Here is a 142,183-nt window from a genome sequence, read left to right as displayed (position 1 = left end):
TAAAAACAATGCATTCAATATTGTGTTTTGGCACATGAGTCAATGTTGCAGGCACATTCACACCAAAGAGTCACATTGCTGAGATCCCGAACGACCCGCCGCGCCGCTCCGCGCAGCCGGTGCTCGGGACGGGGATGCGGCACTCGGTCACCAGGGGAGCCAGGGCTCTGTCACCAGCTGCCACGCGCCCGTGGGCAGGCGGGCTGGGACCAAACGTCACCCTGCGGGCCCGCTGCGGGGGACATGGCTGAACCCCCAGTTTGCTCGCAACGTGCTTTGCACCATGTGCGGCTTTGCCGTCCACCTGAGACCGTGCCATGGCCCTTTATGGACATTAGCCACTTAAAAATAAATAATGCTTTAAGTATGGCCATTAAATAATGAATCCTTTATTACAATTATGGCATTTTTTTTCTTTTTCTTTTTTTAATATTTATCTTTTTTATTGAAAACAACTCCATCAGGCATTGAACTGTATAGCCATTAGAATAAAGACACATTCATTTACAGAAAACCTGCTTTTTTCTCAACAATCAGTTTTTGCAACCTCCATTCACAGTTAGTTATATTTCACAAACGCTTGCTTTTTGGTATACTCCACAACTAAAACCGGTAGCCAAAATGACTTTGTTTTAATGTATCTCGCTACCATTCACTGGAAAGATGCAAGCAACGCAAATACAAACCCAAGATGTACCAAAGAAGAGAAGGTAACACAGGCATTTCCACTCCTATGTACACCCCTGCTCGCAGCGGCCCCAGCCGCAGCCCCCGGCGCCCGGCGCGGTCCCTCCACGGGTCCCCAGCCCCGTTTGGGGACGCGGTCCTGGGGGAGCGGGGTCTGCGCCCAGCCGGACCCTGCCCTGGAGCCAGCCAGGAGCACTTCTCTCGCTTTTGTAAACGCAAATGTTTTGTACTTACAAATATCGATCACCTCGCATTACGCGTACTCTCATTTAGCCATATTTGCTTGTCTAGACATTCAGTAATGACAGTATTTTCCCTGCGCCATCAGGAATTTGTTTAGGTCGACAGAGGCAGGATGATTTGGGGCCAAACGGGAGGGAAGGGAGAGCCTCGCCAAGGCGACGCAGAATGGGGCCACTCTCAGTCCCGAGCGGGGACCCCGTTTGCGCTCTGCGATGCACCGCGTCCGAACGGCAGGGCCTCCCAGAACCCGGCCAGAAACGCGGCTCTGGCTGTGCGGGGAGCGCGGGGCGGGCGGCGGGGGCTCCGGCGCTGCCGCGGCACAGCCCCGCTGCGGCCTGTCCCCGGCCCCTGCAACAGCACAACTCACAGAGCATTTCAGGAAACAGGCAAAAACACAAGATGCACATTTTAAGACGGTTTTCCACATTGCAAGAGCTCGGACAAAAAATATTGATACTAAGAAGCAATTTACTTTGGGCTGTATTGCGCCATTGATTTTTGGGGCAGAACTCCCCATTAAAATCAATGATTCTGAAATGTTCAATGTGGTTCTGAAAAATCGATGGGGAGTTTTGCTTAAAAATCAATGATATAATATGGCGCTCTGTCAATAATTTTTCTGTATTCCCACTTCCGAATATTTGCGGTAGTTTCTGTGCTTCCTTCTCCACCCTGAGAGCCTCTCTGTGCCTCTGGAAAGTTCCAGCTGTTCCAGCTGTGCTGCTGGGCTGTCCATAGAGCAGGGTCCTGTCCCTCTTGGGGTGGGAGGGGGCTGCAGAGCGCCAGTGTCCCCCCAGCCCCTCTGCCCGCTTGGACACACAGCAGCTGCCACCCCGCAGCCCTCGCCAAGAGGGTCCGCGGTGCTGGGGACGCGATGGGGACAGCCTGGCCTTGCACCCTGCGTGCTCTGCGCCAGCACAGCCAAACTGCGCGCGACCACGACACAGAGAATACACGGTAATATCGAGAACAACTCATATGGCACCATATGGCAACATACACCACCAGCACTGCACGACTATGCTTCCAGAAGCGGCTGCGAGAGGCCGCGCTCTGCTGCGGCGGCGATGGGCGCAGGGGACACGGCGCGGGAGACCCCGACCCCTCTGCAGCGCCCGGCCCCCGCAGCCTTTGAGAAAGAAAAAGCCAGGAAACGCGGGATAATGAAAACAGGGAAGAAGCCGCCTGCTGCACCTCCCCGGGGCGCGGGCAGAGGGGAACACGGCTGCGGCAGAGCCGTGGTGGCACCAGGAGATGCTCCGGGCTGCTCGAGTTGGGGGTTGTGCTCCAGATCTCCTTCCTCACCTCCTACGTCTGCCCGTAGGTGAAGAGGCCGGGAAAAATTAAAATGTGCCATTTAGAAGTATGATTTTAAATGGGATTTTGCATCTTCTTTCAGTGCGTGATCAGTTCCCAGAGCCATACAGAATAGTAGAAAAACGTTAAAATACTTGTAAGCGTACTTGCAATAAGAAACTCAGCTATTGTACAGGCTCCTTTCTCCTGAGACACAACGGCCAACGTCTCACACCTCAGCGACCCTGGGGTTTGTCCTCTCTACGGACAGCCTGATGTCCAGCGGTGCCGAGGAAGCTGCGTCTTCCCTTGGCCACCTTGGGTGGCTGTTGGTGGCCGGAAAGCAGGGCCACTAATTTAGTTGTGTGACTGCGGACTCAGAGATGCGAATGGGGAAATCTGGTGACAGTATTTCCTCTTCCTGGCACTCATTTCCCTTCAAAAAGCACTTAAACCCCCCCGGTGCGGGGTCCCTGCCCGCGCAGGACGGAGCGGGGTGTGCGGGCGGGCGGGCGGGAGCCCCGCGCTCCCACTCGGGGCATCGTCCCCCAGAGGAGCCCCCACTGCCGGGGCTGCGGGGAGCAGGGGCGCCCACGCCGGGGTTCAGTGCTCTCCTCACCCAACACCCCTGCAGAGAATCCTAATTCCGCTGAGCGCGGTGGTTTGACTCTCAGATCAAAAGACCGAAGAGCATCGGGTGCGTGGACACTTGTTCCAGCCTGTCTGATCTGGACTGGGATGTGGCCCAAATTGAACTGAAATGCTGAAGTATTCTGAGAGCAGCATAACCCCCTAGCTAAGGTACGAGCCATATTGTGACCTTCACATTATCCTTTAGAAAAACGTAAAATTCAGTAAATATGAAAATATGCAAGCAGTGGAAGTTAGGATCCACATCGAAGAACTCGCCAGTGATGGTGAACTGGAATTCAGAGTGGCCTTCTCCATCAGCCACAGCGATATATGTATGCTCAGCTATCGACAGCAACATATACAGAAGAAGCAAATCTTTTAAAGTTAGCATTTCTAGTTCTAATCAGGAAGGAACAATAAAATTAAGAGACTTAGGGCATTTAGTGGAATGCTAAAATATTAAAGTACCTTAAAACATACGTAGTGGCATATCTATAAATGCAAAATATTTCAACTTCGCTGCTGCATGAATAGCATCCACAGAATTTGAAAAATGCTTCTGCACTGCTAAACATCCTTAGATCCTTTGATGAGCAGTGACAAGCATGACTAAAAAGCATCTTTATATTATGGCAAATGTTTTAGGGTGTGGTGTGTGGGTTGTTTGTTTTTTTGTAATTCTATCTGAAGAATGTTTAATTGGGTTTTGGGCACTTTTTAGATAACCATTTGGCACTTGTAGGTTCTCAGGCACAATGCGACAAGGTGAGTTTGGCCAGTCCTTCACCGTGCATCCTGTAGAGCAGCTGGAACTCCGCAGGCAGCTGGTGGGACTCCTGCCACTTGGTCGTGAACTTGGTTCCCTTCTTGTCGTAGTAGTGGTACGGGAGGTCCTCCCGCGTGTTGGGGTCGAAGCCGAAGGGCCAGAACCCGTACAGGTGGATCTCCTCACAGATGGCAGAGGCAAGGGTGTACATGAGAATACCTGTGCTCAGCCGCTTGGGCGACAAGTGCTTGTTCTTCCAGTATCTGTGATAAAAACACAGGTGTGTTAGTCCGGGGCGCAAGGAACACCACAGGTTTGCTGTCAGAAAACCTTCACTGCCATGAGAGCGCTGGTGCTGATGGCCGGGAGCCTAGAGCAGGCACAGCCTGGTCTGCAGGTCAGGCTGGTGCCCGCGGTGCACAACGGCCTCAGCACCCTGACCACGGGCTCTGGGGTCCCTCCGGGGTGTTGACCAGGAGAGGCGGCGCCGTGCACAGAAGAGTGCGATCCGCCGGCTCCTGCTCACACGTGCCCTTGCTAAAGAGCTGGCCACGTGCTCCTCGTTGGATGCATCACGGTTTTCCTTGGCCCACCCCACAACCATCTGTCAGCATCCCTGGCTGCCAGCTGGGACGAGCAAGCTGGCCCATAAGCGGGGCTTTGCTTAGGCAGCACCTCCCGCAGCCGCCCCCGGGACAGACCCTGCCCCGCTGCCAGCAACCAACCCGTGCTGCTGCAAAGAGACAACTGCCGTGCTTACTGCAGCACTGACAAAGTGCACTGGCCCTGAAAACAAGCAGTATTGGTCCTGACTCGCCAGACAGTGCCTACCAGATCAGCCACAAACAGCAAAATGAAGAGAGTTGTATTTGTACAGAAACAGAGCCATATTTTGACAACTTAAACACAAGGTGAAAATACCCACCTGTTCACATACTGCATGATATTTCCTGGCCAAGCCAACTGGACCTTTAGTTGCCCTCTGTGCTCAACAAAGAAGTCAACCAGTGTTCTCGTGACCGTTGCCGATGTGTGGAAGAAAAAAGCTGGGATCCAAAGAATGGCCCCATCCAGCTTTTTCAGGCTTAAAAAGAAGTTGTTGCGATCCTGAATGGTCAAAAGATTGTTGTAGTACTTTTCCAGGATGCTGGGGTTGAAGGTTGTCAGATTGGTTTTCCTTCCAACATCTTTCTGGAAAGCCTCAGTTGGAGCAAAATTGCAGCGAAAAACAAAATCGGATTTATCTATTTCCTGCCCGCACTGACTCCCGGTCAGGATCCCACTATTTCCCACCACGGCACAGATGTTGTAATGCTTGTTCAGGATGGGCGACACATCAGGAAGCAGCGATCTGAAGTTATTGCTGATGGAGAAAACATACTTATGGCTGGAATAATCGTAATGCATCAGCTGTCCGATCCGAACACTGTTCTTGGTCAAAGAAAAGTTTTTTATCACGTCGACGTGCTGGAGGATTTCTTGCCTAAAGTAGAACAGAAAAGGAAAAGAAAACGTGGAGTTAAATTTCCCCTCTTTTATTAGGGATACTTAAAATATGACCAAAACCAACTATGCTCAGGAATTTCCCTAGCAGGGCATACAATTAGAAAACCAATACCACTTTATTTGCTTGTGTTTGTGGAAAACAACCAACCTTTCTTCCAGCTCGCATCCTCCAACATCTAAGCGCTAATGGAGTCCCACTGGGTGCCCTAATTATGGGTTACGGCTGACGGACAAGCAAAGGCAGATCCTGAGGCATGAGCTAAAACCGTGGGAGGGTGGCACAGGGACAGACATGTGAAGGGTGAGCTGGTGGTGCCAGGAGCAACATGGCACCGAGCGGCAGCCACTGTCACAGCAGCCTGGGAGCCCCGGGAAAGGACAGGGCAGGCAAAGGGCCAGTTCTGCTCCTTGGGCTGTTGCTCGTGATGTGAGTGACCAGAGCGGGGGGAGAAGCCCAAGCGGTCTCTAAAACAGCAGGCGTTTGCCAGGACAGCATTACAATCCAAGATGGTGGCAGCTGTCCTAAATGGCTAAATTATTTTCTTGTATAGAAATTTTTAATAAATATATATCAGTAAATATATAGACAAAGTGGATAAAGTATATATTTACTGGTATATAAATAGGTATGTATCTCAGTAAAGCAAAAAGCTGGGCAGGCACCACCAAGCTCACATCGCAGTGAGGAAACCGAAAGCACATTCACCTGCTGTGAAGCGGGAGCAGCCCTGCGGCGGCCGGAGGAGCCCAGCAGCCCGCGTGGGCACGCAGCGGGGCACCGGCGCAGGAGTCGGTGCCCAGGGAGGGCGTCTCCGCTGGTCTGGGCTCGGAGCCCGTCCGACCCCTTGGCCCCACAGCCGGGGGCAGGCGGAGCACACAGCTTGCCCAGCGCTGCCGCGGACTGGGAAGTCCAGCTGGGCATCTTTTGGCCTCCGTGAACATGGAATTTCATGGCTGTTACAGTCCGATTTGTTTCAAGTTTTAAAAGCCCAGCCATTTATCTTCAAGTAATGAGAATTTCAGTTGCACCCCGGGAAACTGGGTCACATTCTGTTTGGTAAAATAACACATGCTGGAGCTTGGTGTCCTGCTCTGAAATAATCAATTCTTCCAGGAGAGCTGTAACCATCTGGGGAAATGCTCTGATTCAGCCTTTGTCTCTCACTGCTGGCAACTCAGAGCTCAGAGTATTTAGCAGTGTCTGATTGTATTTTCTTAAATCCTGGGGGGAAGGGGAAAACGTTGGGGGGGTGAGGGGCCGCGCGGGTGCTCGCTCACCTCTGGTGTGCGAAGGCGCTGCGGTTGAAGGCCCACTTGGAGGGCTTGTCCTGCAGCTCGTGGCTCAGGGAGTTTGTGATGGGCACGAATGAGGGGTCTAGGAACTTCAGTGCGAACTGCGACCTGGAAAGGAGAGCCCAGACCCGCGCGGATACACAGCACAGACCCACGGGGACGCACACACAGACCCACGGGGACACACAGTGTGGACCTACGGGGACACATAGCGCGGACCCACACAGACACACAGAGACCCACACAGACACACAGAGACCCACACAGACCCACACAGACCCACAGGGACACACACAGACACACAGGGACACACACACAGGGACACACACACAGACCCACGCAGACCCGCAGCCCGCTCCCGGCCCTGCCCGACCCGCCCCCGTGGCCGCCGCCGTCAGCACCGCGGACAGCGCCGGCCGCTCCCGCCGAGCCGCGCTCTGCCCGGCCGGGCTTTGCTGGGCCGGGCTTTGTCGGGCCGCGCTCTGCCAGGCCGGGCCGTACCGCTCTGTGCTGGGACGTGCCGGGCCGGGCTGTAGTGGGCCATGCCGTGCCGGGCAGGGTGGTGTCCGGCTGCCCCCCACCTTTCAACATCCCCGGGCCATCGCGGTTCCCACGCCCGCCCGGGCCCCCCCGCCTCCGGCACCGCCATCCCCGGGGTGTCTCCCGCTCCCCGCAGGCCCCGGGGCACCCCCGTGCGGGGGCAGGGCGCGGGGGAGCCGCAGCCCCGCTGCGGGCCGGGGGCTGCGCCGAGCGCTCGGGCCGTGGCCGCGGGGCCTTCCCGGGGCCGCCCGCCGAGCCGGGGCTCTCCCCGGGAGCAGCAGCGGGGCCGGCGGGGCCCGGAGGGGCAGGGGCGGGATGGGGTGGGAAGGGATGAGAAGGGATGGGAAGGGATGGGACAGGCGGCCCCCGCCCCGAGCCTGCCCAGCCGGGCCGTTCCGCGCCGGGCCCTCACCTGAATCCCGCGTGGAACATGTACATGCGGGGCCCCCCCGGGCCGGCGGCGCGGGGCGCGCCGAAGATGTTGTCCTTCTTGAGCGAGACGTAGCTGATGAGGGAGAGGATGAGCAGCGCGATGCTGAGCATCACCAGCCCCAGCACGCTGGCCACCCGCACCATCTTGCAGCTTCTCATGCCGGGAGGCGGCCCCGCGGCTGGGCGTGGGCGGGGGGGCTGCCGCGGGGCTACATGGGGGGCGGCGGGCGCGGGACGGGGCCCGCACCGCCGGCAGCCGGAGAGAAAATGGAGGGACCGAGCGGCGGCGCGATGAAATGGCAGCCGGGAGCGGCCGCCCCGCCGTCCCGGCCCCGGCAACCCCGGCAGCGCCGCCGTGCCCCCCCCGCCGCCCGGCCTGCCCCCCGGCCACCGCGGCGCACGCACCGGCAGCCCCAGGGCCCCCGGCAGCCCCCCGATAGCCCCGGTGCACCCCGCACAACCCCGGTACCCCCCAACAGCCCCGGTGTGCCCCTCGACAGCCCCAGGGTTCCTCCACAACAGCCTCTGTGCCCCCCAGCAGCCCCAAAGTTCCTCCACAACAGCCTCTGTGCCCCCCAGCAGCCCCAGGATTCCTCCACAACAGCCTCTGTGCCCCCCAGCAGCCCTGGTACCCCCCAACAGCCCCGGTGTGCCCCTTGACAGCCCCAGGGTTCCTCTGCAACAGCCCTTGTGCCCCTCAGCAGCCCCAGTCACCCCAACAGCCCCGGTGTACCCCCTACCAGTACCGGGTTTCCTCTGTGTCGGCCCCCGTGTGTCCTCCCCAGCAGCACCTGGTACATGGCCTGGCACCCCAAGTGTGCCCACCCCAACATCCCCAGGATGTCCCTGACAACCCTGGGGTGCTCCCACCTTGGGGTGCCCTGCAGTGTCCTCCCAAAAGCCTGGGGGTGACCCAACGCGGCAGCCAGTGTGACCCCCAGCCCCGGGGTGCATTGGGGCTGAGCTGGGCTGCGGGCAGCGCCGCTGGCTGAGCCGCGGGGAGCCCAGGCTGCTGGGGGACCAGTGTCTGGGTGGAGGCACAATGTCCCCCGCTGCGACATTCCCTGAGACACTATAGATCACTATATGGCACAGACAGCGACGCGGCAGCCTGCTCCACAGCCTGCACCTGGGCAATGCCGAGCCTGCAGCTGGCTCAGGACACCCCTCACCTTTAAAAGCCTGGTGTTCAGGGCATGCGACCCCCTCAAAGTGCCCTACCAGTAATTAAACTGCCCCGTAAATCACACCGCAGATTTCATATGAACTCCAAGAAAGCCTGACTTCTGTAATCTGAGGAATGTCTCCTAAGAACCTGGCTTCTGCATGCTGCAGTGCTTTCAGTATTTCTTCAAGCTACGTTTTCTCCTTACAAAGCTCACCCCCACAGACAGCTCTGCCTCTGAGCCCTGAGTTCATAGAAGTGCCTTATAAATAATAAATACTGTCTTTGTAGCACCATCCTTGCTCTGGGCTATATCCCACAAGCTCTCCATGCATGAAGCTCCCTTTGAAGAGGAGGAACACGAGGAGCTTGCAGGGTTGGGTTTACGTCACAGTGTGGTTCTTCAGCCTTCGGTGGGAGTTGGCCCGAGTGCAGCCTGGAGGTCTCCGTCCCAGTCCTGTGGGACACTTGTGGCTTTTGCGGAGGGAGAAAAGGTGGGGAATGTGGGAAATAACACTGTTTTGATACAGGAGATGATAAGTTTTTTACATGACTCGTCACATGGTTTCTGTGTTGTCCACCCAGTGCATGCTGTCTCCAGCTTCAACAAGCCCAGCCAGGCATTCCAGGACACAGCACCCCCAACTTTTCACCTTCAAATAATTTGGAAATCAATTGTATAACACTTAACATTGTCTTGCATAGTTTCTGACCATGCACCCTGGGGTTGGGTATAAACCCCTTGTGCCATGCACCTGTCTGCTTTCCTGGCACTCCCCAGGCAGAAGAACTCCCAACCATTGGGTTTTGTACAAAACTCCCACTGCCTGCATGGAAGATAAGGAGCGAGAGTAGAGTAGAATCATAGAGTCATAGATCCTGCCTAATTTCAGTGCAAAAGAGATCCGAGAGGACGCTGGAAAGGCGCTTTGGCAAGCAATGCTTAAAACCCCACCGTGTGCGGCAGCCGCTCCTGACCCCGCCGTGAGCCCCAGCCCGGCAGCGCCGGCCCTGCTGCCCGCAATGCCAACAAGTTGCAGTGGAAACAAAGGCAGTTCTTGCTTCAGATTCTTCAGAGATAGCAATATGTCAGGAGCCCCTGGAGAGGCTGAAAGTAAATGAATCAGTGCTAGAAAGTGAAGGATATCATCCGCGCTGAATGGTGAGAAGGAGTCCTGAACAGTATCTTCATTGATTTTCCTGTAATTGACACAGCAGCTCGGCTGGCCGGGGGCTGCGGCGCGGGGAGCGGGGAGCGGGGTGCTGAGCTCCCTGCCTGGGGCCCGGGAACAGGTTCTTATTAGGTGGCTTGTTTTCTGTGCGGAGCTGTGTGCGAGGAGGTGGGTTGGTAAGCCAGCGCTCACTATGCACAGGGTGTTCTGCCACCTGCACTGAAGACCAGGGGCAGAGAAGGACATGTCCTGTGCCTTCGCGTCACCAGCTGCTCCCACAGCCCCTGCAACAGCGGTGAAAGCCCCGGGTGCAGGTTACAGCGAGTCCTTGCCCGCTGATAAATACCTGTCCTTAAGTGAGCGTGTTTGCTAGAGAATACAACAGCAGCACACAGTAGGAAATTTGTAGGAATTACCGTTCAGGTTTGATTTGAGGCTCCCCGAGGAGGAATGTGCCCTCGGTATGAAACCTCTGCACCTGCAGCGTCCAACACAGTGACAGAGTCTGCTCCCTGGGATGGACACCCAGGATGGACACCCAGGATGGACACCTGGAATGGATACCTGGGATGGACACCAGGCACCTGTTTGGGGGATTTCTGAAAGGAGGTGTCACCAGCAGCCCAGCATCAGTTGCAGTGCAGAATGGGAGCTCTTTCCAGCAGCCCTGGTGCATTCTATGTGCCTGGGTGTCCCTGCAGCACTGCACCTGATGGCATTTGTACCGAAGTAGAGAAGAACCGTGTTTGGAGCAGGGACGAGGGTGCAGCCAGCAGAGCAGAGCAGAGCAGAGCAGAGCAGGGCAGAGCAGGGCAGAGCAGAGCAGGGCAGAGCAGAGCAGAGCAGAGCAGGGCAGAGCAAGGCAGAGCAGGGCAGAGCAGGGCAGAGCAGAGCAGGGCAGGGCAGGGCAGAGCAGGGCAGGGCAGGGCAGAGCAGGGCACAGCAGGGCAGGGCAGAGCAAGGCAGAGCAGAGCAGAGCGCGTTCCGGCGGCAGAGAAGCACAGCTACATCACATAAAAGAAACCAGGAGCATAGATTCGCTTTCGAGCCCGACTTGAGGAAACACCCGTCGGGCTGGCTGTGTGCTTAGGAGAGGTTCCCACTTCTTGACTTATTCGTGGAAATGGGACATGGTCTTTTTAACTCGACAGGAAAGTTGTGCTTTGAAGATTTGCCCCCACTGAAATCTACATTTTCCAAGCTATCTTTGTGGTTTCCCTCCCCTCTTTGAAGCTGCTGTTTAGGGTCTCCAAGCATAAGGGGGGTCTTGGTCTGACAGACTGCACCCAAAATAGTTGTAAAGTCTCCTCAAAGCCAGGCGCGTGGCAGCCTGCTGGTGTGTGAACACCTGTGAATGTATTAGCAGAAGCTCTCCCCTCCTCGGCCGCGTTTAGCAGCCACGGCTGCTGCTTTGCAGCATCCCGGCTCACACTGCAGCCGCGTTCCCTGGAGGGGTGAGCAGGAGCTGCTCCCCATCCCGCCGCCCTGCGCAGGCACAGCCGTGCGGCACAGCCCCGGCACCGGGCACAGCGGCGGCACCGCGGCGGGGCTGGGGACGCGGGTCCCTGGCGCGACCCCGGCCACCGCAGCACCGAGCCCCCCGTTTCCCTGAGTCACTCCCCCGCACAAAGGCCCCGGGCTTTGTGCTGATGCAGCGCTGGGGCAGCTAAATGCTTTGTTGAACGCCTGCCCGAGTGTGCCTAAGTGCTTTCAGCCCCGGTGGCTGCTGAGCTGGGTTTCCTGGGACAATTATTTTGAACATGAGTACACAAAGTCTGCTTGAGTCCCTTTCTAAGTGCTTAAGTTATTTTCTTTTAAAAATCTGGCACTGCATCCTTATACCTGCGGTCAGAGCAGCCTGAGATATGTATTTGTTTTAATTATATTTGCAAAGATGCTTGCTAAACATAAAGGGCACGTGTCCCTTTCTGACTTCACTACGGACAGTGTTTCTCCCGGGCTCGGAGCCCTCGCTTTCCTGGCAGCCTCAGAGCCCAGTGCCCGTCCCTTCAGCGCAAGGAGGTTCCTGGGGACCCAGGGAAACCCGGGGACAACTGCCCAGGCTCTGGGGAAAACCTCAGCTCCCAGGCGATGGATTGCACTTGGCCTAGTTAAACCGCCAGGAATTTGCTAAAGGCCTCAGGATTTAAGCTGGTCATCTCTTTTCATATTGCACTGTTTTCACAAGATCCCACCAGCTGGTTTGTGGTGCTGCAGTGGAGGTTTCCCATGCTAATTACTACATCTCCCCCTGGGAGCAGGGAGGCACAGCACTGCAGGGATGCACTGCAGGGATGCACTGCAGGGATGCACATCACTGCAGGGATGCACTGCAGCGATGCACTGCAGGGATGCACGGCACTGCAGCGATGCATGGCATTGCAGGGATGCACTGCACTGCAGCGATGCACTGCAGGGATGCATTGCACTGATGCACTGCAGGGACGCACTGCAGGGATGCACAGCACTGCAGGGATGCACTGCAGGGATGCACTGCAGGGATTCACTGCAGGGATGCACTGCAGGGATGCACAGCACTGCGGGGATGCACAGCAGCAATACACTGCAGGGATGCACAGCACTGCAGGGATGCACTGTGGGGATGCTCTGTGGGGATGCTCTGTGGGGATGCACAGGGCTGCCGCTCTCCTCAGCTGCTGCCGTGGCTGTTGTCCTCTGTCCCATGCAAGCCCCCGTGGGCTGGCACATGGCCGTGGCCCTCGGGACGTGTCTGACCGTCTGCGTGTCCTGAGCTCCCCAAGGACAAACAGCCCCGCTGTGGAAAATCCCGATGGACGAGCTAAAGCGGGCGGAATACAGGAGCGATTAGTGGTGCGCACACAGCTGAGCTTCCTGCAGATTACTTGTCTTTACACCTAATCCTCTGCATTGAAAAAAATCCCCAATCTCTTCATTTTTTTATGGAGTGATTATCACAGACTCCGGAATGATTGTGTAAAAATTAATCCCGGGGGATGAGGTGGGTTTGGAGCTGCAGCGTGGGGCCGGCCAGGCACGGCAGCAGCCCCTAAACAACGCCTCCCGGCACGAGGGGGTCGGCTCTGGGGGGTCCCTCGGTTTATCTGGTGGCCTCAGCAGCAGTGTCACAGGGCTGGGGCCACCGGAGCGTCCCTCTCCTGGTCCTTCCCCTTGGCGCTCCTGGCGCTGGAGGGGAACGCGCAGGAGTGGAACCGCACGTGGAAAAGCTCCAAGGGGGGGTTTGCACTGATTTACTCCGTGATGGTCTAAAGATGGAGATTGGGCCTTAGTTTAATTTTATGCATTAATCACCAAGAGAGGGAACGTTTTATTTGTACGTAGATGGCCACCGTCCCTCTCCCCTTTACACCGTGCGGCTCCATTGATTTCATTAGGATCTGCCAGGCAGAAATGAGAGCGGAACTTGGCCCCCTTAATTAAGTCGACTGTTGCTAAAGGCAGAATGATGGAAAATAATTAACCCTGTAAAAAACACATGATGCTGAGAAGGAGAAATACATAATTTAGGAATCAGGAGGCCACTATGCAATATGAATTGCAGACAGCATGTCTGAAGAGCGCGGCACAGCGCGGGCCGTGGCGCTGGTCGCAGCGCCGCTGCGGAAGGCCGGCTTTGCGCCCGGCCCCGAACAAAGCGCCCGAAGCTGCACGTCCAGAGCGGGGGCTGCGGGCCGGGGCTCCGCACGAACAAAGCGCCCGAAGCTGCACGTCCAGAGCGGGGGCTGCGGGCCGGGGCTCCGCACGAACAAAGCGCCCGAAGCTGCACGTCCAGAGCGGGGGCTGCGGGCCGGGGCTCCGCACGAACAAAGCGCCCGAAGCTGCACGTCCAGAGCGGGGGCTGCGGGCCGGGGCTCCGCACGCCCTGCGCGGCCGGACAGCCCCCACCCGCCTCTCTGCCGGCCACGGACAAATAAGCTCAGCCAATTTCATTAATTAAAGTTCTAATTGTGCTAGGGGAGCTTTGACCTCCTAGGAGGACCCTTGCCCTTCTTTGCAAAGAAAATTGGATTATTCCTACTCGTGCTGATTGTCAGTGCCTTCTTTGCTGCTAAAATATTCTCTCGACTTCCTAATCAAATGACTTAAAAAGGCCAAACATGGAACTTTCAACAGCAATAACAAATATGCCTATTTATTTAAGCAGGCATAAGAAATAGTAATTCAATAGGCAATTTCTAGAGCAGGCTACAAATGAATGCAAACAGAAAGTCCGCTTGTCTCAGATGATGCTTTAAGGGTTGGATACTGGATTTAAAAGCTCCTTCGGTGCTTTCTTTTTAGCACAAAAGCATTACTTAGGAGCCAGAGAAGTGCCTTAGCGGCTGGGATTGTTGCTCGCACCAGGGATGGGGATAACAGCAGTGAGCAGAACAGCGATTTCAGGAGGAGGAACTTTTTAGCACGTTGGCTCCAGTATTTTACACTCGAAGGCAGCTCTGTAATTGTGGGAGGGAAAGATATCAGTGAAAAATCAATTAATGCTCATTTCTGGTATCACTGTCATTAACGGCAAAACCGATAAGAACCACCTTCGTGTTTAATTTGCAGGAGGTAGAACGGTTACACAGGAATCTCGTCTCCCGCTTACCTCTTGCTCAGGGAGGAAAGGTTGAGGGTGTGACTGGCACAGGGTGCAGATGTGGATAAACCAACAGGAAAATCCTCAGGCTGACTGCAAATCTCACTGCTGACGAGCCGGCGGCTTCAGGGCCGAGTCTGGACTGCGGGGCAATTTGCTGGGTGAAACTCTGTGCTCCTGCTGCCATACGCACTGCAGCCTGGGGAAAAACGTGTTGCCTGTTAGTAAACCTCAGCCTCTGAGGCTGACCCCAACCTGGAGCTCCCCAGGTGTGTTTGCTGGCGTGCCAGAAGAAGGCATCTCATTTCAGGGTACCCCTCCAAGGCCATCGTTCTTTGTCCCCAGGGCAGTGCCGGCACAAGGGTGCTTGGACCCGGCAGCAGGTCTGTGGGCAGGACCCACAGCTGTGATAAAAACACGCCAGCCGTCACTCATGAGAATGAAATACCGTGATTATGGAACTGTTTGAAGGCAAGCATGACTTGCCTGGGGGGTTCCTCTGCGCAGAGCTGCTGCTGTGGGTGCTGGGGACATCGGGGTGTCCCGCAGGGGGTTGTCAGGCTGGGGATTTGGGGTCGGTGGCACCGCGGGCGCTGCCCTGGTCTCCGATGGGGCAACAGGTGATTCCGTGGGTCCCGGGTGGCTGCTCCATCGATCCCCACTTTGTGTGGCCGGTCATGGGTAACAGGCCAGCCTGCGACCAGATGGAGAGGCGCCGCTGTGAGAAAAACATTAGCTTTGGTTAGGCACCACTTCTAACAGACTCTTTATAGCGTGGGTAAGTGCAAAGGGGGAATGAAGCACAGGCCGAGGGCTTTGGCACTGGCGGTCCCTGCAGGGCGCACAGAACGGAGGACTTTGGAGCTGCACTGTGTCTGGTGTGAGTTTTATATGTGAACTGTCATGCACAAACCACAGCAGGTTCTGTGCACCCAAAGCGTGCCCAAACCGCGGCAGGTTCTGTGTGCCCAGAGGGTGCCCAAACCACGGCAGGTTCTGTGTGCCCAGAGGGTACCCAAACAGGGGCAGGTTCTGTGAGCCCAGAGGGTACCCAAACTGCGGCAGGTTCTGTGTGCCCAGAGGGTACCGTCCCTCTCCCGATGCAGCCGCCGCCAGCACAGCCACTGCTCCCCGGGATGCTGCCTCCGTCCTGCAGCCTCCCTTCTTAAACACTACATCAAGGAATTATTTCTTAAATGACTGTAATTTTATTTTCTAGTCCTGGCTAATGAGCTCTTTGCGTAATGAATCATAAATTACTTAGAGCAAGATCTTTCTTTTACTTAGAACGGGTAAAAAATCGGTGGCGTCTCCAGCCTGCGCCCGCCGTGCCCACACGGCAGTGGATTTTTCCAGCTGAAGCTCAGATATGCGCAAGCCCTAATGTTGCAGATAAACAGCTTCTATTTCATTAAATGAGCTCTGCACAGAATGTTTGTCTTAGTTATTTCCAGAAAATTAATTCATAGAGTTTAATCTGTTTAGCATCTGATTAATGGGATTTTTAATCACCCATAATAATGATACTAAAAGGCTTAAAGTAATAACCAAGGAAAAGGTGTGTATTTGTCTTTGCTATTCTCATTGTCCTGACAGTCATCAGCGCTGCACAATAACTCATAATGTTTGGCATTGTTTCTTTCGGATCTATTGACCAGGTGGAAAAAACAGACCTTGTTTGAATCTGATTCATTTAACCATTTTTGTAAAACTACCTGTTATCAGGAGAGTTACTTTTGGAGCAAGAATTGCAGTCTCCTGGAGTCAGGATACGTCTGTACCATTCGCTCCTGTGACACAAACACCATTAAGCCCATGTCTCCAATAATTAAATGCCTGCTGCACGACACCTAAAATCATACTTGTTGTCAGATCTGGCACAGGGTACAATAGTGATACGTTACAGCATAAATTCAGCGTAAGAGCAGCCACGCTGCGGCGCAGATGTTTGCCTCTGGGACGTGACGCTGCGTGGCCCTGGGACAGCGAGCCCTGTCCCGTCCCCCGCGCGGGACGGGTAGGTTTCGGTCCGGAAGGGCTGGAGCTGTGTGCTGTGCTCTGGCGGAGCTGGAGGCCGGGGATCGATGCTCCTGCTCTGGCGGGGGACACGGGGAGGCACGTGCTGAGAGCGGCAAAGGCATCGCGTGCCTCTCGCTGGCTCCTTCCCTCTCCTGCTCTGAAATTGGACAGAAACCGATCGATTTTTCACTCTTTTCGGGGTGAGGGGAAATTGCAGGAGGAAGATGACTTGAAAGGCTGAGATGGATGGGAGCAGCCGGAGCTCGTCCTCCGCGGGGGAGACGGCAGCGGCGCTGGAGCGAGCTCTGTGGCGCTGGAGCGAGCTCTGCGTCCTGCAGCGGGCTGTGCGGCTCCGGCTCTGGGGGCGCTGGGGGCTCCGCTCCCGCGGGAGCTGCGCAGGTCACAACCCTGGGCCAGCAGAGAGTCACGAACGGTAACCCATTTAAAGTGCCCGTGGGGCTGTCTGGGGAAGGGGGTGACTGTGCCCGGTCCCTGGCTGTCCCCTGACGTGGCAGTGTCTGTGACGAGGCTGTGACCCCAGCAGCGAGGGGACAGCGCCAGGGTTTGGTAACGACTTGTTGTGGGGGGCAGCGCCACCCCCATCGAGCAGACGGGGGCCATTGTGACCCTGTGCCAGCTCCCTCTGTCCTCTCCTGCTGGACACGACATAGTAGTAAATTATAATGTGAAGAAATACTGAGCTTAATGTCCTGCTCAGGTGATGATGGGGAGGAGCAGACTGATGGTCATTAGTCACCAAGTTCCCTGAAGCCGGGGTAGTTGCTGAAGGCATTAAAAATAGAGGAGCCGGGGAGGACGGAGGAGGCCATAGGGGACAGGGGTTAGGTTTAACACGCGGGCTGTGTCAGGAAGGCTCTCTGTCCTGTCCTGTCCTGTCCCGTCGTGCCGCGGGCTGCAGGGCAATGACAGCCTCTGCGGCTCCTGACGAAGGAGGGACGAGCTCTCCCTGGAGTTATAGCTGGATTTACTCGCTGGACCTAGAGCTTCGAGGGAGGCTGCTGGGGCCAGGGAGCCCCGCGTGGAGCGGTCCCCGGGGTGTCCCCAGGCCCCTGCCCAGCGCCACCGCTGCGGCTGCTGCGGAGGGGAGGGATGAGCTCTCCCTTGCCGAGCAGTTATAAATTCCCAGCTTAGCAGGTTTCAAGCTGATTGCCTTTCCTCGCAGTGTCTCTCTGTAAATGAGGCTTTTCACAGATGACAGATAGAGCTGCTCCTCTGGAGCATAAATCCTCCCCAGCCCCGAGAGCCGCCGCAGCCCGTTTAACAGCCCGGCTCCGCAGCCAGCCGAGTCCCGCTCCTCGGGATGACACAGCGCTCCGATGGCAGCTCCTCATCAGTCAGCGCTGTCTGCACCGCCGGGCCGCCCCCGCAGCCTCTGCTCCGCGCTGAGCCGGGTACCAGCCCCACATGCCCAGCAAACTCGTGCCAGGGTCTGTCCCTCTCTGCTCCGGCCAGCCCGGTGCCAACCACCACCAAGGGACGAGGGACGGGGTCCCTTCCACCCGCAGCCTGAAATGGGGGTTTCCCTTGTCTGTCAGGTTTTGCAGTAATTAGTGCTGAGGGCCATCTCCCCCATCAGCGACCTCCTGCGCAGCACCAAACCCTCCATCGCTGCTTAGGTTCTCCAGCTTGTCTCCATCGTGCTCCCTCGCCGCGGGGCTGCGGGGACGGGGACACCAGGCGGCTGCCCCCGCAGACCCCGACCCTCTGCCTTCCTGACACAGCCCGCGTGTTAAACCTAACCCCTGTCCCCTATGGCCTCCTCCGTCCTCCCCGGCTCCTCTATTTTTAATGCCTTCAGCAACTACCTCGGCTTCAGGGGACCTGGTGACTAATGACCATCAGTCTGCTCCTCCCCTTCGTCACCTGAGCAGGACATTAAGCTCAGTATTTCTTCTCATTATAATTTACTACTATAATTTATACAAGTTTCATCTTTTATTTATTGTTTAAGCATCTTTCACCCAGAGGATCTCAGGGTAGTTTAAGTCTCATGGCCCATTTTTGCAGGCTTTTGGGGAGCCCATATGCACCCATCACCTATAGGTCTATAGGCAGCCCTGTGTGTGGGGCCGTGCTCGGGGGAGGCTGAAGCACACTGCCTCCTTTACCCCCAAATTCCTGTGATGTTTTTCCTGCTCTATGAGACACATCAAGCCTGATAAGACCTGTGTATAAAGGCTCTGTAGCTGTTTTACAGCAGAAAAGCGAAGCGATTCCCCTTTGCGGGTGCAGATCCCTGGGGCCGGCAGCGCAGAGCCGAACCCGCGGGGCGCAGGGCGGCACCACCGCGATGTGCATTGCTGCCGTTTGCCCGGGACTGATCCGGCAGCGCTGATGTGCACCCAGCAGAGAGCTGCCACGCGGCAGATCAGAAGGCACTCGTTACACCCCTCTACCCCGCAACACAAAGCCCAGCCTCAAGCCTCTGCTCACGCCCACACGGATCGGGGGTGATGCTACCGGGGTGCAGTTTGGAGCAATCGGTCTTCTGCAGGACTGTGCCACATGTAAAGTTTGCAAAGGGAGCCAAACATTCGCGAAATCACCCCCATGTTCCAAGCGGAGCGGGTTAGGAACCTGTTTGCGAGTGAGCCGCATTCCTGCCGAGGCCGGAGACACAGCCCAGCGCTCATTACTCTGCTCCCAGATGAACAGTAAGTCTCTGGAACAGTACTTACAGCCTGTAATAATATTACTGCTCGGTCTGCTACATGGTCCCTCAGTCATTTTTTCAATTAAAAAAGGACCAATGCTCTATTAACCTTTTGCCTGCTACTCCATTCTTCATACAGCCGCTGGCCCGAGATTGCGAGCCATGTATTAAAAAAGGCATATATTACTGTAAACCATCTCCAAGTTTTCTGTCGTTAGAAAGATGAAGTATCATATTTTCATTTAAAAATACGAGACAGTTTATCAAATTCACAACCTCTGAACTGGCAGGGAAATCTCTTTGTCAGCGGGTGCGCAGCGCCTTGCACCCCGGGGCTCGGGACGCTCAGCCCCGCTGCTGACAGCCCTTCTGCCGCCCATAGACGGAGCCTGCCTGCACAGCCCTTTGGCAGGAGATGTCAGCAGCTTTAGCAAACGCTATAAATAAATATAGCTCTGTCAATCACGCTGGTGTGTGGGTCCCAGGAAGGCTGGCTGCTAGGACCTGCGGTTCCCGGCTGTCCCACGACAGCTCTTCCTCGCATCGCCAAGGCTGGACAACCTCGTTTGGCTCGGGATTTCACCAGGGGTTTAGGAGGCAGAGTCTGGCACGCAGCCCTGGGGGATGGCGCTGCTGTCCCCACGGCTGCGGGACCGATGTCCCCCCGCCATGGCCAGCGCTGCCGAGCACCCAGCCTGGCCGGGCTGCCGAGCGCTGCTCTGAATTTTGGTTCCAGGTTGATTTGTTCCTTTTATTCCTTCTCTCAAGGCACCAGCTACCGGCTGTGACTACAGACACCCGTCAGACAACTGCTCGTATATAAGCATCCCAAACACAGCCTGGCTGATAGATCACCCCTGGGCAGCAGCGGGTGCAGCCGCAGGGCGATCTCCCGGCATAGTGCACGCAGGGGAAGGGCACATGTACAGACATACAGCACACATACGTAGCATGTGTAGGAGACCAGCCGCACCATACACGATGGTTCTCACTGCCCTGGCCCTGCTCACTGTCCCCCTGGACATCCTGGCTTGGGGACATGCTGCCTGTCCCACTCATTCCAAGGTTGTCTTTGGTTGTTTCATACTTTTCATGGCATCCACAGTAAAGTACAAAAATTACCTGTGAAACTTTGGAGACCTTTCCCGCTGTTGACACAGGGAATGTGTAACAGTGCGAATTCCTGATCTGGGCTTTTTCTTTTTGCTGACACTGCTACATCTGCCTTTCCACACTGTGTTTTAGGGCCTCTCCTCTCTGTTGCCATAAATCTGTGCTGGCCTCCTCCATGCTGACTTGCGGCGTGAAGCCATAAACACATTTCAAACGGTGTCATTGGGCTGGCGCGGGGCTGTGCTGACGGGCACGGGGCTGTGCCCCAGCCCTGCCGCGGGGCTGCGGTTTGCCAGGAGCAAACTCCATTTCCCAGGAAATTCTCAGGTTTGTTCCGTGCACCGACCCACAGCCAGGGCCCTCTTTAGTCCAGCATTTGAGATGAAGTGACCCCTTGCTGCTTTATATCCCCATTCTCTCCAGTCCTCTCCCAGGGCTCCCCTTGCCGCTGGGCTGGTGCTGGTGCTGGGTGAGCGATGCACACTGCGGCGGTGGCGACGGTTCGGCTTTTGGGCAGAAACATCATGGCAAGTCCCAGTTTCAACTGAATGGACCACAAGAGCTTTAGGTGGCCCAGCCACACTTTCCCCTCTTGAGTTCCCAGGGACAACGCACGGAGCCAGGGACAGCAGAGAAAGGATGTGGTTTATCTCACAATAATCAATGAAGCCTTCATGAGCTAATACACTGGGTCACGGCAAACACGCAGGCACGGTGCTGGCACACGTGTGTCCCTCCCGGGGACGCCGGGATGGTGGTCAGGCTCCGCCCTGGAACACCAACACCAGGATGACGGGTCAGGTTCTGCCCGGGAACAGAAATACCAGGACGACGGGTCTGACCGCGCTGCGGACGCTGTGGCACCACCATCGAACATGCCAGTTCGGTCCCCGCTCCCACCGCTGCCTGTCGAGCTGTGCAGCCCCTGCAAAGCCCCCGAGCCCGGGGAACCGCTCAGAGCGGGACGTGGTGCTGGCTGGAGCCAGCGCTCGGCAGCGTCAGTCCTTGCTGTTCCCAGCTCTCACGTGGAATGAGAACAGGGGTTTATGTTCAAGCCCAGGCAAGTTCTGGGGCTGCTCCTGCGCACCCCCTGCCCCGTCTGCCTCTTATGGCAAAGACAGCAAAAGCGTTTGTGCATCAAGCTGACGTGCTGGGCAGTGACCAGCTCCTCTTACCAGGGTCTGCTCTTAAATAAGTCTGTACTAGTGAGACCCAGACGCTGCAGTTTGATTTCCAGGATTCACAAATAATGGTGTACAATATATTGTTGGCTAGAAATTACCTGAAGCTCAGCCCTTCTGAGATCGCTCTGCTGTACAGAAAATAGACCCTGCTGCAATCAATAGGCTTTCCATGCTCGCTGACTGTCCGCTGCCCATTAGTTTACTGGGTTTATTTTGCTTACAGTCCCAGCTGCATCAATATAAGCATTGCAACTGTTTCTGGGTTTAATTGTGGTAGCAGTGAGCAGGGTGGCGTGGGTTGTTGTTTTAAGCTCTAACCCTTTCCCTGCAAGGTTTCAGGCCCTCCATGTAGAGACAGGGGCAGCAGGAGGGAGATGGAGAAACGCGCTCCCCGAGCAGCATCACCTCTGTTTTGGGCAGTTCCTACACACGTCTGCTTCCCAAGGATGCAGGAAACTATTCAGATTAAATGGAAGTCAAACCAGTCAATCCTATGCACCATATATCGGGAGATAACTCAATATGAATGTTGCTATTGAGCTTTTATCCTGCAATGCCGCATTGAAGTTCATAGATTGTTTGTTTATGAAAAGTCTTTGAATTTCATTCATTAATCCTACATCATGCCCAATGGCTTGTGCTGCGTGGAAGGTCCGTGGGGAAGGGCACGCAGCCTGCCAGGAGGTACCAAAGCTCCTGCTCCCTCGGGTGGTTTGTCTCCATGCCTTTACTCCATTTGGGGCCCTTTTGCTTCAAGCAGCTTACCTCAGGCTGAAGGTGTGCTGCTATTCCGTCGCTATTTCCAGCAGAAGTTCTCATGTTCTGTAATCAGGGCATCTTTCAGCGTCTCCTTGACAAGCTCAACACACTAGGCTCTTTTAGTTGGCTTCTGTGTGGTGTATTTTTGGCTTGCAAGTAATTTTTATGGCTATTTTCTGTTCCGTCCCCACTTTCTCAACATCCTTTGGAGCCCTGAGTACCGCAACAGGCTGCAGCCCTGCAATATCTGTCTACAAGTGCCCCATGCTGAGATAGAGCCGCTCGCCTCCTCCTCACCCACCGTGTTCGCATTTACCTGGGGCTTCCATTAGTCCATTTTCCCACAGCAGCTTTTGGGGCATCATGTGCCATTATTTATTTGAGGATAAACACCTAAAAGCTGGATGTTTTTCAGAGCCGTCGCTCGGCAGAGCCGTCTCCCCTCCAGGTCCTCTGCTCCAGGCGACGCTGAAGCGCGCTGGTCCCAGCGACCCTGCCGTGGTGGTTCCACACCCGGGGCAGTGGCTGCTGGGGCACATCATAAAGGTTTAACGGCACATAACCCGGGTGGGCAGCCTGTTGTCGCTGCCCCAGTGTCACTGTCCCCCCGCGGGCTGGTCACCTCTCTTCATTTCTTCCCTCCTCTCTAACCATCAGATGGCTGGCGGTGAAGATCAATGTGCCTGAAGGAAATTTTATTTACTTTTTCTCCTGCGCAGGGAGACACTGTAGCCAATATCCCTGGCAATAAATTGAATTCAGGTGCTTGCGAGAGCTAACAGTGCTCAGGAGAGGAGCGGCTCACACAGCGAGCGTTCAAAGGGCTCCTTTTCACCTTCTCCATTTGGCAGGGATGCTCGGCTCTCCCCAGCCCAGCAGCTGCGGTACCAGGGATGCTCAGCTCTCCCGTCCTGCATCTCAGGCACCACTTGCCCCAGTCAGGCTCCATTTCCCAGTTTCAGTCCTATTCCCCATCTCCCTCGTAATCTCCTCTCTCTCCAAGGGTTTGCATGGATTAGCAGGACCCTTCGTATTAGCTGTAAACCTCCTCGATCCCCAAATGACTCTGCTAAGGGGACCGAACCCACCTTTGCAAGCTGGCCGTGTACCTTTTGTGTCTCAGGCTGACGTCCCTGCGCCCACGGGCTGCCAGCGCGGGGACCTGGCTGTGCCCAGGCCGTGCGGACCCTGGGCTGCCCCTCCCACGCCGATATCCCTCCTTTCACCTCCTCGCCCCTAGATTTATTATTTTACAGCGATTGTGTTGAATTGCATTTGAAATCAATTAGCACAGGTACTCAAAGATGAATGTTCGTGCTCTGAAAAAAGGTGATGAAAACATACCATTTAAATAGAAATCAATTTCCCTTTCATGTATTTCTTCCTAGCTGCTGCCCGAAATTAATAGTTTTTAGATATTTGTGTGCAAAGAGGAGACCCTCCCCTCGTAAAGCACGTCCCTGTGCCCCCGCAGCCGTCCCCATCGCACGCGGCGCAGGAGGCTCCTGTTTTGCTGGGCAGGAGCCGCTGTCATCGCCTCCTCCCTCCTCACATTTTAGTGACATCACTAGCCATTTCTCCGTGGGAAACTATTTAATTCGAGCAATAATAAACACAGGAACTGCAGCAAATGAACCCCAGGCAGCTCCAGCACTTGCCGTTACCCGGTGGGCTTGATCTTTATCATAAACATCCATGTACCAATTAGACTAACAATGAGCAGAGCGCCCAAAAGGAGAACAAGAGAGGGATTAAGTGGTCGTCCCTCTGGATCTTGGGGACAGCGCCAATCTTCCCAGGCACGCAGGCATCACCGCGCCTCGCCAGAGCCCCGCTGTGGCCCGGCACCCCAAAAACAAGCGGCAAAGCTGCACCTCGGTTCAAAGCCGCGATGAAGCCAGCGTTTGGCACTGTTTGCCGTCCCTGCCGGCAGCCCAGCGCCAGCGTCACCGCCTGCCGGGACGCTGCATCTCCAGCCCCGTTCCTGCGTTCGCGATGGAGGGCACGGTGGTCAGCAGTGCCCTGAAACTCAACCCTGCCCTTCCCGAGGACCTGTCCCCTCACCCCTGGCTCTTAGTGACAAGGCTCTTTCTAAACTGCTCGTTCACTGGAGGACTAACATTTTAATACCGTAATCATTTCATTTATTATCGTCTTTAGTCTACAAAATCTAATCCCCAAATTTAAGCGAGCATCTGTCCTCTTCATTCACCGCAGAGGCATCAAATTATTGTTCAGCCCCTCTGTTATGTGCTGATCCCTTCGATCTGGTTTTCTATCAGTGTTATTATTAATCTCCTCCAATCATTTCCTCACCATCTGTTTTACAGCGGGAGTCCCGTGCTCTGGCGAAGGACCGTGAACCCGGGGCTCCCGCTCTAATCCCGACGGTGAAAATGAGGCACTCGGTGACGCTGCCCGAGCCTGTCCCTTGACCTCCTTGTCACCCAGATGGAGCGGCGTGGAACTAGAACAGCAGGAAAGCCGAGGTGCTGCATCGCTGCTGATGACTTGCCCGGAAGATTTAGGTTAATTTTCTGGGACATGCAAGCCAGAAACACCGTGTCTAGGCACTGCTGCTTTAACCCGAGCTGTGTGTATCATGTAATGAAAATAAACAGGTTGTCACACTTGCAGCCATGCGATGTGGTGGGCTCAGCGCTGCGCTTGCCCACACGCCGCAGTGGGGGCACAGCTCGTGGGCAGGGCTGGGGGACACGATGGTCACGGGTGCCCGCGGGACCCCAAACCTCAGAGGCTGTGTCACCTTCCCTGCCAGGGCAGCAGCAGCACGGGCTGGTCACTGGGTCGGGACAGAGACACGTTCCCTGAGCGGGTCTGTGTCCTCACGGCTGGGCCAGCCCGCGGATGTCCCAGGGCCACCTCCCCTTGGGTCGGGAGCCCAGGGGACCAGCAGCCGGGGCTCAGGGGTGCTGGGTGCACTGTGGAGACATGGCGGTTCGTGCCCTCATTTAAATCTGGGCTGTTTTCTGACCGTGCCTGCACTTTCTCTGCGAGGAAACAGCTCTTCGGTTCAGACCCCTGGTTGCATCAGTCAAGAATGAAAACTGTTCGCAGTTCTCTTGCTGGTCTTCAGGTATCGATCATCTTCTCCATTTTCCTCACTCTCAGCTCTGTTCCTGACGCTGCCTATTTTTGGTTGATGCTTCTTGCCAGCAGCTCCTTCTGAAGCTTTTCCCAGGCTCTGCTTTGCCTCCCACAGCTCTGCAGCCCTGCACAGCCCTTCCCGGGGCTCGCTGGCCCTGTACAGCCCCAGCTCCGGGGCTGCCCCTGTCCCTCGGGGCTGCCCCACTTTCTTGGGGCTGTCCCCCTTCCTCGGGGCTGTCTCTGTTCCTCAGGTCTGTCCCCCTTCCTCGGGGCTGTCTCTGTCCCTCGGGTCCGTCCCTGTCCCTCAGGTCTGTCTCTGTCCCTCGGGTCCGTCCCTGTCCCTCAGGTCTGTCTCTGTCCCTCGGGTCCGTCCCTGTCCCTCAGGTCTGTCCCTGGCTGTGCTGGGAGCGGCAGGTGGGTTGTGCTGCTGCTGGCATTTGTCACTGCAGCAGAGCACACCTGCAAACAGCCTTTCCTATTGCCATCCAGGTAGCTAACTCATCCCCTAACTCCTCTGTCTTGCTGCTACTTGGATCTGCATTCCCTTCTTATTTTCAGACACAGATATTTGTAAAAAGCATAGATTTTACCTTGGACTTCCATGTGGACCGGTATTCACTGGTGGGCGTGGGTAGGGCTGCAGAACGGAGTTATTAAACCTTTCTGTGCCCATGGTCCCATGTCCAAGGATAATTCTGGGTAATCACCTGGGTTATGTTTGTCTGTAGGGGTGTAAGTGGCAAACTGGTACCAAACCTCTGCTCATCTTCCATCCCTTGTGCTGCGAGTGTGCTTGATGCGTTTGTTTTCCCCTGACTGTAATCTCCTTTTTGATCTCCTAATTTTTCCTTCTCTTCCCTGTGTTATTTGTTTCCATCTTTGGCTGAGCACAGACTGGTAGACTCAGAAATCAATTCAGTGCTGGAGTTTCAGTCTCGGAAGAGCTATATGGGGAAGGCCTGCCACCTTCCCGGGATGGCCGCTGACAGAAGATAAATCATCGCACAGTTTTTGCCAACATGCCATATTTCAAACTCATAATCAGTCCGCTATCACCCTTAGGTTCCCTTTAGCAGTGCGCGATCTCCTTCCAACTCTGCGTGATTTATGTTCCCAGGTACCAATACCAATTGTACATTTCTAATCCTCTCCTGTACAATTTCTCTTTGCTGCATTTCCTTAATTACCCTCTTTCTGACCTTCCTTTGCCTTCCCTACTCCTCCTTCCAGCTCGCTCCTGGCCTTCCTTGCCCTCCCTTGACTCCTTCCCTGCATTTAGAATCACAGATGGTTTGGGTTGGAGGGATCTTACAGCTCCCTCAGGTCCCCCTGCCATGACAGGGACATCGTCACCAGCTCAGGGTGCTCAGAGCCCGTCCAGCCTGGCCTGGGATGTCTCAGGGATGGTTCATCCAGCACCTCTCTGGGAAGCTGGGCCAGGCTCTCACCACCCTCAGGGCAACAATTCCTTCCTCCACAGCCACCCCAGCTGGGCTGGGAGTGGGAAAAGCACAACACAACTTTAAGGAATCACTGGAACATCTTCTTCATAATTAATAAATGACAAATGTTACTGCAGCTAATCAATAAAGTTGTTAGAGGGAATTGATCGGAGGGGGAACTCTTTTTGTGGGTACAATTTTTCACCTATTCAGAACAAAAAGCTCCCTGGGGTGCCATCAAACAGATCGGCGCTTGGGAGTCCGACCCAAACAGGGGAAAAATAGAAAGGCGATTCATTAAAACCTGTGAGAGTGGCGTCCTCGAGAGGCGCAGGGGGCACGGAGCCAGGCGGGCACCGTTCGCGTGTCACAAGCCAGAGGAGGCAGCGGGTGCCGGGCGGGGGCCGGGGGCAGTCCCGGGAAGGACCGCGCACCCTTGGGTGCCACTGGAGCCGTCACCCGGCACGGCCACGTCCCCAGCACATGTCACAGGGTCTGTCCTGCTCTGCTGGGCAGGAAACAACCCGGGAGTTTATAGGGTGCTGATGAGCATCAAAAACCCCTTGGGATTGACACTTGACATGCAAGTATTTGCCTTGGGAAATGTAATGTAAAGATCTAGTGAGGCTGGAGGGTTTATTTTACTGAAGTGTTTTGATTATTTCTCCTCTTGGAAAACCTGTGTTTGGGTCACTCCAAAACACCAATCTATTTGCGGGTCAACACTTTAGGCCTTGTTTTTGCTCTTGCCGAGGGCAGATGCTCCCTGACTGCACACAACGGCAGCTCCTGCTCACACTCGCGCATCCCCCTCCTGCTCCCCGAGCGGCGTGTGAACACGGGTCTGCTCACACCTGCCACAGCCTCCGCAGCTCCACCCTTCCTGGCGGATCTGCTCAGTTAGCACCCGGTTTTCCTGGGTTTAGGTTTTCTTTGTTTTATACACACAGCAACGCAGAACTAGAAAAAAGGTGAAGAATTAAAAGAAATGTTTGGTTTAAGCTTACCGTGATACCAGGACTGTGCGATGAACGCTGTGATCGAGTTGTGAGAGTCCCTGGGCAGGGATGTGGTGCCGGTCCCTGTTCCATAGGGATGCGGTGCTGGTCCTTGGTCTGCAGGAGTGTGGTGCTGGTCCCTGTTCCATAGGGATGTGGTGCCGGTCCTTGGTCTGCAGGGATGCGGTGCCGGTCCCTGTTCCATAGGGATGCGGTGCTGGTCCCTGGTCTGCAGGGATGTGGTGCTGGCCCCTTGGTCTGCAGGGATGCGGTGCCGGTCCCTGTTCCATAGGGATGCGGTGCCGGTCCTTGTTCCTCAGGGATGCGGTGCTGGTCCCTGGGAGGGGACACTCCTGCCAATGTCCCTGCTCCGGTCCTCACCTCGAGCGGCAGGGGCTGAGCAGCACCTTGGCAGACCTCGCATCAACCTGGGGGGATCAATGAACAATTAATTACTGTCATCAGGCAGGACTCTGCTCGGGGAAGACGGCACGCTTTTATTTATCAGTTACTAATTAGTAGCTCCTGCCTGGCTGGCAGTTGTCTGTCAGCCAGGAGGAGAGCGGTGGCGGGACTGGCGCGGGGTCGCTTTCTTAGTGGTAATTAAGGATGGATAAACTTGTTTGGAAAAGGCTGGAAGCCTGAACTACAGCTGGGAGGTAGGAAAAAAATCCGAACAATTAAGAGTCGGATCTTTAAAAGAGCTTTTAGCTGTCAAAGCCGCCAGCGTTTCGCCTGGGTTAAGTTCCTAGCGCCTGCAGAAGCGTGGAGATCCCAGCCGCAGATGAATTGTTCAGATGTGCGTTGGCTCAGGAACAAGGTGGCTCCTTCGCTCCCACTCGCCGCCTCCTTCCCCAGCACCCTGCTGGGATGGCATCCTGTCCCGGCCCCAGCGCCTGGGGACTCATGTTTCTTGTAGAGGAGAATAACCTCACCGAGGTGTTTTTCCCTTTCATAGCACCAGGAATGATCACTGTTTAACCACCTCCTTCTGCTGTTGGAAAACCAAGTCCTGACCTCGCCCGTCCCAAGGAAGAGGCGCTTTAACTCAGACTTTGCTAAATCCTCTGGCCCCACATCAGGTCGGTTGTTGATGGTGACAAGTAGCTTATCTGCCGCGGGGAACTGATCCCAAACCAGGGGTGAACCAGACACGAACCAGCATCTCGTCTCCTCGGTGGTGTTGCCGTCCCTGGTCGTGGCAGCAGGACCGGCTGCCGGGCTTCCCAGGACACTAAGTTATTGTTTGTAATTAACTTGATCAAGCAAAACTCCTATAAATCAATCATGGCTTGGCTAATAAATAAATCTTAGATCAATTACTACCTGCGAAACGTGTAGACAAGGGTCAGTATCTCTGATTTACCACTTCTCTCGTGCTGAATTGGAAGATCAAAGATTAATGCCAGGAGGGACATGGGCGATCTGAATGCAATGCATTATTTAAAACTTCAGAGATAATAAAATTTTTGAGGAGACTGGCCTATTAGTTCAGCGTTCATATTGACATTTCTCCCACTGTATTAGGGGCTTTGTTAATGATTTTATATTCCCCCCGCCTCTCCACTCATTTTTCTTTGTCCTTTTGTCATTTTTAGCGTGTTCCCGCAGCGACACCCGCGTGGCCGAGCTCCCACGCGGCCCCGGCTCTGCTCCGGATGCCCTGCTGCCCTGTCCCAGCACCACACGCGCCTTTGCAAGCGCCTGGCCCGTGTTTCTTAATCCGAGGACTAGTTCCAGGAAGCTGGCGGTGCTGTAATGCGCCGCCGCCCCCCGGGACCCACCGGTGCTGCCGGCTCTGGCGCTGCGGCAGAGCAGCGGGGCTGGCTCCGGGGCAGGGAGGATGCTGCTGGGCGTCAGACGGAGAGGAAGCCGGCCAGAGGTGCCTCGTTAGCTCATTAATTGGCTAATTGTAGGGTGTTCGGTAAAGCCCAGAAGATTTCCTGGCAATGGAGGAGGTGGAGGGAGCAGCCCGGCTGTGATGAGCAAGGCCCCATGTGCCCGTGGGAGGTGGCGCCTGTGCTGGGAAGATCTGACGAGGCGGTACCCCCAGGAAAGGGAAAGGCCCCGTCCCAAACGCACCTTGTTGCAGGGACGGGTGCGCGGGTGGTCCCCGATGCCAGCAGCTCCGCGGTGCCCACAAACGCAAGGCTGCTCTCTGCTTCCCGCAGGCGGCACGTCCAGGTGTCCCGGCAGCCTCGGGAAGGACCTGTGCAAACACGGAGCACGGTAAGAAACGCCGTGGAGAGGCGGGGGCGCTCCAGCGAGCCGGGCGCCCGAGGAGCGCGCTTTGGGCAGGCCCTTCACGCCCGGTTTTCTGCTGAACCCCTCTGAGGGTCTGAACTCCCTCCCTCCAGCATCACCCCGGGACTGCAGCGAAGCGATGCTGCCGAAGCCCGAGCGGCTTTGGGAAGGATGCTCTGGGGACACGTCCAGGGCACGGGTGATGCTCCCCTGGGGACACGTCCCTGCCCCTGGCCAGCCGGGGATGCCGCGGGCAGCCGGGTCGGTGGCACACAGGCACGGCACCGGGATGGCATCGGCACACAGCAGAGCGCAGGAGCAGCCGGCCGCGGTTATCCCCCCTCCAAACAATGCAGCCCTGGCTCATATATTTTTCATCCCAGTTGAGGGTACAGTGTCAGCCGATGACCTTTGTCACACCCCAGCGCTTTCTGGGATGTAAATTAGGGGCTTTTTTCCCCATCTGGGCAGATAAGACGGACTCTTACTTGTACGTCTTGGAAGCAGATATTTATTGTAAGCCCACTGCTATTCTCAGCAGGTGGACAAAGATAATACTGTCATTATGTGCTCAGAAAATGCTTTGTAAAATTTGGTAAAGTATGCAGCGGGCTCTGGAGCAGATAACATCTGCCTTAAAGGACTGTGCTGCTGTAAACAGGGTTTAGAAAAATAGCACCCACTGCTTCTCCACAGGAGTATTGATTTTTGGTGTTGGAAAGGGTCAAATTCAAATTGCTGGCACAAAGAGCGGCTGCATCTCCTCAACTGTGTGTCTTTTAACAAAGAACAAAGTCACGCGGCGGAGGGAGGGCGGCCGAGGAGGCTGCACGCCAGCCGCCTTTCCCACGGGAGCCGCCAGCTGCTGCCCGGGGGTGTCACCGCGCGGGGACACGAGCGGGGACAGCGCTGCCCGGGGGTGCCGAGCGCCCCCGCCCTGGGCCAGCCCAGCGTCCCGCCGGGACAGCCGGCCATGCCACGGGCTTTCCCAGCCCCGGCAGAGCCAGAGCTGCGCCAGCCTCAGGTTCGCCAGCTGCTGGGCAGAGGTGGCTCCAGGGTGGGCTGGAAAGCCGCTCCTGAGGTGGGCTGGGTGGCACCGGGCGCGTCCGTCGCTGCAGCCAAGGAGGAGGGAGATATCCCCAGCCGCATCGCGCCCGGCAGACAGCTGGGAACGGTGACACTTCACAGCTTAACTGCGAGGAGTCAAGGGTAAAGGGTTTTCCCTTTCTCTACAGGTCGAGGAGAGCTGGAAGTGTCTGTGTGAGCACTGGAGAGCCTGGGCGAGCTGCTCACCGGCTGGGAGAGGGCGAAAACCTGCCGAGAAGGAGCCTGCACACCGCTCTGGGCAGCCTGGGCCAGGCGCCGGCACTCCCGGCAAAGGAGCTTCTGCTCATGTCCAGATGGACCCTCCTGTGTTTCAGTCTGTGCCTGTTGCCCCTCACCCTGGCGTTGGGCACCCCTGAACAGAGTCTGGTCCATCCTGACACCCACCCTGGAGACCTTTATCAGCATCAGTAAGGCGCAGCTCAGCTCCTCCTCCCAGCTCGCCGCCAAGCGCCGTGCCGGTGCCACAGCCGCAGCGCTGCGAGCAGACGGGCTGGGGCTGCAGGTCCTGCAGTGCTCACAGCACCATGTCAGCCCTGCGAACCCACCGCTGGAGCTGCCGTCCCACAGGAACGCCTTGGGAAGGGCTCCTAGACGCAGCCTAACGGGAAGCAATATCCTCCGCAGCAGAAATAAAACGCAGAGTGGCACATGCAAAGGCTAATGTTTAAAGTAAAGAACTTTACCCGAAGAGCATGTGGCAGATCCAAATCCCCTTCATCCAAACGTCATTATTTATTAATATTCACATTGTACATACTTGTGATTTGTAAGAGAGACACAATCGATTGCTCCCTCTCATAAAGCACAAAAAAAGGAGACCTGCTATGCAGGGTTAGGCTGCAAAGTGGAGGAGAAATGGCAAAGGGAGCTTGCAACCCGAGTACCCAAAACTGAAAGTGACACGCAGATTTTCTGCAAAAGACAAAATGTCAACGATGACTGGTGCTTGTAAACATTAAACAAACGAAAACCCCACAACAAAGCACACCAAAACCAGCAACACAACTGGCACTGCTGCTCTAAGCCTGTGCTCAATCCAGCGCACAAACACTCCCTGCGATGTCCCCGTCTCCTCAGTGCAGCACAGTCAGCTCCCGGGGCCACATCCTGCCCAGGGCTGCGGGGCAGCTCCTCCGCAGCCTGTGCCGCCGCACCGCCAGACACGGCGCCACAGGATAGACAGACGCGGGTGCCACTGCACCACCAGACACAGCGCCACAGGACAGACAGAGGCAGGATCGCTGCACCAGGGTACCACAGCATCACAGGCATCAGGTACCACAGCACTGCCATACTTGGGTACCACAGCATCACAGGTCTCAGGTACCACAGCACTGCCATACCCGAGTACTGCAGCATCACCAGACTCAGGTACCACAGCACTGCCATACCTGGGTACTGCAGCATCACGCCACCATACCCGGGTACCACCACATCACGCACTCGGGTACCCGGCATCGCAGCGGTGTATGTGCCACAGCAGCGGTTTGATGGCAGCCCTGCGCAGCCTCCTGGGACCCCTCGCAGACAGAAACATGTCACCTCTCTGGGGTGCCCCGCTGGGCTCAGGAGGGCACGAGCAGCAATATCAGTGGTGGAGAATCACTGAGCACGAATGAGGCGGCTGCATCTAACGAAGGTGCAGGAAATGAATGACTGAGGGGCCCATCGTCACCCCGTGGCTGGAAGCCCGTGCAGCACACAGGGTGCCACAGCACACAGGGTGCTGCACGCGCGGGCAGGACACCGTGTCCTTGTGCCCGTGTCACCGTCCCCGGCGGCACAGGCTGTGCCAGGCACAGCTCCCGCCCTGCCCGGAGAGCCGGGCCGCGCGGCTCTGTGGTTACTGCAGGAAGGAGCTGCTGTCTTCTAAGGGGAACAAATGAATGTCTTTCCCACTCAATTAAACGTAACTCAGGGCATTGGAAAAGAAAATGGACTTCCATTTATGGCTTTGGGATGGCAGGAGGGCAAGCGTTTGGTAACAAAATCGTGACGGGAGCCCATTTGAGCAGCGAGTTGTTTGTTTAGCGCATCGATCGGCTTTTATCGTGCAAGTAATTAACATGCATTACTCAAACTCCACACTTTTCTACAGCGGGCTGCTTCATATGATATTTTCGAGCGATGCATGTTAGCGGCTGGCAGCACAAGCCAAGAGCCGGAGGAAAACAGCAGTGGTGAGAAGAGCCCAGCGCACGGCTGCCTGCACCCCCTGCTCCTGCCTGCACCCCCTGCTCCTGCCTGCACCCCTGCCTGCACCTCTCCCTGCACCCTGCCTGCACCCCCTGCTCCTGCCTGCATCCTGCCTGCACCCCTGCCTGCACCCCCTGCTCCTGCTTGTACCCCTGCCTGCACCCCCTGCTCCTGCTTGTACCCCTGCCTGCTTCTGCCTGCACCCCTGCCCCTGCCTGCACCCCCTGCCTGCTCCTGCCTGTTCCTGCCCAGAGAAGGGCAATCGTTCACCTCCCGAAAGCGAACCCCAGGGAGGTCGCCCCAAATCCCGCCACCGCTGCCGTGACAAGCGGGTTTAAGCCATTTAAAAACTCCATCTCCCCGCTCATTATTATGCAGACCAATATTTCATTCATTGGGAATCCACGGCAGAATTTTAATGCGAGAAGCTCCCTGCTCTGTTTCTCTTCCCCTGAAGAAAAATAGCTTAATTTCTCCAGTTTGATAGATTTTCCTGATCCTTCAAAAGGTAGAAAAAGACTCTTGAAAATCGGTCGTTGAACTATCCACAGGCATTTTATAATGGCCGTAAATAGGCCTATACTGAATAGCTCTCCAGGCATCAAGTTGAATGGTGTCCTTGACACTGTTATTATTATCCCCACTGAAAAAAAAGAGACTAGAAAAGGAAAAGCCAGCCCGTGAGCCCCTCCAGTCGTGGGCTGCACGGCTCCGGCTGCGAGACGCTGGGAGAGCCCAACTCCGCCCGCCCAACATCGGGCCCAGGGATGGGCAACCTCTGCCATTCTCCACTTCCCCGGATTGTCATCAATTTCATGGAATTTCATGCATTAAAAAAAAAATAAAAATCAACGCATGTGAGAAATTTTGCAAAGTCCAGAGCAAATGAAACATAAGGGGGAGAGGTTGGGGGTAATTCATGTTCTGTCTTTGGCCATTTGTCCATCCAAATCTCCGGCTAGCTTCCGTGGGAGAACACGTTTGCATCACGTCTCGTGCCATCGCGCCACGTAGCTCTCTGCTGATGAACAGCGCCCGGGCTCCGCTTTGGGGGCTATTCGCTGGGGGCACCATCTCAGAGCATTGCAGCGCATCTCCACACTGGGCAGCTGCAAGAGGTTTTCAGCTGTAAAACCCATTTTGGCCTCCGCCACACCGTCTTTTCCCCGGAACCTGTCCTTTTAACCTCAGCTCTCCTGGGATTAAGTCTTATGTCATGAGAGACCCTGTGGAAAAGCCTGAGGTTAATCACTAAGAGCTATTTTCTCAGAATAAACAAGGTGCTTTCATTTCTTGAAAGCCACTCTGATTTTTCCAGCCCACTCATAAGGCAAAAATAGCGTGCCCTAAAAATGTCACCGCGCACGTACAGATGGCTCTGGATTGGAAACGAGCGCAGCGACCGGCACCCCCTCCCTGGAGCCCCCAGGCTCGTCCTCCAGAGCGAGGGGGCCCTGCGGATGGACACGGGGATCCCAGCCCCACGACACACCCCAGCTCAGCCGGGCTCAGCTCAGCCGGGCTCAGCTCAGCTGGGCACCCAAAGCCGCTCCCCGATGCAGCCTGGCGCTGCGGGTTGTCCCGCTCGGGTCCAGGCTGAGCACTTCAGGGCTTTGTCTCCGAAGGGTGGGAAACACAAGGTGCCCGTGACGCGTCCCCGGGCCCCAGCCTGCTCCCCCATTCCCGGCTGCCCTGCAGCGCGGCTGCTCTGCTGCCACAGCCCACGAAGCCACGCCGGGAGGCACGGTTATCCACCCGAGACCCAAGGCAGCGCAGGTTTCTCTGGGTCTGCTTTGTGCATCATCTCCACCTCCCGTCCATCGCGTTTTAGCGCTGGCCGAACGCCAGACCCCACGGCGAGCACGAGGCGCGTGCTCCGAGCCCCACGGTGCTGCTAGCGCTGCCGCAGCCGCGGCACCTCGGGCCACCTCGTGCTTCTCCATGCAAACCGCTTCGAAGCAAAACAAGAGAGCAAACACAAATCAACTCAATCGTCCTAGAATATGACAGGTTGACTCGTGACCCGGCCCATCTGGTACGTGATAGCGCCGTTTGCATCCCATTAAAGCGGATGACTTGTGCACTGCTCGCGGCGAGCAGAGGTTCCTCCTGGTGACAGCTTGGAGTCGCGGCGCTTCCCTCATGGCACAATCCACCGCCACATCCCTCTGCCCATCGACCTGCGAGCGGTGTCACCGCAGAGCGGTTGGTCCTCAGCCCCCCAGCGCCAGCGGATTCTTCCGTGGCCTTTGCTGTCCCCAGCGCGGACGCCACGCCACGCCGCGCCGCTGCCGCCTCCACCGCGCCCCGCAGCTGCAGCCACGTCCCTGCACGCTCCGTTCTGCTGATTTACCACTCGAGATCCACGTTAGAATTCACTTTGCTTTTAGATCCCAGGTGCGTTAGAAACTTGTGGACGTTCCTTGGATAGACGAGGTCAGCTCTGAACAGGCTGCCCCACCGCAAATCACAGATTTTCCATGGGCTAGTTGGAAACCATTAACTAGCAGAACCCGACAAATCAAAGTCGCTTGGTGCCGTGCCAGCTTGGCACAGCAGCCGCCCTTCCCGTCAGCGACAGCTGCTAATTGCTCCCGGTTCGTTAGGGACTGCCGGGCTCCGACGCTGCCATTCCTGGAAGTTTCCCCTCCCCTGAGCCCGTGTTTGCCCATCCACCCACCCATCCATCCATCCATCCACCCACCCACCCACCCACGAGCCCCCTTGCTCATCCTTGTCCCCCGGCGGGCACTGGGACACAAGGCTGCATCGCCCCCACGGTCCCCTCGGAAGCGGCCGTGGGGCAGGACCCCAGGGCATGGTGCCACCCGCCCTGCCGGAGCAGACGGCATTTGGTCCGGGGGTTTAAACCCACGAGGATTTAGATTAACCCAGAAAGAGGAGAATCGAGAGCCCTCAACTGGGGCGTTAAGCTCCGAATGACAAACTTCAGGCGCCGAAGGGCCCGGGAGAGGCGCTGTGCCCCAGGCGGGTGTCCCTGCGCGCCCCCCCGCACCCAGCACACACAGCCGGAAAGAAGCAGAGCAGCTTGCTGACCCCGGCTTTACTGCACCGTGCCATTCCACCCCCCCACACCAAATCTGGGCCCAGATTCCGCAGCTACCTACTTGACATATGACTGGGAACTGGATTTTCAGCTGTGTCAATCCTCTGCCTTGCTGGGAAACCTAATACCCCAAAATAAAAATCTATATTTAATACCCTAAGCACATCCAATAGTTACATAATTCACATCTATTAGCTAAGTACAGTAATGAGCGCTCTACATCTTTAAAACACCAGTTAATTGTCTCCCTCAGAAGAACAGCCAGAAAAGGCACAAAATGAATCCCACAAAACCACATCTGACAAGTTTAAAAATCTATTTTCCTACAAGGAAACACAGGAAGGGCAGGTGATTAATGGGAGACCGTGAAGAAAAGGTTTTATCCAGCAGATTAATTTCTGTGTGTGTTTAAATCCTTCACGGAGTTGGAGAAGATGCTCAGAGGTGAAGCCACAGGGGCTCCCAGGGGCCAAACAGGCAGATGTCCTGTACGCTTCACATCCTGCCCGCTCCATCATCATCATCCTGCCCGCTCCATCATCATCATCCTGCCCGCTCCATCACCACCATCCTGCCCGCTCCATCACCACCACCCTGCCCGCTCCATCACCACCACCCTGCCTGCTCCATCATCATCATCCTGCCCGCTCCATCACCACCATCCTGCCCGCTCCATCATCATCATCCTGCCCGCTCCATCACCACCACCCTGCCCGCTCCATCACCACCACCCTGCCCGCTCCATCATCATCATCCTGCCCGCTCCATCACCACCATCCTGCCCGCTCCATCATCATCATCCTGCCCGCTCCATCATCATCATCCTGCCCGCTCCATCACCACCACCCTGCCCGCTCCATCACCACCATCCTGCTCGCTCCCTTGCCCTGCACTTCTCCACGTATTTTCCCCTGCAGAGACAAAAAATGAGAGCAGGAGAATAAATGTGGCCTATATGGAGGGCAATCATTTAAAGCTTTCATGTTTAGGGAGCAATTAATTATCCAAACTCCCAGTTTTGGAGAAGAAGATATTTAATCTCTTTTAATCCCCCGTGGCTCGGACCTCTGACCTGAAAACGGTGGCCTTGGGCATCCCGCGCTGGCTCCCCTGGGACAGACCGAAGGAGGATGGCTGGTTTGTAGACAAGAATCTAGAAAAACACACTCAGATTTTAGGCTCATCTCTTTTAACAGGCGGCACAACCTGTGCTGACGCCGGCCTTACCTGCGGGCTGATGCGTGAACGTGAATCGCCGTACGTAGCCAAAGCATCTTCTGCAGGAAACACGACACGGGGACACAGGCGAGGAAAAGGGAGCACCGCGCCCCGCTCTCCTTTAGCTCCCCGGATGGCGCGGCCTGCTCCCGGCACCATGGGGTGGGACACCGGCCGCCGTGGCGCTCAGCAGCCGACCCGCGCGATCAGTGCTGTTCAGTGTCACCCTCGCTCTTGTAGAGGACGTGGACGCATTCATTGCGTTTGCTTTAAAACAAACCCATGCTGGGGAAACAACACCTCCATCCCACCTCCCTCCCTGCCGAGATTTATTTCTGGAAGCAATTTAATGGTTTGCTGATAACTTTGATTGGTTTCGTGCCGCGTTGGCTTTTAATCTCTGCTCTGCTCCGTTCTTTAAAACGGCTGCGTGGTGGAGGGATGCTGGCGCAGCGATGCTGGCGCAGCGATGCTGGCGCAGCTCGCGGCTGTGACGGTGCAGATGGCTTGTGCTGGCTGCCCCGTGACCGCGGCACTGACACGGACACCGCTCTGTGGGTATCCCAGCAAGGTGAACCCTTGGACACACACGTGGCTGAACATCAGCACGTGCTGGGAGGAGTTTGGAAGGATGGATTTGGGGTGCAGGATGCCCCTGTGCCCCTGGGACAATCCACAGCACCCATGGGGCCACCGAGCAGCCCCTGGGCAAGGGCACTGTGCTGCTATGGCTCCACCGGGACCCCCGGCACAGCGCACCCTGCACACCCCAAAGCGAGCTTCCTTCTGGTGCAGCAAACGGCCCCATCCTTGACAAACGCAGCAGGAGGGGAAAGAAAACCCAGGGCACACCAATGGTTCCCTTCCCCGCAGGGCAGATGCGGATTTCAATCGGTGAGACTGAGGCGAACACTCATGGCTGTGGGGATGGAGGGGCCGCCAGCCCTGCTCCCCGCCAGCCCTGCTCCCCGCCAGCCCTGCTCCCCGCCAGCCCTGCTCCCCGCCAGCCCTGCTCCCCGCCAGCCCTGCTCCCCGCCAGCCCTGCTCCCCGCCAGCCCTGCTCCCCGCCAGCGCTCGCCTCCGCATCCGCATCCACGGCAAACGCTCTTTGCCAGCGTCCCCTCGGCTGCGCAAACAGCCCAGCTGCGTTTTCCACAATGACAATGATCTGCTGAAATGACCCTGCCTGGCCCAAGCGTTTTGGCAGAGCTTGCGGAGACCCCGCTGCCCGCTCTCAGCAGGAACCATCGCTGGCGTTGGGAAGCCTGGCTGGCTGAGCGCAGGGAAACGGCTCGGCACAGCACGGCTCGGCACAGCACGGCTCGGCACGGCCCAGGGGTGTCTGGTGAGAAGAAACACTCCTGCTAACACCACTCAGACCCGGCCACGCTCGCTTCTCCCACAGAGGAAGATCCATCTGAGGGGACAAGCGCAGCAGCTTCTCCCCGCGGCCAGTGCCACCGGTGTCCCCAGGACAGCGGTCGCGGGAGGGTGGCAGCGAGCGGTGACGCCGCCGGTGCCGCAGGGACACGCCTGCAAGATGTGCAAATTCCACCACCGTGTTTGTGATAAAACCAGCAGTTTTCTTTCTCTGTACTCTCAATTTGGAGTAGCTCTACAGGAGCAAATACGTGTCTCTTCCAAGCCCATTCCTTCAGTAAATACATACCTAACCTTCCCCCCGTTTTAAGCTACTCCAGTCCTTGCAAAGAGGTTTCCAATCTACAAAAATCAATCAAAATCATATATTCTAAATGTAACAACCAACAATGATCTTCCCGTAGATGTCATTCCGCCTTCATTTTAAAAACAAAACTCAACATTCAAGAGCTATGCTGCTGCAGCACAAAGTTTCACCTTTTAATTTTTCATACGGGATTAATTTTTAATTTGCAGACATCAGAGCCAGAGGGAAGTTCCCCAGGAGCCCTCCTGTTCAAAGAGCACTGCAGGCAGCTATTGCCATCGAGAGGCAGCGGAGCAGCTGAAGGCTCTGATGCACCTTTGCTTACCGATATTTTTGGTTCAGACAAAAGCGCTATCGCTGGGGCAGGTTCGGTGTTTGCTAGAAGGGGCGCAGAGCCGGGCAGAGCTGTAGGGGAACAGCAGGACCCCGTCCCCCAGAGCCCCATGGACCGCGCAAAGGGGCAGAGCTGCTGCTGCAGCCGCATGGGTCCCGCTCAGCGGATGGATCCCGCTCAGCGGATGGGTCCCGCTCTGGGTTCTTCTGCACCCTGGTTGCTTGTGAAGTTCCCACAGCATCCAGAGCACAACGTACCTTTTAGTCCTTTCTGGTTTCTGCTGCTCGTGCACCCGCTGTGCCACCAACATCCCGCTTGTCCTTCGTCCTCCAGCCGCGGGGAGTCGCGTCCCCCCGTCCGCCAGGGTTACGCTGCTCGGCTTTATGTGACACTTTTGGTACTGGGATCAGCATTAAACAAACCAGTGCAGCGTCCCAGCCGCACGTGCTGATCTACGTTGTGCTCCTCAAGCAAAACTGCCCCCTGTGTGGCTTTACACCTCCTGGCCAAAGTCTAGTTTGATGTCCAGCGCCAACCAGTGTGGTGTGAAGCCAAGGAGACAAGCTGCTCCAGCACACTGGAGCTCCAGCACACCCCGAGCTCCCCCACTGCACCCCGAGCTTCTCCATCACACCCCGAGCTCCCCCACTGCACCCCGAGCTCCCCAATTGCACTCCGAGCTTCTCCATCACACCCTGAGCTCCCTCATTGCACCCCGAGCTCCACTGCATCCTAAACTCCCCCACTGCACTCCGAACTTCTCCATCACACCCAAGCTCCATTGCACCCCAAGCACCCCCACTGCACCCCAAACTTCTCCATCGCAGCCCTCGCTCCCCCCTCGCCCCATTGCCCTAAGTGGCAAGGCGCAGGTGTGCGCTGGGGCCGCAGCGCTGGCCGTTCCACGCAGAACTCGAGTGCACAGCCAGAGATTCAATTACCAAAAAATGATGCTGCAGAAATGAAAAAAATATTGATCTTTTTGCATCAAAATGTAATCATGCCAAATCAAAAACAATTAATGTCCTTGAATGCAGATACATGGCAGGAAATAGGAACATACTTTTTATAGGTAAATTGCTTAACATATAATCCAGGCTTTAGTATATTTTCATTTCTATTAAATGAAGAGCCGGTGGTGAACACCGAGCTCGCTGCATTTCACCATCTCTCTGCACAAATCAAAGCAGTTTATATTTTGCGAAGTAAACACCAAACCAGCACATCTAATTTTTGAAATTCTTCTGGCTTTTCTTTCTGACCTTTGGTATTTGTCCGTATCGATGCTCTCGCTGAGCCATTGCACAAAAACACCTTGAAGTGTCAAGCTTTAAAAATGAGTCTTCTTTCCTCTTTCTCCCGTGCAGCCTGGATTATCTCGGCCTTGTCAAAATACATTCTCTAGTTAGAGGTTGGAAATATTTCCCTGCTGGCTCCCCGGTATTGATCGCACGGGCTGGGCTGCGCTGCCGGAGGGAGGGGAGGACGGTGCCGGCGCTGCCGCCGCGCCCTGCCCGCCCAGCACCCTACCCGCCCAGCGCCCTGCCCGCCCAGCACCCTACCCGCCCTGCCCACCCCGCGCCCTGCCCGCCCCGCGCCCCCAGGACACCAACCTGCTCCAGCGGGCTCCTCCTGCTCTCACTCACACCCGTTGCCAAAGGGAAAGGAAGAAGCTTCTTAAATGGTGGAAACAGTTCAGCTCGTGGGCCAGTAAATCAGCAGCGGGAAATCAGCGACGTGCTGTCGGGCTGAGGCCACTGCACCAACGCTCTTCAACACGCTCCGTTTTATTGCACGAGCATATTTACACCGGGAGGTTTAATTCACAGAGAGGATGGGGAGCGGATTTGTCAAGAAGCTGCTGGAGAGGCCGACACACGAACCATTCACGTATGTGGGGACTTCAGTCATCACAACGCTGTCGCATGGGTGCCTCATCATGTCACCTTTTGCTTGTAAACTGCCAATGAAGCCACATACGTCTCCACGTCTACAAGGACAAGCCCAAACGCAGCACCAGCGGATCGATAAAATGCTAAAGATGACACTGGGTGACAACACTGTGCTGGGCCGGGCTCAGCAGAGCCAGCCCGGCTGGGCTGGGCTCAACCGGGTGCGAGCAGTGTGGCGGGACAGGGACACGGTGGGACAGGGACACCAGCGTCCCCCACCAGGACTGCAGGGAACGGACCTGGTTCCACTCCGCGCCCCAAGCAGCACATGTGAGATCCCGGCTGCATTTCATTTGGAAAACAAACACACACACATATAAGATGTACCATACACATATAAGATGTACCGTGAGCTGGCGGGAGGATGCCGGGCCACGGCAGCCGCGGTACAGGTACCTCAGCACTGCTCCAGCCCCGCACTGACCCCCACAGCGTCTCGGTCCGCGGATTAAAGGTCTCTCTTAACCTTCTTTTTAATTTGTTTTTAATCTGCAGGGTTACATATACATCTGTATAAACACAATGGACATGCACGTTGCGTTAGTTCACTTAGAAACGACCCTGATACTCTACTACAGAGTTCCCACCAGACGCTACATTCCCGCCGGAGAAGAGATTAAACTTGATGGCAGTTGGTGTTCAACATTCCTAACGGTCTTAATTTCTTGCTTTTTATATAGATAGATTTATTATTTTTAAACAGCAAGCAGATATGTATCTTCCGGACTGTCAATCTCACCTTCATGTACAGTGTACTACACAGACACCTAAAAAAATCCATGTTTTGTATATTTAGAAGTCATTTTTAAAATTCATTTATTCCTTTTTGGGGAAGGGAGGATTCTACAAGTACCATTTTCACTCTATTATGTAAAGACAGCCGCCCTCAGTGAGCTTTTCAGACACAAACAGCAAAGAAAAAGCTATACAAACATATACATCAATATGTTTAAATAAAATAGTATTTTATAGATTTTTTTTCTTTCCTGTGAGCATAAAGCAGCACACTTGCACACTATTAAATATTTCACAGAACTAGATATGTAAGAATAGGGAACCACAGTCACAGCTACCGTTGCACAGGAAGAACATGTACCAACACATCCACTCCAATAACTCACCTCTGGCCGTTTTTCCAGCCAGAACGGCTCCCACCGATGCCGTTTGTGCCGCCTGCCCGGGCCCCGCGAGGCCAGCGCGGCGCTGCCACCGGGGCTGCGGGTCTCGCTGCCCCGCACGCCCCGGCACAAACAGCGGCGGCTTTAGGAAGAAAACGCTTTTTATCTTTTTTTTCTTTTTTTAAATAAATACCTGCATTGTAAAGAAAAACACCCTTATATATAAATACTCCTTTTTTCAAGTTTGCTATTCCACCTTAAAGAGATTTTTTGTTATGTACACGCAGACTGTTTCTTGCAGACGACAGCAAACAGTGACCGGGCACAGCAGCGCTTCCCGCCCTCGGAAACGGAGGCTTTGGGGGTGAACCCCCCGCACGGAGCCCCCGCGCATCCCCGGGCTCCGCGGCCCCACCTCTTCAGCGCTCACTGCAGACAGTACATGTAAACACCAGCTTTTTGGTAAACACTGAGATTCTGCGAGTGTCCAGGGAAACGTGTGGTTAGGAGGGCAGCGGCGGAACCCGCAGCCAGCGAGGGGCTGGGTTCAGCCACTGGCGCAGCCAGGGTGATCCTGAGGATGCCGCCACGGTGACACCGGTCCCGCTGCTCCGTGCCGCGCAGCAGCCGTCCCAGTGCCATCCCCATCCTCCCGCTGCAAGGGAACCGCCAGTGTCAGCGCGGGCATGGCAAGGAGCGCCGCGGCAGCAAGGGTTCCCCTAGACTATGAAACGGTGCTCCTTGCCGTCGTGCGCCATGAGGATGATGAGGGGTTCCCCTAGACCATGAAGTGGTGCTCCTTGCTGTCACGCGCCATGAGGATGATGAGGGGTTCCCCTAGACCATGAAGCGGTGCTCCTTGCCGTCGTGCGCCATGAGGATGACGTTGCGGTTGGAGGTCCAGATGAGGCGCGCCAGGCGCAGCGCGTTGTGGGAGCCCGGCGAGGCCGGCTGCACCGGTGGCACCTGGTAGGTCTTGATGCAGCGGAGCTGGGGCGCGGAGTTGAGCATGCCGATACTACCCAGGAGAGACGTGTTCATCTGCAGGGACAGCACCGTCAGCCCCGGCCCAGAGCCCTCCCGGACCCCAGCGTCCCCTCGCCACCCCAAACCGCGACCATCAATGTTTGCTCGAGCTGGGCCAGCCGTGCTGTTTAATGCCCTGTTGGTGGGTAACGGCCACGGTGCACAACCGGGCACACGGGAAGCCATGACCAACTCCGTGCGCTCACCTTACTGCGCTGCTTGGGGGAGTTTTTAAAGGCATGCTGAGCATAAGCGTATGCGTTCAGAATTCCAGGAAAAACTGTGAAATATTAATGAGGTTGTATTTACGCTAGACTGACATTTATCAGAATCACAAAAACACTAGATGCGCAGAACAAAGAGCAGTCGTGGTGGGTACGAACAGGAAAGCCCAACAGCGGGAGCTTTTCCTTGGCCGGTGGCTGAAGGGCCGATGAGAAGGATCTTCGTTGTGAAGCAGCCCAGGCACCACTGCTGCACCCGCGCAGCTCCGCGATTCAACACACGCGATCCTCTGATGTGACCCAGCAGGGGACACAAACCCTGCCCTTCCCGCAGCGCTCCCGCAGCCCCAGGCGCCCCGGGAGCCTCGGCGGCGCGGGGACGCTCCCGGCGCGGCCGCTGCCACGGCCTGAATTCTCATCAGGACAAAGTACAAGCCATTACTTTTTCGCGGCTCTTCTCGGCAGCAGCGCTGTCAGAGGGTGTAAATCACGGCATCTCTAGCAGGGAGCATGCGAGCACCACTGACATTTTCACAATTTAAATCATCTTGAGTAATAACCCTTTTAAGATGACTAATGCTACTGATTTTCCTGCATTAATAATAGTGCCAAATAGAACACAGAAGGGAAAAATCACTAGTGCACGAGGTCACATTTTAAAGCTAAATGTGTAAGAATATTTAACTCTCTATGTAAAAGCCGCTTTAGCGTGCACATTTACACACCTGGAGGAGCGCGGCACATCACGATTTACAAGTCACGCCCGACTTTTTTCCTGCCAATTCCGAAAGATCTGGCCTGACTGCTTCCCAGATTCTCCCTGAGCACTTAAATGGAACAAACACAGCTGATGGATGAAGATTCCTGCTGTTCTCATTCACCGTCTCAGAAAGCGCACAGTACACTGATGGGTAATCATTTACTAATTTTTTATGGCACCTGTAGAATTACTGAATGACACAGAAACTGGGGAAGCATGTTAAAGAGCGTATCTGGTACCTATGGGTACAACTGAGCTGTGTTCTATAGTCTGATTACTGTAAGACTCAAAGATTTTGATAGCGCACATTGCTTGATCACATCGGTTGCTTCCAAATAACAAATTAAGTCTAAAGCCATTTGAAGGAAGAAAAAAATCCTGCTTAGATACAGACAGCAGCCCACAGCTGACAAAAAGCATTTGTACCGATGTGAGGTTGCCAAGAAGAAGATCGCTCACGTTTTAAAGAAAACAAGCCACTAGATACCTTACAAAATGGTGGCCTGACTGGCTCAGACTCAACGCCTGCACCCGGGTTCCCTGCTGTCGGCGTTTCCGCGCCCAGCCGGTGCCCCGCGGTTAGCGGGGCTGGCCAGGGCCGCGGCCTTACCTGCCAGAAGCAGAGGTGGCTGTCGGAGTTGGAGTAGGTGGCGAGGTAGCGGCCGTCGGGGGCGAACGCCACGGCCGTGATGGGGCCCTTGTGCCCGTGGATGGTCTGGGGAGGGAACAGAGAGCGGTCACCACGCGGCCCCGCCACGGTGCCCAGCACGGAAACCACAAACACACGAGCGTGGGGACTTCTAGAAACCCTCTGCGGAAGGCTGAGGGAGAGCAGCGTCATCAGGAAGAATTCAACCCTACGTGGAGATGCCTCACAAGCTGTGTCTGCGGCCCTGTCACACACGGGACTCGCGCCCAGCACAAACAGCCCTCCTCCTGACACCCCAAACGGGAGAGCACCGTGGGAACGTGGGGTCAGGCGGGGCTGAGGCACGTGCTGCTCAATGCCGTGACAATTCAGCCTAAGAGTTCTAGTAGCTGCTTAGTCAATAAAACGGAACTAAATTGTCACAGGAACACAATCCCTGCCAAACTCAGCTTTTACACCAAAGCAGATTGTCAGGTACATGCTCATACTCTCAGCAACACCCGGCTGTGGCAGCAGGAGCAGCCCCGCTGCACCCACCACCGGCATGCCCAAACATGGAGACCCACTCGGAACCCCTTAATATACTCATTTCTTCTTTATCATGTAAAAGGCATGTGAGCTCCAACCTGCCCCCGTAATGTAATCACCACAACATGGGAAGAAAGTTTGAAAAGGCAATTAATTAGGTGATCCCATGCTTGGACCCATCAAACTCTTTAGCACTTAACAAGTAAGTAATACTTGTCAATAAAATATGTTTTGGTAATACAAAGGTAGAAAAATCAATAGTACTAGCACACTTGTTGCTCTTTTTACTACTGAAAATGTGTTCTAATAAGTACAATCCTTAAGGGAATTAATCTGCTTTGTTATTTAAAGGAAGTGCTTCTCTAATTGATGCTAATCCTTTCAAGCCAAGATTTATTTTTCAGTGCACTATGTAAACAGGCGCTTCACAACGCTCGTCTCCTGCTTCCAAGGCCAGCGGGTAAGCCTAACAAAACCAAATTATTGCTGCTCATTCCAAATCCTCCGCTTGCACCCAGACGTTTGGTGCTGGGACTCCTGGACGCTGCGTTAACGAACCACAGCACTAACGAGCCGGCAGAGAACACGCGGCAAAATGTGCTTTCTTGTATGTAGGATGGCGTGCGACTTGCTGCCCCCAGTTCTCCTGCTGCGAAGCGGCTCCATGAGCACGCGACGGGAAGGACGCACCGATCTCAGTGTCGGGGCGGAGCGCGGGAGCGGCCGCAGCTGCGGCAGCGCCAGCACAGCCCCCGCGTTCTGTTCTCCTGGGGGGACGCGCCGGCGCAGCCCCCGCGCTCTCCCGGGGGGACGCTCCGGCGCAGCCCGCGCCGCCACCGCGCCGTCCCCACGCAGGGCAGGCCGGCCCGCGACAGCCGCGTCCTGAGCCCGGCGCTCCCTGAACTCCACACCCAACTGTTAAAGGTGACCCAAGAAATAAACGCTGCATCACTGCGGCAAGTCCATTGTCAGAAACATACTGAAACGCATACTTTAAAATGATAAATAACCTGTGCACTCCTATCGAGACATACTAATGCTTTACTGACTTCATTATTTGATGTTTATCTCCCCGATAACCCCGCTCGCCGCCACTGCTTAGGGCTTCACTACAGGTTACAAAGGTTAGAACAAGACTACAAGAACGTGGGCAAAGAGAACTTGCAATGAGTGAGAGACACCTGAGTCAATCCCAACGCAGGGCCACACTACCAGCACACAGCCTGCTGCAAATTAACGAGCTAAAACCTCAGGACAAGGAAGAACATCTACAGCCACACTATGCCTTATTTCCCCTTGACAAGTTTCAACTTTTTCAAGCAGCGTTTGGCCTAATTCAAATGCCATGCATACATTTCAAAAGAGAGAAGGATTTTAGGATGCCAGCTCACCTGAAATAAATGACCAAGAGCATCCCAAGCAGAAGACATGAGGTGTCCGGGGTGCACCAGCACACTGAGCTACGCACCTGTTCCAGAAACTTCCCCGTGGCTGCAGAATTACCAGCGGTGCTTCTGGGCGCGGGTGCGTTATTTCTGGCTCAGACAGCGCACGGCTTCTGCGGGGTTTTGTCAACCAAGGCCACATTTGCAGATGGAGCGGCCACAGCTCCGCCGCACGCACAACTGCTTTCCAATTCACCGCGAAACATCAATTATCTTTATCAAATAACAGTATCTCATCTCAGTCCATTATCAAGATGGAGTCTTATTTTAGCTGGACTGCAGCCCTATCTGTATATCAAGGCTGGCCGCAGTGCCAGAGTGAGTGAAAGGCTGTGAAATAATCAATAATCATCATCAAATTGTGGTCGACAGGTTGCGAGGATGGAAGTTTTTGATGCAACCTCCCCCTTTGTGCGCGGTGACAGAGCTCGCCCTCCGCGGCACCGGGGAGGACGGCGCTCCGGCCGCCGCACATACCCCTTTCCTGCACCAAATTCTGTTATGTCGTGTTGCCCATGTCGAGGTCTCAGTCTCGACCTCGGAGATGCACACGGAGACACTGGAGGATTAAAATGATAATTCGTGTCTATTTCCTGGCAAAACTAGAACCGATGTGCAAGATTAAAGACTGATTTCTACCGACTACCAGCTATTTTCAGAATCCGGCTTAAAACTGCTGCGTTTCCTCTTCAGACAAAAGAATAAATTGCAATGAAACCATTTGCTTTTCCAAACCAAAAATTCCTCCACAAAGAAAGGTACATTTCATATGAAATTGATGCTAGTGAAATGTTTACATAAATATAATATGAACACTGTCAGTGCAAACCCAAACTGCTCCGGAGCATTCCTCCCCACAATCTCCTCCAACACATGGATAATTAATAGGAAACTATAACGTGAAGAATTTGAAACCACCTGGTAACCTATTAGCCAAAAACAAAGCAGCCCAGAAAATATTGAATACATGATTTGACAGAAAAGGGAAAAAGAGAGAACACCTAACCTCTCCCTAAAAATGAGGTTAAAAAAACCCCACAATGTATTTTGAATTCTCAAAATACAATAAAAAAAGGCTGTAATTTTAAGTCAGATTTAAAGTTTTAACAATTAACTAAAATCCCAAAGCCCTGACATAAGATATTTCCTTGAAAGTGAGACTTAATGTAGAACGGTCTAGCAATTGTAAATATTCATATAGCAGTTAATGACCTCTGTTTTAAAACCATGAGGAAGAAGCGCATGTTCACAGGCACATCCGTACCAAGCGACAACGCCAGCCAACAGCACGACACAAACGCAGGTAACTTTGGCGCTCAGGTACCATCTTACCGGCTGTATTAATAACTGACATCTTGTTAAATAAGTGACACTAATACTGTAAATTTTACTGGAAAAAGCCTGTCATTTGTAAATGTTGATTTATGGTTTGTTAAGAAAGGTGATCCTTGGCATCCATCATTCTATTAATCATTCGGTGTCATTTTCCAGTCCGTACATACAACCACCTTTCTTGAAAGCAAAACAGAAATGTGCCGGAAGGAAAAAACCCCACACAGAAAATGGTTTGGTTCCTTACCAATGCAGTTCAAACGCCTCCCCGTTTTTTGTTCAAGCGGATCACTAGCACCCTGTGTCACCTGCAGTGTGAAAACCAAGTAACCACGCTCAGAGCATGGCTGAGAGACCAAAACCCAACATTTGAGCCTCAGCGCAGCAGCGTAGCGACGCTGGAACGCACCAGGGTAAGGTCCCACGTTGGACTGTCATGAATTATTCAACACCACCATCCCCAAACAAAAGCAACCTCTTCCTTCAGCATTTCTGCTGCTTTCCTCAGCCACCTCCAGCACGGTGAGACTCCAACAGCCAGAACTATAGTGGTGTGGGGGCAGATCCGTGTCCCAACTCACGCTTGATCCAAACGTACCAGGGCAACTCACGTACTTTGATAACCATTGTGAAAGGCCTTAACTTCTGAACAAAAGCACATTAAAAATGGTCAGCTTTCTCCCCATTTCAAAACTTCGTTCTACACAATCCTGAGTTATTTCACATCTTCTGAGCAGCCTGAAATCTGCCGCTGTGAGAAATAGAACTTACAAGATCAGATTTGGAACACGAAACCTGTATCCAATAGATGGCGTTGCCCCCTAATAGTCGTGTACCCAGCACGCTCCTAATTTTTAGATCTTATGAATAATAAGACATGCAAAGGAGCCTGCCCTAATTATTGCAGGAGCCCCAGAGTGTATATCCATATTCAGCAGTTTTTATAGTTCATTAACAAATCATGATCCAAGTGACTAAAGCTCAAACAAGACAGAGCAGCCCATACTTCCTACTTGCCTGCATTATATAGTTATTTATAAAAGAAATCTGGCCATTTTAGCTTCCAGAGGACATCTGTCTAAGCAAAATCCCCCAGAACATACCATTCAATGGGGTCAGGTACCAGATTAGGGAAGGAAAGCCCAGAATTTGGGCACAGCCGTGCTCACCCCAGCGGGTGGTTCTGCGGATGCGCAGCACGAAACGCCACCTGCTCTACAAGGCACAGATCTGTTGAGGGCTAACGGTAGCGTCTTTTAGACACAACAAAAACGTACAGCTGTGCTCACAAAACAATAAGGCAGATCCAAAACACAGATATTGTATCCAAGCTTCACATAAAGACCATTGAAATTCACGGAGCTGATCATGTAGTACAAGGAGTAAAGAATGTCAGCAGAGAACTTTTCTGAAGAGATAAGGCAAATACTTTGTCGTGTAAACGTTTTTAACTCCAGGTGCTCGTTTCAACATTACCTGTAAGTATATGTTCTCCTAGGGCACTGGTGACCCGTAAGAAAACTTGTATCTTATTTCAAAAGAGTAAGTACCTCAAACATAAGCATCGTGGCATCTTGTAGGGAGGAGTTTTAGGAAAAAGCCCGAACCGTCTGTGGATTTTCTGTTAGGTAAGCGCACTGCTACAACCACTAACTTCTACAAGTCGTGTGTTTCAGAGCAGGGGTTCACCCAACTGCAGGTGTTGGTCACCAGCGCACCCTGGGAACGAGGACAGGAGGGCTCTGTACCGAACCGCAGATCCCCGCGGTGCTGCCCTGGCGCCCCGGCTGCCTTACCTGGCACTTGCCGGTGCGGATGTCGTAGAGCGCCACGGAGCCGTGCCGCGCTCCCACCGCGATCCGGTGGCTGCGCTCGTAGTAGCTCACCATGTAGAACCTGCGTGGGACAGGAGAGCGAGTGACAGGTGAGACCTGGGTGTTCACATCCATCTGCAACGCCATCGCGTAATTAGTGCTGGAACGGAGTTTGATTGAAAAATCCATCCGCTGCCAGTTTCCCTACACGGCATCCAGCAAAGCCAATGGATGTTTGATACATTCTGCAGAATCACATCACATGTATTTATTTCTATTAGACAGTGCTGAACTCTTCCGATGAGTCTGGGAATGACGCAATGACCGCCAGGTCCCCACATGTCCCCGTGCCTGTCCTGTGTGCGGGGAACACAACAGTGCTGGACGGCAAATGTTAAACCAGGCAATCCTGACACCCTGAATGACTGCAAAGCACTTTTCCTTGAAAATCAAATGAGAAAGAAAGAGAGAAAGCATAGGGAAAAATATGCAACCTCATACATGCTTGTTTGGCATGGGGGGGGGGCGTAAAATGAAATTTACCCAGCACTCCCTTATCTAATAACATCCTGCAGGTGAAAAGGAACCAGGAAATGTGTGATAGCCCTTAACATTCAGGCACCAGTTTGAACTCCAATAGCAAAATCCAAGGGATTTCTACACCTTGGAACACAGGAGAGTCCAAGTAAAGGAGAGCAGCAGGTCCTGCAGCAGGGCAGCAAACAGCACCCCTCACTCCTCACTGCCTCCAAACGCGTTTGGACACGGCGCTGGCTCCGGATCGCCCTTGGAAAGAAGGATCCACCAGACCACACAACAACAGAGGGCTCGGGGAAAAAAGCTTAAAGGAAACAGCTGGTTTTGGGTTCCATTTCCTAAAAAAATTAATTACTCCTTAAACTGACATCCAGTTGTCAGCTCTTTAGCCTCATTCTTTATGTTAAACGTTCATTACAAAGAGCCTGTTGATTAACATCGTGGCTTAATTAAATCTTAATTTCAAATTTCAGTATCTTGCAATAGCCAGAGGGGTTCTGGATCACACTTTGACACGCTTCAGGATTACTTCACATCTCATTATTTTGCCTTTCCACACAGTGAGGCGTCACCACAAGAGCTGGCGGACCCTGATCCCTCCAGCTTCACCCTCCAAAACCCTGGGAACAGCCACCCTCAGCCCGGCAGAGCGCGCTGGGGTATTCAAAGAACTACCATCGGCATTATGGCAAAGTGCTTCCCCTTGGAATCTCTCCAGAGACGCGACCGTTTGCTGAAATCCAATGACAATTTCCATTGGGCTGAAGGAGCACATTGAGGGGTGCTGTATCATTTTTACAATGGCTATAACTATGTAGAATAGGAAATATTACTAGTAATCTAACAAAATTTTAAGAGAAGGTTTCACTATAAAAATACAACAGGAATAAGGAGATTTTTGCATTAATTCCCACTTAGCCTTGCATTTCTCTTTTAAGGTAAGCCTTTTAAAGTACCGGGAAGAAGGAAGATTACCTCTATCAGTGGACTACCTGTCAACAAGATCATTCTTCTTTTTTTAAAACTATTAAATATTTTAATAGCTTATTAAATTAAAAGGTAATGGTCGACAGATGATTATTGTAATTTATTGGTTGTACAACTTTAATAGTATAACTGGGATATTTATCATGGTCTAAAGATACTGTAAGTGTTCCCATTTTATAAATCACACTTTACTACTTGAAGTCCCATTTTCAGAGGGTGGCAGAACGAGCCCAAGACAAAGACAAGGGCTGATGCTGAAATCCCCCTGCGGGTCAGCAAGGGACAGTGGCTCCGGGGCCACTCGTGCCTTTGGGTGCCCGGTGAGCCACCGGGTCAGCGGCAGCACCAGCACGAGGCGGCACCGCGCTCCCCGGCCCCGAGATTCTGGGCAAATTCCTGTTTGCTACTTTCCCGAGCTGCCTCTCACCACAAATGGAGGATTTGAATGCTGCCTAAGCCATTTCCACGTGTTGGGATGTGCGGGGCAGCTCTACACAATCAGCAGCGCTCGCTGCGCTTTGCAGGGGAAAGCATCGCGTAAGAGACTGTTCCGCTCTGGACAATGAAATACATCCTGCTGGTGGCCCAGCGGCCTTCCCCACAGTTTTCTCACCTGCAGATGGCTGGAAAGCATTCCTGAAGACCCTTCTTCTTAACCAAAGACCCTTCCAGGCAATACATGATGATGTCCATCACCTTGGAAACAAAAAGTTGAAGTCATTTGATATATGAGATTTTATGTTTCATAATACAAGTTCTAACTGGTAAAAATAGAGCATTTCCATGCCTGACTGCATCTTTGATATCCAACTTTCAAATAGAATTGAGATAAAACAAATGAGAACTGTCTTGCACATAAGAGTTTACACCAGCAATGTTACCGGTAACTGGAACCATTCAGAGCACCCATGAACAGTCATAAACCAACAAACCAGCAGTAAACATCAGTGACAGAGCTCTATAAGCAGCCTCTGGGCATCAGTATCAACGTTACAAATCTGTTACATCATTTGTACCACTCCTCAACAGCATCCATCAGCACCAATGAACGTGCCAGATCAACCATGCGCAGGATCCCCAGTACCACAAGCACCCCTGACCTCCAGCAAGTCCTCTTGCTTGGGGTTCTGCCCCAACAATGCAAATTTAATGCCATTTAAAAGCAATGTTAGCATTTAGAGTTCAAAAATGAGCTGGGCAGTATAAAGCAAATCCTCCTTGTGCACAGAAAGGTTTGCGGTCCACACAAAAGGGAACTCCACCAGGCAGCGAGCCCCAGCAGGGCCGGCAGCACAGCCTCACCTCCACCAGCAGGTCCACCACGTCGGTCGGCATCTTCTCGATGAGGATCTCGATGACTCTGAGGATCTCCCCCTTGGCGCGGGCCAGGGTGGTGGTGTGGATGTTCTGCTGGGACTGCGTGTTGGCGGCCAGGGCCGTGTGTCTGTGCACCTGTGGGCAGCGCTCACGGTCAGAAGGTCTGCACCGTGCAGGATGCCCTGCTTCACTTGGACATCTGGGGATTGCCCCTCATCATCCACGGAGCCACTAATGGTTACCCTTGGTGGAGTTTGCAAACTAGGCCTTACCTGCTTTACGTCATTCTGAGTCTCACAAAACTAAAGGCCAAGGTAAGGGAATGTCTGGGTCTTGACTACATCTTTTTGCATGCTTGTACATCTTCCCTTAGGCATTAGATGGCTGCTTCATAACAGGCTTTTCTTGGCTGGGCACTGAACATTGCCCACCTGATTGCTTTGGCTCAGCCCAAGGCTGGACCTGGGCTCAGGCTCAGCCAGACTGTGCCCAGCCCACACCAACCCCTGGGGCTCTGCCCCACTCAGTTTTAACTCATATTTAATGTGGTCCTGTCTGCATCACCCAGAAAAAGCAGGATCTTACACATCCTATTGGGAGTTCCTATAATCAGCGTACAATGATTAAGCCAGACACAAGTCATGGCACTGCTAAATACATCTCAAATTCTGGGTGATTCGGCCACCTGCAGGAACACAAACGTCCCGCTTTCCGGGAGGGGGGCGCGGGTCCCGGGGGTCACCCACCTCCTTGGCGATGGTGGTGATGAAGGCGGGCGGGCGGGCCGTGGCGATGAGCGACAGCGCGTGCCGCGCCGAGCGCGCCGAGTCGGCCGCCGGGCTCAGGGGCAGCCCCATTGTGATGCTAAACGGGCGCCGCACAAAGCGGCAGAGAGAAAAGGAGCATTAGAAATATGGAGTGAAAAGATTAGAAACAGCTTATAATGTCAGTTCAAGGTCAACGGGAGCACTCAAACAGTTAGAATATAATGGACTTCCAACAATGAGCGGTGATTAGGAGTCAGGGTGTTCTATCATCAAATACAAAATCGAATAATCAACCATGAAGATTGAAAACAGTATGCGCATCTGTCTAAAGTGTTAGAAAGGCCTTGTTAACAAATTATCTGTATGTGCTGAATACATATAACCCAACTGAGGACGAGGCGAACGCGGAACGTCTTCCCGAGAATTTACAGTTTCTCTTTCACAACGTTTTAAGCACAGGCTGCAAAAAGTCCCCTGCTGGTGGTAACTGTCCTGAACTGAGCTCAGCACTGGTTACCGGGGAGAAGAGCCGCTGGCAGAACTGCCACCACCGGGCCCACGTGGTCTGATTCGCTTTCCTGCGTGACCCGGCGGCAGCGGCACCAGGTGACAGAGCCGTGCTCTGTGCCGCCCAAACACCGACATCAGCCACGTGCTCTTTGGAATCTCTAGCACCGAGTTTTAACCACAATTCTTTGGATAACGGCAAGGGACTAACTGGCATCTAAATTCTCCACACGCAACATTTTCACTTGCTATGATACGATAAATGCAAGAAACGATAAGGTAGTGATGACCAGAGCAGCGAGGAAAGAGGCTGCAAACCAGTTTGCCGGCTTTGAAACATCTCCAGGTGTTCTCCAGGTGCGGTGGGTCCTGCTGCTGTGCCCACTCCTGCTCCGAGCTGGAAAGGAGCTGCTCACAGCACCAGCGCGTGTGAACGCAAAGTGTTCATAACAGCGAAGCTTTTCGCTAACAAGCCTCAGAGGCTCCTCAAGACTCTGTTAAAGCAGGAGGCTGCAAGCAAGCTCTGTGGCAGACAAGGCTCGCAGAAGAAAAGCACCGTCGTGGAGAAGAGCAGAATCATTCCGCGCCTCTATCTCTGGCATCTCTATGTGCTTCTATTATAAATTGGTAACCCTGGTTTATCAGATTCATTTGCTCTGAGAACAGAGTCAGACACAACCTGCTCTGAAAAGAAATGAGGGAAAGGAGACATTGCCCCATCTTTGGGGTTATTTCAATCACAACACACATCACCTGCTCCAAGCCAACGAGACGCCGTCACTGTTTCCATCTGGTCTCGGCACAGAGCCCAGCTGAGCGCCAGACCCGCAGGACCCCGGGCGGCCAGGAAAAGACCAGTTCATTGGTCCCAGCTCCAAAAACACTGGAGTTAATCTGCTCATTCAGCTTGTAACATTAACATCCGAGAGCTGCTCTTCTGGGCACCCTCCCTTCCGAGACGCACCCCGCCTTCCCCCAGGCCTGAACCCCAACAGCTGGAGGCTTTTGGGAACCCATACACTGTTCAAATCATATCTTCAAATAGAGATTCTCTTAATAGATAACTTGGTTATATGCGTAGCACAATTTATCACAACCAGACGTCCCTATATAAAAGTAAAGTTTTCCACTAAACACAAAACTAAAGAGATTTAGCCTATTTCAGTACACACATATATAAACATATGGATCAATCAGAATGCAATTTGCTAATTTGGGTATATTATATCATAATCTATATCAAACTATAGCTTGTAATTCAATGAGCAAAACAACAGCCAGCAATGATCCCTATTGTCATCATGCCAAGAAATGCAAGTCCAATAAAAGCTAGAAAACCCCTCTGAACCGAGCAGCTCCACTGTGCTGGGGGGACCAGGGTGAACCAGGGGAGTGGAGCACTTATAAATACCAGAGCTTTGGGAAACACCTCATATTTAGTTAATTCAGAAGGGAAAAAGAAAACCACAGCTGTTTTTTGGTCAATAAATGTGATTTTTTGTTTGAAAAAGCAGCAGCTTGACGTAAAGCTCTTTCGTACCGCACCCCCAGCAGCAGGGGCGCGGGGGGCAGGTGTTCCTGTGCGGGGCCCGCGGGCGGAGCGGGGAGCAGACACGCTGAACCCCACGCGTCGCAGCGCTGCCCAACGGGCCGCTTTCAATCTACATCTCCTTATGGATTAATAAGCAAACGCTTTCTCGCTCATTGCGCCATTTATCAGGATGGAAACTGCGCTGGGCTCCTTGAGGCCACGCGCTGACGCGGACGAGCCGCACTAACTGGTGACAGCCGGGACGGCACCGCGGGACGCGGGGACCCGGCCCCGCGAGCCCACGGCGGCACACCGGGAGGAAAACACCGCGGCTGCTCCTGCGCACGGCAAAACTCACTCAAGTCCACACAAACAACAACCTTCATCTGGTTCCTAAAAACGTGTGACATTCGGGCCTCAAATCAAAACCCAGGGATGCTCAATAAAAATGCTGCTCGTGTCCTGCGAGGTTGCACACATTAAAAAAACCCCAAACAATAATAGTCAAGAATCCCATTATCGTAACGCCAAATGCAGCAAGAGACAGGATTTTACCTCTATTGCAAAGTCACCTTAATGACCTCACTGAAGCATTTAGCCATAATTATTGGATTTAATCATAATAATCTGCTGGCGTGACTGATAGCACATCGCGTTATCAAGTGTAAAAATTTGCCTGCGTGTTTGTGTACATATAACTAAAAGTTGTACAATAATAGTAATTTCTATGAAACTAAACAAATACACACTTAGAGTTCCACGCACCAAAAAAAGTATTCCATTTTTTCTGTGTATTTTACATCAAAGTGTCAGATTTCCTTATGAAATCTGCTCCTTCCTCCAACCCCAATTACAAATCCCTAATTGAAAGAAGATTTTATTTCAAAGAGGTTAGAACGGAGGTACAAGGCAGCATACCACATAAATCTTGATGTAGGACACCTTACTAAGCTGTTCTCTGACCCCAGAGACAGGCTGTGCTCTATTGAGTTTATCATTCCTGAGCAATCCTGAAGTCTACAGGTTACCTTGGTGCTACGAACAGCGACGCTGTTGATAAAACAACCACCTCTTCAAAGGGCACTTTCCAAAACAATTCACATCCTAAGAGCTTGAGCTTGTAAAACCAGGGGGGTAAAGAATCCATGTATTCAGACACACTGGTGGAAATACCTTCTGAAAAGACTATTTTGTACCCTTTCTCTGTTGTCAAACAGTACAGAATCATAGGGTGGTTTGGAAGGGGCCTTTGAAGGTCACCCCATCCAACCCCTGCCGTGAGCAGGGACACCTTCACCCGGCGCAGCCTGCGCGACAGACTGATGTATTTGAAATATAAAAAAGTTTAGCTCGCTTCTCAGAATAACTGGCAATACGACGGGAAGCCGAGCGCCACGTACCCCCCGCGCAGAGGGGGTGACACAGCGTCAGGAGGTGCCAGCGGCGCGGTGTCACCGTCGTGGCCAGACCCTCTCCTTTCCTCGCTGGAAACGGTGAGTTGAAACGCCCCACTGGAAACCAGAGTCACTCCACATCCCACCCCGGGGCAGGATCCCACCCGCAGCCGCAGGGCCGGTTTGGGGTGAGCACCCGACACCTACTTGGCCAGCTGCTTCTCGGCGTCGGCGCAGAGCTCCAGCAGCCCCATGAGCACGGCCGACACGTCCATGTAGGGCTCCCAGACGGTGAAGCCACGGCCGATGAGGTCGATGGCGGTCCTGCGCACCGTGCTGTGCGCCGGCAGCTTGGCGCTGGGCGGCTGCAGCAGCAGGAACGTCAGCGCCTTGCCTGCGGAGGGAGAGAAGCCGCTCAGCGCCACACCGGCATCCTCTGCTCACACAGCCCCCGCAACGGCAACCGCCGCGCTGCGCGCCACGGGCGCCCAACAACGCACCGCGACGATACTGGCTGCCCCGAGGCTGGAACGCAGTGTTGGCAATACTAAATAAATAGTATCAAATGCAGTTTTGGGAAAAATACGCAAAGTTTACATACCTAAATGTTTTTGCCTGCAAATGGTGCAAAAGACAGAATAAATCAATACAGAAACAAAGTCCTCCCTTCGACAGACACTTACTGAGAAAATCCTGAAAATCTGTAATGTTAGCAGAAACGTTCAGAAAAAAAACCAAATAATTTTGAAAGAATTTCTAAGGAAATGAAGCTTAAAAGATTGAACTTGAGAAAATACTAGTTAAAATAAACCACGGTGAGATTACAGGCTTTTTAGTGGGTATCTCAGCTCCTGCTGATCTGCTCAGCTGAGACCTGGTGCAAGCCAGGCACCGAACTCACCAAAACGCCACCAAAACAACGGCTCACCTCCAAATGTGCTGCACGCACTGAAGAAATATGATTAATAATTTCATTTAGGAGACTATTTCTTTTAGTAATTACATATCTATAAACACAAAGGAGGGCTAAACCAACCAACGCTCCCAGATAATTTATCATAACCTCTACATAATTATTTGTTACCTCTTCGTAACGCTCGTTCAGCTCGCTATGGTGGCAAAGACAGCCTGTTAACAGGTTCTTCTCCAGCTTTCAGAACCAGGCTCTGAGCTGCTCGCTTTGTGTATTAAATAAACCACCTGCAGCGTGACACGCTCAGCAAAGCCAACAACAGACACTTCTCCAGTCCAGCCCAGTCTCACCAGCCCCACACGTCTAACAAAAGAACTGAAAGATCCTTCTTGAAGCGGACACCAGGCCACAAAGCTCTAATTTGTGTGAATTTCACGTCTCAAACATCAGTATTTTTTTGGGAAATCATGCCAACTGGAACGTGAGGGCAGAGAAACCCGGCCCTCGTGCCGGGGGTCGCCAGGCATCGCTGCCACTGCAAACGCGGCTCAGGACAGGATGGACGAGCCCACGTCGCTCTGCCGCCCGCTCCTCAGCCTCGACATCTTTGTTTAAGCTTTGACTTGGCTTAAATGAACGAATTAATATTGACAAAAACATCAACTAAGCTAATGAGTTGTTAGTTAAGGCAATAAACATGTCACATTAGAGTCAGCGCAGTAAAGAGGTAATTAGCCCGGAGCGGCTCTGCCGGAGGGCACCGGGGTGACCGGGACAGCGTCCCCCACACGGTGCCACCGGGGCGGCGCGGCCGTGTCTGCTCAGCGCAGCACCTGCTGGAAATCCACACAACACCCTTGGAACCAAAAGATCCGCCCCAGTGAAAACGGAGTTGTGCTGATTCACATGCACCTTCTGCTAACGACAGCCATTAGGAAAGTCAATGACAGAATATTATACAGAACAGAATAAAGCACCCTTCTTTAAAAATTAGGCTGCAACTTACAAGATGGAGTCACTTTAAGCAGTAACTAGGCAGAAATGCAGCTCAGGAGATGAAATTCCTATATAACAAAGCTCTACATGCAGCAAGCCTGGTGCTGTTAAACATCTGCCTGCTTTTCCAGGGGTTTGCTGAACACAGCGAGGTTTGAGTCTTTGCTCCTTATGGCACCTTCATTAACGAAGACGTGACATGAATCCTAAAGCCCATCAGTTATTTCCGATGCATGCAGCCCCTGGGTTTCCACGATGCCTTTTCCTTGCTGAGTCTCAGGAGCTGTGACCACATCCCATCAGTCAGCATTGTTAGCCCCGACTCGCCCAGAGATTGAAAAAATTACATAATCTGCTGAGGCAAATCAATAGCACAGGCAGGAAGGGGACACTGATAACTCCGACTCGGGCCCCACGATGTGCCACAGGATCCAGTTCCAGCTAAATACAAATGATGGACTCGGGAATATGAGTTAACTTCCTATGCACCTCGTTCTGTTTTGCGTAGGAGCTGCAGGAGGGCTGCTCTCATTTCCAGCCCGCCCTCTCGATTAAACCGAATTGTCACCCCTTCGGAGGGTTATTTTCCTGGTTTGACAATATCTGTGTGACGTGCCAAGAGAAATACAGAAATATAAATGTGGAGAGTGGGTTAAAATCCATATCTCTTCGGCCCTCCCTGCTGTGAGTGAATTTTTGTTGCGTACCTTCTCTCATCTTTCAGATGGGTATCAAAGCAGGGATATCCTTAGGCCTACATTAAAAATAAATAGTTGCATTATTGCAGAATTTGTTCTAAAGACTTCATGATGACAAGATTTCTTTTCAGTCACGCTCAATGCCCCATTTCCTACATGTGTTTACAGAATTCATTTGCATGTTAGCCTTTAAAAATCTAAGTGTCAGAATGGTGTTAACTGAACTTCCTTTCGCTCTGGTCTATTTGAGCCATTTAAACATCATCCTGGCGACAGACCCAACGCCTGCAACTCCTCAGCCCGTTCCAGCATCGACACGAAGAACATGTGCGCTCACTTTCCAAAGTACGGCCTCAGAGTGTATTAAGAAGCAAAGCAGCCATCAGGCACGACAGTAGTGACATCGTATCATATTCAAAGTAAGAAACCTCAGAAATATCATTTAATCTTCAGGGGAGCACTCCCTCCATGTTAATGATGCACGGCATTTCTGGAGATGTAACGAGAGGTTTAACGGGTCAGAACACTCAGTTGTGGGTGCAGTGAATTCCCAGCGCTCCTGTTAAACACCACAGTACACACTGCTTTTCCAGTGGAGAATATCCGTGGGGGCCAGGAGAGCGCTGCCTCTGCATGGGGTACGGGTCTGCAACACCTGGCATCCTTCAGTAGGAAGGAGACAAAGGAAAAAGCAGAAAGTCTTTCTAAGAGCTGGTTTCCCAGCCTTTTTGGTCTAACCCCAGCCTAGTTAAACCCACCTACCAGTGCCATTTCTCTTCCTCTCAAACCTGCACTGGGGGAATCAAATGTGAAAGCAAGATCAATTCTGTTCCAAGACACTAAATGAGGTTTAGATCAGACTTGTTTCAATTTATGGAGAGAGCCCAACTATGCTGCCTTCAATGCCGTCTTCCTCCAACTCTGAAATTACATTACAGAGCTATAGAAAGAGCACACTACCATTATTTTAATCCAAAATTTGTTTATAATCTAGCATGAAGGAGAAAGCCAATATGACTCAGGTCATAACTGTGCATTAAACTTTGTATTTTCATTCCTGTTAATTGCCTAATTCCATTAAACCACGCTATTTATTTTAATCTAAATTATGTAATGTTTTCTAAGGAAAGCTATTTCCATAGAAATGATAATTTCATAGGAAGTAGCTGTTTTTTCCATCCCAGTACTGCCCACACTCTATGTTAATCTTAGAAGCTTTCTCCTGTTGCCCATCATTGTAACGAATCTCCTTAAGCAGTTGGGCCAGCTTGTGACCTACATGCCAGCGGAAGATGCACAATATCCGTGAAATAAGTCCCCACAATAACTTGAAGGAGTCGGGGGTCACAACTTCACCTGCTCTATCATTTTACCATTGTTCTCCATAGCAATTTATTCCAAGCAGCTGTGACCCGTCATCTCAGATTTGATACTCATCACACATTTGGGGTTGATTACGTGCTCTTACATTATGATGTTTCACAAAGATGAATGCAAATGCTTATAAAACAAAGAAATGTGAAGTTAACAAGGGATGTATGTATCTAAACTAGTGTCCTGAATTTCCCAGCATGCTGACAAACACTGATGCAATCGGGAGGATCCCTGCGGACGCGAGCAGCTTTCTGCAGCAGCGACGTGAAGCCAGCCCGGCGAGCGGCACGCTCCGCTCGCAGCCTCCCGCAGCCACACACCAGCTACGCGCTCTCACCGCGCTGTCGTGGCTTTGGTTTTGTCCAAATTAGTTAGTGAGCCGGCGGCTGCTCAGCTGGCTTATCGCTCCTGCGAGCGCTGCTCCGTGCTGATTGCTGCCCATGGGCACGCACGACCAGCAGCAGCCACCTTCCTCCTCCTCCTCCTCGCAGCGCTTGTCGCAGCACACGACTAACGCACCTAAAGACACTTAGAAGGGGTTTCAAGGCAGCTGATGGAATCAAATCCCACGTTCGTCAAGAATTTCAGGTCTAACCCATGTTAAATTCTATTTTCAGATTAAATATATTTGGGATACTGTAATGCTGGAAACCCCAGTTTAACAGAAGGCATGAAACACCTGACTTTACACCCCACGTCATTCTGTGCCTGCGTACGTTTTGTGTGCCTGTGTATGTGTAAAAATGGACTGCAAAGCCACAGTGCAACCTCTCTAACATACAAACACAGCTCCAGCAGCAACAGGATCACAGGATCCCAGGTCTAAGGGACCGCGAGGATCCTCTGGTCCAGCCTTGGCTCAAGAAAGGTGTCACATCTTACAGACACGGCTCAGCGATGGGGAAAGTACCTGGACAGCAGCAACCTCACAATTACACAGACAGGTATATTTATTTCTGTGCGGGAATTTCAGCTGCTCGCCCTCCCGCCCAGCAGGCAGGAAGGTCAGCCGCCAGGAATTTGGGACATCATAATCAAAGAGTGACAAATGGCACCACGAGCCCGCGCTCGGAACCCAGCCCCGTCTCTTCATTAACTCGCGGAACTGGAGCCGCTGCCACGGACTGTGCGACACGAAACCCCAACACGCGCTTTGCGAGGAGGTTGTGCACGTGTAGCCCGAAAAACAGTATCAGGAACTCAGTGCCACGAACATGCTGTCGTATTTGACACTGACTGAGTTAAAGGGCAAAACACTTACCATTAATAACTATACTGATGGCAGATGCTTTGAAAAATATACTGCATTAACAACAGAATCAAGTATTTTCATATTCAGGACAGAACAGTCGTTCAGATTTATCAGCCCATTAACTTTATAAACACAGCATTAGCTGCAGTTTAAGTGTGATGCGGTGCATCTGTAATGAGAAATTCTTCGGGTGGCGTTTTATAATTAAATATCTCATGAACTATTTGTAAGGTCAACAGAGATTAACGCAGGACGGCAGGCGAGGTCACCACGGGGATATCCAGAGAATTCCACCCTCTCAAAAAGGGTCACAATTATTATTTTCTTAATTACAGTAAGAAACCACAGGCACAATTTTTACAGCACAACCTCTGCGTGTGTTAACGGTGTAAATGAAGGAATTCATTTTGACAACCGGTAACTTATTCGAGTGCTGCTGACTCCCACCATGGCTTCCATGCTATGGCCAGGCTGCACCTACCAACTGTTAAGCTGCCACTGGCACACAGAACAACCGCACCCATTTTACTGCGGTGTCTCAAAGTTTTAACATACCAATGTCAGTCTGAGCGTGCACTAACAACGTTGCTTTTTCTTGCTTGAAGAACTGAATTTAGAATAGAATCATTTTGGTTGGAAGAGACCTAAACGCACCTGGGTCTGATCTTCCATCAGACACACTGCACGCCTCCCCACCGGTACAGTTTTCTACAGCTCCACATCCCGACAGGTCCGTGTGCGAATACGTGAGCCGGGCAGCGCTCAGCCCTGCGGGAACGACTCCACCGAGAGCAGGAGCCGCCACGTTCTGAGCACGCAGGGGAGTCCAGGGAAGACACCTCCTACCCTGCCCGGGCGCCGGGGCTACTCACACGTGTGCCTCGCCAGGGAGTAATTGGACCCGCCGCTGGTCAGACCGAAGCCCTCGGGAATCTGGCTGGAGCTCCGCGGCCGCGTGAGCAGCTTCGGCGGCTCGATCTCGGCCCCGAACTCGGCGCCGATCACGCCCAGCAGGACGATGGCCGTCGCCTGCTTCCGCCGCTCCTCGTACGATGTCGACATCTTCTTCATTTGGGGGAGGCTGGACAGACAACCTGCCGTGAAAAGGAAGAAACGTGAGGAAAAAGCAAAAGCAGGGGTTCTCATTAATATTGCAAACGACGTTGTGTTTCCCAGTAAAACAAGAGAGGTTTCCATTTAACTTAAATCACATCTTCAGGACCATTACTGCCCTTACCTGGATTTTTGGCTGGTGAAGATGATTCCATTTTACTTTTCAAAACGTACAGCGCATGACAAAAGTCTAAACACCAGCTATTTCCAGGCCTGTCTCCAATGAAACCCACCCCCCAAAAACAATCAGGATACCACAGGAAAAGAGAGCCACCAGAGAACTGCCTAATTTATATTTCAGATCCACAAAATCCTGGCGCCGCACGTCTCCCTCCGCTCCCGAAGCTCAGGCGGCTGGGCAGGAACGGCGCAGAACCCACCGGGAAGGGAACCAGGTTCAGAACCTGCCTCTGAGAACCCTCGCGGTGCAGGGAACGCGCTGCGCAGGGACAGCGACGTGCGGCCGGGGAGGGGAACCACGGCCGGCTCAACAATGGCAGGGGAGGAAAGAAAGGAGAGGAGAAAATCAATAGGAACTGCCTGAAGAGAAAGAAAGATGAAAATGGGCTGGAACAGACAAAGCCAAACATGTAACAGTTTTAATCAGTTAGTGACGGCTCAGTCCAGTCCCGCCATCTGCAGACACCGGCTCCTCGTTACCGCTCGCACATGGGCCCCGCGCCGTCCCCACGGGGCACCGGGGGTCCCGCACACCCCGTCTGGGGTGTCCCCACCCAGGGCCACCGTCAGCCCAGGTGCTCAGCCCCAGCCCGCCTGACCGCTCGGATCAAGATGAATTGGTGCTGACTCCTGATCCAAGATTGTTTTATAGTGTTTAATTTCGTCTCTTCCCCTGCTTGGATGAGCACAGCCCCGGCTGTGGATTTCTATTCTAATGCAGCGCAGCAGGCGCTGGCCAGGCCACCAGCAGCTGCCGGGCAGGGCTGGGGACGCCATGGATGGCGAGTGGTGACCTGCTGTGGGCTGAGGAACCCACCCGCGGGCTGACCGCAAAGCCGCCCCGCGGGCTGACCGCAAAGCCGCCCCGCGGGCTGACCGCAAAGCCGCCCCGCGGGCTGACCGCAAAGCCGCCCCGCGGGCTGACCGCAAAGCCGCCCCGCGGGCTGCTTCCAGGTGGAAACTGGTGCTGCACCGGCCCACCTTTCGCTTGATTCCAGCAAGGTGAAGTTGGCCCTTCGCTGGATCCCGAAAGACGGATTTCGGAGCATCCTTCAAATGACAGGCCTGGCTCAGCAGAACTTTCCTGTTCCAACGTGAACGGCAGACGCTGACCCAGCAGGTGGCCCCGAGCCCCGCGCTGACCCACGGCGGGACAGGAGCTCCCTCGGTGCACAGCACACGATGCTGCGTTCAGTGTGACAGCCCGGTAAGGCTGTAATGAACACAGGATCCGGATTGCCCAGCTCCAGCGCCCGACGCGGAGCAGACAGCTCTTGAGGAGCCAAACAATCAGTTCCAACCTGAACGCGGTAGGAAATGTCCTCAGAGGGTTCCATGAGCGATGTGGTGTGTGACAGTGTCTATCCTGCTCACTGCTGTAACGGGGCATTTTCTGCCTCAAAAACCACCCAAATAAAACCAAGAAACTATAAAAACACCAAACCAAACCAACAACCAACCCCAAACCCCAACCCTCTCCCCACTGACATCCCTTCCCAAAACCTCCACCTGATAGAGAAAAAACCCTCTAAATATTTTTGCCCCCCATCCCTTTTATTTTTTAATTACTAGCAGAAACATACAGTTAATTGCAATGATTTCCTACAAATAAACTGACAGCCAGTTGGGAGATGTTCAAATGAAATAACGTCTATAGAAGCAGTCCTTCCCACACCTTCATTTGTCTCAGGAAAATGCGGTATTTTCTCAGCGCGACGTGTCTCCGTTTAATCATGCTAAAGGGTGACACACAGATCCATTTTCTTGACAGGACGGTTGATCACCCTATCACAGTGAGAAAATTAATAACCTCAAATAGCTCTATGTGGAAAACAGAAGCTGCCCTGCTGGAAGGACAAAAACCCTCCTGCATTTCAGCTGTAAAAATAACACAGCTCCCGCCGCACGCACCCCAGAGAAACCCGCGGCGCCCACCTTCCATAGCCCAAAATATCTCCATCTGTGAGAATTACACGTGCACAACTGCTGAGAGGAGCCACCCTCACAGATACAGCAGGAAGCGCATTTAGGAAGCATTTAAAACACAGGTAAAATCTTTCTGAAGTTTAAATTGTTTAAAAGGCTGTGAGGTATCAATCAGTTCATTTAAAAAACAGAGTGCAGCCACGAGGTCAGGCTGAACCTAACAGTTTGAAGCACTTTACTAAATAACTAAAGATCGCGTTAATTGGCTTTGCACAGTTCTTGGGTAAAATTAATTTTATCCTAGCTTACAATAAAAGGATTAAAAGACAAATGAAGTTGTGCAGGTTTAAGCGGAGCGGGGATCAATGGATTTGAGCGAGGGCTGAGCGCGGCCGGGCTGGGTGTGCTCGGCGCTGGCGCTGCCCACGCAGCAGCGTCCTGGGACACGGGCTCCGGCTCTTCAGCCCCCTTCCTCTCCCTTTCAGGTCTGACAAAACACACACTTCAATCCAGAGAGTCCTCGGTCCTTCCACGTGACGCCAGGGAGGACACAAACACCCAAAATGGGCTGAGACAACCTATCGGCAACAACCACTCACATCGGGAGCTGTCAGCGTTCCTCTGCGCTGGAGGGACACGGTGAAAGAACGCACAGGAGCTATGGGAGACAGCTTTGCTTCATCCTGGCTGTCAACAACTGACAATACTTCATGTCAAGTGTACTATTTTCCTACACTAAATACATTCACATAAAGCTGCTTTGCTGGTGACCTAGAGAGGAAACAGCAGAAACCTTTCAGAAAACTGTACGCTAAACATGCCTAGGAGAAATACCTTTCCCTTTAATAGCTCAGGGTTCTTAAACCAAAGCCATGCTGCGTGTTTGCCTACAATTCTAGTTTTTAAGCTACCTACAGAAGAATAATTACAGTCATTTCAGCGCCTCCTGAAAGCTCACAAGAAATCTGAACCGAAAAATACGATGAGGAAATAACAACAGAAAGCGCTCAGGAGAAAAAGGCAGCAGGGCTGCTGGGTGCTGGGCAGCGCGGCCACTGCTGCAGAGGCAGCTCCCTCCTCCGGCGCCGCCGAGAAGGGCTGGGGACGCGCTGGGGACACGCGGCCATGCCGACAGCTCACCAACGAGCTCCTCGCAATATAGCGCTACACAAATATTCAGTGGCCCCACACAGTTTAGCTTAGTTCACAAAGTTTTTTCTTTGGAGCATCTTATTGCTATTTTCAGTCTTTTCTTCATGGATAGTGAAATAATATCCGTGAACACGGACACCTGACACGTTCCCGAAGCTGTGACCCTCACCCTTACAAACCAGAACCACTCCATAGGCTTCAATAGACCTGAGATCCACACAATCCAGTTCGTAATAAATCTTGTTACTGTTCCCATAATTGAGACAAGAACCAAAACCAAACTGCGCTGCAGCTTTACCCAGATATAGTTGGAATGCACACCGTTGGAATGACACCTATGCAATAACAGAAGTAGAGGCATTTTAGTGTCATAGTAATTAGTATTTTTCAATGAAATCTGTGTTTGCCAAAGGTATCTGCTAAAGCACTGTCAGCCAGGGAAGGGGCCACACGAGAACCAACACGTTCTATGAGGACTTCCCGCACGTGTCTATTGTTCTCACTGATAAGGTACACATATTTTAAAATAGAGATATGTATGTGTTTAGATAGCCAAAAAGCGCTTGGTAAAACTGCTTGAAACCGGATTTAGGTAAGGACGAGTGGAAGAACTGCTCTGGAATAAAACCAAAGGCTGTTTATTGGGGGTTGGTTTTGTTTTCCTCCCTATTGGCACACTGAGCTGATTTCTTTGGTAACACCTGTCCTGCTGTTTTCTTTTTGTGTCTGCACAAAGTATTTGAAAATACCCCACCTCATTTTGTACCGTTTCACAGGACACGTCCAGCACACAGGTCTGTTCACCGCCGGCTGGGTGCTGCTAAGGGCAGGACACGGCTGCTCTGCTTTGGCACGGTATTCCCCAGCGATGCCCGCAATGCGGCTGCAGACGGGAGACCCAGAAACCCCTCACGGTGAACAACAGCACTGATCAGGTAAGCACTGAATACTGGTTTTAGAGATGGCTGGAGCCACAAAAACATTTACAGAAAATGAAAGAAGGTTCACCTTTGTTAAGCGTTTCCTGTAAGGCCTTGTCTCAAACCAAAGGTCTGAGCACAGGGAGGTCGGAGCCCCCAGATCATCCTCACCATACGCCGTGAAACACGCTGCTGAAAAACCCAACGTGCTTCTTCATTAGAAATGGTCATTTTCAGGCTAACAAACCCTGTCGGGAACCCGTTTGCCTCCAAGCAAAGCGCTACAGAGCGGCTCCCGGCAGCCCAAGGGTTAAGCCGCTGATTTTCTGCTGTGGAGGTGGTGCTATTTTAAGCCAATGGTGTGTTTAAATCCAGCCCGACATCGATCCAGCTGCTCTGCTCAAGGTGAGACCAAATCAACCTGTCGGGAGCTCTGAGCAGCGGGCCTGGTGGTGCTCGAATGCTCAGCGTCCCCAGCCCCGCACCCGCGCTAAATCAGCAGCAGATCGCACCGGAATCAGCCCAAAGCCTGGCTCAGCACAAAGCCCCGCTTAAACCTACCCATGGATTATACATATTGGCTCCTTTCGTGCAGTTACTGACTGGCCTCGCCGCAACTTTCCTGCAGGAGGAAACACTGATGTGAGCGCCAATTAGTACCTTCTAACGAGGCGATATGAAACCAGCAGCAAACTGATGCCGTGTCCACAACCGCGGTCCTGACGCTGCTGCTGTCAGTCACCGTCTGCATTGACTGAAAACCCCCACACCTTTAACAGCTACACCTGAAGCAAGTAAAGCAACAACACATTTGATTTTGGAGCACACCGAGAGAGCTTTCCCTGCCTTGTCTCACCAATAAACAGCCCTTTTTCAGGGGTGCTCAAAGTGTCAAAAAGCAAGTGTACTGGAAGTATCTAATCAACTAAAGCCTGATGAATGCAAATACACGGTATTATTTTCAACAGCTGTTAACAAGAGATAAATGTATTGTTGAGTTTTGGATCTCTCTAGACATAGGTAAGACTTCAGTAACACCAGAACAGATCTGCACTTCACATTCTAACGTATGATTACTATTTTATTGAAAGGAACGTTAAGAGTAGAACTATTTTACATGATAACCATTTTGAAACCTAACGGCAACTTTTCTGACGCTTTATGAAAAGATGTTGCTCCTATTGGAAATCAATAGGAAGGCTGAAGAAATTAGATAGCTGTGATTTGCCAGGAAATCAATAAGAAATAGAGCGATATTAGAATCCACGTTCTTTCACTTCTACATATTAAAATTCGACCCGCAGGTGAACAAAACTTCACGAATTTATGGGTGACGTGAGGTGCCATTGTATTTTTCTGAGGTACCTATCGTACCCTGTCTGACAATGTAAGGTATTTTGCTTTTAACACCTTCCTGATTTTGACAGATTAAAATACACTCCTGCTGCTTAAAGGCATTATTTGAAATGATCGAATGCTTGTTCACCAACATGCTGTGGCACAGCAAATCCCCGCTGACTGCTTATTTGCGGGTGTCTCCTATTGTCGGTTTGCACCAGCCATCCCGGGGGGTGTTTCAGGCGCAAAGGCACCGAACCTGCCCGCGGGGACACCCCGAAACATCAATGGCCAAAGGGAAGCTTCCAGCACCCCTCAGCACGGGAGTCCACGCACACGGTCAGACACAGCCCAGGGTTCATTTATTGCTTGTTTAGCAACACAGAGAGCCTTTAGACCAGTGTTCTTCCATAGGCACACACATCTTGTTCGAGCCGTAGCAGACCTTACCTCGCAGGGGATCATTGGAGCCGGGGGTTCCCGACGCGGGGCCGCGGCGGCGCGGGCCGCGCTGAACACACACCACGCTCCGTTTGCCTTTCAGTCAATTAAGCTTTAAGCTGTCAGCAAACAAGACTTTTAAGTTAATTTTGAATGGCCACAAATCAAGCTGAAGGTTGTGAAAGGGCACGCTCGCATGCCGGCATGAAAAAGGCACTTTAATTGCCTCTGAATAGCTATTATATGCTGCAATTTGCCTATTGAATCTTAGATGATCTATTTATTTAGCAAAGTGCAAAGACTGGTGAAAGAATTTAGTGCGTCAACTTTAATCACCTTCTCTCTTGCCTAAGTAGGTAACATTAAAGTTTTTGCATATAAGAAGCACAATTGGAAGGATAATGTTTTAGCACAGTTCAATACGGTTGCATTATATTTTATTTTTGAATGGTTACAGCTGTCCAAACTACAGCTGGAGTGTGGAACAAGTCATTTCCAGTGCTATAAAGTATCGCTGTTTTTTTAATCACAAATAATTGGCTGATTAACAATCCCTGCAGTTCCTAAAGCACCCGCAGCTCCACTGCGTGGTGAGAGATGCTCCATACCCACACAGCAAAGTCTGCCCACGTTTGGGTCTTTTCATAAGCTATATGTAATTTTAATTGAAACGGGGCTTGACGTTTTAAACCTTATTTAACATCTATGGCACTTTTCACCAGCAAGTCTAAAACTGTAAATTAAACAAGCACAGAGGTTTCAGGTCTTTGCTTTCCATCACCACTTCACGGCTGGGGAACCAGTGTCACCTCAGCAATAACACCGCCAGCGCACGACTGTTATTACTCCTGTCAATGCAGGAAATTCCTATTCTGCAGTGAAGTTACCGGATTACAGGTGGAAAAGAGCTTACTTGTTGCATAAAGCAGACAGCGACCTCGAACCACAAATGCCCAGTAAACTTACACAACAAAAGCCTTCCCAGATTTCAGAAGTTGCTTCCAACACTAAGGGAAATCTTAAAGAACTTGTAGGTTATATTTACTAATATACTGGTCATCAATTACGTGTTTCGTGTAATAGTAAATAGCACAAGATATTCGCAATGTCCACACGGAGCGCCCAGGAAACCCCACGCTGCAGCCTCTCTGCCTGACGAAGACGAGCAGGCAGAAGGGCACAATTAAGGTGTGAATAGTTTTCTAAGACAAAGAGAACTCACTTTTCCCATTCAACGGGATTTCTGAGAGCAGCTGTGGCACAAAGGGAGAGGGGGCAGCGCTGGCAGCAGACATCTGCCACCACCCACAGCACACACACAGCGGGGTCCGCACTCCACAACAGCACGCAAAGCGCACACCGACCTCCACGTGCACATGGATAATAATACACCACCTAAGAACTAGTTTAAAACTAGCCGGTGCTCACCTGCGGTGGTGCCGTCCCAGCCCACGCAAAGCCGGTGTTCCCGTGCCGGTGCTCACCTGCGGCGGTGCCGTCCCAGCCCACCCAAAGCCGGTGTTCCCGTGCCAGTGCTCACCTGCGGCGGTGCCGTCCCAGCCCACGCAAAGCCGGCGTTCCCGTGCCGGTGCTCACCTGCGGCGGTGCCGTCCCAGCCCACGCAAAGCTGGCGTTCCCGTGCCGGTGCTCACCTGCGGCGGTGCCGTCCCAGCCCACCCAAAGCCGGCGTTCCCGTGCCAGCGCTCACCTGTGGCAGTGCCGTCCCAGCCCACCCAAAGCCGGTGTTCCCGTGCCGGCGCTCACCTGCGGCGATGTCGTCGTCGGCCAGGTCGTGCTCCTCCTCCTGCGCCTTGGCCTCGGCGCCCAGCGTGTCCGGGCTGGCGCTGCCGGGCTGCACGGCCTCCGTGGGCACCCCCGCTGAAACAAGCAGACACCCGCTACAGTCAGTGAACAACACTCCCAGAGCAGGAAAATCAAATCGTCTTGTGCTACTGCGAACCATGCAGTGCAACTCCACAAAACAGACAAAGCAAAGAGCAACCGCCTTCCCGTTTCCCTTCATACTGTATACACAAACATCCCTTAAAAGTCCTTTCCACACTGTAAATATCTCTCGGGTTTTATTCTTTTTCTGTCATCTTCCAGCAGCATTAAAAATATTAGATACACTTATTACACACTAACAACCATATACACTGGTATTAGAAACTTACACCTTTATTACAATTTAATCTTTACTGCAGCACTCTAAGCTTATTATTCATTTGATACACTGAAACGCTGCAGCACAAAATTATTTGCCTTATCCCTTTCAGCTCTTTTAAGTCAAACCTTGCACAAGCAAGATGATCAACCACCAACATAAACAGCAAAGTCTTTGGGGTCCAATCAAACTGCCTTTAATTCAATGAGATCTTCCATTTTAATTGGTGGAAGTTTTACTCAATTAACCTAGCTCTAAGTAAAACTTTCAAACAGAAATATAAGCCTACCAGAAATACATTCATAAAACTGAAACCAGCACATTTATGACAGGCTTTTCATGTGTATTTTGCTTTCCAGTGATAACACGAATGACTACTTGAAGCAGTCCGAAGAGCCACGGTTTAAGGCTGTTTATCTAAACGCCTGTAACGCCTCGGCAGCGCGGGCCGCAGCGGCGCGGTGCTCCTGGCACACCGAGGTGCAGGGGCAGAGCCGCAGGGACCGGCATTAATTCCCCCCGCGTCGCGGCCATCGATCCGACCCGCCGGCTGCAGCGCAGCCCGCGCACAAAGGCCGGGCCCAGAGAACTCTGCCTTTCCGTTAAAGCCACAGTGGCCATTTTTCTATCTGCAGCAGCATCACAGATTTGAGAATGTGCCTGTTCCTCATTGCAGAGCCGGCATGCATGCCGTGTCCCACCACACAGCCCAACCCAACCAACGCTCATGCTAACCGAGGTAAAACATCTTAAACAGAAGCATGATATTCAGCAAAGAAATCCCTGGGAAAAGAGAATTTAATTTGCAGAATGCATTTGATGCTGAAGATGGTCCCTGCTCTTTAAACTCGGCAGGTAGGGAAGGGCAGCAGCATTTTTCCCTTTCTGGACGTCACCTGAAAACACGTCCCCGCGGCAAACACCCCAGGATGACCAGCATCTCAGGAACAATTGTGTGCTGTGAAAATGAGGGGCAGACAAGGCCAGGGCAAATATTTACAGTCGATTGACATAATCTTGGTAGCTGCAAGATGAAGCTTTGGAAGCTTAACTGTTCTCCTCCCTGCGGGAACCTGAAAAGCACCCGCATCTGCAGCATCTCCGTGAGGTTTAACTCACGGCACCGCTCACCCAGCCGCTGACGCGGGCTCGACAGGCTGACACGCCACTTTGGGACTGCAGGGCACAACCTAACCCCAGACTTCTTGCTCCCCGCACACGGCGATGTGAAGCTCAGGGCAACGTGTCCAAGCAGGAGCCGCCTGTATGCTGGAGACCAAAGGGTAAAGAGCCTCTGCCCCCTATTAGTGATCACCGCTTGTTTTAATCAAAACAAACCTGTTAATGGGTAAGGGAAACACTCCACATCATGCACGTGAGAACTACTGCAGAGTAACGACGTGTGCTGGACACAAATATGCTGCTATTAACTTCTGCCCCTGCATCCAGAGGCAAAACAGAGACAAGTGGAGGATGAAGGAATCAAAGCAATATTTATCCTTCATATTTCTTCTCCTTTTGTGGTATAAAACTACTCTGCTCAGAAGTTCATAAGTAATTCTTATCCCCTTCAATTCCTCCCCAGACCTTTTTAAAATACATCTTGCAATGTAACTAATATGCACACTTTACTGACAGCAGCACCTTTGCAGCTCCTTATTTTGTTTCTCATATCATCATTATTATTCTTCAGGGTGTCGGCATCTTTACATCCATTCATACGGACAATAAGACTATCAAATGCCTCCTCAGCCCTGTCATTCAGGAGAATCAAACTCTGTAACCTTAATTCACATCGTTTATTTATATTAACTGTGTTGAAAACTAACTCCAATTTGCTAGTCGTCAGCTGTTCGACAGGTAAAGGGCAACTCCAGTTGTATTCTACAAACTGAGTCTGGCTGACCTCAGAATCAATTACAAATGACCCGAACACCCAAAAGGTGAATGGCGGCTGTGCCCGTGCACACACCGCACTCACTGCGCGGCGCACAACCCCGTGCAGCACCGTCCCCGACCAGGCACACGCTGTAATCAGCAACAGCTCCATCTCACCAACAAATCCTCAACATGGCTTTAAATAACTGCTTCCGTGTCATTTACACATTCCATTTAGATTTAATAACATTATTACGCATCTCTCAAAAATCAATTGGTGTTTAATAGAGATCTTTCTCTGAACAGAAACCACACTCGTCAGTGGAAAGAGAATCTCATCTTCAAGAAAGATGAACACCTACAACTTAGAAGCAAATGTTCTCATCCATGAAAGCATGAATTTCTACCGGTTTGTTATGTCAGGCAGATGCTTTTGGACATTATTGTACAAAGGCAAGTTTGTAGCTGGATAACTGACTGGAGTATCTCATGATGCTGACAGATCTTCCAAGAACAAACTCTTAGAGTCTGTACAACCTCTGCTTTAATATCAATTAATAAAACAAAAACACTTTGGAGAAAAATACAGCAGCTTAGTGGTCAGCAGTTATTTAATGTATTAATATCTGGCAAGCAGTGGCTGCAAACACCAGCCCAGGCAGCAGCTGTATCCAGTGCTGCGCAGATGCTGATGGACACACACGGCACCAGCTCCTTCCAGAGGCCTTTTACACTCCTGGGGTGCCCAAGGATCCTTTATAACAATTCCTGTTATCTAATTAGACATTATTTGAAAAGCAATGTCAGTGTTTGCCCACCAGTACCTTGTGATGTTATCGGCCATTTTCACAGCAGGTTTCTTCCCTGAAAACTCCAAAGTACAGCCCAGCCCCGCAATGGCAGGGATGGTTTGCAGGAGTCTCCGGTCCCGACAACACGTACCCGAGTGGTCGATTTACCTAATCAACATCAGTGGCTTCACGATTGTGAAATTACTTGGAAAACGTCAAGAAACTTTTCTATATAACCTTAGATTTTTTCCCCCTAGATTGCAGCACTGTTCATGAGTGTACAATGTTTCCTAAGTTTTTAAAAATTCTAGTAACCAAGGTATTTAGCAGCTTAACAGGGCATTACTCACGCGATATCACGCTGTCGATGTACTGCGGTAAGTACGGAGCCCAGGCGTCGATGGTCTCCTTGCGCCCCGCCTGCTCGATGCGCCGGAGCTCGGCCAGCAGCAAGGCCTGCGCCGCCTCCCTCACCTGCAACGCAACCCAGCGCCACAGCTCAGACACACACGCTCAGAAACACGTCACCTTTAGTCTAAAAGATCCAACATGCAAGGATAAAAACACTTGTGGCCAAAGGGAATATAAATACACTCCGCTGATGCATAAGGATATGTGGTAACCAGACTCGTGTTGCTCACACGTTGTAATGAGCTTGCAGCAGTTCCCCCGGGGAAGCCATCTGAGCACACATCCCTCCCGCACAGGACCCCCCGTGTCCCCGTCACCCAAACACCCGCTGACAAACCTCCTACTGGCTGCCGCAGAGACGCTCCAAAATGGAAAGCAACTCAGCAGCCTCTTGAAAAATACGAGGTAAGGTTTTTTTAATTCTAATAAGATTCTTAATGGAATCACCGTAGTTTTTAATTTCTGAAAATACGTATAGTGTCCAGAAAGTGGAAAAAAGTATTTAAATGTGATCACTTCTTCAACATTTTGACAGGTTAACTGGAAAATTAACTTACTGAATCTGATATAAAACCTGCAGGAGTGTGTGCTGGAAAATGATGTTTGTTGTTTTATATTAAGGGTGTCCTGGTTTTGTTAAAAACAAGTTTCTCCTTTAGCAAATTTGCCTGTCGGCTAAAGCTTTCTTATTCAATGCGCTCTGCTGAAGGCCAGATACATGTTTTGGCAGACATAGCAATGGAATGCGAGGTCATTGATAAGGATGGATGGACATCTCGCAAGAGGGACAATGAGAAACAGGGGACCAGAAACTGACCAAGTAAAACATCCCATTCAGGTGAATACTTCATATCAAAGCAGGAAATCATGAGGATGTCATCCCTTTTCCTTACGGCCGACATCAGGAGTCATCCCTGCAAACTGAGGCCAGTGACAGATCGAATCCAGCTCCGGGTGGCTGCAGAGTCCAGTCCAAGACTTGGGCTGCCGGCTCTGCAGTTGCTGGGACTTTCCAGATTGGTTTTGTATATTTGGTATTATTTTCGCTATTTTATCAGAAGCATTAGTAAAACATCTTTAATTTTTCCAGCTCTCTTCTCTGTGTCCTCCCTTCCCTCCTGATCCCCTGTCCTGAGTGGGAAGGGGGGAGCTGGAGGGGGAGAGGGGGTTAGCAGTAGAGCTGCCACGGTTTGTTGCCCCCCCGCACAAAGGGAAGAGGCGCGGCGCTCACCTCGAGGCAGCGGTCCTGCCAGCGGCGCGCCAGCATCTCCAGCAGCGGCGGGCGGAACTTGTCGAGGCCCAGCAGGTCGGGCAGCATCACGCAGTGCATGGCGGCCAGCTGGCTCCAGCCTGCGACAAGGGACACGGTCAGCGGGCCCCGCCGGCACAGCGGGCGCGGGGGCAGGAGCGGGAGGGGAAGCCGCGCCGGCGCCGCGGCAGAGCGCCCCAATGGTGTCCTCTGCCGCGGGGCCGCCCGTCCTTGTGGTGCAGGAGCCGGTTACACGCTCGGGTGGTTAACTTGCACACTTATGAACACACTCAACACACACACTAAATACAACAAAGAGCCCCTACAAGTATTATGGCTGTTTTTTCTCAAAAGCCTAAGCCGTGGTTCTGAGTTCAGGATTTAGATGCCCAGTTCAAACCACAATTATTGTTACTTACTGTGACATTTAACGTCCTACATGCAAGTGTGATATAACTATTACAGAAAACTTTGCATATGGATTACCACACAGGGCTTTCTGTCCCATTTTGAAGGTACACAAATCTATACAACCATGTTTCTCTTCCCATCTAAACTGCCCTTCACCAGGCGTGTTTGTGCTACAAACCTGCAACGTTTCACAGCCAAACCAGGGGCGAGAAGCACACTGAACTCACACAACACAGCTTGCAAAGGTGCTTGGAAAGTACTCTATGCAAAAGCATTCTTGTAGTATTATGCTGCTTTACGCTGACTTGAAAAACTGGAGAAATACTTCAGGTGAGCATATAGATCTATATTATTAGATTGTCAGCAATACTGAGCATAAAAATCTAAATATTTTAACTAATAAAGCTCTTCATGGTGCTGCAAATAAATCATTATGTCAATTTTCTTTAAAGAAAAATGGATTCTAAAGAAGAATTTCCAAGTCAAGAGAGCAGTGTTTCTACTGCCTGAGATGCATGAAAGCAGGAATTTACAGCTTAGTGGGAAGGACATAAAAATTGTGATTTTAAGCAGCTTGCCTCCAGGGATACAAGGGGGGTGGGTGATTCGTTTGGCTTTTTTTTGGTGCCAATCTTTTGGGCAGAAAGACTTTCTTCAAAATATACCTAAATATTTATTAGAAAAAAATCTCACCCCCAACAGCAGACCCAAGTGAATAAATACGAGGTTTCATCAGCACCAAACCCGCAATTTAGATGGCATGGAAAGCAGTTAGCTTGAGGGTCCATGGGCACATCCCACATGCCCCCACAGTGGCTCCACATGCACGGCGGGACCTCCCGGTCCAGAGAGCAGCAAACCCAACCTGAACCCCAAGCCCCTGGACAGCCCATTCCGGACCAGCCCATTCCGGACCAGCCCAGGGCACAGACCCGCTCACCCCGCCAACGCTACCAAAAGGGCTCCACAACCAGCTCCTCCACAACAAAACCCTACCTACATCAAATTAAAGCCATAACAATGATAAGGGACATTAGTTGAAAGTAAAAGACAAAATAGATAGAAAAGTGAGGAAAGAATACCTTCATTGACTAAGAAACAGGTATGTAAAGGAGGAGCAGTGTCAGAGCCAGAGGGCCCAGCTTCAGTGCTGGAGGGAACAGCAGGAGCGACTTGCAGAGGAAAGAAGAAGAAATAAAGAGAAAAACAAAAAGGAAAGTGAGGAGAGCAGCTTCTGAACAACAGATTAGTATCACTGAAGAATGAAGAACAAAGCTGGAGGAAACTGTGATAATATTAACTTAAAAAAAACTCTAGGATTTGCAAGAAGTGCGATGCCAGTGAGAAGACGACATGCAGCTGCAGAGAAACACAAACGCCGACAAACTCGCCGCTCTGGAGACAAAGCCATCACAGACGTGCCTTCAGATCGCTAGATTGGGCTTGACAGCACGGTTCACCATGAATTTAAAACAGGAGCTTTCCTGCTGCTTCTTGTGCTTCTCTAGACAGATGTGGAATTTGCACTAGTGGTTACACTCCCCAAAATAACCCCTTTGCAACCTGGGCCACCCCGCCTGTCACTCGAAAGCGTTACAGCAGGTATTACCGATGGCTAGCTGTAACACAGGTCCATTCATGTCCCCATCCAAATGATGTGAACCCCAAGCACAGCAAGGACTAAGAGCTGCAGGCAGAAGCACGCAGGGCACAGCATGTGGGAGCACAGGGGAGCAAACAGGGGAGCCCAGCTCGGGCCTGGTGCTCACAACGCCAACCCCGGCGGGTATTGTACAGACCGCAGCGTTTCTTGGTGCAAACGTCATTTAAAAGCAGTTCTAAACATTATACTTCCACTAACATTATCACATGAAAAGATGTGCAGACCTTATGGCGCACACATGCTACAACCCGGGGTCAACGCCGAGATTTAGGGGTCACTATCCAACACTTCCTTCCTATAGAGAAATTACCATATGTCATGCACAAGCATCTTCAAATTAATGCCGCTCTTTTATTCCGTTGCAGAACAACAACGGGCCGGAGCTCCCGACCCGATGCAGCATTGTCTCGGGAATGGCCTGTTTGCTTTCCCCGCAGTGAACTCCTTTTGTCCCGGGGACATCTGCATCACAACTGCTGTTCCCAGCGTGTCCCAGGGCACGTGTGCCCAGGGACAGCGCCATACCCCTGGGGACGGCACAGCCTCCCTTCAGGACAGCATTCACTAAGCTGCTCGCTTTACGGAAATAACCTATTTGGAAAAGCATAACCCACTCCATGCCAAAAGCGAAGCCTTGCTCTGAAGCTTCTCCCCTGGTTTTGCTGCAGTTCTCAGCTCTCCTGCAAGGTCAGGGCTCATCCGGGACACACACGGGCCACACAGACCCCCAGCAAGGGTGGCACCACATGCATTAATTGTCTCACTAATTGACTTTTAAGAAGACTAGCACTAGAAATGTCTGAGTAGCAAGATGCTGCCATGGTGCACGGGGGATGTCAAGGTGGGACATGAGCAAACACCTTCCCCAGAGCGGGCACCACGGGCCACCAGACATACTGAACGTGACAATTCAGGAACAGGAGCGTTTGCATATATTTTTGATAGCACACTGACTTTCATTTTTATCAACTGCCTCTCATGAAGTTATATATATAATTCTACCAGGTCACTGAAGTATGTCTGTCCCCCAAATTAGCAAAGCTATGCGAAAGAAATCACTGCGTGCCATTTGGGAAAGGAAAAACCAGAATGGAACAACATCTTTAAAAACAAAGCACAGACCCTCTCTGTGACAAATGTGTCTTTTCTCACATTGAATTTGCCATAGAGACACTATCTCCGAGAAACCCTGACCTTTCGAATAATTATCTTTCCAGGAGGAAAAGTAAACAGCTATAAAACAAAGAAACAAACAAAAACCCCCACAAAACCAAAAGAGCCACAGATGTTGAGGCAAGAGTCCCGATTTCCTTTTTAATTTACGCATTAGTCGCTGCCTGCTGGTTCTCTGTTCACGTAGCGCCCTCGAGCCTCACATATCAGCTCTGCCCTTTTTGGCACGCAAGTGAAGCAAAGCACAGGGCTGATGTACAAGTCACCTGCTGTGCTTACTCGCTCTGGAATACAACAGCGGTGGCACAAGGCACACAGAGAACCCTGCAGTGGCCCCCGCCGCCACCCCGCATTACTGTGCGGGATGACAGCACCAGCTGGGGTAAAATAGTTTCTTCCCCTTTCATAAAAAGTGTATACATACCATGTAGATGTGTTTTCCTTGATGCTGTAGCTTATAACACACATGGACACTTTGTGTTAGTGTGTACAGCCCTTAGTTACAGACTTTAAAACTCTACCTATCATCTCAACACCACACTTAAAATGTGTACTTAAAATATGTAAAAATTCTTTGTCAGGGAATGACTTCATGACAGTATCAGCATCTTAGATTCATTCTTAAAAAGACCTTAATCATTAACATTTTTACCTAGAATGTTACAATTCTTTTTCTTCCCATGTAGAAGTTAGCAATATTTTAATCATTTGATAGTAAGGTGATAACTAGAGTGTTAAGAGCTGAAGTGACATCCAATTGTTCCAAAGCAAGTGATTTCTTACCTTGCTTAATTTGTCCTTGGGCCGCAGGACTGGAAACGGAAGGCGGTGGCTTCGCTTTGGACATCTCGGGGGTGCCTGGCCTGGGAGGCCTGAGCACAAACGGCACGTGAAGGAAGGAGGACAGGGAAACAGAGAAAAACAACATCATTTGCTGGAGATACTATGACTAAGACTTCAAAAAGCAACCCTATAAAAACTGTCAGTTTGACTGGGAAAAAATAGTATCATTTACAGTTCCTCAGTAAGCTTATTTTTGGTCATTAAAAGTTCATCTGCTTGTTCTGATTTATTTAGAATCTGGCCTCATTATGAAAACCCTTTGAAAACAATAAGCACTAAAAAGGAGGATAAAAACAGCCTCTCAGCGGTGTGTATGTTAATACAACTCTACGTTCTACTAACATTTTAACTTAAGTGACTCCATTCAAAGCAATACAGTTACCTTGGCATAAGAAAATACTACATTAAGGAAAGAAATACGCCCATGTCCATCTAGGTCGTCACAGCCATTCAAAACACCAAACCCACAGTAAAATTAAACGAAATACAAGGCTGCATTTCAACAGAGCTCAGGGGAAGCTGTCCCGCTGGAGCGTCCGCGGTACCTGCTGGGCCCTTTCTTCATGTGGTCCCCGATGAAGGTGGCGTTGGTCATGCTCATCAGCGTGTTGGCCAGCGAGATGACGGAGAGCAGGTGCTGGGTGGTGACGGCGCGGGACACGCCGTACGTGCCCTTGCCCAGCCCCTCGGTGAGGGACGCCTTGCGGGCCCCCTCCGCCCCGCGCGAGGGCTGCCCCACGGGCTGGTTGTAGCCCGGGAGCATCAGGGACATGTGGCCTCCCCGGGACAGCAGCCCGAAGGACACCGAGCAGTGCGGCTTCAGCATCCCGAGGCGATCGAGGCAAAGCTCATCCAGAACAGAATTGAGGCCCCAGGCATGAAGACAGGACATAAAAAGCTTTGCCGTATCCATGGTCAGGTTATACTCTAATAAAGTTAACTGTTTAGATTTGCTGGAGCGATATTCTGGGTCACCGTCTTCTCTCCTCTGTCTTATCGACTCTTCATCCTCGTCTTCATCATCAAGAAGATGCTCTTTTATGTTCTCTTTGATGGTTTCCTTGACCTGCTGGAAGAGCACGGCCGCTCGCTTGCCGGTCAGGAAGGAGCCTCCTTTGTCGGATGCTCCGGCCGCCTTCTGCAGGCTCTCCGGAGCCGTGAGCGCCGTGTTGGGTCTGGAGGCCTCCTCGGTCAGCAGCTGGATGATCAGGGCTTCCACGTCAAAGAACAGCACGTGGATATCTGGGTCCGTTAGGTTGGTCTTTATAGCCTGGACCATCAGGGAGTTATGGGAGTATTTTGGTAAATTCCCCTGAAAAGTGGAAGAAAAAATTCAAATTTCAATTGCGTTACTTTAACACTCTTCACTAAGTTAATTAACAAATTAAGCTGTGGATAATCAAAGTTTAGAAAACTCAAATGATAAAACATGTTATGACAAACGTGATAAAACAGCAGTGAAGAACCTTGTAGTGCTTTTCACAACGTCACAAACAGAACAGCGGGAGCCGTGCCGCTGGTGCGCGGTGCGGGAGCCACGGCCGGCACGGCGCGGCTGCACGCGTCACCCCGCGCTGCAGTCCCTCGCACCTGCACGCTGTATTGGACTAGCCTGGCCTGGGATATGGGCCATATTGTACTCTATTTGTTCTCAGAACAATAAAATATTTCTCAAACCGTAATTAATTTTCAGCACTGAAGTTACTTTGGTTCCATTTGTATCTATTTACACATATATTTCACTAATACTTTTTCTGAACTGTCACACAGCAACAATTACCAAAATAAAAGCAAACCAAGCTCTAGCTCCACCTTCAGCGAGATGTGCAGGAACAGATAACACATGTCCAACGCTCATGCCGCTCCTCAGAGTCAGAACAACGTGAAAGAGGGAGATTTGCTTGTGATGAATACGGATCACATGCAGATGGACAGGGTTCCCTGTCTGCTCGTCCATGTTACAGACCAGCAGAACATGTACAATGGAGCAAAGACCTCAGGATCTAAGAAACACTGCTAAACCCAGATTTGAAATAAACTGAACCTGAAAACCCACAGCAGAACACACACTGAAGTGGAAGGTGGCATCATGAGCTGTACCAAACTGGGGAACAACATTCAGAGATACATGGAAGTGATTGTGTTGGCTGACATTAAGATATATTATTACCCATCTAGCAAGAGGTCAGTTTATCTGATGCACAAATTCTGTCCTTACTGACCCTAGAGAAATATGGTGAAGGCAGTAGAGCTGTGAAGAGGAACTTCAAAGTCAGACTCCAGTAAGAAAACCACAACCACTGACAGCACGGAACAGAAAGCACTAAATGAAACGTGGTTCTGCAGCGTAGCTCTGGATAACACCACCTGTGTTAGGAACTGCACCATGAGGCTGAAGAAGGCTGAGAGTTCTTCTTTAAGGCCAGTGAACTCCTTGGACTGAGCCAGGCCAGGTGAAGCTTGCTCAGATAAGAACCCTTCAGTTACAACGATGAAAACTTCTCGTATTTAATGCAATTATTTATAGAAATAAACGTTTTGGGTGCTACATCAACACCAGACAAGCCAAAAGCCAACTTGCCTTGTCGGAGGCCTCGGAGGCGAGCAGGTTGGTGGCCAGCGTCTGCAGCTTCTGGTGCGCCACGTTCTTGAGCGCGGCCAGGCTGCGGCGGGTCATGGCCTGCTTCAGGTTGACGGCGGGGTGGCTCAGCGCGTCCACGGCCGCCGGCACCGCCTCGTCGCAGGCGTTCAGGATCTCCACCGCCGTGATCCCCATCACGCACCTGTCCAGCGCTCCTAGCGGGGCGGGAAGAGGGACGGTCAGCACAGCCCGCTCCGGACGGCCAAAGTATCACAGCTACAACAACGGGTGAAAATGATTTACGCCCTGCGTCCTGTGATGTAAAGTTTCTGTTGTGTTAACAGTGATTTTTAGAACTAATGTTCCTAAAGGGATGCAGTTTTCCTACGTTTCTGTTAAGCTACAGTGCGCTTAAGGAAAAACCAAATTAACAAAAATGAAGACAAGTTTAAAAAATGCACAGCGTGACTCCGTGCTGCCCGGAGCGAAGGCTGCGGCCACCTGTTCTACTGGAACGCTGTTCTCAGTCACTCTGAATCCCCTAACCCACCGCCTACCTGTGCAGTGGGTTTCTCAGGTTCCTCTTTGCTTCCTAGAGCTTCAATTAAAAAAAATCCTCATCTAGTTTTCACAGGAAGCCGAAAATAACATTCAGACATTACTGCGGGTTTGTGGGTTTGGTTTTCTCTCTTATGTGAGTTAGGAGTTATAAGGAAATTGCATACACGTATATTTTGATGCATTTTTTCCTCGCTTTCTTCCTTTCAAATATCACAAAATTTTCTACAAAGCTGTTTCTATTCAATGCCTTGTTCCCTGTTCCATTAAGGCTTGTTTTCAGTTTCCTCCAAAATTCAGTCCCTTGAAAACATAAAAGCACCAAAACAAACAGCCAAACCCAGCAGACAAACACCTTCTCCCCTCTGCAGATCAGAGACTCCCGCAGAGCGGAGCTGCTGCACTCCCCGGCAGGCGCTCGGGCCAGTGGCCACGGAAGGCCGGGCACCTACGAACCGCGGCCACCACGCGCAGCCCACGCTCCTCCTGCTCCCGATCACCAGAACCCGCAGGGGAGTCGCCACAGCACGCTGCGCGTGTCCACAACCAAACAGCTATTCCAAACACTAAAATCTGCATTTAACCAAAGCTTACACAGTCACGCTAAGTTTCCAAATATAAATGTATAAAAAAATTTAACTCTTCTCTCAGATGCAACTTAGAGAAAACTGTAACCTAATACATATGTATATGGAGTTGTTTAATGGATGCCTTTGAAGCGAGCCTTACCAGTATCCATCTGCCAGACGTACACGGACCCATCGGAACAGCCCACCACCAGGTAGTCGTCAGAAGGTCTCCACTTGATCACCTGGATGGGGAAAAGGTGGCGGGACGCCAGCATGATGCATTTCTTCTCCCGCAGGCTGAGAAGACCCACCGAGTGGTCGCTGGCGACAGAGCAGATGCAGTGCTGGACTCTCGCCTAAAAAGAGAAAAACAAAGAGAAACCTTAATCATCGTGCTGACAGGTTGTGTAGAACAATTCCTTCTTCACTGGGCCAAGCGTGGTGATCAACAACCTATGTATAGATAAAATACAGGCACACAAGTCTATGGCTAAACTTGCTAGAAACAGAATTGCACTTGTGGAAATGCTCTTAAATCCAATCTCTTGCACATCATGAGGAGCAAACAGGTATTAGAACCATTTTGTTGGGCAAAAAAGAAGTAATAACTGTTTCCAAGCAAATCAGTGTTATTTTGTTAACTAAATTCTACCTACTCATGCAAGTTAGAGCAGACTAAAGTGCCTTTAACCCCCTTGCCTTGCCTAGCTATGGTTCAATATCCAGGTTTTCCACTATTTTTAACCCTTTATGTATCTAAAACATGATGCAAACAAAACCATGATTAACAGAACAACTGAATTCTTTTTAAGTGTCTGCAATGGTATACATGGGGTCAGTGCTAGATTGTCAGTATTTCACATGATATTCACATTCTCAAGAGGGATTTGAGGAGCTGCACCAGTTACGGAAAGCGTGAGACAGGTTATCAGACGTATGATGGAAAACTTACACTACAGTTTTCTGGTGGAACTAGAAGCTGTGTAATTTCTCCACCATGCACACAGAAGATATGTTTCATCTCGCCAGAAAATATATCCCATATGATGACTGAGAAATCCACACCACCTGAGATCAAATACCTTTGATCATAACGAGAGGAAACCTGATGAGGATACAGTAAACATGTAATTTTGTTTCGATGGCCGCGGAGGGTCCGGTGAGGTGGCCAACCTGAGAAATTGGGTGGGGGGCAAGAGGGGAGAGAGGAGGGGAGGAAAGAGAGAGAGGAAAATGTAATTCAACAGGACAGTTAACAGGTTGGGTTTTTCTGGACATGGACTGTTAGGCATGTGGGGGTTGTGTATAATAGTCTAATGACATCGAATTTAAACTGGACAATAGTTTTTGTGAACACAGAGCAATAATGGCAAGTATGTTCACTGAGCTCAAATAAATGAGTTAAATCACTCTCATCTACCTCTTACAGAAGGTGCTTAGATAGCAAATTTGGGCACAGTAAATTAATTCCCAGAACTGAGCACTCTATACTGCAGGATGCAGTCGAACGTCTTTCCTCTGCGTGAATACACCTTCTAGTGAGCACAGCAGACCTTACAGAGAGCACAGAGCCACTTCTGTATTTCTACAAAAGCACAGATCACCAGTGATTATTTGCAGAAAAATGCATCAACTTTGAGGCAACCTCACATTCAGGATAAAAAAACCCAACACTCATTCTTGTATAGTTAATGGAATCATCAAATACCAGGTTGGAAGGGATCACAATACTCATCTGGTCTTTGCCCTCCTTGGCAAAAAGTTATATAGTAAATCAGTTATAGAAAGGAAACACTACAACCGACAGCTCTATATGTAACTGACAAGCTCAGATGTGTTTACAGACAAATATTTCCATGTCTTTTCTGTTTATCAACATTTGTAAAATCAAACCCCAAATATGTGTTCTGAAAGTACAATCACAGAAGTATGAAAACAGCATTATCTGGGACCAACGCACACCAGCAGGGCACTGCATGCCACCCAGCACGCTCCCCAGCGCACAGCGGGAATCCTGCTGGACCTTCCCACCGCGGGCGCAGCCGCCGCCGTGCCCAGAACAGCTCCGGGAGGGACACAGGATGTGAGCTCTTCCTAACTGCGGTGTACATGGAATGTGAGCTGCTCCTAACTGCGGTGTACATGGGATGTGAGCTGCTCCTAACTGCGGTGTACATGGGATGTGAGCTGCTCCTAACTGCGGTGTACATGGGATGTGAGCTGCTCCTAACTGCGGTGTACATGGGATGTGAGCTGCTCCTAACTGCGGTGTACATGGGATGTGAGCTGCTCCTAACTGCGGTGTACATGGGATGTGAGCTGCTCCTAACTGCGGTGTACATGGTGCATGGCATGGGCTGTGGTCTTACATCTGGGCAGGAACAACCCCAGGTTCCAGTATAAGTTGGGAAACGACCTGTTGGAGAGCAGTGTAGGGGAAAGGGACCTGGGGGTCCTGGGGACAGCAGGGTGACCATGAGCCAGCACTTGGCCCTTGTGGCCAGGAAGCCAATGGTACCTGGGCTGGGTTAGAAGGGGGTGGTCAGTAGGTCAGAGAGGTTCTCCTGCCCCTCTGCTCTGCCCTAGGGAGACCACACCTGGAATCTTGTGTCTAGTTGTGGCCCCTCAGTTCCAGCAGGACAGGGAACTGCTGCAGAGAGTCCAGCGCAGCCACCAAGATGCTGCAGGGAGTGGAGCATCTCCCGTGTGAGGAAAGGCTGAGGGAGCTGGGGCTCTGGAGCTGGACAAGAGGACACTGAGGGGGGACTCATTCCTGGGGATCAATATGGAAAGGGGCAGTGTCAGGAGGATGGAGCCAGGCTCTTCTGGTGACAACCAGGGACAGGACAAGGGGCAATAGGTGCAAACTGGAACGCAGGAGGTTCCACTTAAATATGAGAAGAAACTTGTTGGAGGTGAGGGTGGCAGAGCCTGGCCCAGGCTGCCCAGGGAGGGTATGGAGTCTCCTTCTGTGCAGACATTCCAACCCGCCTGGACACCTTCCTGTGTAACCTCATCTGGGTGTTCCTGCTCCATGGGGGGATTCCACTGGATGAGCTTTCCAGGTCCCTTCCAACCCCTGACATCGTGTGCTTTCCAAAGGGACCCACGCACCTCTCCTGAGCATGTGCTCCCCTTGCAGCAGCTGCACGATGGCCGTCTGCGTGGCGGGCACGATGACGATGCTGCCGTCCTCGCGGCCGCACACCAGGCGCCCGTGCGCGGGGATGTACACGCTGGCCGTCACCCGCAGCGGCTCGCTCGCGCTCGGCACCACGCTCAGCTGGTCGATTATCCCCGCAGGCCGAGGACTGAGCTTATCAAAGGCTTCCTGGAGGGACACCGAGGTCGTTGTTGGCAGTCCTGTTCAGAAAGGAAACAAAAATTAAAGAAGGGGTGAGGTGGGATGATTTAAAACAGGAATAATAAAAGATATGAAGAACAGAAACGAGGAATGCTTTTCTGAGAAGATCTAAAGGTCAAATATACCATGTCACAACACTCTGAACAAAGTAAAAGGTACATACTGGAGATTAATCTACTGTGTAACATGGAAAAAACATGTCAGAGCTGGAAAAGTAGAGGATTGAAGCTATAAAAGGAAGTTCTGCAGACAGCAATGACCACAGCTAGTATTCGGAATAAAGCAGTTAAAGCTTAGTACCTGAAAAACAGAGTAAATTAAGATTTTGATCATGTAGGAAAACATGAAGTTACCGTAACTCTTACAGGTAGCTAGCAATTAAAGAAACCTCAGCTTCGTGGATCGGTAGGAAAAGCAGCAGAGCTTCCCCCAGCCACAAAGCGCAGACAGAATAGAGCTGCCCACGGCGAGGCGTGGGGAGGAGGCTGTTCCAGCCGTACCTTTCGCGCTGCCCGGCTGGTCCGGGGCCTCCGGCACGCTCCAAATGCACAGCCTGCCCGAGGAGTCGCCCTGCACCAACAGCTTGTGGGAAAACTGCCCGTGGCCACAGAAGAACCGAGTCACCGGAGGACAAATTAGCAGCTGGGAAAAGAAAAGTAAATTAACAACTTCAGAACACATGCAAACTGTGTACTATCCTCAAAATGTACTTTCCCCACATAATCCACTGCACCTTTTCAAAGCAGGACAAAAACTACCTACTTTATGCTTTACTTTTCTTGAAGCAGAAATAAGAAATACAGCAATACAAATCAGAAGAAACTGTGGTTAGTCACAAAACAAGCCACAGGTTTAGGGGAGAGAAACAAAGATTTCTACATATATTTGGGTTTACTGTAAATACGGTAATATTTCTAATACTTTATGTGTGTGTATATTCTAAAACTGTTAACATTCTGACTGCAAGGTGAGCTGAAGTTACACCGCTCAGTGAGGAATGCGGTCTGCAACAGAAGCAAAAAAGGTTTAACACACTTATATGTATGGGAACTGAAGATTCATTTGACCAGAGCCCGAGCTCTGCGTTCATGTGAAAACCGACAAGAAGCAAAGCAAACGGCAGGGAAATTGCCTCTTTCTGCTTTCTCTAAGGAAAGAAGAAATCCTCAAGGTCTACTCTGAAAAAGAACAACTGGTCACAATGTAAGCGCGTTTCAGTTCTTCGCAAGAGAAATGCAGTCCGTAAAAGCAACGCCAAAGAAATGCGTTTTACCTGTTTATCTGCTCTGTCCAGCACACTGTACAGTAATGGCGGGATTGCGCTGTCTACTGCTTTCCCCACGTCTCTGCGAAATGAATCGCTGGCTGGCAGGCAGCTGGGGCGAAGAACAAAAGCCCTCCGGTTACGGGAGTGTGGTTAGCACACCACTAACTAAACCAGACTAGGCAAAACCAACCCCCAAGCCCTTAACCATGACTTTTTTTTCAATCTATAATACAGTGTCTAGGTTTTTTATTTTACTTTTGTCATTCTGCATTTATTTAACCTCTTCAATACCTAACTTCAAATTAATTTCACCTTTTCACATTTAGGTGCACAAACTCAGCTGGTCATAACTTCCCTTAATGGGCTGAAAGAGTACTCTGGTACAGTAATACAATCAGCACTTAGCCCATATGGTAAAATCTTATTTCTTCCTTATTTGGACCTGGTTGAGGAAATATTTAAGTGCATCTGTTCCCATCACACAGCTCCAGTAGGACGCATGAAAGACTTAGAAAATAGATGAGAAAGCAGCGAAGGAATCCTGCTTGAGGAGATACACGTTACCGAGCATCGCTGCAGCAGCACAGGGGACATGCGCTTGAAAATACACTCATGGGACACTAGTGTCTGCAACATTCATGGCATTTTGTAACCAAATAAAAGCCAGATACTCAATATTTCTTCAAAGCTGCTCATGCCTTTGTCCCAGAAAATAAGTTACCTGGCTGGTAATTTATATATGAAGCTTTGTCCATCTTCAGTCCATACAATCACTTTATCAGCTGACACGAAGTCGCCACCAGTCCAGGTCTGATCGTTTTCACTCGGGACAGAACACAAGAGGGAATAATCTCCCGCATCAAAAACCTGAAAAGAAACAGAAAAGGCTGCTGTGATTAACCAACTGCCCACTAAATGGCCAGAGACGGGCTAATTCCAGTGTCAATATAGCCACGTCAAAGGACCTGGAGCCTCTTGATCTAAATGTCCTACTGGGCATGTATGGAAACGGGGCTGTGCAGCAGAGCTCGGCCTCACCCGCCAGTACTTGGAGCACACCACGAGCAGCGAGCGCTGCGTGAACGCGCACAGGGAAACGCTCTGGCAGTTCTGGCAATAGATCGGTTTGGACTCCTCTTCGAACACTGGTGTTGTATCCTGAAAGAGCCAGCAAACCAAATCAACATTGAATTATAAGCCTGCAATTAAACAGAGATACATTAGCTTCTGCAATCTCATCTTCAAAAAAAGCATTTCTTGATGGTTTTCAATTTGCTCAAGTCATGAGCTTGTCAATGTTCCTGCAAATTCTACCTGGATAGCCATGTTTTATTTTGGTAGTTCTGTGGGTATAGCATGTCCTGAAGAGCAGCGTTCCTGGGATGCAGGCTCTGCACAAGGTGTAGTGCCACTAGAACACCTTGTTTCTGCAGGCAGGCGGGAAGAGCTGGCTCGCCAGGCAACTGCGGCACCAGCAGGGACTCTGGTGTCTCAGATCACAACTCCTCGCCCTGTTACAGATCTCTGCAGCACGACAGTATTATTTCCTCATCTTCAGGACGGGGAACAAGCGTTGTGTCCTGCACAGAACCATTCCAGCACTCAGACAGCAACCAGCACCCCAGACCCAGCCCAACACGCAGATGGAGACCAGAGCACAAGGAAACACCAGCTAATCACTTTTCTTGCTCAAACTGAACTTAGAGCCATGACAGAGAGCACACGATGAAAACGGGACTATGCCGTTTCATAAGCCACCAGATGGCCAACTGCTGAGGAAAAACCAAACCCTCATAGCAGTTCTTATTCTATGATTCCTCATAAGAAGATCTGCAAGAGCACACAGCATCCTCCTTTGCCACCTGAGTCTAACAAATCCCCCACCTTATGCTTAATTTTGAACTAAGTTCTCAGTGTTGAACATGAAAAAAGATTAGGAGTTCTGCTGGTAACCTGAAGAATCAAAGCAAATTTAAGGAAGCTCATTTTCAAATAGCAAAGAGGAAAAAATATAACATCATTAGGTGCTGGAAGAACAAGAAAGAGCATCACTGAAAGTTCTGCTTCTATCAGAACAGGCAGCATCATTAATTCAGAAGCTTTTACCTGCATGCGACTAACTTCGGAGGTGATGATCCACACTTTGAGGATGCCAGTCACCGAAACCGCTACAACCGTGTCCTCTGGGGAGAAACACACGTTGGGCTGGTGAGGACAAGGACACGAGAACGGACCCTCCGGTTCCTCCCCGAGTCCTTGGGAGAGCTGACAATAATGTCCCTCTTACAAAGGCAAAGCCAAAACAAAAGCAACAAAAATAATTACCTTGTGTCCTATCAGATCGAATGATAGTCATGGAGCTGATCCAGTCGGGAGATATCTTTGATAACAAAGAGTAGAGAACTTCAAGGCTGGTGGCATCCACAACCAGAATTTCCGGATAATGCCCGTGGCACAACAGTCTCCCCTCGCGCTGAGTGCCAACGGTAAACTCATAGAACTGCGAGGATATTAACAAAATACAGAAGTTATACTCCATGAGATAGCGATTCCTTTGTTTTTAATCAAAGCCACAATGCCGTAGGTACGTTCTGGTGCCCGTGTATTTGCCGCTGACGCCGCGCTGCCAGGGGGGCTTTGCCAGGCCCCTGTCCCGCACACCCGCTCCCAGCAGCGCCTCCACCTCCCCACCTCATCCGCACGTTCCCACCTCCGCAAACATGCCCCTTTCCTCCTCTCTTGCCAGCTTCTGTCATTTGTTATGATGCATTTTTCCAAATGCTGAAGCACAGCACGTATTTCAAGCTCTGATGGTATGGTGTAAGCTATTTATGAGACACTTCAGTATGCACAGTGTCACTATGAAGGTTAAAAAGACCCAGCAGGCTCGCTTTGGTAGCTGCTGCGCAGCTGTCCCTGCGCCGCCGCACGGAACAGGAGCTCTGCAGCTCACACCAGTGCTCACCTGGATGCCCGTGTGGGTGCAGGCCAGCTTGGTGAACTCTACGCACCTCCCGTCATTCACGTCCCACAGACACATCTCCCTGAAACACAGAAGGCAGATTAAAACGACATGGAAAATATTTCAGTCTTCCAAGGATTTGCAGATCATTTACCCTGCGAGAAACTTCGCCATTTGAACCATTTGTCAGTGACTACATGAATTGTATTTAGGAAAAGGAAACTCAAAATCAACTTGAATTTCCAGGCCTTCTATCCCAACCTACACAGTCTCTTCTTCCCCACAAAGAGAAAGGGCAACAAGTGAATTGCCAAGGTTCATCACCAATGATTAATATTAAGTAGACACAAGTACATAACTGAGCATTTCTCGCTTCTCTCACAAGCGTTTCAAGTCATTCTGTAGTTCTGCTGCCTGAGTTGGGAGGTGCTGAGCGGGCCCAGGAGCAGAGCACATCACCTCTGCCGTTCACCCCATTTACAGCATTGCCCTTCAAACTTCCTTAACAGCTAATTAGAACAGACTCTGCCAGCTGCTTCTCACCTTTTTGCCCCTTTTACATCAGATACATAACTTCACACTGAAACACATTTCGGTTCTAAATCCAAAGGAAAAGATTACTTAGTACTGAAATCAGTACGAGGTGGAAATGCTGAGTTTTGACACATTCGACTCTCAACTTCCATTTTAAAAGGCTGTTCAGGCATATTGTTCCCCACCTTTTCCAGATAAGAACAACTTCATTTTAACTGGATACATAACAGACATATACCTGGCTGGGTACATTTATACAGGCAGAGGTTAAGAAATTTCTTCCTCAATCAGAATTGATTAAATTTGCCTTATCCTGGAGGTCCAACCTTCAGTAAACAGCCTTTTAAAAACACAAACTCCAAGTCCTTTTTCCTTTGATAGGCTTGTTTTGCATAGCAGAGAAGTCTGTCGTTGAAGCAGCTGGCTCCATACACGCCTGGGAAAGCAAGGCTGGAGAGCAGGTGGGTGCTCTGGGAAGGAACCCCCCTGCAGGCACAACAAGCCGCCCCCTCCTACAGCCCACGCCAGCACGGAACAGCCGCGCAGGGCCACGCGCAGGACCTCACCCGCTCTCCGAGGCGCTGACCATGTACTGCTTGTCGCTGGAAGCAGAGGCCTTGGACAGACACGTGATGGAGGCGGTGTGCCCGAACAACAGAGCCCTGGGGTTGATCTGCAACGGGGAAACCAAATGGGAGGTGAAGACGGGCACGGGAACTTAACCAGAACACACACAGTACAGATCTTCATGTGATGTACGAGATAAATACAAGTGTTGATATACACACACACACACAATTAGCACAGCAGCAGATACATAACCTTGAAGGAGTTTGCACAGCATGCTGCTGTAGTACATGAAAAAAGAGTTTCTACCTATTCCTGTAAAGTAAATCTGTAGAAAAAAAAAGCACTTTGCAAACTCATGTATGGGTCATTTCAATCATGGGCTGAATTTGGCCCAGCTTGAAAGAAAAAATTGTGTTCTACTGCAACAGTAGTTTCCCCCCATCAAGTACAGTTCACAACCCTACATATTCATAAATAAGTTTATATAAAGCCTACGCAGAGATTAAAGATTAAAAACTGCCCTTTTTATTTGTCCTTTCTAGAAAGAACCAGTTGCGCTCTCATTCTTTCTTTTTAAATATTCCAGACAAACATAATTTATGGGGGTAACTCACAGACATCACGATTTTTTGGTATTCAGCATAAACTTTTCCCGAAGCAGGCTTTTCAGCTATTGCTTTAACAAGAAAGGACTGGTTTGCTATTTGTACCAAGGCAAACTACACGATCACAAAATAGGCACTTGCAGATTTCAACTCTAGGGCAGCTGTTGGCACAAAACAATGACCATCAAGCATTGTCTCTGCCACTGGCCCTTCTCTTCCAGGCCTCATGGCTGAATAAAACAGCAATGTGAGAAAGTTCTCCAAGCACAGCCTGCTCATCAGGGGAATCTGTTTGCACAAAACAGTATCAAGCAGCTTAAGTTTAAAGCTACAACTAGTTTAGAGCAGCTCCAGGAAAGAGGAAATAATTACTTAAACTTCACTGCTGCAGTAATTTAAAGAGCAAAAGCATCTCTTCCTGCAAGGAAAGCTGCAGGGCAGGCAGCAGTGTCGCTGTGGGTATCACGGGAGGGAGCGCAAGGGAGCGGGACGCAGACAGAGCTGCACAGCGGAGCGGATCCTGCGCTATCGCAGAATAACATCACGGCAGTTTAAAGCCAAGGCAGGTGAGGAGGACAGGGATGCCAGCCTTACCTCCAGGTGCATCCAGAGGCCCCAGAACAGAGTGCCATATCACAGAATAACATCACAGCAGTTTAAACAAAGGCAGGTGAGGAAGACAGGGATGCCAGCCTTACCTCCAGGTGCAGCGAGAGGTCCCAGAGGCAGATCTGGCCGTCGTGGCAGCCGGTGACGATGACGGGCGGCTGGTCCATGAGCAGCAGGGAGGAGATGCAGTGGGTGGGCGCGCGGCGGCCCCACAGCACGATGGGCAGCACCAGGCTGTTCCCCGCCATGGTGCCACCGCGCCTGCGGGAGGGACGAGCACCCGTTACACCACAGAGCCCGCGCTTAACACATCCCGATCCTCACTAAACTTACGTTGACTCTGAATGACTCTGTACACATCACACACAGTCACCACCCGTGTCCTTCCTCGCACAATGCAGCGCGCAGCCGCCTCTCCTCAGGAGCGCCTGCATCTTCAGACACGGATTAAACAGCATCCTCCAAACAGCCACTCAGAAAACACAGTGAACTGTGGGAGGACTACAGCATCACCATTTGGATTTCTTGCATGTTTTGCAAAAGATGCTTTTCCAAGTGGCATTTCCCTACACATACAGGCAGCACATTGCACCTCCCTATGTGCACAGGTGCTTCTGCCAAAAATCACTCTTTGTAATTGTAAGTAATAAATGGCTGGAGTCCCAGGCTGCGGCAGCTATGACATGCCTGACAGAGTTCATCCCCATCACAAACGCAACAACCCTGAATCAAGAAGCAGCTGTGGAGCTTTCTGGAGACGCCTGTGCACTGGTCAGAGCGCCGCTGGCACCCCAGCGTCATGCTGACACGGCTCCTTCAAACTCACATCTACGCTGGACTATCTGGTACCCCACATTACATGAGAACAGAGGTCAACAGCACCCCTGGATTCATCCTCTGGCAGCTCGTTCCCCCTCACACGCACCGCTGCAGAGGCTGACTACGCAAATAAGAGCTCATTAGAAACACGAGTAGCCTAAATTAAAGATGTACGTTAGTTGGGAGCCTTTCTGTTTCTGGTTTCTAGGCCCTGGTGGCAAACATTTTCAAAGCGTCACCTCCCTAAAATCAGCACTGAGGGAAAGATTCTTTCAAAGAGTCAAGGTGTATTGACACAAAGCAACTGTGGACCAGCCAGCCCCTCCAACACAAGTGTTCCGAGGAACTCGGTACTGCTACATGTGGTTATTTAATATCTGAAGGCAGCTTTGATCAGCACCGTTTGCCATACAGCCTGGATTCTGGCCACTCTCCAACCAGAAATACACGCAACACTACCGTCACGCCAACATTTAATATATCAAAACATATTGACATAAACAACACGTAGAATTTTTTATCTGTCACAAAGCCAACATGTTCTTGGTGACTGTGAAACACACAAAGGTGTTGGACTCGCAGACACTCAAGCAGCAGCAATAAAACCAGCAGGGCAGGTGAGCAGGAGCTTTAAGCAGCGAGTAAAGCGCTGGTTTTGGTAAGAACCCCGCGTTGCCAACCGCTTACACGCGGTGAGAACCTGCAATCCCCGAGTCCGCGTTGGCTTGGGCTGAGTCGCTCTGCGGCTGGGCAGCACATCAGGTGTATTCCGCATTTAATAAAGAAAAACGCTGACTTTTAAGTTCTATTTCTACTGTACTAGCGGTAAGTTTATACAAGACATGCCTAGGATCCATTCCAGTTCCCACTGCTCTCAGAAACAACTGAAAGCTGGCCTGCGTGGCTGTCCGGCACAGAAAACACATCCCTGACACGTGCTCGTGTGTCTCCTGTCTGCGCTCCAAGGGCTGCGGAGTCGCTCTGCTCTGCCGCCCTAAAACCGGGAGCTACGCAAACCTACTGCTTGGAGCACTTGTGATACATGATGGGGAAACCCTTGCGCTGCAGAAATAAACGCTCCCAATGTACAATACTGCGGAGGTTTACATTCTGAAATTCCCAGGCTCAAAACAGAACAGAATTCCTCGTTTAGAGAAGGAGTAGAAACACAAACACCAGCAGAATTCAAAGAAATATTTTTAAATGCATATTGTTCTGTCCTTCTACAGACAGACACCTATTCTTCTGCTTGCCCGACGCAGCAATACTTGCATTTGTTCAGATGTATGTAAGCCTATCTTATAGCGCTACAGAAGAGGGGAATTCTGCATTATGAGCAAAGGAAAATGAAGGTGATCCTGAGCCAGAGCCAGCCCGCTGTGTCCCCTGGCGATGCAAACAGGAGAAACTCTGCAGGTGGTGCTTGCACCAGCCATGGACCTGACCTTTCCTCATCCTGTGTCACCCCGGTGGGGATGCCCACGCTTCAACAAGTGCTTCAGCATCACAAACACCTTCTATTGCAAAACACTATGCAAAGTTCAACGTAAATTCACCTCACCTTTCATCTATATAAAGGTTACCGTGCAATTTCTACAAGAAAGGAGTTGTTTATTGACTTGGCCAAGCGCTGCCTGTAGCCCCAGTGCAAAGCACCTGTGCAGCCAGGGAATCCAACACCACAATGCACACGGACAAACGGGACAGGACGGCAGCAGGAGCAGAATAATGAATAACTAAGTATGGCAAGTGATGAAACAGCTCCTGGGGCCTCTAAGCAGCAAAGGACACACTGTGGTTCTTCACAGATCCCTTACACAAAACCTGCTCTTTCACTTACTGCAAAGTGCCATTTTAGGCCAACTCTTTTCTTGCATCCAATTAGACTATCTTGATTAACAACTACTTATTTGGAGTTGTTATTTAATGGAAAAGTATAAATAAAGGCCATCAAGCACTTAGGCCACTGCGGCACAGCCTGGAACGAGCAGGGTAAAACCCGCCGGGACACGCAGCGTTCATGGTTATGCAACGGCAGATCAATTGTCCTGTCTGGATGATCACGGTACAGAACTGCACAATAATTACAAAATGGTAATGAATACACTGACCTGACTAAGAGCTACAATTCTAAAAATACTTGATTTAGAGTGAAATAACCATACAATAGAGTGAAAACCAGAAATAAAGTGTTAAGATGTAACAGAAAGAAATGCAGTCATAAACAATAACAAAAAATGACCAAAACAAACAAAAGCACTCATTTAACTCTTTTACCACCCGGTTTTTGTGATCAAATAAAACAACACACTGAGGAGTGACATAAACACCTCTTCCCATTCCTCTCGCTCCATGCTGCCCCAGGCCAGGGACCAACGGCAGGACGTACAGGAGCGAGATGCCAAGGGCTGCACTGGGCAATGAGCGCAAGACTGCCTTGCCGGGGCACCGGGCTGCGCCCGCACAGCCGGCCCCGTGCGCCGCCGAACCGCAACGCCGCGAACCCTCGCTTAGCTGAGCTTCAAAACGAACGTACAGGATATCAACACATACTGAGGTATTAGCACATACACGTAGCTATATTTTCCATGCAGCAAAATGCAAGAGAAAGCACTGAAAACACGAACAGCAAAATACTTACTAAAGGCTCACATATATTCACAATTCAACACTTTTATCTAAGAGAAGCAGAATTCTTAGAACATTTACTACCAACCCTTGGGGGAGAGAGAGTAAAAAGGAAAAACTACCTCTTTCCGTCTAGTTTTTTATTATGGTACCGCAACAACTTCATTAAAACCTTCATTTTCAGAAAATACCACAAGCTCATTTTAACAGCTGCAGAATTCAGTCCACAAAGAGCAACCCTTTGCTGTCACCAGCAAACTCCAAATACCACCCCCCCCCACAAAACCCAAACCTCGCTGTCCGTAAACAATCAATATTGCATTTCTACATCAATGATGACAAACTACAGTAGCGAACAGACACTGTCCCATTGACAAACAGGCAAAAGGCAGCGAATCGGTACCAATGAAACGCCACCTTTGAGTTATTTATACCACCCGAGAAAACACTGGGTTTGCAGAAGAGGGAACTGAAGGTGGAACAGGGAACTGGAGACATCACGCGATACCTCAGACTAATAGATGATCAAAAAAAACTACAACTAATGTGCTTATCTGGTAGAATAGCCAAGTGACTCCCCCTGCACTGCTAAGGCTACATTTGGGCAAAGTTCATAATCTGGGATAAATTCCTATTTGAGTAAAGCTATTAATATCTTGTACTTGAGAAATCAGTTTAAGTACTGAATCAGAGCCTCACATAAACACCTTGATCAAGCCATAGCCCTCTAAACACTACCGAGCCCCTCCAGGACTAGTAAGCTATGGTAAATCGCAGCTCACTCACTGAACCAAACCACAACCAGAAGGCAGTGATTTCAACCCCCAGTCCGCCGGTGCAGTTCCACACAGAGGCACAAACAACGCTGAGTCAGCACTGGTCACTGTCCAGCCCGCTCAGGTGGGACGGGCAGGGTATAGAGACAAAGGCAGGTTCACAGCTCTATGACTATTGCTTCTGCAGCAGCCACGGCACCCGGCTGGTCCGCTGCCTCATCTGGCACACAAAGGAAACGCAGCAGACCTCAAATCAGAGCGACAGCTCAGTGCAAAGATCCTGCACACACCCACGGGAGGATTCAGAGCTTTAGCAGATGGGTTGTCACCTTCTGCCACAACTCACACCTGCAAACTAACTCCAGTGTTTTAAAAAGCACTTGGCACTCCTGCTTGTCCAGTTTTTGCACATACTTTTATCTTTCAAAGCGACAGCAAGACCAGAAAAAACCCACCCACAAGCCTTGCTCCACCTGTACACAAACTGTGGAACAGGAACATTTTACTGGCCATTTCCTCAGCTTGTCCCCCAACTTCCAGCCATGATGGGAAGCCTCAAGTTCTATACCCTGAACCAGCACCCAGAATAAGGACTTTTACAGCCAGAAAAAGGCCCCGAACAGAATTACCATAGGGTGGGAAGCCAGCAGCGACTTCCCCATGCACAGGGATGCTCTGCAGCACCACGGGGACACTGGGATGAACCTCCTTTGGGGAAAATACAAAGGGAGGTACAGCTGCCTTGGTTTGAACAGAGGACAGCAAAAGCCAGGAAGGGCTCTTTCCAAACACATTTGCTTCAATTAAAGCACACGCATATAAAGAATTCATCTCAGGATATGTGTGGACATTAGAAGAATCGCCCGAAAAAATAAATCCATGAATTGACTGTTTCTTTATCATATATGCTCTCAGTATGTAACAGCTCCAAAACGAACCATTACACGCTGCCAAATGAACATCTGCTTTTAAACAAATGTAACTGTGCTCGTGCTCAAATAAAGCAATTCAGAAAGGTTAAGAATAAATCATTCCTTTCCCTATCAATGTTTACCACATGTTAATACCATTTTTCTGTATTTTCAGCAGAATTTAAATGACATTATTATTCAGCTTTGCCCTCAGTAAGTACAGAGATGGCTGCCATCCATGACACCGGGACAAGCCTCCTAAGTGGATTGTGTATTTTCAAATGAACAGCAATTTTTATGCCTAATATTTTTCACGCATATGGAATCTCTCATTCAAAAAGACATTAGTTAAGCATTGTAACACGCCTCCTAAAACCATTTACATAAAGACAATTGTGCATTTACGGTGAAGGCTCATTTCTGTTACATCATGGCTTGCATTTGAATAATCCAATGCATTTTATAAAAATGTGATGATTTTAAATTTAATTACAAGTTACCTTTTCCTGTTTTACGCTTGGGGATGGAGAAAAGGGATTAACGGGGTAGGGAGAAGAAAATGAACCCCCAAGAGCTGTCCGGGGAGCTGACGATCCCTCCATACCCGAGAGGCACAAGGACTGTCCGGGGCCCCAGTTCCACAAACGCAGCACCCCTGATGTTACCGCTGGGAACATTCACACTGACCAACTCCACACCAACCCCACTCATTAAAGCTCAACCCCACATCCTCACAGGAGAGAACTAACCCTCTGCTTTGCACTCGGTCTGGACTGTCCCACTACACTGAGGTTCACGTGAAGTGGGCAGGTGATTTCAGTCCAGGTGACAACAACTAACAAGCCAGCCTATCATTCTAGTTAGGCTGATTGGGGATTAACAAGCCAGTGGCATCTGGCCACCTTTTATCTCCATGTTCTTTTGTTGATTCAAAATGTATCACCTGAAGCCTTCTTTGCTTCTCTAAATCAGGAGCTTCTCCACACATGCAGCCAGCAACTCTACATCTCTTTAAGTGGATTTATGCATAACAGCCATGTCCAACCTGCAGTGCTACAGCACAGATCCTCTGTGTTTCAGCACAGAACTTGTTGCAGGGCTCCCTGCCCTGAGCAGACCATTATGTATACAGTAATCTAAATAAAAAGACTATAAACATTGCTGTGGAGCCTTCCCAAACCACTCAAGATCAAAACCAAAGTCAACAAACACAAACTTGTGTTCCAAACCAGAAACAGACAAGTAACCAGTTAAGACACAAGTTCTTCCTTAACCTTCAGCTGGCAGTAACAACAGGGACAACCCAATGACACATTGCTGCTTGTCCCTTGCTACAGCTGAGCAACTAACTACAAACATCTCATTTTCAACTATTTAACAATATGAAGGTAACGTTGGTTATCCGCCCAAAAACACAACTACTTCTATATGAAGAAGGTTATAAAACCAGAAAGAATAAGAAATAATAATTTAGGGCTGTAAATCCTTCATTACAGTTGATACCTTTGAAAGCCATTTGCAGGTTTTGCTGGCACTTAACTTGATGACACATTAAACCCACATGTTTTTCCCGTTCAAGACTGTCAGGATCACATGGACAGTTATCATAAGCAGTTGCCAAGCAAATCACATCATATCCCCAGCCGCTGCCACGGAAAAAGGGAACAGATTGGAGAAGCCACGACGCAATGAGAATTTGGCAATGGAAGAAATGCAGGTCGCTCCGCAGGCCTGTTTCCGTAGGAAGGGTCAGCACTCCGCTAACGGGGAAGGGCTGCCGTCAGTGAGCGGGCGCTGATGCCGCCCCCGGCGCACCCGGGCACTGCGGGGCCACGGCCGCTCCGCGCTCGGCCCCGCGGGAAGCGCAGGCCGCGGCACGGCGCCGCTCCCGGCCACCGGCGCGGGCTGCTGGGGCTGCGGGCCCGCACTGCGCCGCTGCTCGGCCGGCTGCACCGGCCCGGTCACCCGCCCCCGGGCTCCCGCCGTCCCCTCCGCACAACACGCCGCCCCGCCGCCGTCCCACCGCATGGGGGGGCCGAGCGCCGCCGCTGGGGCCGCGCCGGACAGCCCCACCGGGCGCCACCGCCCACGCCGGAGGGTCCCCTCCGCCCAAGAGCTGCCGCCAGCCGGCGGGCAGTCACCTGTCCCGCCGGGCGGCGCGGACGGTCCCGGTGCGCACGGCCCCCGCCCGGCGCGGTGACCAGCTGACACCGCCGGCTGCCGCGACTCCCGCCGCCGCTGTCGCAAAGCCCCCGGCCGGCGTGACTGACGGCAGGCAGAGGCGTCACCATGGCAACCGCGCGGCGCGGCGGTGACGGGGCCGGGCGGGCGGAGCGGCGGGCGGAGCGGCGGGCGGAGGGGCCGGCGGAGGGGCCGGCGGAGGGGCCGGCGGAGGGGCCGGCGGAGGGGCCGGCGGAGGGGCCGGCGGAGGGGCCGGCAGGGCGCGGACACGGCCCGGGGCGGCAGGACCAGGCTGCTCCGCCCCTGCTGCGGCGCCGTGTGCGCGAAGCCGCCGGTGCGGCGCGGGCAGTGGCAGCGCGGAGCAGGGGCAATCGCTGTTTCTGCTCCACTCACCCCGGAGCGTTGCTAATGCACACATTTCACTAACTCCCTGCTGTTTCCTTAACTGCTGCTGGGCAATGACGGCTCCTAATTAGTCCAGTTATCACACTCACTTTGCTTTATAAACACCTATAGCATTAGGAAACTAAGATATAGATATTATATCTGCAGAAGAGAAGTGTCATCCCCATAACGTCACAAAACCTAGCCAATCGCAACATTAGAACAACTCTAAAGTTGGCGTATTCTACAGGAACTCCCACCCTACGTGTTTTCCACCTTCCAGGTGAAATAAAGCAGAGCAACCTACCTGAGCCAGGTTTGCTCCCGGGGCGGGCTCAGCGGACCATGCCGAGGAGATGAGATGGGTTGCTGACTTTATTACTTCAGCAAAAATACGGTTTCTACTGGTGGCGTTTTCTCTGTGCAAACAACTGGGTTGGTTACACACAAACCCGCGCAGCCACCACCTGCCCTACACCAAAATGGCGCGACGCGACGCGCTTGCCCCTGACTAAAATGGCTTCCGGTCTGGCGGTGGCTCCGCCCCCTCGCTCTCTGCCCGCTCTCAAAATGGCGGGGGCCGGGCCGCCCGCCCCGCCCTCAAGATGTCCGCCGGCCGGCGCGCCTGCGCCGCGCGGTGCATGCCGGGCCGTGCATGCCGGGCCGCCGCTTCCCGCCGTGACGCTGCAGTAGCCAGGCCGGCTCCGCCGCCCGCCGAGGATGGTGGGCGTGAAGGTGATCGCCAACGACACCGAGTTCCAGCCCGAGCTCAGCGCTGCCGGCTCCCGCCTGGCCGTGGTGAAGTTCACCATGCGCGGGTGAGTGAGGCCGGGCTGCGGGCTCCCGGGGCCCGCGGTGAGGCGGCAGTCCCGGGGCGGCGGCCGCCGCTCCGCTCGGTCCCCGGCCCCGGCCCCGCGGGCTCGTCCCGCTGCGGGCAGCGGCGCTGGCCTGGCCCCGCGGAGGCCGCTCCCGGCGCCGGGAGACCCGCGGGGCCTCTGCTGGCTGCGTGTGGGTCTGAGCGGGCTTTCGGAGCTGGGAGCGCGGTCTGGGGACAGTGCTGTGTTACTGCAGCCACTGACCAGCTCCGTGGGTAACTGCTGCGAACTGCTGGGTTTAGCACTAGTGACACCCTTTGTTAGTAGCGTGTCAGTATAGTCATAGCACCAGAATGGTGTTTTAGTTTCTGGTGTTCAACGTGCCGTTCTGCAGCTGAGGCAGCGCCCCTGGCCCTGCTGTGCGGGGGTGCTGAGCTGAGCGCTGGGATCGGCCCCGCGCAGGCCGGGCTGCGGCAGCGCCTGCACCTCGCGCCCTGCCCGCGGGACACGGCTTTTGCCTCCGTGGAGCTTCACTGGGTCTTTCTGCCCGGGGCACGCCCGTGTTCTTTTGCTCCTACTCGAGAATGTGGAGTGTAACGGGGTGAACTGGTGGCCAAAGGCAAGCCCGACAGTTCTGTTAGTCACAGTGATTTGCAGAATTAGGGACAATAGTGGCAGCACTGGGGGTCCTGGCCTTCCAAGTGCGCCTGTCAAAGCCTTGGCTTTAATGCCCGTGATCTTCATCTTTATCTTTCCACTCTGTATTTAAAGGCACAGTTGAACCATTCTACTTCTGATGGCTGTTTGGAGCTCAAGAGAATTCAGGTCTAATGTTCTGGAAGGTGTTCTGTTCAGGTAGAAGAGGCTGCGAGAACTGCCAGCTGTGCACCAAATGGGGGCTGACAAAGCATCGCTGCACACGTCTGAGGTCTGGTCACTCCTGTTTAGTTCTGGGCTTGGGGTTCTCCCTAAGTCGGTGACTTTCATCCCGTGCTGCAGCGGTGCTGGTGAGCCCTGTCGTGCGCCCAGGATGTGTCCTGCCTGCTGACAACCCGCTGTTTTAGGTTCCCGTTGGTTTAATGACTCGGTGGCTCAGGATATAAATCCCTACGAGTCGGCCTTGCTGCGCATCCAGCCCCGGGACGTCAGGAAAGCTGGAGCAGGTCTTGTCTTGCTGCACCTCTTGGCACGCTGGCATTGACAGAGCTCTCCGGTTTAGATGTTATGTGCTGTTGGAAGGAGTTCCCATGGGGGTTTTTTGCTGTTTCATTTCTTAATTGCTGCTTTCACAACCAGCTGAGTTGTGAGAATAGTCCTTTGCAGGATGGTTGTGTCTGTACACTTCCTCTGTGCCAGCAGAGGTATAATCATTAACAAGTCCGTATTTCCAGCCAGGTTGACACATGAAGTCAGCAGAAGGCAGGTCTGTTCGGCCAGGGCCAAATGAAAGTCTGGTACTAACTGGTTACAGTTGTAGTAAGCGAGATTTAACGGAGTAAGGCTTTTATCACTCCTGGCAAAGGTTTGATACATTATTACTGTTAAATATTTCAAATCACAGGTAGAGATTTTACTGTGGACATTATTTTCTCACAGGTGATAAGTGGAGTGTTGGTACTAGTTTTCTGCTAAGAGCTTTTTTGCTGTTTACAGGAAAAGCAGGTGACTCCTGGCCCTCCCTTATGCCACTGCAGTTAGCAGGACTTTGGCTTGTGGTAAAACAGGCTGGAGCTAAACCCATTAGCTGGAAAATATGAAGTTGGTATTAATTAATAGGTGAAGCTAATCATGTGACATTGAAACTGTCTGAGGAAGTGGGGCTTAACACTAGGTGATGTGTTTCTAAATGTCACTCTTAATTGTATCACCAAGATCGCTCACCATCTGTCAGCCAGGTAGGAAGGTTATTTTCACATGTACCAAGGATATCGGTAAGAATGTGAACGTGCTAATTCTACTCGGGGCTGATGTTTTTCAAGAAAAGTTGCAGTTAAGTTAAAGTGCGTGTTTGTTTGTGTTTGCTTTCACAGCTGTGGCCCTTGTTTAAGGATAGCCCCAGCTTTCAACGCGCTGAGCAACAAGTATCCCCAGGCAACGTTTTTGGAAGTAGATGTACATCAGTGCCAGGTTGGTATTCAAACCCCCGTTTTCAGTTACAAGAGAAGGAGCAGACAAAGGGAGTGAATGGGAAGCTGAAGGAAAAGCGTTCAGCCCCTTGTCTCCTGTGGCTGTTGACACGTTTGGTGAATCACAAATAGCCATACTGTGAAATTCTCCAAACTGGGGACAGGCACAAGATGTGAACAAGCACCACTTGGATTTAGAAAAGTATTCTCGTAGCTACCACTGTGACATCCTTCACTTGGGCTTGAACAGTTCCTGCTGCTCGTACTATTTACATAATACTGCCAAGTGTGAACGATTCAGTGTGAATTAAAGAGTAAGCCTTCCCAAACAGATACTGATGTAATTCTTGAGCAAAGTGAAGAATGCAATAAACTGATATGATTAGTGGGAGCAGATTCCACTCAAGTGATACTCAGCTGTTTTCAACAGACAACAGTGGTGCAGGTGAGCTATTGATTGACTTAAGGGTCATTAACAAAAATCAACAATGGTATGTTGAAAGGAAGTGTCTTGAGTTACTACAAATTATAATGGAAATGAATATGAAAGTGGGAACAATGTTTGCAAATGACACTAAATTACGGAAAGGTTTGGAAAAACTACCGTGGGTGCATAACAGTGACAGTGTGAAGTCCATTCAAAGAATGCCCAGATCCATAACCATTGGGGAGGATCTGAAGAAATTAAATGAATTTAAAATTGTTGTCAGAGTCGAAGCTCTTTATAAAATAAGAACTGTTGTCTGTGATGTTTGAGGTGATGGAGCTCGATGGGTATCTGGTATGTGCCTTCTCACCTAGGTAAGCAAGCTCATTTTTCCTGTCTGGTGTTGGTAATACTCTGTCAGGTAACACTTGTCACCGATTTCTGCATTCCAGGGAACAGCAGCCACCAATAATATATCGGCAACACCAACATTTCTGTTTTTCCGAAACAAAGTGCGAATCGACCAATACCAAGGAGCAGATGCTGTGGGTTTAGAAGAGAAAATAAAACAGCACCTGGAAAACGACCCTGGAAACAATGAAGATACAGATATTCCCAAAGGATATGTATGTATCTCTTTAGATTGATCCATTGTTTGCATAACACAAATGCTTAAAAAATATCTCTTGCTTTTTAAACATACTTTTAGTCAAATAATATTGCTTTAGGCAAAACCGCAAGTTCCCTGTGGCTTTAAGAAGGTAATTTGCCTGGGCTTCCTTTTTTCAGACAAAATTCATTAAAATGTACATATTCAGTAACTGTCTTTTAACTGTTTTTTAAAGCATAAAAATGTCTATGGGAAAAGACTGTCAAAAATGTTGAGAAGTTGCTCTGGTTGTTCCCTCGGCTTTTCATGTTTGGACTGTCCTATGACTGTACACAGATCTTGAGTTTGCGCTGTTGTGGTGCGATATTCAATAGTCCGTCTTCAGGCCTTAACATATGAGATAGGTGATTTTCAGCCTGGCACAGTGTGCCACTTGGACTTGGTTTACTGCAGTTGCAGGTGGAAACTTCTGGTTATCCGGAAAGGGATAGAGGTGATTCTGGCTCTGCAGTAAAGCCACCGTTTAAATGGTTGAGGTGTGGAGCATGGGTAGCGCTCTGTGTTCATTCCAGAGTGTGTATTTAAAGCTTTTAGTTGGACTCTCTACAAAAGAGCTGAGCAATAAAACAACTAGTTCATGGTAAATTGTGTTGTCAGTTGTTCTGTGTTTTTAACAAGGTGTATGGAGAAAGGAGCAGGGAAAGGTTTCATAAAGTTAATTGGTATACAGTGTGGAAAAAGATGTGACATCAGGCTAGCTTTGCATATAGAGCCGGTAGGAACTGTAGTGGTGATCTGTTAATTGGTTCTGCAATATGTGGTAGATTTTTGGGAGGCCCGTTTGTGTTGGGTTTTGAGTTCTTTTGGTGAAGCTGGTGACAGCTCCAGCCCGGTGTCAGTGTCTGTGCTGTGGCGTGACTTCACGACGCTGTGGTCTCCTTATCTAAAGGGCATCTGAAAATCCTCCCTGAGCCCCGTTTGTTATTCTCAGAACAGCAAGTGTGTGTTGCAGGGGTGGGGATGTGGAGTGGAGGGGAAAATGCCGTTCGGTTGTGAACAGGACACGTCCAAGTACTACAGCGTTCGCAGCTTTTGTTCGTAATATCTTGTGAGATAAACCCCTGAGGTTTTCTGCGTGTCTTGTTATTTTAATCTGTTGAATGAAGAATTTCATTCATTCCGATGCTTACTAATCCCAGAGGAGTTGATGGCACACTTGTCACGCACTCAGCGATGCTCTTGCCTTTCCTTTCAGATGGATTTAATGCCATTTATCAATAAAGCCGGCTGTGAATGTCTTAATGAGAGTGATGAGCACGGATTTGATAACTGTTTACGTAAAGACTCTACCTACTTGGAATCAGACTGTGACGAGCAGGTACAGTAGATATTTTTCAGTGACGTTTTCAACGATGGTCTGTTCTGCAGCATTTTTTGAAGAACTTGTCTGCTTTCTATCATTATGGCAGTGTAAGAAAGACTGGGAGATGGTAGTAGGATATAAGTAAAATTAGTATACAGAGGTGGTTGTAGCCTTTCTAGTTTCACATCCCTTTATGTATGGAAAAAATTCCGAGCTGAGCAGCACTTGCTGATATGTTAAAGTGACAAACGAGTGTATGTGTGGAGTATAGCAGAGGTAATACTTGATTTCAAAGCTCAGACTCGTTTCTAGCTAATTATTGTGCTATGCTTAGTTTTAAGCATGGAGAAGACAGCATTTAACAGCAACTCTTTTCTCCACAGCTGCTCATTACTGTCGCTTTTAGCCAACCTGTCAAGCTTTATTCTATGAAACTTCAGGGGCCAGATAACGGTGAGTGACGTGTCTGTTCAGTCGTATTTTGAGACTAAAGCTTAGCCTGTGTTTAGCTCAATTTTCTAAAAGTGACACTGTCCCTGGAACCTTCTGAGAATCCCACAATAGCTTCAGCAAGTTTGTTGTAAATGAACGTCCTGCATGGGTATTTGTATGGCACAAATATGAGTAGTTACTGTTGTTCCGTATGCTGCAAAGAGAAACTTTGGTTTACTCTAGGAATTAATGTGGGAGCTACTGAAAGGCAGAGCTTTGTTTTTCTGGTAACTCAGTTTACATTATAAAGTTACATGAAGTGTTCAGTGTCATGACAGCAAGACTGTTACTTGTAGGGTTATTGGGTGTTTTGTGTGGAGCTGTCTGTGACGTGGGTGAGCGGTACAGCTGGGGGTGTGCTTCCTGGCCGGGGTGCTGCTGGGGGACCATCGGGGCAGGTGCTGGAGCTGTTGGAACTCGGGCTTTCCCTGAGCAGGATCTGGAGGCTGTGATGAGCGAGGGCTTCTCAAGCAGCGTTTTGAAAATCTACTTAAACACTGGAATACCACTCCTGTATTTTGACACAGGGCAAGGTCCAAAGTACGTAAAAATCTTTATCAACCTTCCTCGGTCTATGGATTTTGAAGAAGCGGAAAGAAGTGAGCCGACTCAAGCCCTGGAGCTGACAGCAGATGATATCAAAGAGGATGGTATTATCCAGCTGCGCTATGTGAAATTCCAGAACGTGAACAGTGTCACTGTGAGTACCAGCCCTGCTCCGAGGGCTCGGAATTTCTGGGCTTTGGAAGCTGTGCGTGTGAGGTTTTAACCAACTACCAGGAAAGATGAGCATTCTGTATAATCATTGCTTCAAGTAAGAGGATTGTAGCTTCTCTAAAGGTTACAGGGACCTTTATAACTGGAAAAAGTGTTGGTTAGTTCAAAAATCTTGGGCACCTTATGTTCGTATGTATGAATTCAAGGATGGACAGTTTACCTTAATTCCTGTGTTTGGGTTTTTTCCTTCAGTTGTTTGTCCAGTCCAATCATGGTGATGAAGAGACAACAAGAATTACATACTTCACCTTTATTGGAACTCCAGTCCAAGCAACAAATATGAACGACTTCAAGCGAGTGAGTCCTTTCTTCACAGCGCTTCTGAATGTTTTAAAATCTGCTTAAAAATGGGTTGGCAGAACACATGCACTTGACTGTAGTACAGCTCCACAACTTCAGGTGGTTTTGGCATCCAAAAGAGAACGTGTAGCTTCATCTTACAGCTGTTTGGTCTTTCTTACAAGTGTTTGTTCATCAGCTTTGTCAAAATAACTGATAAGAATGTACATATGGGAACTTGAGGGACTGTCCAGTTGTATACGCTATAGCCAATGTTGGGTTTTGGACAGCTGTGGGATTTATGCCTTGATTTTGAAACTTGCTTTCTGATGGGGTTTGCGAAGTGGAGAAGCAGTTGCATGTACAAACTAAACAGGCTCCTTGGGACTGACTTGACTCCTACTTTGAAGGGTTTTATTCCCCAGGCAACATTAAGCTTGAGATCTGGTCACAAGGTGCCTGTTACACTAAACATCTGCTTTTTAAAGAGGAAATGAAGGAGGAAACAACGTGTTACAATACGATTTTAGCCACACCAGTGCTGAACAATAGGGCACTCTCAATTGGTGATTTTTCTTCTTTCAAGAATGTGAAATGGGTTTGAAAAGACTGAAACTTTACCACTACTTAGAGGTTTTTCACAATGTAGTTAGGTCTTTTTAAAGGAAAGCGCTTAGTAGCCTTTGTAAAAGGGCAAATACTGCTGTCACACGTGGCTACGGCTCACGTGGAGGTGACCAGTGGCACTGAAACGCCACAGAATTTGTAACGTCAGAAGGTTAAAAACACCAACGCTCACCCACTTGTCGTCTACTTGGTATTTTTAATGTGATCTTAACTTCTACATGTAAAACTTAACATCTTTGCAGGTAATAATTAGGTTAATAAGTAGACCGTTAGCAGGTTTTGCTGCTTTTCGATGACACTTGAAGTCTTTGACAAAGTCATTCTCGTGTCCTGAAGTTAACTGGATATCAACTTTAGACCTTCCTAACATAGCACTTCAGTTCTCCCCAAACTTGAAATATGTTAATCGATTTACAGTCTGCCCACATTTTTTGTTTGATACAGCTCTTTTGCACCGAGTTGTGCAGCGAACGTGGTTAATCTGCGGTACTTCCTGCTGCTGTTGGGAGGGGACAGGACTGGCTCGGGATTTGTTCTCTGTCTCACTTTCAGTTCTCTGTAGACTCTGCACCTTAGTTTTGCTTTCCAAAGTACCGGGAGTTTGTTAGCTGATCTTCCCGGGCTATGGAATCGTGGAACTGGAATTGTTTGGCTTGGAAAAGACCTTCAGTATTGTGTAGTCCGGCCGTTAACCGAGGAAGTGGCTAATCCTGTCTCAGTTCAGATCCTCATTGACGCTACATATAAATTCCTGTTTGCTTCCTGAATGTGTAGTTTTAGTATTAGGCTGTTGAAATATTCCATCGTAACAAAGGGGATGTGTAGTCTGACAGAGCTGCAGTGCTCCTGGGAATTTTAATTTTGGTTTCCTCTCTTCCAGTGATCCTGTCAGCTATGAAACCTTAATGTAGTGTTGGGCACTAATTATATTTAGGTTGTAGATTAACTGGGAAACCTTATTGTTCTTTTCATCTCCTCGAGTAGTTACCTACACTACTCACTGCTTTCATCTGTCTCACTCCCTCGCCTCAGTCTGTCTCTACTGTTCATGTTTCTCTCCTAATTACGATAGAAATAGTGTTGCAGTGTGATTGCGCAGGTGGAGTCCGGTCCCAGTGGGGCCCCCTCCAGCGATGGGGGCTCTGCCGAGTCCCTGCGGGCTGTGCCACCGATTCACAGCTCGCACTCTGAAAAATTCCTTGCATGTAGTTGGTGGTGCTGGATTGAGTGAGTAAAGCTGTAAAAGCTGATTTCAAACCTGTTTTAATATGTTGTATGTATCCTGCTTCTTGCACAACGTAACTTTGATCCTCTGGGAGGAGGGAAGTCTTTGGAGTGGTGGAAAAGGGGGACGCCAAGGAGAGAATTCCCACTTAGAACGGCCTTAAATGTCTTTAATGCTAGAAGAGTTCGTGCTGCTGTTTTTGGCTGCGCAGGCTCTGACTTAGGGCATAACTGGTCGTGCAAACGCCCCAGTCGAGGCTGTTTGGGCTGCGGCAGCTGGTGCTGCAGACGCGCTGCTGCTCGGCCTCGGGGCTCTGGGAGCCGCTCACGGTGTCAGGCTGCTGGGGGGTGACTCTTAACTGGTGAGTTAGCGTTGGGTTCCTGTGACCTGTGGTGAACTGGAGCTGTGCTTTTGTGTGTGGGGGGGCCTGCAGCCATCCGTGCCTCAGGTACTTCTGGTTTCTTTCTGGTGGGAATGAACCACATGCAGAGCTGCTCAGGTTTGAGGCTGGAGCACAAACGCCGCAGGCTGGGGGCGTTGTGTCCCCTCCTGCAGGAAGGCTTGCTGTCTCCTCAGAACTGCTCATTTGCACTACATGCTGCTGCTTTTTTTTCTTGTAACGTTTTGTTTGTTTGTTTTTCAGCTTAACTTCCCATTTCTAAAGAACTAAAAAGGCAGAAGAAATTAAACAGTAATACTAAGGTTGAAGTGGTCTTGCAGTGCTCCCTTGCTCCCTCTGCTCATCTCGCGTCTCTCACCCTTCCCACCACCCAGCACTGACGCGATAGCCGCCTTCTCTGTGCCTCCTGCCGTCAGGAAAAGCCTCCTCCGCCTTCTGATTCGACTCATCTTTCCCCTCTGCTCCCAGTCTTACCTTAAACACTTCTCTTTACCTCTCACTCTTACCAAATTCCTTCCCATTGTTATCTTGAACTTGACATTTAAAGGCAAACCATGCAGTACTTTAAAAATAGCTGGTGAGTTTGTACACGTGTGGCCTGGGCAGGGCTCTCCAGCATCCTGCCCATCTTAGTTGCTCAAGCTCTTTCTTTATATCTTAAACATCACCACGTCTGCTCTGGAAGGTTCAGTCCCGGAGTGTCTCCAGCGCTGCTCGGGGTAACGGGCCCTGGGCTTGGTTTGTTTGTCGTGGTTGAGCTCTGGGACGGTGCTGGGTTGGTGAGCAGCCTGCTCCAAAGCCGGCAGCCTGCCCCAAAGCCAGAGCCTGCCCCAAAGCCGCAGCCTGCTCGTGGGCTCGGCGCCGCAGCGCGCGCGGGGCAGCCGTGGTTTCCGCAGACCGGAGGAAGCGGCTCTGCTGGGACAGGAGCAGTGACAACTGCTTGTTTTCTGCGTACATGTCCCGCTTGCTCTTGGGAAGCGGGGTGGTCAGAAATGGGTTTCTTTGAGCTGTGATCACAGGATATCCATAGCGGTGTGATTGATTTTCACAGATAATACACATGGGCCAGTTGTCTCTCTCTGCCTCAGACTGGTACAGCAATATTTTCATGTTCCACACTTGCTAACACCTAATCTTTTAACTGTGGTTTTTCTTTCTTTTTGGCTTAATCTGTGTGTGAACACAGTTTGGTGCTTTGGAAACACACAACAAATAAATATTGCTTCTTGACAAGTTTAACTTTTTTTTTTTAACTTCATTAATTGGATCTTAATGCAAGTGTTTGGGCTTCCAATTTTTATTCTTCTTGCCTCACATTGTGGGTTTGGAATTTTCCTGACATGAAGCACTAGCTTGAATTTACAGCTTGGAAAATGTTCCCAGTCAAGGGTTCCTTGTATGTGAAATGGTCTTTAAAGGTACTTTTTGTGGTTAGGTCTCAGTTACTTCGTGACGCTGATAACTCAGCTGACCCAAAGCTGCTGCGTAGGGAGAAATGTGGTGAAGTTTGACAAGAAATGCAGCAAGGGGAAGGATGAGCAGATGAGGAAGGGTGGTTTGGTTTTCTATCACTACTGACTGTGTGAGTCTTGTGTGGTTTATTGTCGCTTAACTGCAGAGGTGATTAATACTGAACGCACTTTTGCTATAGGAGTCAATTGGTTAGAATACAGGGAAGGTTTTACCCCTTTGTTTTCAGCGTCATTACGAGCACTAAAGGGAAATTCTTTGCTCCGTTAGTGTAATCTTCAAATCTGTGTTCTGGCAGCACCAGTCAGAGCCACCAGTGCTGCTCTAGTGGGACAGAACGGACCTGGGAACCGGCGCCTTGCCCAGGCTCCCTCCTGCGCTGCAGGGGTTCTCTGCCCACTGTCATATTTAGTACAGTGTATTAAGGTTGGGTGCTTGGTGTATAGCACATGAAGCATGGTCTGTTCTGTTGCAGTTCCTGTCTCCTAACTCTCCTCCAGATGAGACCGATGCTTTGCTGTCCCTATGGGGACTAAACATAAAGTTTGTCGTGCATCCCTCTTAACCGTTTAGAGGGACGCAGGCTTCTGCCAGCGCTGCAGTAACGCATGCTTAGGTGCATTCACCTCATTGACAATTGCTTATTTTGAGACTTGCCTTCAAAACCTTGGCAGGACTGTTTTCGGTTCAGCAGTGTTTCTGTGTTTTTCTCTTCTCAGGTAGTTGGCAAAAAGGGAGAGAGCCACTAGGACGCAGCAGACACTGGAAGGAAGGCCTTATCGCAATCAGATCTCCACTTACCTACAGCTCCTGGATAATTGCTTGACCATAACCAGAGACTGTCAGTCTGTTTCATTTAATGCCATTACCAATAAATCATTGCTTTTGTTGAGACAGTTTCCCTAGCGTGTTTCTGTTGTAATCCTCATACATGTATTTGTAAATAAAATGCGTTACTTTTGCCCAGTTTAATATTGCTACTCTAGTAACTGTGGCTCTTCCTTTGTTCCGTTCAAACCTCAGAGCTCGACTGGCTCGTCTGTAGAAACAGAAGACGTAATGCAGCTCGCGTTTGTTCAGAGAGTTTAAGATGTGGGATATAAGTAAAACGTGCCTTCAGAGGCGGTCTGAAAACCCCGCTGCTCGGCGTCAGACCGGGCGAACCTGGGGCCGCTGCTCTCACAGGCAGACACTGCTGGGGCAGGGAGGTCCTCACCTGCTCTGGGAGTTTCCGTGTCCTTCCCCGCCTCGAAAGGCGCTGGCGGAGGCGTCCCAGTCCCTTCCCTTGAGCGCACAGGTTGGTCACGAGCTGTTCGGCACCGAGAACTGAGCCTTGTGCAAGTGTTTGCTTCTTAATATTAGTAGAAAATACTGACCTTGCTTTTTGGGCGACTCAAGCGAGCTGTGCAGCTGTGGGGCTTTAGATGTTTGTGTACCCCACCTTAACAGAAATTCGATATTTCTTTTGTTGGGTTATTTCCTTCTCTCTGGATCTTGATAAGGAAATGTTTCTTGCGAATATTAAACGTCTTAATTAGAATTCCTATACTGCTTTGGTAAATTTTCTTGGAAACGTGCCCTAAGCGATGTTAATAAATCGGGCATTGATCAGCACTGTATACATATAATACTGTAGAAATTCCCAGTAAAACTTGCTAAGTGTTTTAATTGGCATAATTAATTTCTTTGTAAAGTTAAATTTGTTACATTTCTAATTACCATAAATCCCACTAAGGCTTAAATCCTGTCCTAATTGGCATTCCTTCCTTGAACACAGTGGGGGGGGTTCTGCTCTGGCTTGGCTGATCTGTGTGTTAATACCGAGTAATGTGCCTCTGTTAGCGCAGATATTTTCTCCAAATGGAAAACTGGGGGTTGTCTGGAAAAAGAGTCTTTGTGAGCAGCGCTTTCCTGTTCCCGCGTCCCGGGATGCCCGTCTGTACCTGTACCTGCACCTGTACCTGTCTGCGGTGGAAGGCAGCCACGGGCACGTGGCATCTCCCGCTTCCTTCGTGGGCCGTAAGGCACGGAACACTCTGTATATAGAGAATCATTTTTAAATAGAAAGGAGGACAACATGAACAACTGTTCTCTTTATAATTTTGTATACTAATTATCTTTTGGGTTATTAAGTGCCTCATCTTAAGTATTGCTTACCTCATAATATTTATACCTGAGAGATTTGATAACCTGGTGTTTGTCATGTTTGTAAAAGATTAGTCAAGTTTCTAGTGTGTTGTTTTGGTTGCATGATGCGTACCTTCCATAACAACGTACAGAGAGCCCAATAAATGTTTAGAGGTGACTCGGATGTCTCTCTGAATGGCGCATGGGGCAGCGCTGTGCTCGAGCAGCTGAGGCCCCTGCGCTGGAGCCGCCGTGTGCTGGTGGTGCTGGGTTCCGTGGGGTGCGCGCCGCTGGGCTGCGGGCTTTGCTCTGGTGGGAAAGTCACGCTGGGGATTTGGTCCGATGGGTAACGGGGCCGGAGTCTGAAGAGAGGGACCTGCAAGGCTGAGGCTGTGGAGCTGCCGTTCTCACCAGCCCGGGCTCCAGGTGAGCGTGGTTCCCTGTCCTCGGGTCACTCATTCCCCACTCCCTTCGGAACCTTCTGTACATCCCGGGGCTGTGCTCCCGTGGGACAGGAGGGTGAAAGAAGCTGTGGGGCTGCTCAGGACTCCTGCTGAGGTGAGTGGGGGGTGTGTGCAGGACGATTTCTGCCTTGGGTGTGCCAGTGAGTTCAGCCCAGCCCAGGGAGCAGCTCTGCCTGTGTCCCCCAGCTCCTGCTGCTCCGTGCCCAGCAAAGCCTGGGCTCTTGGGCTTCCAGTGAAGTGCTGAAAAGCTGCAGGTGATCTGTGGGTGCATGTGTGTTCTACAGCAACACCCCAGTTCAGCCAGTCGGTTAAACAGCAGTTGTGTTACTTGTGGGCTGAGACTATTAAACCGGTGTTACCGGTGCTGCGTTGGCTGGCACTGACTGTACTCTTGGCTATCTTTTGACAGTCTTCAGCCTGGGTGGATAGTGGTTTTCCTGCCGCTGAGTGCTGCACTTTTTGAGAATGGCTGCCCTTATTTACATCAAGGGGCAGGTTTCAGTTTTCCTACTGGAAAGACCTGCAGGAGCGGGTTATTCCGCTCGGGGCCAGCAGGTGGCGCTGCCGGCCCGGCGGAGCGCGCCCGGCGGAGGGGGCGGGGCCGGTGCCCGCGGGACACGCGTGTGAGTGTCGCGGGTGCGGGGGCTGCGCGGGGGGGTACCGGCTGTACCGGGTGGGTTTGTTCCGAACAGACAGTGAAACCCCGATTCCCGCAGCGCCGAGCAGCGCCGGGGCGGACACGCGTCCCGCGTGGGGTCACATGGCGGCGCTGGCGTGGGCAGGTCGGGTGTGTCCTGCCTCGCCCCGGGGCTGCCGGGCAGGGCTGGGGGGGCTGCCGGGGAGGGCTCGGGGGGCTGCCGGGCGGGGCTGGGGGCGCTGCCGGGCAGGGCTGGGGGGGCTGCCGGGCGGGGCTGGGGGGGCTGCCGGGCGGGGCTGGGGGGGCTGCCGGGCGGGGCTGGGGGCGCTGCCGGGCAGGGCTGGGGGGGCTGCCGGGGAGGGCTGGGGGGGCTGCCGGACGGGGCTGGGGGCGCTGCCGGGCGGGGCTGGGGAGGCTGCCGGGGAGGGCTGGGGGCGCTGCCGGGCGGGGCTGGGGGGGCTGCCGGGCGGGGCTGGGGGGGCTGCCGGGGAGGGGTGGGGGGGCTGCCGGAGGTCAGCGCGACACGAATCAGCAAACGCGAACGAACCAGTGGGTTAACGGTTAAGGGTACGGGTTAGCCACGTGGCCAAAAACCCCAAAGCACAGCGCTGCGAAGGCTTAGGTGGTTAACTGAAGTCTGGTTAACTGGGTTACCTTAAAGCGCGTAACCTGAATCTTGCATGTTCCAGAACCTTGCAAGTGTAAAACTTACCGTACAGTTTGTCTCCTCTTGCGCTGTGTTTTGCAGTGGTTTGTTTCCTTTCCCCGCCACCTCCTGTGGCTGGATGCAAACACTTTAAACGTTAAAATGAGAAGCCCCAAAGGTGTCCCGTGAGTCGCTCGACGCTGCAATGAGCTGGTGCAGGTGCACCGCGCCGTCCGAACCCAGCGCCGCCGGGGCCGCTGCTTGCGGACCCACCTCTTGCTGGAAGTACTGCTCGTTTTCTCCTGCCAGGGTCTGCGATTGCTGGTCTGCCAGGTACCTGCCAACATGTATTTTCCATCTTTTTCACTGATTTTCAAAGTGCTGCAGGATGCCGAAGGGCAGAGAACAGCCCGCGTTTAGTAGCAGAGGGGTTTGGCTGTGTTTAAGTTAGCGAAGGCCTGAGTTTTAATCCAGCAGGAGGCATCGCAATTAATGCTTCCTGCAGCGTCCACTAGGACAGCTTGAGAAACTTCAGCAGGTGCGTCCGGCCGCGTGTTTGCAGCCGCTGCTCAGGGAAACAGGAGGGAGACGTCAGGACCATCGCTTCTGTCCCCATCAGGTACCCGTCTTCTCACCGACACCCGCTCATCAATGAGATCTGACCACTGCTTAATCACTACCTGATTACCTTACAGATGTTATTTGCACTGGATGCGAGCACCGCGGGGGTGTGTACATGTATTGATGCAAAGTGCACAACTAGCGCCACAAAGGTTGCCTCCATTGAAAAATTATGATGTTCAAGATTTAATCTGTCTGGGCAATAAGAATCACCACAGTCTGTTGGAAGGAAAGCGAACTCATAGTGTACCGTCCTCTTGGGCTGTGTCTGGGGTGGGGATCGGTAATGTGGCCGGAAAGCCCAGGTCCCATTTAAGCCCCGAGAACTCTGTCCTCAGCCATGGGTTATTCACAGGTCCTGCATCCGTCGGTGTGCGCGGCACGGTGTGCGGCTGGAGTGCGCTAATACAGAGGGTTAATATTACCAAATACATACTGCCAAGCCCTAAACTGCAGGTGTCCTGGTTAGCTGCTCAGTTCAGCCCCACCGGACCCAAGTTTTACCCAGTTCCCCAGTGCGAGGGGCAGCTTTGGGGTCCCTCCGTGTGCGCCCCAAACGCAGAACTGCGAGAGCTCGCGGGGCTCAGGGCTCTGCCCTCACAAATGGCTGATGTTTGCTCTTCTGGACGGTCATGTCATAAAATTAACCTACGCATCTTGAGGGAAATTAGCGTGTGCAGATGCTGTCGTTTATCATGGTGATTGGAGGAGACCTAATCCAGCACGTTGTGGAGTTCTCCACGTGCAATCACGTGCCGTGGGTGCGTCTCTGCCCGTGGCAGGATCATGGCCTTTGGGTGCTCGGGGGACGTGGGGACACGGGGACAGTGAGGATCATGGGGACAGCAGGGACACAGGGACAGCGGGGGACATGGGGACAGCGGGGGACATGGAGACACGGGGTCAGTGGGGGACATGGAGACACGGGGTCAGCGGGGGACACGGGGACAGCGGGGGACATGGCGACACGTGTGTCCCCGCGGGGCCGAGCCCTGAATCGGTGTGAGAGCCGGGCAGGTCCCGCCGCGGTTTGCAGGCTCTGGCAGTGCTGTGAGCCCCGAGCAAACCTGCCCACGTTCCTGGTGAATCAACAACTGCAGGGAGAAGAGCTTAAAACCATCGAAATGTTCCTCTGTGAACCCTGTAGCACTGATTTTGGATTTTTGACTTTTAGGAAAAAAAATGGTTTATAATTAAATATGTCTTTAAAAGCTGCTGGTTGGAAAAAGCTGAAAGCATCGGTTTTCCCTAAAAGAAACAGATTTTCCCCTAGATAACGAACTCGTGATAACGAGCTGGATGGTTAAAACTATTATCCCCAAGAAATTCCCTGAGCCTTTTCCAGCAATGCGCAGCAGTTAAATCTGATGGAAAAGAACGAATTTGAACAATTTTTCATTGGAAAATATACTTTTGATGAAACTGGAATGGTTTAGAGGAACATTGCGCTTTTCATAAAACTTTGAGTGGAAGAATTTCAAAAGGATTCCCGAAAGACACGGAAAGCTACCTTTCCAATTGATTTAAGGCGGCATTTCCTACTGTCTAAAGTAACGTCTAATGGTTATTTCTGTAGGGCCCTGTTGATGTTTCCACACGGGACGATGTGGGGTCCCCGCGGCACAGGTGTTGCCGGTGTGGGGGGTTTGTGGCTCGGCACAGGGCCGGCTCTTGCCCGCAGGACGCCGGGCGGGCGGGCGGCCGTGCCGGGTCTCCGCTCTCTCCTCCCTGCCCTTCAACACGAGCCTTCCAGCTCCTGTCTTTGAGATCAATCTCTTCTTCAGACTGGCAGCGTTTTGTACTTGGTGCGATGGCACCAACAGGAGACTCGGCACAAGTCACTGCTTACATTGTTTGCCTTTAAAGCCAACTCATAATTACGTGTTTAACTGATCCACGCTCCAGAACCTTTTAATGGGAATTTTTCATCCCGCTCCGTTCAGAACAGAAATACCGTTCTTTGGAGGATGTTACAGTTATGACTATTAGTGCACTGTGTCCCTTACATAACAGCTCATGGTTGTGTTGTCTTCACAGTAGATGTGAGGATGATGAGGATCGCGTTCTTTGCAGAATGGAGAGCAGTGGTGGCTGGGAAGGAGCAAGAGGAAACTCCGGGCGCGGGGCAGAGGGCAGGGGGTGGAGAGGGCGCAGCGGGACCTGGGGAGGCTGAGCCAGGCACCGCACGGAGCAGCGATGATGACGTGCGAGCACATACGTGGAATATTTTCTGAAGTGCTGTAACCCGGGGAAATTTTTTTCCTGAAGGGGTTGGTGCGAAATCAAAGACAAGGGGGCGCTCACAAATTTGGGATTAATTAGTGGTCTATTTTGAGAGCTGGCGAGATCCGTCTGGGGCCGTGAAGCGTGAGTGTGATTAGCCCGTGTTCCTGAGAGCTGGAGCTCGGTCCGGCCCTGCGGGCTCAGCGTCGCTCCAGCCGCTCCCGGGGAGCACACTGGCTATTTCACACGGGACTTGCGTGTCGACTTTGCCCCTCTGCGCTGCGCTGGCCCCGTTGCGTCTCACATACCAAGTTTTACCAGCCATCCGCAGGACTCGGTTGTCATGAGGGCTGCTTTCTAATAATTAGCTTTTATTAACGAGTGAGAGTAGGGCTCTGGCTAACTTAGCGCACAAGGAAGCTGAGGTGCTGTGCCTCGCCGAATCGCTGCTCATCGCTTTTTAATGCTGATGGGAAAAGGGAGAAAAATGGTGATGGCATTTTTGTGAAATTCCACCCGTTTATGGCCATATGAAATTAAAGCTTTTATACACTTAGAAGCTCCAAAGGGAACAAACATGTTTTCCCCACTGAAGTCTGCTTAAAGCATGTAACAAATGCGATTGCACAGCTCAATATTTCACCTAAAACAATATGCTCTACCATTTTAATTTTCCTGTACAAAATTGTTCTTCATATGAATTCATGTTGCATTATTTTCCTATTCCAACTAAATTAGAACTATATAGATATAAATGATATACATTACATTTATTATCCAACATCTAGGTAAAGATGAGCTAATTCCTCAGCCATACCTCAGCTTTCTTATCAATTATCTCTGTGGCGTTTTTGCTTTTGTGCAAAGTCCTGCAGTTGAAGGATTATTTGACTGTATTTGTAACTATTGCAGCATTAATTGCATTTCTGTGGAGGAATTAGTACTGTTTTTTTCTAAGAAATATGGAAAGCAGGGAGGAAGGAGGTGTGGCAGGTTTTAATTTGGGGGGGACGGTGCCAGGATGTGGGGTGACAGTACCCGGGGTGTGATGGGGATGCTGCCGGGGTGTGGGGTGACAGTGCTGGGGTGCGATGGGGATGGTGCTGGGGTGTGGGGTGACAGTGCTGGGGTGTGATGGGGATGGTGCTGGGGTGTGGGGGGCTGGTGTCGGGGTGTGATGGGGCCAGTGCTGGGGTGTGATGGGGCCAGTGCTGGGATGTGGGGGGCCAGTGCTGGGGTGCGATGGGGATGTTGCTGGGATGTGGGGGGACAGTGCTGGGGTGCGATGGGGATGGTGCTGGGATGTGGGGGAACAGTGCTGGGGTGTGATGGTGATGGAGCTGGGATGTGGGGGGACAGTGGTGGGATGTGATGGGGATGGTGCTGGGATGTGGGGGAACAGTGCTGGGGTGTGATGGTGATGGTGCTGGGATGTGGGGGGCCGGTGATGGGGATGGTGCCGGGATGTGGGGGGCCGGTGCTGGCATGTGATGGGGATGATGCTGAGATGTGGGGGCCGGTGATGGGGATGTTGCTGGGATGTGGGGGCCGGTGATGGGGATGGTGCTGGGATGTGGGGGGACAGTGCTGGGGTGTGATGGTGATGGTGCTGGGATGTGGGGGGACAGTGCTGGGGTGTGATGAGGATGGTGCCGGGATATGGGGGGACAGTGCTGGGGTGTGATGGGGATGGTGCCGGGATATGGGGGGACAGTGCTGGGGTGTGATGGGGATGGTGCCGGGATATGGGGGGACAGTGCTGGGGTGTGCTGGGGATGGTGCCGGGACGTGGGAGCCGATGCCGGGGTGCAGCGCAGCCGCGGGGGCAGCGGGGGGTGGCAGCATCTTGCGGGCGCGCTGCCCGAAGCGGCTGGGGGCCAGGCTGTCATCTCCATCACCGGGAAATTGGTCTTTTGGTGTAATTTTCCTCCAGTAATTAGTCTCTCTGTGATTTTTAGATTCTGTGTCATGTTGTGCGTGCAACGTGTTTGACAGCATACCTGCCGGGGAAAATATCTGCTGCGATGGGTAAGAAGTATCATTTTTTATGGAAGACATCAGGAAAGCGGGATGCCAAACTTGGGAACGGCTGGGGGCTCTGCCTGGGCCAGCGGGCGCGTGACAGACCGCGCTGTCCTGCCCGCTCCGCGGCTGTGTCGGCTGCTCCTGGCAGCCGAGTGTTCACCCCAAAACCCGCCGGGCGCAGGGAAAGGGGCCACTGAGCACCAGCGAAACGCTGCGCTCGTGGGGGCCTCGCTGCTTTGGAGGGGTTGGTCACCGCTTTAGGGATGGGAATAGGTTGGTTGACTTCCGTGCAAATAGCTGCAGTTAATTACATTTAAGCTTCAGCATTGCATTGGGTCTTGATATTTTAAGTGAGGTAAGTACCTATGGGCTTTTTTTAATACTGAGCCAACCCAATCAGAAAACGGTCATTTCCAGGGACAGGGGACGCAGCTGGGAGCAGGACATGAGGGGGGACTCATTCATGGGGACCAATATGGAAAGGGTGAGTGTCAGGAGGATGGAGCCAGGCTCTGCTGGTGACAACCAGGGACAGGACAAGGGGCAATGGGCACAAACTGGAACACAGGAGGTTCCACTTAAGTTTGAGAAGAAACTTGTTTGGGGTGAGGGTGTCAGAGCCTGGCCCAGGCTGCCCAGGGGGTTGTGGAGTCTCCTTCTGTGCAGACATTCCAACCCGCCTGGACACCTTCCTGTGTAACCTCACCTGGGTGTTCCTGCTCCATGGGGGGATTGCACTGGGTGAGCTTTCCAGGGCCCTTCAACCCCTGACGTGCTGGGATTCCCATCCTGCGCACGGTGTGGCTGGAAGCCAGTTTGGAGCCCCAGCCCCATCGCCCCCGGCTGTGCTGCAGCGGGGTGTCTGTTCCCCAGCACGCGGTGACGGGCTGCCCAGCACGAGCTGCCTCCTGCCGGCCCGGTGGGTGCAGACCGGGAGCTGCCGCGGGTCCTGGCTCGGTGTGGCACCCACCGGAACGGGTCAGGCCTCTTTTGGTAAAGGGACATGGCAGTAGATAACCCAGGCTGCTTTGACATGAATCAGGGGAAGTTAAAGTACTGTCTGCGTTAGGGCTTGCAGGGTGCTATGGCATTTTTAACACCCACACGTATGTAGGAATTGTGACTAAATGTGTTTTCCAACAGGAACAGAGGTACAAACACAGGTATTTGCTGAGTGGCAGGTGTGCTAACGTGCTTGGCTAAGCAGACGTGCAGGTGCCGTTAGCGCGGGCAGGGCTTTGCTGTGCCGAGCGCGGTGTGCCGAGCGCAGTGTGCGGAGCGCGGTGTGCGGAACGCGGTGTGCGGAGCGCGCTGGGGTCCCGGGCTCGGCAGGGTTCCCCGCGGCACGGCCGGGGGTGCCCGGGGATGCGTTCCCCGTGTGTCAGCGGATGGTACTTGCACAGAAACATCCTCTGGCTCCCGGCAGGAGGTTTGCGAAAGCGTCTTGTCTCCTGGCTGGCAGTGTGGGGAGATACCGGTGTGTGCCAGTGAGCAGGAAAAGCGCGCTCACCCTCCTCTTCCTTTACATTGCGCCTTTTTTAGCCATAATTAGAAGAACTGATTTTCAGAGTGAGTTTATCTTGGAAATGACTAATGTCTGCACCATGTGAAAGGGATGGTAATGCAAATGGCAATAAACAAATTGCGTGGGGCAGGTGGCAAGTCGTGACATTAGGGCTAATAGCGGTGTGGCTGTGGCACCTGCCCGTGCCACCCTTGTTAGGCTAGGGACGTACCAGCAGATTATTATTATTGTTGTTGTTATTATTGCCATTATTAGTCCCGGTTCCCGCTGAGGAGCCGAGGTGAAGCCTGTGTGGTTGGAAACTGAGGGGTGAGTTTCTGTGCCCCTGTGTGGGGACAGAGGGTGTCCCTGGCACCGCAGCCCCCTGTGCCGCCCAGTGCAGGTGAGGGTGTCCCTGGCACCGCAGCCCCGTGTGCCGCCCGGTGCAGGTGAGGGTGTCCCTGGCACCGCAGCCCCGTGTGCCGCCCGGTGCAGGTGAGGGTGTCCCTGGCACCACAGCCCCGTGTGCCGCCCGGTGCAGGTGAGGGTGTCCCTGGCACCGCAGCCCCGTGTGCCGCCCGGTGCAGGTGAGGGTGTCCCTGGCACCGCAGCCCCGTGTGCCGCCCGGTGCAGGTGAGGGTGTCCCTGGCACCGCAGCCCCGTGTGCCACCCAATGCAGGTGAGGGTGTCCCTGGCACCACAGCCCCGTGTGCCACCCAATGCAGGTGAGGGTGTCCCTGGCACCGCAGCCCCGTGTGCCGCCCAGTGCAGGTAACGGTGCCCGCGGCAGCGTGTCAGCGCCTCACCTGTCGGGCTGTGCCTCAGTTTCCCCCGGGGGCCATGCAGTCCCTCTGCGGGGTCGGGGTGTCCCACCTGTGCCCCGTCCCCGTGCCGGGAGCGCGGTCCCCGCTGCGGTCCCGCCATCCTGCCCGCGCTGCCATCGCTAAGCAACGGCGGGGAAATATGGCCCGGTGGCTGCTGCTCCCGGAGACACCTCCCACCATGTTCTTTCCTGTGCCACCGCACAGTGTGGCGGATAAAAAGCCCGTTTTCTATCTTTGGGTGCCAGCGCACATTGTAGCCATTGGTGCGGGGACAGGAAATCCATTGGCAAAGGGTAAATGAGTGACACTGAGACCCGGAGTGGCTGCTGTACTGCTACCCATCTCGGGCTGGGTGCTGCCGAGCAAAGTCCCTAAAGTTGGGGCTTTTTCACATCAGAACTTCAAGCTGATCAAAGAAACAAACACTTTTAATGAAACATATGCAAGATACTTAGAAGGAGAAGATTCACAATGCATCTGCTGCGGGACCAGAAGGCTTATCAGAAGTGTGAAGTGGGAGGAGAAAAATTACTCGTGTATGATGCCAGAGAAGATTACAGCAATATTAAGCAGAAGGAACGTAAACACGTGGAGCTGGTGCTGGCTGGCGCGCGGCTCGCCCGGCACAAAGAACCGCCGTGCATGGCGTGCCATGGTGTGGCGTGGCATGGTGTGGTGTGGTGTGGCAGCTGAGGATGCTCTGGCCCTCGTGTGCAAAGTCGACGTGCGGGGATGGGTGCAGGGATGGGTGCAGGGATGGGTGCGGGCTCAGCCCAGCACCCTGCAGAGCCCTCCACCCTCCGGGAAGCCGGCGGGGCGGGCGCAGCCAGCGGCAGCAGCACGCAGAGCCGAGGCATGCCGCAGTGCCATGCATTGACGTTTCCTCATGAAACAAACACTTCACCCTAATATCCATTTTCTTGCAACTTGTCTTATTGAAAACATAAATACTGTGGAAAATGTGTAATTTCTGGTTTGTTATCAGCAGGAATATCACGTAATTATTTGTGTTCCACCTTCAGGGGTGTGCATACATATGGCTTATCTATTTCAGCCACTGGCCGAATTCTGCTGTCCCTCAGCCCTTGCGCCCCGGTGCGCTCGGCGAGGCTGCGCGCTTGTGGCTGGCAGCGGGATCTGCAGCTCTCATTTCTTGATAAACTGAGTGTTTTTCATTTGCGAAGCTGCCTTCCCGTGGGGTCCCCAGGTTTGCAGGTCCTGCCCCACACGGCTGAGCTGCCACGTGCTGCTGCTCGCTGTGCACCGGCAATGACCCTCGCTCTCAAATGATAACTCCGTTTAGTCTCTTCTTCTAAATATTTACGTGCTGACAGAGCAGTTTGATAAACCTTGTCGGCAGCATTGAAATTGACCGTCACCCTTGCTCAGGACTGTGGTGTCTCTGTTGTTTCCCATCTCTTTTGCTGACTCGGGCTCAGGAGAGCGCCGGTTGTCCCCTCTGCCCGGGGAAGCTGGCACGCGGGTCCCTCGGCATCGCCGCGGGGGCGCACAGGTCCCGCTGCCAGGCCTGTTTTGCCTGAGGTCACCAGGCACAGGGACCCACCGGCATCTGCTCCGGCAGCTTTTGTGCCGCTCCTGACCTTTCGGTGGCAGCTGCCGGGCTGCTGCTGGCCCCGGGGACGCCGGAGCCCCCGCCACGCGGTGTCCCCGGCTCCCGGCCGGAGGCTCAGAGGAGGCAGCAGCAGCCTCTGAAACGCGGCGGTGCCGCCATCTCAGCCACCGGCACCTCTTCCCAAAGCTGGTGATGCTCCCTTGCCTTTTGTGGCCACGGCTGCCCACAGGGGCAGGGGAGGATGGAGTGGCAGGGGACAGAAGGAATAGAAAGGAATGGAATAGAATGTTTTCAGCTGCAAGGGCCCTACAGCAATCATCTAGCCCAACTGTCCCACCACTTCAGGGCTGGCTGGAAGTCAAAGGATGTTATTGAGGGTGTTGTCCAAACACCTGTCAAACAGGGGCAGGCTGGGGCGGGTCTGCCCACCTTTTGGCACAGAAATGTCTCCGACGTCCAGCGCGGCAGGCTCGGCTTTGCAGGGCCTGTCCCAGCGCCGTGCACGGAGCAGGGCTGGCCCGGGCGCACAGGTGGGCGCCGACTGACGGTGGGGGACTGTTCGGCAACCGCGCATGGCGCCCCTGGCCCGGCAGCGTTTCAGGGGCTCTCCCGTCGCTGCCACGCCGACGTTGCGGTGCGCGGCGCGGCTGCTGGAGAGCGGCGAGGAGCAGGCTCTGCAGTGCAAACGCTCCGTCCTTCCCCGTGCCGGCACCGCGTGCGCTGTCACCAGCTCCCGGGGCGCGGAAAGCCGAGCGCCCTGGCCAGCGCGGCTCGCAGGGGACCCAGCCCGGCTAGGGCAGGTCGCTTTGCAGCGTGCAGTGTCTGTGAAAGCAAGCTGGGAACGAAAATGAATGAAGGCGTGCAAACAGAACTCTTTCCAAAACACCCATGCTCAAGTGGGGCTTTTTTCTACCACTGTTTTTAAAAAAGCATCTGGCAAGCCTTTCTTCAAATTTATTTTAGCTAAACGCAAACAAACAATGGCTCTAATAAGCATAGTAGCATATTCATTAGCAGTTCTGGCTACAGCTTTTGAAGATAAGGTGAGGAAAAAGTTCTTTAATTTTATTTGGGAAAACATACGATCATTATGGAAGGGATTTTAATCTTAAATAGCAAGGAGTATAAATATATGTAAAGCATCTCATTTCAGACTGTTTTGGTCTACGGATTCAGAATAGCAGGAGCTCATGTTTATTGTTTCAGTATCCATCAGTAAGTTCCCACTGAAGTGGCCGGCAGAAATATTCCAGGTTCCTTTTGGGGAGCGTTCTCTGTGTGTAACAGGCGCCTCAGTTCCAGCAGGACTCTGTGCTGACATCCTCCGGCTGAACCTGCTGCGGTCGCATGCAACTGCGTTTTGCTGTTAGAAAGTCCTCCTTCAGAAAGGACATTCCAGGGTTCATCCGCGTGGGAAGAGCTGGTGGGCACACAACTCGCTCGATGGTTTCTCAGCCGGGTCCCCGCCGCCCCACGGAAACCCCACGACGGGGAATCGCCAGCACGTGCACGTACTGCAGAGAAATAACCAGAAAGGTGTGTTTGCAGCGGCATAAATGAGGCTCATTAGGAAGCAAGCAGAAAAGATGGGGCCGATCTGAGCCCCCAGGACCGGGAGTTTCCCAGACCCGTTTAGCATTCAGCGCGCGCCGTTCCTAAGAAACCATTGCGTCTTTGCAAGTGTTTCAGCGCGCACCTGCAGACCACGATGCTCGTTCCAGGCGTCGATCGCGCGATGCCTTCCCCGAGCCATTGATAATCGCGTCAGGTTACTCGGGAGAAGCCGATGTTGTTGTGCGAAGCTCAGATAGTAGCAGGTAATGAGTATTCCCATCTCAGCAGATTTCTAATGCAAACTCATACAGAGAAATATTACACATTAGCCTCCTTTAGAGGAAGCTCATTAAAATAGGAGTGTTTGCACTCCCACTGCTGTATGAAGATGTTGCATTTTTCAAATTTGATTCCTAAACCAATTAGTTTTCCATCCTACAAATGCCTTTTCTTTGCACGCCACACATTACAAAGGCGGAGTTGTCATTTCTTTAATGGGCATCGTTATTTGAGCTGAGGCAGGTTGGTTGTGCGAGGTGTGCCCGCAGCTGTGGTTTGGCGGGGCTGCTCAGCCGCGGCTCTGGCGGCATCTCCGCGCAGCGGCTCGTTGCGCACCCCAACCTCAGAGGCAGGGTCCCACCCGCGTTCACCCTGCGCGTCGCAGCCCTGTCTGTGGCGTCGCGAGCCAGCGTGAAACCCTGTTCCTCTTCAGACTGCAGAAAGCTGGGGACGTTTTGAAGACGTACACAAGGAATCTGTTAAATTGCATTTGCATTGAATTAACTTGGGTGGTCCCCACGTTATCGAACATCTAAAGGAGCAGGGAAAATGTATAATGTAAGCGATGTAATATCCCGTCTAGGCTGGCAGTGACCTGTTTAGCGGATGTCAAGGTGCTTCCTTCAGGAGGACCTGCTCGTTTTTGCTTGCAGGGAAGCTCTCCAGGCTCCGGACCCGGCTCGATGTGTGTTCCGGGCGTTGTGCGATGTGTGGGGTGCGCGCTGCTCCGCGGTTACCGGAGGTCGTGACTAAGAGCCACCAGACGCACGGAACACCAGCCCCGCTTTGGGAAGGAACAATGGGAAACGCTCTTCGTTTGTGCAGCAGGACGGGGCTGTGCCACGTGATCGCTCCCGAGCAGCAACAATCATTCTCTTGATGTTTGTCCGCGTTTAGTGCAGCTTTGTAAAAAGTCAGCGCCTGATAGACTGAATCATTGAAATGAAGACAGTGAGCCAAATTCAGCTTTCATTTACTGCCCTCAGGAGAGATGACCAGAATGTCATTAATAAAGTAAACAGCAGTAGGTGGCTTATGAGTAAAAGACATTAATTCCTGAAAGCAGGACACACATGGCATGGTGTACGTCGGCCAATAGTTTAAAAATAAGTACGTCTGAGTTGTTTATACAAATGTGGCTAGATTTTGTGTTTATCCGAACTGATCAGATCTGTCGTGAAAACCAATTTCAATTCTGGTCTCCACGCGGTCTGATGGTTCCCTGCCCTATATCCTCGGCTCGCGGTGTGCGCGGGCAGTGACGGGGCGCAGCGCTGCTGCCTCGCGCCCCAGATCACAGAGGCAGCCTGTTTGCAAGGCACTGCTTGGCATTAGGTGTAAGAAACTTGGAAACTAGGTGTAAATAAAATATAGGTCATTAAAGTACTGTGATGGTAAAGAGCCTATAGGTTCCCGTAATGAAATGGGTCCGTGTAGGCGGGGGTGCTGGCAGCCTGGCTGTCCCCGCAGCCACCAGGGAGGGCATTTCTGGAGTAAGCCAAGAGGTGCTGTTTACATCACTATTGCTCTTATTTATTAACTCCCAAGCGCACAATAACCCCGCACACGCGCTAGTTTGCAATCAGCAGTGCTCTTTGGCCGCGAGGCTCCATGTCTCGTTGGGTGCGGTCCGCGGTTGGGTGACGGCGAGCTCCCCGCGCCCAGTCGCGGCAGTCGCCTCTCATTTCGGGACGAGTCCTCTCCAGGAACGGGAGTGCTGAAGGTTATTACAATAAGAAATGAGTTGGCAGCGCAATTTATACAAGGCACTAACGTCCTTTCTTACAGAGCGCTGTTTAATTCCTTGTAAAGCCCGGGCTCGCCGGACGAGCTGCGGCTCCCGCGCGGCTCTGCCGAGAGGCGGCACAACCAGGAGCTCGTGTGGTTCATTTCTTGTTGTCCAAACAGCTGTTCCTGATCGTCCTCCCTGCAGGTATCTGTTTGGGGATTAGTAATGCTTCGCGTGCTCGTACATCACAAGAAGTGGATGTGTAATTACATTAAACATGCTTCATCTCCTTGGACTCACTTATCCCGAATTGCTGATATTGGCTCAACTCAATGGATTTTCTTCATAGACTCTTGTATTTCAGTTTTAATTCGAAGCTCTGAGTGTCGCGGACAAGTGAAATATCAGAAATCAGCAAATCTTTGCAAAACAGGACAGTTAATAGCCCTCGCCGCTCGGGTCAGATGTGTGCCTGGCCAGTGTCACCGACACTGCGTTACTTAAAAAAATAATATATATATGTGTATTTTTCCATATCCAATATTTGGCTGCCATGTGGAGTCTGAGCCTGGAAAGGTTTCCAGCAGGACAGAGCCATGAGCGGTTCTGTGGCAGCAGCGACCTGGACTGTGCTCTGGAGCCGAGCCTTTGGGCATTTCCCTTGTCCAGGATGGGAAGCACAAACCTCCCTGATGGCTACGGATAAGAGATAAGGGAGGGAAATCATGCAGAAGTCAGTAATAAGGGCTAAAAAAGAGCTTAAAAGCTCCCGTAGGAGGTGTCACCCACCGGTGCCCTGCAGCTGGGCTCTGGCACGGGACGTGTTCGTAGTCACAGGAGTGGCTGGCGGAGGGAAGAAAAGGAGCCTCGGTGCTTGCCGGGAACCTCGGGTCAAAACCAAGCTCACTTCTGAACGTCAGCGCTTGCCCGGCCAGCCCTGTGAAGGGCGGCGGAGGCGTTTCCAGAGCGCCCGGGCTCTGCAGCGTCTGCTGAGCGCACATCTGCAGCGCTGCTGCGGGAGCACGAGTCACACTTAGATGCCCAATGCATTTTTCATTTTCCTCGGGGGTCTAATCAGAAAAATCTCTGATTGAAATAGATGGAGACAGTCACTCCGCTCTTTATTACGGGGAAAAAAATGAAAAGGGAAAGACGACAGGCATGAAAACTTTAAATGAGAACCTCGTGCCCCTGGAGTGATTCGCATCTCTGTGTGTTTTGATCCCCCTGTAGCTGCACAGCAAAACCCATAAAGATTGAGTGTACTCCCAAACGCCACCCCCTTCACACTCCCCTTTCATGCCTGAGTCTCCTTGATTAAATCATGTTTATTTTACTTTATCTCAGTCAGTCCTAGGAAACCACAGATTTGCCTACATCAGAGTCCTAAGCAGACCGAAACAAAGCAGTCCCAGAGCTGGGAAGCTGCCCCGAGACTCTCTGAGGTTTTGGCAGGGAAGATGCTGGTGCCAGCGCCAGGATGGATCCCTGGGTGCGGGTGGGCACACACAGCACCGTGCGACCCCGTGTCTGCTCCGCTCTGGTCTGGGGACAACATCTGGCGAGTCCCTTACCCACAGCTGGCGCCCGGGTGCTCTGTGCACCCCAGCTAACTGAAATCGGGGGAAAAAGGGCTTTTCATTCTGCAGCAGCACCCTTCCTGTGATGTGCCCGTCCTGTCCCCCACCCCTCGCAACACCCCGTGCCGCGCCCCCCGGGGAAAGCGAGCAGGAGAATGCCAAGCACCCCGCAGCCCCAGCGCCCCGTGGCCGCGATTCAGCTCTTGCAAAAGCAGCCCTGGGACTGCGGCGCGGCGCTTCCTCCCTTTTCCCCTGAAAGCACTTGCTTCATGGCTCTCACACGTTTCCCCGGCGTGGGGAAGCGGCTTCCTGCGGGCTCCCCCGCATCCTGGCCCGCGCCCGCGGGGACGCCGCAGCAGCGCAGGAAAAACGCTGTTCTCATGTGCTTTCTCATTCCGATCGCGTGTGCTGTAGTGCGGGCAGGGGCGGTTCCCCCGCGGGGCCGGCGGCAGGGACCCCCAAATCCAGCGCTGGGGACACCGCTGCCCGCTCACCCAGCCCTTCGATCCACAGAACTCCTGCACAAACCAAAGAGCCGTGAGTTCGTGACACACGTGCATTGTGCTGCAGTTTCCATGGTACTTACATCTACCCATTGACATCGGAGATTTTTTCGACCCAGCTCTATGCTGCAAAAATAATAATTTTTAAAAAATTCCTTCAACCTGGATATAACGACACTGAAAATTGGAGATGGATATTGTTGCTCTCTTAGTTGTGTTTATCTGTAAGGCTGGTCATCCTTTTTTCCCGCAGGAGGAGGATCAGCAGCTGGCCGTGTCTGAGCGCTGCGTGCCAGGGCTGGGGCTGTGCTTCCATGTGTTGCTTTCGTACCCTCGCTTACCCCTTTTTTGGGTGGTAACTTCCTGGCCACCGCACGCGATGGAGCCGCGGGGCTGGAGGGAAGTTCAACCCGAACCAACGCGGCTTAACAGACTTACAGGCCCCGCATCTCCCCTTCGGAGGGAGATTAGAGCGCGTTTCTCCTCCAAATTCGCCCCAGAAGCAGCGAACTTGGTTAATCTCGTTCAGGGCCTTGTTATCCTCTTTGCCGAGACTCATCTCATTGAAGGCGAAGCCTCCGCGGAGCTTTCCCAGGGATCCCAAGGCGGAGGTTGCGCTGCTGCTCACACAGTCTGAATTTAGGGAAAGGTGCTGACTATTGCTGCATGGTTTTATTGATGAATACTTTATGATGAATATTAATTGCGCTCCAACTAATATTCATCCTAATCGATAGTCCAGAAGCTCTAACAGAGCAGCGCGGCTGCGTGCGGCTGGGACACCTCTGCGCGGCTCAGGGTCTGCTCTGCTGGAAACCTTTCCCATGATCCGGCAGCACTTCCCTTGGGTAACGGAGAAGGTAGACGGCTAATTGCCTAATTCCTTTTCTTTTTCTCTTTTTGTCAAGTAAGAACAGAAGAGCAGAGCAAAGTGAGGAAGAAAGGGAAGATGTAATAAGACATACTTTCATGTAGTTGTAGTTAAAGAATCACAGAATACATTTCTTCCGCCTTCTGCAAAGCCGCGCAGCATTTCAAAAGCACCCGCACATTCAAACGGACGGGAATACCGTGGTTCATACCTCTCTCCCATTGATCTCTAATTCTGCCATTATCCAATGAAAAATACCAATAGCAATAAACCAGAGAACTAGACGTGCCACAGACAATCTTCAAACGGATGGCTCGGTGAGGGAGAGGAGGAAATGAAGCACTTAAATCTCTCATCAGATGTTCTGAAAATTATTTCAGCTGCTAAAAATGCTAAACAAATTTTTATTTCAAAGGAGACGTTCCAAAATCTTCCCCTTTGATAATTGCTTTTTTCTTAAACCATCTGTCGTGTGTTTGGTGGCGGTCTCGGGGGCCGGTGCCCCCTGCCCTGGGCGCGGGGGGCGCAGCCCCGGGTGGGGCTTTGGGAGCGGCAGGAGCCCGGGACACGGGCTCGGCCTCGGGCGGGCGCCGCTCCTGCTGCTTCGGGAACCTCGCTCTGCTTTCCTGCCAGTTTACACTTTATATCTATATATTTTAAATCAATTTTTATTATTGATTGTGGTTCACCTAGGTTATGGTTTAAACCCTGCTTCCCAACCTTGCAGAACCCTTGAAGGATCATGCTTGGCCCTTTATTTTCACTTAGTGGTAACCTCAGTCAAAACGTTGGCCTCTTTTTCCCTTCTTTCTTTCCTTGGCGGTTCCCCTGGTCGCAAAGCAGCTAAGAAAAGCAGCTAAGAAAAGCAGCAGCGTGCGCGGCTGCTCTGGGGACGCAGAACCCGCCGCTTCCTGCGTCCTGCGTGTCCCCCCTTTGTCTGCCCAAAGCCAACCTCTCTGCTGCCCGCGGTGAGGATGAGCTCTCACAGGCTTCACTAGCGCCCACAAAACAGCAGAGAGGTGCTGGTGGATCAGCGTTGTGGAGCTCCCCGAGGCCGCGTCCCTTGGCCACCCGTCCCGGGCAGGGGCCCCGCAGCATGGTGCCCGTTTTGGGGTGCTGCGCTGCCCGAGGGTGCTGCTGGGGGCATCACCCACGCAGGTGCTGGGCCCCCAGCTCGGCACCGTGCAGGCACTGCAGGATTGTGCCTCCCACTGTCTGTTTCTCTAGCCCGCACTCCGTGACGGCTTTGTCTGCTTGTCACGTTTGCGTTCGCCGTGCTCGGTGCCACTCGGCGCCATGCCCTGCTGAGGCTGCGCGGGGGCACCAGGCGGCATCGCTGCGGTGCGAGGACGGGCAGAGGCGGCTGCTGAGCGCCCCATTCCCAGCCAAGGACAGAGCAGGGGTGCAGTGCTGCCTGCTGGGACATCCTCCACCCGTCACCCCAAAACAGCCGCACCGGGGGCCTGCGGGACTCGGGGCAGGAAAGGGGCACGGGGGGCAGCGCAGCCACTTCCCCCAGGATGGACGGGATGGGAGAGATGGATGGGATGGGGTAGGATGGGCTGGACAGGACGGGAGAGGGTGGATGGGATGGGACCAGATGGGGTGGATGGGATGGGGCAGAAGGGACAGGACAGACAGGATGGGATGGGATGGGATTGGATTGGATGGGATGGGGTGGGGTGGGCTGGACGGAACAGGAGAGGGTGGACAGGATGGGACCGGATGGGGTAGATGGGATGGGGCATTAGGGACAGGACGGATGGGATGGGATGGGATGGGATGGGACAGGTAGGGTGGCATGGGAGGATGGGATGGCATGGTATGGCATGGCATGGCATTGCATGACATGGCATGGACAGGATGGGATGAGATAGAATAGGATGGATGGGATGGGATGGCTGGGATGGCATGGATGGGATGGAATGGCTGGGATGGCATGGACGGGATGGGATGGCTGGGATGGCATGGACGGGACGGGATGGGACAGACGGGGCTGCTGTGACGGCAGGCTCCCGCTTCCCAGCGCGACTGTCAGCGGTGGCTTCTGTCACTGACAGCTCGACGCTTGCTCAGTCAAGTGGTTTTTTTCCAAAACAACATTGTGAGAAGGTTTCAGATTTGCAAAAACGCTTTCAATTTGGTGATGTTGTTGGAAAAATATTTGCTTCCAAATCAGCGTGCAGTGTAAAACAGAAGGGCTTAATGCTTGGTGCTTTGCATTACATGCTTTGCTAAGGAATGAGTGCAGCTCCGACAGCCTTTTCCCACTGCTGGGGAGGCTGAACGCTCGCTGCGGAAAACAGGATGTTATTGCCTGACTTAATTTTCTTATGGGGTTAGGATTTCAAATATCACTCGAAAATACCAAAGCTTGTGCTATTCATTGACAGATTGATGGCCCACACTGTGATTTGTAATACTTTGCTGAACATCTTGAAATACTTATGTCATGACTGAGGTAAGGTTTGAAAAAAACACTTGCTTATTTTGTTACGCTTTTGTAAATGTTATGGTTTGTGCTGATATTAGCGTGTTGCAAACCCAAACAGCGCTGTGCTCAGCTGTGCGTCTCCTGTTGCTGCTCAGGGACGTGGCGCTTGATTCCACGTGAGCCCCATGGGGCTGGTCCCGCACCGCCAGGATGCGACCCTGGGCTCAACGACCCCCACTCAGGGACACCCCCCACCCACGGGCTCCTGCTCCCAAACCCACGTGCAATATCCACCGCAGCACAATGAGCGGTGAAGAGGTGCAGCCCTGGGGGCAGCGCTTGGCTGACAGTGGGGCAGGGCTTTATAGGACATGGGGCCGCGGCTGCTGGTCCCACTCAGCACGGCTGGTTCTTGCCCTGGGGGCTCCTCCGCACTGTGCCGGGGTGGGGATGCTCCCATGGGGGGAGACGTGGTGACGATACTCCTGTGGGGTGGGGATGCTCCCGTGGCCAGCCATGGTGACGATGCTCCCGTGGGGTGGGGATGCTCCCGTGGGGTGGGGATGCTCCCATGGGTGGCTGTGGTGACGATGCTCCCATGGGCTGGGGATGCTCCCATGGGCAGCCATGGTGACGATGCTCCCACGGGGGTCCCTCTGTCCCCGCATTGGTGCTCCTCGCTGGGTGCTCACACCCCGAAGCAGCTGGCAGAACCGGTGCTGGGGCTGTGCTAGAAAGCTGATTTATCATTATTCTCAGCTCTGACACATTTTGCTTGGCTAGATATGCCGTGGTCCTTTTTTAAGTTAGACTTCTGAAATCTGATGATCCTAAGGGTCTCTTTTGACATTATAGCAACATTTTAAATGAATTTGCAGGAGAATACACAAGAGAGATAAAAGTCAGGTTACTGCAGCGTGTGCTGAGCCATCTGACTGCGGGCAGGGCGGCTCTGGTGGCCGCAGGTGCCAGGGGCCCCAGACTGATCCAGCTGTGGGCTCCCCTCATCACTGACCCCACATCTTCCCGGGGTGCTGGGACACAGTGCGCATCTTCACAGGGTGCTGGGACGCACTGCGCATCTTCCCGGGGTGCTGGGACACACCGAGCATCTTCATGTCTCGCTGGCTCCCGGGTGCCAGCAGTTGCAGCTCGTCTGTTGGCAGTCGGTGATGTGCTGAGAAAATGTAGCTGTGGGATTAAAAAAAAAAGGCTATAGGGTGACCAGATGTTCTGGGCATCAAACCAAAGCAGTCTGAGGGAGGGGAGCGAGATGTCTCCTCTGAAATCACGTTCAGTTCTGGGGCTGTGTCGGCAGAGCGCTGGGTGCTGCGGGGCAGGTGAGTAGCCCGGAGGCTGCAGAAGGCGCCTTTCCCAAAATGGGATGTTTCTGCATCTCTGCCTCCATCTGACCCCTGGCAATAAGCCGGACCTACATTAACTCTGCTTTTCTGTGGGCATCCTCGGCTGCCTGGTCGACCTCTCCTTAGGGACGGACACTCAGGATGGCCCCAAAGCTGCGCGCCCCTGCGTGGCAGGATGGTGGCAACGCTGTTTTCCTGGGTACGTGCACTAAGAGTTTTGAAAGGTGCTTGATCCCGGTGGGGGGCACTGCGCTCACTGGTTTGGGGTCCGTGCGATCATCTGCGGAGCTGGTTGCCCCGTTTCCCTCCTGCCCTGCCTGAAGATGCCCTTGGGCAGGAACATCCCTCTTGCTCCTCTGGTTCCTGGCTATTCTGCTGTATGTGACAAGAGCCAGGGCTGAGCTGGGCTTTATCCTCACACAGGGTTTAACCTCATTAGCTGTTGCTCAGATTTAAGCTCAGCAAGTTATGTGGCTTTTAGGGACAGCAGCCCAGTGGCTCCTGGACACCAAAACCAGCAGAGAAACTGTCCTGCTGGACCGGCTTAGTTTCTCACCAGGGGAGGTGAGAAAACTGGTCCCCTGGAAATGTTGCTGCAGATGCAGGGAAAAAGATTAAGTTTTCTTACACCTTCCTCTCTATGATTCTGTGACAGTGGGACAAATCCTCACCAGTTTCTCCGCGCGGTTCCCAGCCCAGCAGTTACACTTTACATCTCTCTCCTTCCTTTTCTCCCATTCCCAAATCATCTGGAATTTTGCCGCTTGGCCCCTTCTGTTCACATTTCCACCCATTCTTCTCGAACCATGTGCAGGGTTGGTTTGCAACGGCAGAGCCTTGCGTGACTCCCGGAACAGCAGCGAGCCCCAAAGCAGGGGGAAATGCAGCTTGGGAAGGAGTCGTTCCCCCTTGAGATGAATGCAAACCAGGGAGCCTGAAGAATAGTGGGAAATCAAGTAAAGTGAAGTCCTGGAAACCATTACCTCCTGCTGGTAGTTTAGGACTGTACAAGAGCCAAGTCCACAGACATCAAAGTGTTTACAAATTAAACTAAAGTCAGCTCTCATGGTGCTGTAGGAAATGGGATGGGCTGATGGAGACCCAATGTGGGTTTCTCCGTAATAGAAGAAAATTAACGCGAGAGGGAATTTTATCATATGAAATCGCTATGTGCAGCTGACACTACATTTCAGTGGTTGTTATAAAAATGACCTTTCAAACTGGTACCAGCATTGCAGTATCTTCCCAGCGCTTGCCTTTGGTGCCCAGGGGGTGGGTTGTGTCTCTGCATGAAAATGTGTCTGAAAACATGACCTCCCTTCCCTGCTTTTGCTTGTCTTCTCGTTTCTGGACACTGTGGTCTGTTTGCAAAGCCAAAGGGAAGTTCACACTTGAAGGTTTTCAACAGCCAGGTTACCAAGTCTTGAAATATTGATAGCCAGAATTCCTCAATCCTGCACTGCTCAAAGACAAAAGTGACGGGGATAACAGAGAGACAACTCTTGGTTACCTCAATTTCTGACACTTACTAGAAATGAGCAATTGTTTTCTAGGACTTAGGTTTATGAGAGAAGTGTCCCCTACCACATAAAGAAATGAATATGTGTGCACAGATAGACCTATGCAAACGTGAAGATACCCACCAGATAAAGTCAGCACCCGCTTCCCTTGCGGCGGACGGAGGGAAGATCCGCTCACCCACGAGCATCCCCACCAGCTCTGCAGAAAGCACAGCGAGATTACAAGCCTCGACAGCGCCAGTCGCAGGGACATTATCCACAAAGCATGTAATCCTATCCAAACCTCCGACAACAGTTTCACAGTACGCCAGAATTTTTTTAGGACATTTTCTATTTTCATCCCGTGATCCCATGTAATACATAGTCTTGGCATTTCTTATCACTTCCAACCATGCATTTCTCAATTTTTTTTATGTTTGTTCCAAATTTCAGTGCTGTGCATCCTTTTTGCCTTAGACCAAAAGCATATCGCACATTCTCATCATTTTAATTAAACTAGGGCCAATCCAGGGCAAATGTTTGATTTTGACTCAAAAGGTGCATGCAAATCACAAATTCCATTTGATTCAAAATGGAAAAGGCTCCCTGCGACATCCTTACTGTATCTGGAATTAAGCAGCCTGCCAAATTCATGGCTGCGCAGCACTTTAAAAAGTGCCTGTGTTTTTGAAATTAAAAAACGAATCCATACATTAAATGTGGCTGTGCATGCATTGTTTTAGAGACCCGCAGCGAATGCTGCAGTGTACAACTCAGATCTTTCCACTCGAGGCAAGCGCCGTTTAATGTATCGACCCTGAGCAGGCAGAGCCCTGGGTGTGGGGACGGGCTGCACTTCGCGGTCGGTGTGTGCTGGAGCCGTTTCCTGGCGCGTGGGTGATCCCGCAATGAGCCGCTGTCGCAGCCGCCCTCGCCGGGGCAGCCGCGGGGACGGTGCCACAAAGGCACGGGCGTTCGTGGTCCTGCGGGGCCGGGACGGCTTCTGCCCCGGGGAAATCCGCGCGTTTTGTGAGGACAAAGCGGGAAGCATTGGCAGCACAGAGCTGTGCTCTGCAGCTTTGCAGTCCTGGCTCGCCCTCCTCTGCCCGGTTTGCTGCAGACACGGCGCCGGGTACCACACCTATGGTGCTGCGGAAGGAGGGGATGGATGCTCTTTGGCATGAGGGAACACCCCAGCACCCCCAGAGACACAACCCAAAGCGCTGCAGGCTCTGCCCTGCTCGGCACCCCCGTCGAGCGGTTGTTGGGTGGTGTCGGAAAGGCCCAGAGCCCCCGGCTGTGTCGTCTGCTGGACGTGGCCTCTCCACCCTGGGAACGCGTGGCTTGTTCTCGGAGAGGTCATCGTTATCACGAAGCTGTTCCGTCTTCCTGTTTCCCAGTGCGGACGGACAGCGGTTTTGGATCACTTCTTGGTCTTGATCCGCGGAGAGTTCCCTGGTGTGACGTTTTCCATCGCGTTGCGGGTGCAGCTGAGCCCCGTGGGGGAGCAGCGCGTGTCCTGGGGCGCGTCCAGGACACGAGTGGGGCCGGACCCCAGCGTCCTGGGGCAATGCCCAGCAAGCCAGGAAGTGCCCCAGAGAAGTGAGCAGGAGGGCTCTCCTGGTCCCGCCAGCCACTGGCACAGTCCTCCCGCTCCTCCCCCACTTTGCAGGTCCTCATTTTCCTTCCCTGCGTGTTTTCCACTGGACCTTGTTTCTTTTTCCCAGAGAAACTGTATTTGAGTTATTTATTGATAGTGCATTTTCACATGAAAAAAATCTACAGGGCTGTAATTTGGATGTAATGTTCCCCAAAAGCCATTCAGGCAAAATTTCTTTTTAACTGTGGCTAATTACGTCTACTCTGTTGCTCAATACCAAAAATAAGAGCATCCGACGTAATGTTTATTATTGCTCTCACAAAGGGGAAAAATCATAAATTCTTTCTAATGGGATCTTTAATAATAAAAAAGAACATAATCATTACTATCAAAAGATGTATGGCTTCCATGGGGTTTATTTACCAGCGTTTTGTCTGATTAAATCTCTGTTACGCTCACAGCATTAATTATTGGAGACTAATTAGGCAAAATTGCAATGTAAACCGTAACAAAAGTAGTCTCTCAAACCCCAAACTCAGCTCGCCGCCCCCTTTCAGCAAGGTGAACTTTTTGCTTGCAGCAAACAGCAGCTTTTGCTCGTTCCTCCGTGTGTCACGGGTGTCCCGCAGGTCCCGGGCGGTGGCGCGGCCCCGACGCGCGGTTTGGCGGCCCGGCCGCACCGTCGCCCTGTCAGCGCTGAGCTGGCCGGTCGGCGGTGCAGGTTGTCGTGCAGCTCTGCCAGGAGCTGGGCACGGCTCTTCTCTCCTTTGTAGATTCTCCGAGGTGCTCTGCTTTGTGTTCCTCGTCCCTTTGCGGGTACCCGGCTGCAGCGCGACCCTTCTCGCTGCAGCGATCCCCCGCGCACCAGCTGCTCGCTCAGCAAAACAAGGACACAAATCCTTCTCCTCCCCAAGGGGCAACTGTCCTGGGGTCCAACCTTTCTCTGGATGTCTGAAACAGAGTGAATTTCTGCTCACCTGCAGTTTTGCAGGAGTGCGGAAGGAGAGATTAAGCAGTGCCTCGCTGAGCCTCAGCTCAATGTGCTCTGTCAACTCCCTTGCTCTGTGCTGGGGATAAAAACTAGGTAAACGCAGTGCTGCTTTTTTGAATGCTAGAGCCATTTAATTAATGTTCAGTATCTCGAATTTGGGCTGGCAGTCGTATGAACCTATATCTCAAAGCATCTCAGGGCTCCTTACAAGCAGTGTGCAGAGATCAGTGCAAACAGCACCCGAGCATGGGTGGGCACCAAACAGAAAGATCTTTAATCTCAAGCATGCTCCAAGAGCTCTGCATGTCTCCCGTGTCCCATCTCTGCCCAGACTGAACATGCCGCCAGTTTCCATCGCTCCCCGAGGGCCCTTGGGCAGGCGCGGGGGCTGCTGCTGTCCCCGGTCCCCGGTCCCCGGTCCCCGGTCCCCATCCCGGGCTGTGCCCCGTCCCTGGGGCTCAGCCTGCCCCGCGTGCCCCACACTGCACCCCCCGTGGCCTTCGCTTTGCCTGCAGCGGGATGACATTGTGTACTCAGCCCAGACACAACCCAGATTGCTTTCCTTGGAAAGAGTCCCTTGTAGAATGTTTTCCTAAACAAAAATAATCATTACTTGAAGCCGTGTCCTTTCTGCTTTCCCAGTGAGGCACATCTGTAGGTTTTTTGTTTTGGTTTGGTTTGGTTTGGTTTGAAGTGCTTAGCGTTTTTCCCCGCCACCCGTAATCATGAATATTGCACAGAGGCATCTCCGGCACAGTGCGCCGCACACTCCTCAGCATCGCAGCCATGCCTGCTTCTTCACGTTTATTTCACTGGGCTTTCCATATCAATTCCATCTCATCTGGCTAAAAATAAACGTGGAAAGTGGGATTTCTGTGCCTATCTCAGGCTGACGCAGCTGCCGAGCAGATGTAGCTGCTTTCCAGTTTTCCTGTTTGTGAAATGGGTGCAGCTAAATCCGTCTGTAGCATAATTATTCGCATCCATGACAGACGATGCTGTAAAGGATGTGGCACCTACGGCTCCTTATGCGTCTTCACACGCTGTTCCTTGATGCACAGGCTCATATTTTTGCAGGTTGAAGGCCAAGAACATTGGAGTTACTTTTTACAGGAAATAAGTTGCAGGAGTGTAAAGAGCAAGCCCGTTTTACAGTTGCTGGAGATCCAGCCTTGTATGTTGCTTATTTTTTCAGGAACTAACATTCATTCATTAGCTTTTCAATTTACTTATTATTTGGATAATGCTAATGCATTTGGAAAGGCTTTCTCAATTTCCATGGTTTAGATGGAAACAAACTATTCGGTATCAAAATAAGCCCTTGTTGCATGCAAAAGCACGATTTCTGTGCTAATAAATCTGTCCGATACCTTTTTCCAAGTCCAAGCCCGCTTTGGTCAGCGCGGTCGTGGCTGCTGGGGATGGATGGGCGGCCGCTGTGCTTCACTCCGAACGCGGGGTCCTGAGCTCCCCTCTGTGCACCCTGCACTATTTCGCAGAGCAGAGGACATGGGAAGTGTTTTCTCTACACAAGCAATAAATGGAAATGTAGAGATTTCTGCCCAAACCCACAGGAAAGGTGCAGCTGGCCCCGCTTTGCTCACAGACGCTGTTGAAGCACATTAGAGCACAGTTACCACCTCACCTGCTTAATCCCCCAGGCAACCGGCATCGGAAGCATTTCACCCCATTTTCGATACCCACAAAGGCAGTGGGTATCCAAGACTGTTTTCTGGCCAGGGAGAAGCAGTGATAGTGCAGAGGCACGTTTTCTCTGCCGGTTTGGGGTCTGCTCAGGGTGAGCTGAACTGGGGCGCTGCAGATCCTCCAGCTCACCCTTGCGTCTGCTGCAGCTCAGGATCCACCAGAACAGCTCACAAAAGGTTTCTAGTTGCTTTTTTTCTGTGCATGTGCAAAGGCGTAACACATTTTTGGGTTTTGCCGTGTTTTCGCCCTCCGGGTGCTGAGCAAAGCTGTTGCACCCCCAGCTCATGGGCAACATGAGATCCCAAGCAGAGGTGGAATAAGGACAGCATCAAGAGAAATAACATTGCGCAACAGCTACACATCGTGGATGGTAAGGACCGAGGGCAGCCAATAATTATTGCACAGCTTTATTGGTAGCTAATTAAAAATAGATCCAAAGATGTCATGTAACCGTTACTTTTGTTTGTGGCCACGCTTTGCTCTGCTGGACTCTCTGTACCTCTGGTCACGCAGACACACCGTTCATTGTTCGTGGAGCCGCTCCGTCCCCACAGGCCAATTAGGCAGAGCTGCCGCCTCCTGAAGAACCGTGTGAAGCCACATGGCTGGGCGGTAATCAAGGCAAGTCAGCGCTTCTGCCCCTCGGTTCTCATCTTCCCTGTGGATTTCCTGGGAGGGTTTTGCCCTGTGAATTATGTTTTGAACCTTTTAATTTACGCAGAGAAGGTGATTCTGTGAAAGATAATATTGTGAAATTATCTGCAGTTATTACTGTAACAGTGGAATGGTGATCTTAATAATGACACGACTAAAGTGAGCATTTCATGAGAGGGGGGCGACTCTGGCTCTAACGATGCCCTTTGATACACTGTCTGTGATCTGCTAATTGCACCCTCGGAATCAAGTGCCGGTTCACTGGCCACAAACCTGGAGCATCGCGAGATCATCAGCTCCCCAAGAGCAGGAAGTTTGGATGGTGCCGTGGGGCTATGATGATGCCATGGATGGCTGCGGTGCTGTGGGGAGGTGATGGTGCTGTGGGGAGCTGGCGGTGCCATGGGGAGGTGGCGGTGCCGTGGGGAGGTGGTGGTGCCATGGGACTGTGGCGGTGCCATGGGGAGGTGGTGGTGCCATGGGGATGTGGTGGTGCCATGAGGCTGTGGCAGAGCTGTGGGGAGGTGGCAGTGCCGTGGGGAGGCGGCGGTGCCGTGGGGAGGTGGCGGTGCCGTGGGGAGCTGGCGGTGCCGTGGGGAGGTGGTGGTG

At 51.9% G+C, this 142,183-nt stretch overlaps 3 protein-coding genes across 6 annotated transcripts; 1 reads left to right on the top strand and 2 right to left on the bottom strand.

Moving 5' to 3' along the window:
• Positions 1-3,605: 3,605 nt before the first annotated feature.
• ST8SIA3 (ST8 alpha-N-acetyl-neuraminide alpha-2,8-sialyltransferase 3) lies at positions 3,606-7,555 on the bottom strand (the record flags this gene model as incomplete). Its single annotated transcript, XM_080362679.1, has 4 exons — positions 3,606-3,888; positions 4,551-5,108; positions 6,410-6,532; positions 7,377-7,555. 4 exons carry the CDS (start codon positions 7,553-7,555, stop codon positions 3,606-3,608), a joined length of 1,143 nt encoding a protein of 380 aa, XP_080218805.1.
• Positions 7,556-41,632: 34,077 nt separating this feature from the next.
• WDR7 (WD repeat domain 7) lies at positions 41,633-102,023 on the bottom strand. 4 transcript variants are annotated; one of them, XM_080363150.1, is made up of 27 exons: positions 101,862-102,023; positions 93,945-94,116; positions 92,638-92,744; positions 91,541-91,619; positions 90,901-91,075; positions 90,682-90,758; positions 89,614-89,733; positions 89,297-89,442; positions 88,582-88,684; positions 87,809-87,950; positions 87,059-87,307; positions 84,897-85,117; positions 84,105-84,300; positions 82,818-83,032; positions 80,782-81,548; positions 80,177-80,265; positions 76,129-76,247; positions 74,837-74,960; positions 71,418-71,531; positions 63,456-63,677; positions 57,558-57,744; positions 53,898-54,015; positions 53,137-53,286; positions 52,448-52,530; positions 50,293-50,392; positions 45,153-45,257; positions 41,633-43,573 (listed from the first exon to the last, which is right to left on the bottom strand). In XM_080363150.1, exons 2-27 carry the CDS (start codon positions 94,101-94,103, stop codon positions 43,370-43,372), a joined length of 4,371 nt encoding a protein of 1,456 aa, XP_080219276.1. In that variant the 5' UTR covers positions 94,104-94,116; positions 101,862-102,023; the 3' UTR covers positions 41,633-43,369. The 4 variants fall into 4 exon arrangements, with proteins under 4 accessions (XP_080219276.1, XP_080219274.1, XP_080219275.1 ...); XM_080363148.1 differs by having other exon boundaries at positions 43,430-45,257; XM_080363149.1 differs by lacking the exon at positions 101,862-102,023 and adding an exon at positions 101,131-101,221 and having other exon boundaries at positions 43,430-45,257.
• A 180-nt stretch (positions 102,024-102,203) lies between these two features.
• On the top strand, positions 102,204-113,057 carry TXNL1 (thioredoxin like 1). The gene is made up of 8 exons (XM_080362962.1): positions 102,204-102,372; positions 104,400-104,496; positions 105,375-105,548; positions 106,788-106,910; positions 107,279-107,348; positions 107,915-108,087; positions 108,357-108,461; positions 112,885-113,057. Exons 1-8 carry the CDS (start codon positions 102,275-102,277, stop codon positions 112,912-112,914), a joined length of 870 nt encoding a protein of 289 aa, XP_080219088.1. The 5' UTR covers positions 102,204-102,274; the 3' UTR covers positions 112,915-113,057.
• Positions 113,058-142,183: the final 29,126 nt, after the last annotated feature.

Source organism: Nesoenas mayeri (assembly GCF_963082525.1).
Source record: "Nesoenas mayeri genome assembly, chromosome: Z".
Lineage (NCBI taxonomy): Eukaryota > Metazoa > Chordata > Aves > Columbiformes > Columbidae > Nesoenas > Nesoenas mayeri.
Note: the sequence above shows the minus strand (reverse complement) of the source record. Positions and strands in the feature narration are given on the sequence as shown.

Coding starts and splice junctions, on each gene's coding strand:
- WDR7 (XM_080363148.1), bottom strand. CDS start 94,103: ATGGCGGGGAACAGCCTGGTGCTGCCCATCGTGCTGTGGGGCCGCCGC. Junction 85,118..87,058: donor GGAGCACATGCTCAGGAGAG/GTGCGTGGGTCC, acceptor CCAATTTCTCAG/GTTGGCCACCTCACCGGACC. Junction 50,393..52,447: donor TGCTTTCCAGCCATCTGCAG/GTGAGAAAACTG, acceptor TGTCCCACGCAG/GTTCTACATGGTGAGCTACT.
- TXNL1 (XM_080362962.1), top strand. CDS start 102,275: ATGGTGGGCGTGAAGGTGATCGCCAACGACACCGAGTTCCAGCCCGAG. Junction 102,373..104,399: donor GTGAAGTTCACCATGCGCGG/GTGAGTGAGGCC, acceptor TTGCTTTCACAG/CTGTGGCCCTTGTTTAAGGA. Junction 107,349..107,914: donor ACTTCAGGGGCCAGATAACG/GTGAGTGACGTG, acceptor ATTTTGACACAG/GGCAAGGTCCAAAGTACGTA.